General features: G+C 44.2%; 1 protein-coding gene across 1 annotated transcript; it reads right to left on the bottom strand.

Annotated features, from left to right (window-relative positions):
• Positions 1 to 33118: 33118 nt before the first annotated feature.
• PPM1H (protein phosphatase, Mg2+/Mn2+ dependent 1H) lies at positions 33119 to 138158 on the bottom strand. The gene is made up of 10 exons (XM_088530366.1): positions 137962 to 138158; positions 96883 to 96994; positions 89907 to 90251; positions 83149 to 83261; positions 68239 to 68323; positions 60193 to 60311; positions 48334 to 48397; positions 46631 to 46738; positions 39588 to 39739; positions 33119 to 34018 (listed from the first exon to the last, which is right to left on the bottom strand). Exons 1-10 carry the CDS (start codon positions 138156 to 138158, stop codon positions 33871 to 33873), a joined length of 1443 nt encoding a protein of 480 aa, XP_088386492.1. The 3' UTR covers positions 33119 to 33870.
• Positions 138159 to 144179: the final 6021 nt, after the last annotated feature.

Raw genomic sequence — 144179 nt, 5'->3', positions numbered from 1 at the left:
ACATGGAAGTCCTTCATAAAAAAGGTGAAATTGCATGAAGAGCAGAGAGAAGCAGCAGCTAATGCTGGAAGAGCATTTGGAAATGAGCAGGAAGAAAGAATCTTCATCTGATAGATGAAGCAAGAATACATTTTAAAAAAATAAACTAAGCAAATTATATGGCTCTTGAAACTAATTCAGAACTAGATGCTTGAGTACTGCCTCTTTGTACTTATAAGTGGAACAGACAGCATGTGCAAAAGAAAGTCTGCAAAGGACTTAGAAAATATAAAATAATTCCTTTTTCTGTCTTTTAAAGTCACATAGGAATTAATATGGATATTTTCCTTTGCAGAAAACTGTTTTCAAAATAAGTATATTTCATTCTGCTTTTTTTTTTAAAAGCTCTTGTAATGTTCATTAGAATCATGTAACAGATTAAAGACTTGGCTATTGCTCTTCAATGTCATCAATATAAAAGCTAAGTTTGGAATCAGCATCATCCCAGAGAGTACTAAGAGTTGGGTGTAGATACGGTGTTTTTTGGGGGAAACCAAACCAAAACAACAACTTTCTGGCAGCCACAGCACCTTATTGCAAATTTTAGCTAAGAAAGGAAGAAAAAAAAAAAAGGGGGGGGGGAGGAGAGGCTAGAATGAAAATGGTGCTAAAATTAACAGATGAGAACCTGAGGAGCCTGAATATGGGCTAAGCTGATGGAGAAGTCAGAATTCCCAGAGTTTGTGCAAGAGCATAGGCTGCGCCCAGAAGGGAATCTGAAAAGCTCAAGGTAAGGATTCTTTCTCCAAAAACAAATCTGTTAGTAGAAATTGCCCTACTTTTGAGATATAATCTTCAGAAAATACAGTGCTTTGTACATCCATTTTGATCCATTAGGTACATCCATTAAGTAGGGATATAAACTGAAGGCATCAGCGATTGCTATAGTTTACTAAATGATTTTTGTTTATTGCAAAGCTAATAGGACAGGGGTAGTTTTTATCCTGATTACAATTTATGAGTAAACTTGATGACCAAGACCTGTGAAATATTTGTTCATCTAAATCCTTGAAAGAGCACTCTTCAAACAGAAAGCTTTGGTAGCAGCTGGGCACAAGCATGCTTCCTCAGAGAGAATAGTAGTTTTTTTTTTTAAAGTGAAGGTTTCATCGTATTCTAGGAACTCACTTGGTAGCTGAGCTATAGCCTTTAGGTTTGTATCAGCTTCCAAGTGTTTGCTCTCTCCTTTACTGATACAGCCAGCAAGCGAGGGAAAAACTGATGGTTCAGGACAACTTGGGTGAGAAAGACAGTGAAATTAAATGATCACGGTCCTTAAAAAGGGAAGAGGGAGAGCATCCAAATAAAATCAGTGGAGTTAAAGAAGACGGACCTTGGAAAAGAGGGAGAGGTCAGATCTCTCGGAAGGCAAGTGTGAGACTATAGAGGGGAGAGGAGATAACGCAGCTCCTTGCAGATGGGAGATCACGACGGGAAGAACATCCCAGCGCAGCAGAGGGAGAGGAGCTGTAACGAGACCAGCTCAGTTCAATCACAAACACAAGGAGATGCCTACAGAGGGTGGAAATATAGATCAGATAAATAAATGGAGATACCATGAAAAATCAGTTTTAACACTTGCAATGAAATTAGGTCAAGGAACAAAATCAGGTAAATCCCTCAATTGCCAGACTTTAATAAGAGTTTGCACCAACAAAAGTGCTGACTATCTGGAATGGAAGTAAGGCTATTTACATATCAAGTGATCATGTCTTTGGTTCAGTTTTGTAATTTATCTGTTGGATTTTGGTTTGTTGTATGGATGACTGATCCAAAAAGTCAATTGACACTATGTGGCTTATGCAACTGATACCAATGACAAAAATTGAAGGAATTGACCAAGGAAAAGGAAAAATGGGAATAGAAAATAGCTGTGTGTTGCCAAATTGATTTGGTCTGATGAACTTCATCCCGATACTTGGGAATAACAATTCTGTGAGCTTTATAGACTCTGAAAACTAACACAAAGCAGGAGAAATACTAGAAAACTTAAGAAGTGTAAACCCAATGTTTTAGCTTTTTTAAGAGAACAGAAGATGGAAATTATAGATTAGCCATTTTTGAGAAATAAAGTTAAAAATTGTTTGTTAGCATCAGCAAGGTACCTCTGAGGTAAGTAATGGTGGATATGAAATTGCTCAGAATGAATCACCTTGACATCACTTTTTGTGTTCTCTGATTCAGAATATAATAGTCCTTATGCCCTGTCAGTTTGATAGTAACATGCTAAAAACTGGTTCTTCTGAGTTCCTTATTTTAAGCATATAGATCTTGGTTATGAAATTGATTAGATAAAAAGGGGGAGAAAAAACATATATGTACATTTTGGCCTTCTGTGAGTGTTTGCTGTGCTAATTTCAATACCCAGAGATTAGCTTTTATTCATCAATTTTACTTTCTGCATTTACAGGAATTCTCAAATAATCTGATTTTTTAAACCTGCATGACATGCTGTTTCTCTTCATGTTAATACATGTTTATTCCCACTGATGATCCAGATGCCTACATTACAAACTTCTAACGGAATCTCTGCGTCAGCATCATAATCTTCTTTCTTCTTGAAGCGTGTTCCTAACAGAAAGGATGAATTACATGCAGCCACCATCTTTCTTGAGTCAAAAGTACAGCAAAGTTAAAACACACTCAAAGGTCTCAGCCCATGCCTATCAGTCTACTGTTGTTGAGGGGTTTTTTGTTTATTTCGGGGATTATTCTTTTTTCTTGGAGGGGTAGCAAGAGGGTTGGAAGCAGGTGCAGGTAACCCATAAACAGAGGAAGAAAATCCCTTGCATGTCAAGTATGTGTTCAGCTCCTTGTCAGTCTTGTTTTTGAAGCCCCTGGGCTTCGAGCTGGAATCATAACTGTTGTTCTCTGTGTGCAGGGTATCAGCCCTAGGCTTGCCATGAGGCTCCATTGCTGACACTGACAGCTCCTAGACGGCAGAGCCTGGTGAGGGAGCTTGAAAGCTGGCACTGTGTTGTCTCGCTTGCTTGCCTGCTGTCTCTTACTTGAAACTAATGAAGGTGCCAAGGAATTTCTTAGGTTTCTGGCTTCCTTGCTAATGGATTTGCACTTCTTTCCCTGTCACATCACAGACGATTGCCCAGTCAGATGAGGGGTTGAGAGGCCCCACAGAAAAATGGCAACCCAAAGTGGATTGTCACCAACAGGACAATTTATTATAAGCTGCAGGCTGCTCTCTTCTCACTCCTGGAAGACCTTTAAGAAGGACAGTTAGCAGTCTGGTTCTTCATCATCCTCTTCCATCAGAAAACATGGAAGGGGACAGGAATATTATGTGCATTGTACCACTAGCCTCTGCATGTGCCAAGAGCTTATTTTTGGAGTTCATCAGAAGTATTACTTGCAGATCTGCTTACCGAACACAATTGTCCGTCTGTTAACGTCTCAAGGCTTCCAGCTGCAGCACTTAGCACTTCCTTACCCCTACATGAGCCCTAGAGTCTGTACCCTGCCCTACAACATCAAGAATAAACACGTATTTTCTCTGAAAACATGTAATTGCTAATTATGTTAAAGCTATATGCACTTTAATCTGTTAAAATATTAAACACCATGCACTGCCAGAGCAGTAAAAGAAAGTACGGACGTGATGGATGGTGTAGCCATCTTCTATAAAGAAGGGAAGAATCCTTCTTTATAGAGTAAGAATCAGGCAGCAAGAATTTCAAAGTGCTAAATCATGCTTTGATGGCAGTTGGTTGTTCTTGCAGTTTGATTTCACTCTATCCCATCAGCTCAATTCAAATGACTAGTTCAAGTTGGAAACAGATCAGGAATTGAAAAAAAGCCGTAAATGGAATAGAGCTGTCGGGATGAGGTCTGCTGCATCTAAAAGTTGAAGGCGCTGATAGCCGGAAACAGTTAGTTCTGTCCTTGGTTCTGTCCATTTAAAAAGGATCAATCTGGGAAAGAAATAGCATTTTTAGTATGGTATTACTTTGCATCCAAATAAAGCTGTATACCAATTATTAAAAAACTATGTAATCAATAATAATAAAAAGTAGCCAGTATCACTTTCTGATGACAATTAACGACTTAAAACCTAATAAATGTGATTAAGCTATATAGTTAGTAAATAAGTATAACATATTCCCTAGTTCGTAAAAGATTGCTAATATAAATGCAAAGATTATATTTAATTACAAGCAGATATTTACATATTTCCTGGTGAAGAAATAAGATTTTTTTTTCAGAAAGATAAATACAGGTGCAAAACAATGTTAAAATAACTTAAACCACAGTTCCTTCCTTACCTAAATAATAATTAAAAGCATTTTGGAAAAAAAAAATCATTCCTCCCAGAATCCAGTCTGTCAGCAAGGTGGTATGGGGTATTCACTTTGAAAGGCAAAACTGATTGGATTATTCGAGTTTCCAGTAATTAAAGGTATGAGGTTTACACAGAATTGTACAGCCCAGCTTTTGGTTATAGTCGAGGAAGACAAATAGGCTGTTCTAGCAGAAAACTCATTATGACCCTTTGCTTTTGTTTTACTTTTTTTTTTTTTTTTTTTTTACCATGTCCTTTGCACTGAGGTTTGGCTAATGTGTGCCTGTGTCCCTAATCTAGACCATATTCAAGAATATCTATGTTGTATAGGTTTGCAAGGGTAGCATTCCTTGCAGTCATCACAAAAGTCTGAGTATTTATATGAAGATTTAAGGACTTAAATTGTGTTCTTAATATAGAAAATATGACCCCAATAAGGTTTGAACCTTAAACTCTCCTTATGATGATCTGCCTTAACTTTCAATAGGTTCTTAATGAACTCAGTAAACTGAACTAAACTTCTCAGGTCCTGCAACAGTTTCACACATTCCTCACTAGAGGAATTCTCCTCTTTTTATATAGCATGTATCTGATGCTTTCCACTGAATTGTTTCAGGTTATCAAGGTTACAGTTGCTTCTGTTACTTATGACTTGGTGCTTGAATGCTTATTTTTGGCATTTGTCCATCTTGAATTCCTGAACTTCAAGGAAAAAGAGAAAAATATTCTTTAGCAAGCATGACTTTGAAAGTCTTTGAACACCTGTGTTTCAGTAAGGGAGGTTTCAGTTGCAGAAAGTAATGAAGGACCCTCTACCTGCAGCAGGACTTTGCATTACAATGTGTGGGAGGCTGAGGGAAGTGAAGGGCTCCAATAGGACATCCTGGAGCTTGCAGACTGGCCCCTGCATTCACCTCTGCCTATGAATGTGATGCAGTTGTTCATAAACATCCTTTTAGCTCCTGTTTTATTGCTCTTCAGTATCATAATCAGATTTTTGATTTCCAGATAAATGAATGTAGCTGCAAAAAAAAAAAAAAAAGTGCCATGTGCTTATTTGCAATGTATCAAATTTGTGAGGTATGCTGAATATCTGTAGCAAGCTTTTAGTGATACTTGATAACAAAAAATAAGTCTTGTAATATATGATAGACTACAACTATCCCAATTGATCAACACATCAAACCTTCAAATCAAAAAGAAATTATTCTACAATTATCTGCTCCTTCATTTTATATATATATGTGCATATATATAATAATCATTAAATTCATCCTGTGACTTACATTTACATTATACTTTCATAAAGAAGTGCTGATTTTTCTCATATAGAAATTAAAAACTTCTTGTACACAGAATTTCTAAAGGGGCTGATATTGTTAAGACTGATTTTTTTTCAGTCTGATAATTCATTAATGTAAAAGATCTTAGTAGGGCAAAAGGAGTCATCAAAACATGATAGTGTCTTGTCTAAGACTACTTTGATACTATATTGTTGAAGTACCCTTAAAACAGGAGAGCACCTTAAAAAAAGAAAAAAGCAAAACTGCAGAATTAACTAAAAACTTCATTATCTTGACTGAGGATGGAGGATTTTTCATTATCACATAGCTGTTGTCATATAATCTGCCCAAAATGTGGGGTAGGAGAAGCTCTGGAATATTTGCATTTTGCTCATCTATTTTTTTTTTTCTTTTTAATAAGCACTTTGATTTTACCAGTTTTGTTGTATTTCTTTTTCAGAGTTAGGTTCTTGTGAACATCAGCCTAGCTGAGTAAGACTGGAGGCTGCATTTCCTTCGTTCATCCATCTCTGCATAATACTTTTGCTTTTTCGGAGGTGCCCTCAAATAGCAGAGCTACAGCATCTTACAGTTCCTGGGAGAGATACTGCTAGGAAATTGCTTTGCGTAGGAAAATGGAGCAGGGAGAAAGGGCTCGGGAGGAGATGAGGCCCTGTGCTCCAGAAGCAGCAGTCCTGTGAGGTGCTCGATGCTTCCACTTGCTGTAGCATGTCCCTTAGCTTTCTGGTCTGTATTAAGAACATATGTACTCTATAACTAGCTATGTAACTAACTCAGTAACCGGTGTGTATTTTCTCCAGCAGCATGTCCTTGGTTTAAATGCCTCTTAAGCAGTCAGAGATCTAGTGTGATGGCTAATGCAGGCAGCAGTTTTAAAACAAGGACCTAAACGACAGTAACAAAAACCATCTTTGCCTTTTTCTTTAAGGTGACTATTTTGACTGCTTTTATTGTGCAACTTTTTCAGCCACGCGTCTGCCGCAATCTCTCGCCGAAGGGGTTTTATTTTCAGAGCCACGTCCCGTACTCAGGTCTGCACTGGACAGCTGCACCCCGCGCTCCTGCCACCCTTTCGGTGCTGTTCAAGGCTCCTTGGGGCCGAGGCGCGGACAAACCCTGTTCGTTCCCCGCAGCCGTGTCACGGGGAGCCCCTCCCCCCGCCGCGGCCGCCGCTCTTCCCGCCCTCCCGCGGCCCCGGATGGAGGGCGGGAGCGAGGCCGCTCCCGGCAACCCCCGGGGCCGCCGCCATCTTGAAGGCGCGCTCCCCCGGCGCCCCTCCCGCCCCAAGATGGCGCCGGCCGGGTGAGTGACGCCCCGGTCACGTGGGCGGCGGCGAGCCCCGCTCCCCGCCCGCCGCGCTCTGGGGGGCGGCCGGGCGCGGCGGGGCCCACAGGGGCGGCGGGTCCCCGGCTCCCGCCGGCCGCGCTGCAGCGAGGGGCGGCGCGGGCAGGTCCCGCCCGGCGGCGCCAGCTCCTCCCGCGGCCGCTGCGCACGGCGGAGCGGGGAGAGGCCGGCGGGGCCGCGGCCGCCCCTCCTTCCGCGCCCGCGCGGAGCGGCGGCCCGTGGCAGTTAAGCGCGGCCTCCGGCAGCTGCGCCCGGTAACGTATCCGGGGGACGCGGCGCCTCGCGGCGCCCGCGGGTCACGCAAGGAGAAGGGCAGGGGCGGGGAGGGCGCGGGGCGGGGCGGGGTTTCCCGCGGCCGCGGCCGGGCGGGAGCGCGGCCGGTGTCTGCGGCGGAGACGGGCGGAGCGGCGGGACGCGCGCGGACGCCGCGCTGCACCAGGGCCCTGGCTGAGGTAGTAGTTTGTGCTGTTGGTCGGGTTGTGACACTGCCCGCTGTGGAGATAACTGCGCAAGCTACTGCCTTGCTAGTGCTGGTGACCCTCGGCTGCGCCGGACACAATGGCCCCGGAGCCGCCTTTGTTGTGCGGCGGCGGAGCGGCCCCGAGGCGGCGGCTCCGGCCGCTGCCGCCGCCCGGCCGCGCGCGTGGACGCGGCCGAAGGAAGAGCGAGCGCGGCGCCGCCGCCGCCCGCGGCGCCCGTTCACGTGGCGGCCGCGGAGGAGCTGGAGGCGGCCGCGCGCGGGGACGGAGCGCGGGGCTGCCCGCTCCGCGCGCGGGGACGGAGCGCGGCCCGCCCGGCGCCTGCGGAGCCCGCCAACAAAAGCGCAGATACGTGACTCTCGCTGCCCTTGCATCGACCAGGTGGCCGTTTTACAGCTTAGCCAGCCGTGCGGGCGCTGCTGGCAATCTACAGGCGAACTTCTGGGATAATTCTTTTTTTTTTTTTTCTGTGTATTTTGATTTACTTTTTGTGAGATGCTCTTCTGAATTGATTGTATTGCTGATGTATTTGTGGTGATGGTAAGGATATCATTTTGATACCGGTTTTAGTGTGCTGACCATTTATTACTATGGCATAAACTTGGAATATATTAAAGTATTTTCAATAAATGTGCATAACTGTCTCCTTTTTTTAATGAGAGTTAGTTTTGCAGTCCTTGTAAGACCAAAAGACAAGCAGGTCGCGGTTGCTCTCTGAGTTTATACTGAAAATCAAAGCTCTAGCTAAACAAGTTAGTGATTTACTAGTGCTTATAATTCACGGTTTTAATTTCTGTTACTGGGAAGAGTGGGGAAAACTTGCAAATATTTCAAATCCTTTGTCTCTTTTCTCCCTTTTTTAATGTCTGAATTAATTACTTGTTTAGGACCCATGTAAAGATTGCTCTTCCACCTTTGCTGAATATAAAGTGTCTGGCAGAACGTAGGAGTCATCGTAGTAAGCAGGTTTAATAACACTTCATTCATAAACTGTGACACATTAGCTAATAGCTTGGGCTTTTTCATAAACTTCACTTTTTAAAAAAGTGAATATTCTCATGCTCACTAATAAAGTAACATGTTCATGGTTATTACTGGTAGATTCTCTCTGAAGTAAAAGAGCTGTTACAGTTGTTTGACACACTCTTGGCCTTTTTTTTTCCCTTCACCTTAATTGAGGATGGAAGACGGATGCTGTAGGTGCATGGTTGTCGCATCCTAACAAACTGCATTTCCCAGACACCACTTGCAAGTTAATGCGGTGTTGTCATCCCTCACTCTGGGCAAGGGAGAGGCAGGTCCCTGGTGTGACCCCGAGGTGTTGGATCTGAGTGCTCCTTCGGAGGAGCCGGTCCCTGCGCACTGCCTGCGGGGGACGTGGCGGAGCCGAGTGCCTCAGGATGAATGTGGGAGATTGTCCCCTCCTCTGCTTTCTCCTCCTGTTCTCAAGGAACCTGGGCCAACGTAGGATTTCGCTCTCTTTTTAAGAAAGATGTTTAATGAGAGAAGATCTGTTCCAACACCGCTACTATGAAACATTTGGTTGTTCACCTTATATATAAAACATCTCTCTTAAACTTCATTTGCCACCTGAGCAATCAGTTCCTCATGCTCTGGATGGCAGTGCCAAATTTCAGAATGTTAAAAGCCTGTATTAAAAAAATATATGAAATAATGCAGACAGGAGTATTGTTTTGGAGCTATCAGGAGGCAACTTCTCATCCCTATGTAGGTCTCAGTTTATTGCTTGGTGGGTTTGGGGTACACACATATGAATTATTTTCTTGGGAAGTTATGGTCAAGATGTTTAGTGTTGTTTTAGGAGTCCTCACGCTTCTTAGTTCAGAACATTTCTCTTAGTTAAAAGCATAGAAATAAGAGAGCATAAGGAACAAGACAAGTCCTGCCCCTAGTTTTGTCACAGTCTTGTTATTTATTGCTTAACTGTCCAACTTGCCTTGCTTAGTAATATGAGCAGGGCGGCAACATCAAGCTTCAAGGCACAAAGATTCATTATGCAGTGAGATGGAGAGCCTTGTCTTGGGGATAAGGGTGTAAAATCAAACCTGGTGTTTCTGGAAGTCCTGAGAAAACCTAAATTGTAAATGCCATGATCCTTTATTGCAATTTGATGAATCAGTTTGGAAAAAAAAGTTGCATCATGCAAATTAAAAAGCTGCCCTGCTGGAACATTTTTGTCTATGGTATTGTTTCTTGATGAATTATTTCTTCCTTTATTCTTCAGAGGTTTCACTCAGTCAAACTTATGTGAATTTGTTACAGAAACATTAAAACAGGCACATGGCTGAGTTGATGGAATTTGTGCGTAAAGTTATTTAGTTCATAGTATCTCTATTGTGCATTGTTTGCTGTACTGGGTGAGAAAGTGCTGCAAGAAGCATCCGTGTGTAGCTTTTCTGAGCACTTCTTTTGACTCACGGAATAATAAAAATGCATTGAGATTCACAGCATAGTCGATTAAGCTTCAGATGCTCTTCCTCGCCGCTTTGATGTCTTTTTTTTGCACTGTTGTCTTACCTATTTTGTGAAGAGCAGTCACCAGCTGCTCACCCTTCCAGCTACTGCCTGTCACGCCTGCTTGAGGATACTGGCACCCATCGACCTGCAGTGTGAGGCTCCCGATAGCGGCTGCCCTGCCGGGCGCGCCGGCCCTCGCTGGCACCAAGGAGGCTGCTGCGCTCCCAGCTGGAGAGCCAGCTTGAGGAGGTGCCTTCGCCAGGGTTGGACTGGTCCCTCTGCTCTAACGGAGCCCGGGTAGTGCACGTAGTGAGGAGGGTCTCCTGCTTGCGGTAGGAAACAGCTCGAGTCAGTGAGAGGACATGTGAGTTTCTCAAGAGTTAAGTCTATAAATACATAAGCACTGAATTAAAATATATCAGGTGTGGGGTTTGCCCTTCAGTGCATTTAATAGGAGTTGCACATGCAGCTTTTTTTCGTTGGCTGTTTTCTTTACTCTGCAAGAAGAGGTAAACATTGACATTAGAGAATCCTTATGTTAGTGACTATAAAAGAAAGCGGACTGCATACTTCACCTTTAACCTGGCCTCCCTGCACCTTCCACTCTCCTACGCCTAAGAGTTACTCAAGGAAATGATAGAGGATGGGCCGAGAGCCTCGGTCCTGGAGGAGGCTGTGCGCTGCTGGCGGGAGACGTGTGCAGTCATGGTTTTATTCTCTATCACGAATAAAAGTGTCATTATTCAAAAGAAAAAAGCTTTGGATATTTGTGAAAGGGTCACAGGTATCCTTAGGTGACCCAGCTGTCTCCTTTTAGAGAAAGCACTCAGCCTTTTTAGTTAAACAAGTTGAAACGTCCAATAGCCTCTCGGCTGCACTAAGGTACAGACTTGGAATTTCTGCCAAGGAAGGACGTGTGTCCTGGCACCGAGGTGGGGAATGGCCGGAGAAATGCAACACAGAAAGGCGCCTTTCCTGGGGATTAAGCGGGCTGGCGTGCATGTAACGGGAAGGCGCTGGCTATGACCTTTCATTTCTTACCCCTGTCCAAGACTCTCCCTGGAGAAAGGGCCTTGCAGTTGCATCTCCCTGTGCTTGCTTCCTGCTGCCATGTCTTTCAGTTCCTGTGCACACCCCAGGTGCTCGCTCTTGCTTGCGTGCCCTGCTTGCTGCTGTTTCCCAAGCAAAACCGCCCGCATCTTTGCAGTCGGTAGCTACTGAAGCTTCCCTGCATGCGTTAGGCTTTTGTCAACGGTTGTAACGGCTGCAACAAAAGGACTGGCTTGGTCTAACAGACGACTTTATTCAGAACTTAGTGACACCGATTTGTCAGCACACAAATAGAAAACTCCTAATGTTGCATCTGTTTTTTTCATAGATGTCATAAATCTCTTGCTGTAGGCGAGTTAAAGAAACTCGCGTCTGTGATGTCTGGCTCTCAGATCCCATCCCTGACAATCTTACCCCTTCTCTCCACCTTCTCCGCAGTAACTTTTGAAAAGAACCGTCTTCAGCCACTTGAAAGAAGGCAGAAATTTTTGAAGAAAATTGTGTTGTTCCAACCCCCATGAAAATTCTCACAGGATTGAGATGAGGGAGTAGGTGTGGAAACGCTGGCGTTGAGCAAGGCAAGGGGGTACTCGTCTTCGGAGGGAAGGGGGTAGTTTGCTGCCGATCTCTGAAGTGCCACGTCAGGAGACTCCGTTTAAGCGATAGCCCCGTGACCTGGTGTTATCCGTGATACATGTTCCCAAAAGTGTCTCTTTGATGCCGGGACTTCTGACCTGAAAGGCAAGAGAACTCTTGGCATGGCACCCGCAAAGAAAAGATAATAAGAAGTGTGGAAGTAGAGAAAAAATGTGGCGACAGACTTGCGGCTGCTTTGAAATCTACCTTTTAATCTGGTTTCTGGTTTATCTGATAAAAAAAAAATCTGCTTTTTATTTTGAGCTTGAAGCAGTTGTTGAGGTTCTTCAGGCTGAAGCTTAGTTTTCAGGCTAAAACATTACTCGTTCCTTACCCAAATTTCTGCACCATGCTTTTAAAAGGAAAATTTGATCCCAAAATGGAAATGACAGTTTTGAGCACTGAGATCATGACTTTATATGAGATATTTTCTATTTATGTCTGTTCTTCTATGTGTTGCAATGTGGAATATTTGTAAAGGTGCAGTTGAAGAAGGTAACATCTAAAGAAAGTAGCAACCAAAAAAGGTCTATTTTAGTTATTGAAAAAACTTTGTTTTTGATGGTTACATATTTTTCAGTATTCCCACCACATAGGTGTGAAAGCCGTGTTGCTCTTAGTCCAATAAATGATCTAGTATTGCGGGTGAGTGGTGTTTCTGTGGGCACCGGACCGGCGCTTCCTTCGCGTCCCGGTGTGCGCAGCCATGGCGGCCTGGCAGATATGTTCGTATCTCCTGCCCTTGTGCTCTTAACAGAAAGGGGCTAAGAGTGAGCTGGAAAACCGGAGCTTTCCTCTGAAGCCTCCGTGTTGTTCCCAGTCTTGGTGCAGGGGACCGTCCTAATCTAGAAAACGTGCTGCTGTGTGAATGAGCTGCTGATAGGAAGTGAATCAGTAGGAAGGTTGGCCACCACATGGCTCCATTCTTCTGTCCCCCACAGGAGAGGATGGAGCCTGCTGCTCCATGCGTCCTTGAAAGGTTCTTGGACGTGGTTGTAGCTCAACTTGCCCAGCTGAGCACTCCGTTACGCCTGGAGGAAGATGCTGCCCAGGAAGTAGACGTGTACTGACGTGCGTTCTTCAGTGCTTCCTAAATTGAACCCATATATTAGAAACCAAGGGAGATGTAGGGCCAAAGCGCAGTCCTGTGCGAGTGCTGTGTCTGCATGGACAGGCTGGACTGTGCAGTTGTGGCCCTGCTCATGGAGCTGAAGCCCTGGGCTTCTTCCAGATGCCGAGGTCACCTCTGTGCTGCAAACGAGCAGCTGCGCTTTACGAACGCGGTTCCTGCATTTCTTGGCCCTGCTGACAGCTGTAGTGTGGGGATAATCATCCCCATCTGTCACATACCTAAGGACTACCCTAGCAAGCATAATGTACATGAAGGTCTTGCATAAGCCACCGCCCTTCAGCATCTCCTGCAAAGTCGGTTCACTGCTATGTTGCATCTAGTTTTTGCTGATGGCTTCTAGCAAAGCCTACCTCAAGGCCACATATGCTTTATGGGATGGAACAAGGTCACCTACAGCAATCTGTTTGAGCTTTGTATCTTAGATGTGCTGTCATCCTAGTTTTCTAAAGCTTTCCAGCTTGGAATGTTGTCCATACCTCCGTTTATCCCTCATCAAGACCAGATTTTGGCTTAGATAAATACAATACTTAAAACTGACTCAGATGCTGAGATCTCTAGCCTACAGATCCGGTACAGTAACCCCTTGAGCTAGGCCCACTGCTGGGGCTACTAGTATCATTCTAGCCTTTCATACTGCAAAACTTGAGTGCAGGCAACAGAAATACTTCTGTCAAGAATCCACACTGCTGGTTACTTACATAGAACCTCATGTTTGCTGTTGTGCTAAATGTAAGGTAAGTCTGAAATGTTGCATATATATGTACAGTGTGAGAGCCAGCACTTGCAGATGTGGCAGTCACGGTGCCCTCCTTCCCGGGTCCATCAAGTTCCTTCCGTCTCTCATGACCTAGTTGTTCCACCACGAGCTCTTGAAAGGTTTCTGTCCAGTTGTGATAGACCCAGGTGTCATGGGTTGTCTATGCTGTGCCCATGCTACTCTAATACCTGCTTAGAAGCTGGAGCACAAAAGAAAAAGGATGAGAGGAAGCAAGTGCCTCAGTTGTACATTTGTTTTAATCGTTGAAAAGTGGAAATGTTCTAATGAGGCAACAAGATGCAAGGCTAAAATGATGTAGATGATTGTGCTACTAATTAAAACCCAAACAAAATGATCACTGCAAGCTCTAGAGGGACCGAAGACCCTTAAATATTAATGCAATGTGTTCTGCTTCATCAGGCATGACCACCTACATGTCTGCTGCTGGGACGGTGCGATGCCGGAGGGGTCAGGACTCACACAGCTCTGACAACCCCTCCAGCCACCACGCGAGGTGCAGCTGAGGGAGCTGGAGTCAGGGCAGCATCGAACAGGCTGGGTACCGTGAGGGTCTCTGCTTCAGGAAGCCCTGGTGCACATGGCTCCGCTGGCCATGATGCTTGTGCGCAAGCCTGGCCGCGCTGGGGTCAGCTCATGCCAAGTTTGGGCAGAGTGCTTACCCCAAACCTCCCTTTTTGGTAATACCAAGGTCCTTGGAGTATCCTCCCCGGCTTCCTCTTGACTTGTGTTGGGAAGAGGGCTTGCAAGGAGCGTTGGAGCAGTCAGGCTTGTCTTCAGAGGAATCGGAAGAGGCAGAGGGAGCAAACTATTAGAACTGAACTACGTAGCGGGCTGTTTCTGTCCTGGCACCAAGGCCAAAATTTGCAATTCCATATACAGATGCCAGTATTAAACCAGCTTTCAAGAGTCTAGAAGGTAAAATACCATCCTTAGCTGCAGTGATTGATAGGACACAGTGATTGGTAGGACAGTAAATGTGGAGCATTTACAGAGCAATCCAAAATGTCTCATTAGTCACTGGCCAACATACTTTAGTACTGTCAAGTGCAAAGTAACATAGCTACTAGCAAAAAAGTAGGCTATATCCACAGGATGTGTTGTGTAAAGACCTAAAAGTAGTTTGAGGTAACAGATGGCAACTCTTAGTCTGTTATATAAAATTATTTGTAAACGTCAGGAAAAAAATAAAAATAGAATTAATTCAGTGAGAAAGTCCTGCTGGTTTAAAGAGCATGGTGAGATTATATTTGATGGATAACATGGGTGTCTGACAGGAAAACAATATAGTGGAGCTGGCAATTTCAAAGCTAAACCTAAGTGGTGAAATAAGGGGGCTTCTCCTCTCAACATCTTTGGGATTCATGCTTTAGTAGAATGGATGTGTTGTCCTGCAGGTATAAGCCGTACCTATATGGTCACCTCACTCACAGTCTTCTCGGGTCTACCCTGATTCATCAGTGATAACGTGCGCAGACCAAACCCAGGCACCGCACAGTGATGGTGCTGCCGGTAGAGCCGGGCTCTGGCGCCGGCCACTGCCCGGAGCACCAGCCGTGGCTGCTCGGGGTTGCCCCTTTTGCCTCAGTTTTCTCCTCCTTTCTTTTCTAGCTTTTCTGGTTTGGCTTTAATAAAGCCTTGTTTGAGCAGCCAGAGCCTCTCTTCTGCAGCACTGTAACCAGGTTGAAAGCTGTGTCTCTGATGTGATACGAATTCTGCCAGAGCTTGAAGTGACTGGAAGGTGACATGTGTCTCTCCCATTAGTAGTGAGCATGGAGGAACTAGCAATGTCAGAGTGGCATTTTCGTAGCTGTTCAGGGTTTGGTTTCTTTTTCTCCTTTTCTTTCTTGTTATATTTGTGCTTCCCTTTTAACAACATTTTGTTTTTTCAAGACTGTCAAAATGGGTATGTTTTGCATTCTGTATTTTATATATCTAAAACATCAGGGAAGGGATACAATGAATCCTTAGGTTACACAAGTGAATCATTTGAAGGGTATGACGAGGGTATGAGGGTGTCTTTCTCCTCTCCCTTCCTTTATAAAGGGCTGATACCTTTCTAGTCTCACTGACTGTGATAGAGTTAAGCAGATTAAGCAGAAGATAATGAGATTGTTGGACTCATAACTTTGCTGTTTAATACTGTACAAGACAGCCTCATGTTGACACTTTGACTATCTTGGTCCATGTATACTGCCAGTACTAGTGCATCAGGGAAGCTATGTTTCATTAAGCAAAGATTGAGAAACCGGGCTAGTGTCATCATAGGTAAGTTCCTTGCGGTGAACTTTAGCTTCAGTGCTTCATTATACAGAAATAAGGCTGAAGTTAGAAAGTGATTTTTCCTTCACACACTACTTGATCATTGCACACAGCAAGTGGTGTTTTTAATTCAAGAAGAAAATGGCACCGTTGAGGAGAATTCAGAGAAGGAAGGTTCCAGAAAAAAGGTTCAAGATACAAACCATGTATATTCAGCTGGTCAAAGAAAAAGATGGGACGTGACATAGTGCTTAACATGTGGCAAAGTAATCTGATTGTGGGCACCCTTAATCTTACACAGAAGATCAGGTGTTATCTTATATCATGAATTTCTACAGTCAGGAGTTTGAGCAGTTGGCTGCAAAAAGTGGCAGAACTGAAACATGCTAAAGGTCTTAAAGCTTTCTCTTTAAACAGCATATATTAGCTCAGATACACGAAAAATTACATGGCTGTTGTATTGAATGACGGATGACACTGATACTGTTACACCTGAAGCTGTACCTGGGAATGGATGTTCTCAGTATCAAACTCCACATCTCCTCCATGGCTAAGCTTTGGCAATGGTTTCCAAGTGAAGTTTAAAGCCTGGTCATCAGTAGTCTGCACCTTTTTACTGGGGGCTTTGGACACCAAACCTTTGTTTGTTGATGTCTTAGCAAAAAGTTCCCTCACAGTTTTCATACTTAGGAATCAGTAGTCCTGCTGTCCTTACTGTTTTGAAATTCCTCAGTTCCACGAAATCCAAAGGATACAGCCATGGCAATGGTCTTCTCTCCTGCAGTACAAAAATCTGCAGAACACCTACGGCTGTTGTTTGAAAATTCAAAGTCAGTGTTTTCCTTTGACTCTTCTCTTCTAGTGGTCAAGAAAAACTCATGAACAATATACTGTTACATTACAGACAGATACATTTTTTTTTCGATGAAATAGATTTTTTGCATGCCTTTCACTAGTGTTTCCTTGACTTTGTATCCTGCTGACTTTGCTTCCTAGAAATTATGCTGAATTTATGTTCCTGATTCTGCTTCCCAAGGCACAGGTCCACCTTTAGCTTCTTTGTCCGTTGGAATGAACTCTTGTCGTCCTTTATGTCCTTTGGATGGAGTATCCTGTAGTTTGGAACTAGTCGCTTCTTCCTGGGACTCTGGTGCCGGATGACAGTTTTGATGGTCATCTCCACGGATGTGATAAGTGCGTTGGTCATGGAATATGTCTGGAGCAACCTAGTCACCAGATCCACTTTCGGGTCCTGTCTTCCTTCCCGTCACCTGGGCACCTTCTGTCCTCGCCGGCACCGCCGCCGAGCCGTAGCTCTGCCTCCCGCCACACGTGAAAGGCTCCTCTGCGCTCCTGCTCCTCCGGCTGCAGCTCCTCCTGCCCGGTGCAGGCTGCACAGCGAGGGACTTGCTGTGTGTTTCTACTCCAGCAATAGGAGCTGCTCTTTTCCCCTGGACTTTGGGTGCTAGTTGAACTGTAATCTTTATGTATATATTATATGTATGTGTGTGTACATATATTTTTAAGCTCCCAGTGACAAATACTAGTGTATTGTGATTTCCAGTTGATGTTTGAATCAGAATTTAAAAACACTTATTTCTTATAAATGTGGATTCAGTGTGCTGTAGAAAAAAAATCAGTTGGCAGGCAGCAGGACTGCTTTGGCCCAGTAGTTTTGCAGTTTCCTGAAGTTTCCTTAGTGTTATGGCATGGCTGTATAGACACGGAGAGAGATTCTTTGGCTTTCACCATTTTATCAAACACGTTTAACGAACATTGTTGACTTAGATGGTGGCTAGCACATTGTTTCTGCTTGGGAGCTTATTCAACTTGCTACTGCAAGGTGTTGCGGTCTCTAAATTTTTATAAAACTTTGCTTAAAAAGTAGCCACATTATCTGTGCAAGAAAAATTTGTCACCTTTTTTTTTTTTTCCTCCAGTTGCAGCAGACTTTGCTTTCCAAGTTACTGAAAGTATTAGTAATATCCTTCATTCAACAATATATTTGATGCAAGTCCTTTTTGTAAGGAAATCCTATGGAAAGCAACTTGGGAAGCTTGGAACTGCTTCTGTATATTGCCCCTTGAATTAATGCAGAGCATTTGCACCATTTAAAGAGTTGTTGCTAAGGGAAGAGACCATCACTTAAGCTGAACATTTAGATCAGAATCTAACTTGTGGTCTGCTTCTCACAAAAAAAAAAAAAATGCCAAAAAGGCTGTGACAAGGGCTATTTTCCATAGATCCTCATTCTTTTCTACAGGAAAGATATATTTATTTTTAAGCATCTGTGCCAACAGCTTGTCCTCTGAAGCGACCTGTGGGAAATGGCTCTTCCTCTGCGAGGACAGTCCTCCGTGGCACAACCAGCTAAGGGCCATCTCTGCCTCGTTAACACTTGGGAGGCTCCATTTGCAGCACTACTCAGGAAACACCGATCCAGGTTTTTTCAGCTGCCCCAAGTGCACTTGGGGAATCACTAAGACTCAGACTGGGCTGGACACAGATGGACCTGGGTGTTGGGAAGATGCACTATGAAGCTATGGGAGAAACAACTGCCCTTCTCTAGTGATAGTGCAAAGATGCCTTGCAGGAGTCTGCAGCCACCTGCCACGTTATTGTCCCCAACAGGACAGACTGGGGCCCTAAGTGGAGTGTTTAATCCTGATGCTGAACCTGACCCTGCGTGGAGGCTCCTCTGTGCAGTTTGGATGCTTTGCTGTGTAACACAGCTTGCTCCACTGCCTTGGTTTTTCTGTGTAAGTGCTCACGTCCTAAACACTCCCTGCGGGAAAAAGGGTAAAGGGATGAAAAAGGCCCCTCCTTTTCTGTCTCCCATCATAGCTGAGAGTCTCAGAGACACCTGTGCACGTAACTGCAAAAATAAATAGAAGAAGAAACTGCTAGAAAACCAACATGGGCAATTAAATCCCTCACTCCTGGTTGTCCAATAAGGCCTGAATGTGGCAGTCTGCAGGATGTGCTGCAAATCTTTGCACTTATGTTGCTTGCAAATGATAGAAAATTGAGTTCTTATATTGTCTTGATAATGAATAAATACTGCTCCATGTAAGAACATACCACTTGTTATATCAAGAACTATGTACGTAAGCAAGTCTTTATTAATTGCACAAGCATCAAGTGAAAGTATATTTTTCTTCAACAATAACTTCACATTTTTCTTGGGTTTCAATTTTTGCTGTGTTTTTTTCTGTTTACAAAGTAATTTATTTTTTATTTACAAAACAATTTCTTCAAGTGCTTATGCCATTAGAAGGAGAAAAATATTAAAATAAGGACAGATCTTTACCTACACCTGGAAAATGCTTTTCTTAGCATGAATCATCTATTCAAGCACATTTTCACAGCTTTGCCTGATGGATCTTATTTTCCTTTCTTTTTTTTTTTCCCTGATTTTGACCATTTTCATTACCCTTTTTGAAAATGTAATACTCTAGACAGAATCTTAAGTCTGGCTGAAAGCAGACCCATTTCAAACATAAACTAATGACCTCATTTGTCTTTCATAAAATACATATTTCTTATTTTTGTTGGAACAGCTTTACCTATTATGTAATGAATGTAAAATACATCTCCTAATTCAGTGTTACTATTAACCCCTTCCAGCTTTTCTGAATTTGATTACTCCTTCATACTGTAGTGCTTTACATCTTTCATGCTCAGGTGACTGTTTATCAAGATGATATCAAATTGAATTTTGAAGTGAATGGATTTTTGGTATTTTTTATTTTAGATAATTCCAATATTCTCCATATGCCATCCGGCAAATGTTAGTGAAGACTTAGAGTGACCTGTTTCAAGAATGGATTCTGGTAGGACACATTTCTACATCTTCTTCCAGTTAACACTCTAAGCAGTGCATCTCTTCTCTAAAATTCAGTTTATTTTCTTACCAAACAAAGCAAGTTTAGTGAGTTCCACTTGGTTTCTGATGACCAAGTTGACTCCTAGTTAATTATCATCCTCTTGGTGCTTGAAATTGTTTACTGACATTTTTCTGGCACTAAGCTCAGTATTTCATTAGAAATACTGAATTACAAGCCCCTGTACACTTATATATTGAAGTAGTTCATGTAGTTGCCATTTTTTAAATCTCTCTGACCTCACCTAAGGGTGATTATGTAGAAGTAATACTGGATAATCCCACTTAAATGTTGCTATTTCCTTACTTCTCTATAAACACATCCCTAAGAAGATAAATTCTACAGCTTGTGCCAAAAACATATGGATTCAAAAAAAAAATAGCAAAATGGGTGAAGGAGGACGATTCGATGGGTGACAATATTTGCAGGCCTATACCAAAAGAGAACACTTGGAATAAGGGTGAGCAGATACAGCAAGTGATACTCAAAGCTTTTGAGTAATTGTTGCACAATTTGCATTGACAAGACTGGCTAGGGAAGCAAAAATAAAGTTGGGGAATAAATTTCCTTTCCTGAAGGATTAGAAAAGAGACAAAGAAGGCAGAAAGTGGAGTAACAGGTAAGTGGAAGAGAGGCTCAGCAGAAAAGAAAAAAAAAAAAGAGGATGGCAGCAGTTTGGAGCCCCAGGAAAGTGAACATGACAGGATACGGAAGAGACCAACCGGGAGACAGAATGATGTAGTGGACAGAAGGAAGAAAAGATGGGAAATCCCAGGAAGGTACAATTAGCATCAGAAGAATATCATGCGCGTAGCTGGAGCTTCCTTCTGAGGCCAGATGGACAGGCTGGCATGAGATGAGACCCGAAAGTGTGTTCATTGCGATCCAAGCTGTAAGATTTGACCCCGAAGGCCGGAGCGCTGCGGCTGTGGAGGCTTCCGGGGGGCTCTCCTGTCTCACGAAGCGCAGGCAGAGGCACCCTGTGTTGCAGGTGACTCAAGTGGTGGCGCTGGGAAGGAGACTGAGAACTTTAGTGTCCTTAGTGATTCCATAAGGGTTGTATTTGTGTTCTGGCTATCCACTGAGATTCAACTTAAGCCCCTGTTGGGACAGGGGGAGACAGTTAGTATGAGCTACAGCTATATTTACTTGTAGTTCATACCTACATAAACAGACGGGCAGTATAAGGTAAAGGGCACAGGATACATTCATTGCGGGCTATGGTATGGAGAAAGAGGAGCAGTGCTGTTGTTAGAGTAATAGCCATCCTAGACAGACTTATGGGATTAGGAAGAGAAAAACGAGCAGATTTTGCAGCCTCATGAGAAGGCCTTATGCGAGACATTTGCAGAGTAGCAGAGAATCATACCTAGGTTTCCAAGAGCCCCTTCCATTGCACGCCTTAAACACTTACCCAGATTTGCTCCGAGTGTTTAGCTCCATCCCGCCTCGCAGCAGCTCCGTTTCCCTGTGCTGTGTCGCGCGGCGCCGCCGTTCTGCACTGGGAGGCTCCTGGCGCTCCCTGTCCGTCTCCTGGAACTGCTGCAGGCCCCAGCATGTCCCTTACAGAGGGACCAGTGCCTTTAGCAGCTCCTCAGGTGCAGTTCACTGGCACGCGGGACGTTACCGAGGCAGGCAGGGATGGGTGCCAGCCCTGTGCCTGCCCGGGCCGGCGGGCTGGGAATGTGGATGGAGACGGGAGCAGCTTTCCCGTGCACTGCTCCCCCCTGGATTACTGCGGGAAGTTACTCCCTATAGCACAGTCATTCCTGCTGTTCAGGTATGTAATGTGGACATCAGCCTTGTTATTCTTACGGGTTTGAGAGTTATTCTTGTGGTTATCATGGGCCTCCCAGCTTTAGTAGTGAGAGAGTCGTGTACACATTTGTTGTTCATTCTCTTGACAACGCGGGTGAGATTATTTGAGCTCTCTACATATTCACTAACCTATTGTATTGTGTTGTATCATCTCTTCACCGTACAAGATAACTGTGGTGGTTTCATGCTGGTTGGAATACTGTTTGTTTCCTGCTTTTTGCCCTTGCCGCGTGGCGCTGAAGCGGCCTGCCACGTTCTGGCTCAGAGGGCACCTCGTTGGAGCAGGGAAGCGGCGGCCGCCGTTTCCCCTGAAGCAAATCCTGGCCTCAAGAGGCAGCGAGACCCTCGCAGGCCTGCAGGAGAGCCGGGCACGGCCAGCGCTGCAGGGAATGCAGAACTTCCCCATCGGGGCCATAACCCAGCCAGCGGGATGAGCGGCTGCTCCCGCATAGAGCCCTGCGCCAGCAAGGAGCCTGGCTCCTCTGCACACGCATGCACGTGTGAACAGGCTGGCTGTACATGGATTTTCTGGTGCAGATAGATAAATGTCCAAGGCATCTATGTTTCATTTCGTGATCTTCTTAAAAACATACACTTTGTTTTTTTCCCCTCTTGAGAGAGTGCTCACCTTTCCCTTTGCCTTCCCTCCTGTCTTGTCTTATTTGTGCAACAAAATTGCATCGCTCCGTGGTGACATTTCAGTAGTGGATGCTGCACTCATTTTACCAAAAGAATATTCTTCCGAAACAAAAGCTGGATATAGTTACCTGCCGAGAGATACGCTCTGTGACTTCTATAAAGAAGAGTGAAGGCTAAAACCAGTAAAATATGTGAAGCATTTAGGTGTCTCTGCAACCTGCCCTTAGAAAGGACAAGAGGCAGCAATCTCTTGTGCCAACCTCCATTACCTCTCCGGAAGGTATTTCGTGTTTACTGTGATGCTTTTTAACTAACGCTGTTTCACAGGCTGCTTTAGATTCCCACCAACAGAAAAAGAAAGAAATATATATACATATATATATACACGCCAACAGCTTACAAATCCAGGACCAGGCGTCTGTTTATGTGCAGTTCTAAATGAAGCTTTACCATTTCCTAACTAATGAGGACCTTGTCCATGCGGAACAAATTCTTAGCACTTAGCAGCATTAGTAAAGCTTCAAAAATAAATAAATAAATAAAAATAAGTATTTAAAATGGTTCAGTCGCCAACTGTCTTCGACTGTCCCCCCGAGACATTGTGCCAGCCCCTTCTGCTCCAAATTAATAAGGCCAATCCTACACACACAAAAAGCCCAGAACGGCCGGTCATTCTCCCGGTGTCTCCGCTATCTTTCCCGAGGTCAGATAAATCACTTTCAAGCTGTTAAATCAATGATCATAAATTAGGGCTCTGTTTTCACAGCGCCTTGTGGGAAATTCTCATGGTTAAATTAATCTAACAGCTGCGGTGAAGAGCACCTCCCACCAGATCATGTCAAAAGTTCTCCCCCCCGCACTCCACTCCTTCTTTACAGGGGAAACATGCCTGAATTACTCATTTTCCCCCTTTTTCCCTAATGCTCAACGTGCCAGCCCTCCGCCTACCCGGCTAATTCGCGTCTCAGTGGTACCCAGCTGTTGGAACCGCGCAGCGCCGAGATTGCCCTGATCCCCAGGTGCTGCTGCTCCATCTGCGCCGCGCGGGGAGACTATTTACAGCAGAGGTTAGGCCAGCGATTGCTGGGATGGAAAACTCATTTCTCAGCCTGGCTTTTATTTACGTTCTTATTAAAGAGCCTTTCACTCACGCTGGAATGGCAGCTAGTGGCTGCAGTGAGCGCCTGGCTTCGAGCCAGGCAGCAAAATTACCATGCTGATGAGAGATGGGCTGCTTCCCTCCGAGCCCTCCGCTGCGCCCCCCTTGCCCTCTGTATCTGCATGAAGGAGGCTGATTATTGAAAGAGATAGGGGGGACAAAGGGATGAGAGAATCGTCGTCAGCTGAGCTATTCAGGGCATAAACCAACCGTTTGTGACCAATTTGGAAAAATCTTTACTGCCCTATTAATTTCCTGCTCCTTTCCCTTAATTGCTATTAGCATTTATTTTCATATGAAGCAACAGAGCTGCTCATGCTGGGGTCTGCTCCTTCCCACACCGCTTCCCGCGCCTGGTGACCACGATCCTGGCACACGAGGCCTCCCCTTGGTGCTGGGGGCAGCGGTGCAAAGCCCCAGCAGGGCCCCAGGCGCCTTCCTGCAGGCAGCCTGTTTGCTCGGAGCGAGCCCCTGCCCGTGGGTGCAGGCTGCGTCTGCCCACGGGGCGAGCGGCCGCTGCGGGGGCTGATGTCCAGCCGCAGCACCACGGCCCTGGCTGCGTTAAAGACAGCAAGCCCTTCTGCAGAAACATCTGTCCTTGGGAGCACCGCGGGACTGCCGAAGAGCAGCACAATCCAGCCCGGCCGCTGGGCGACACGAGCCGCGTTCCGGCGCCAGCTACAGCCCGGCCACGCGCAGCGAGGTGCCCAGCCCCGGGCCTCGCTGCAGGGCTCCGCTCGGCAGGGCCCGTGGCCCGGGACACGTCGCTGCGTGCAGCGGCAGCAATAGCAGGTTCGACCGCTGGCAACACGGCACCGCTCTTTGCCGGCCCGCAGGGAAGAGGAGCCCTTGGACTCCCCACTGCTGCATGGAGCAGCAGTGACCTGCTGAGGCATTTGCAAGACTCTGTGGTCTTGCTTGTGGGCCTTGTTTCTACTGGCGTGTAAATGTTAAAAGAGGCAGTTATGGAAGCATTTAACCCCTTGCTTAGCTGTCTGTGTCTCACTTTTTTTTTTTTTTTTTTTTTTTTTTTTAGCCCCTGCCCAACCTTGCAGGCCCCCAGGTGTCTCTGTCTCCACTGCTCTGTGCGGCTCCAGCGCCTGCTCCAGGTCCAGCACTGGCGGCTTTGCAGGACCAGGTGTCCCAACGGCCACGTCCTGACCTTCCCCGCAAGGAGCCTTTTGCTGCAGACTGACGTGCCAGCCCTCCTAATAATAAACAAAAAGGGCATCACCCCCAGTTCCATTGAAAAAATAGCCCTTATTTTGTCTCTTTGAAGGTGAGGCACTTGGAGAAAGGGGTGTCTGGCTACCTCCCCCCGAGGAGGCGAGGGGGACTTAACTACATGGGCTAACCCAGCTATAGTCTGGGTAAGGGACCCCCAGCAGGTGTGTTCCCAGAGCACTGCTCTCCTCCCGCTCCTGGATCGGGCACAAGCAGATCGCGATTTCCACAACGCAGTTGCTGTTCCAAGTGCTTTGAGTTTTTTTTTTTTTTTTTTTTTTCTCATATATATGTATACGCTTTATAAACTGAATTTTCTGTAACTGCTTATTTATCAAAAGTCAGTCTGTCCATTTATCTAATTTTAGGTTAGCTGGCTGTTGTCCTTTCCATTTCCTGATTGAATATCACTGTCTGCAAGCACCAGGGAGACCTTGGAGGACAGGAGAGCAGAGAAGCTTTGCTAGGAAATTTTACAAAACCCTGGATCAATCTGTTTTTTTTCTTTTTTTTTTTTTTCTAAAAGTCAAACAGACCATTTCTAAAACACCATTCTTCGAAAAATGTAACCACAGAAAGATTTACTGGCTGCACATTGTATTTAATATTTTTCTCATTCATAAAATACTTGTATGTCTGGACATGAGACTTAGTTTGAAGGATGTGTTTTTATTCTTGTCTGACTCATTTAAGCTGCTTATGTGCTAGTGCTCCAGCAGAGAAGGGGTGAGCACGATGTCCCTCTGCTTACAGTCCAAATACTCCAGACTCCCAGGTGTGAATTTCAATTGCAGGACTGGGGGTTCAGAACAAGCACTGGGAGGGGTGCAAAGTCCTGCCAAATATGTATTTTGTTTTAGTTGGGAGCAAACTGTACTCATTCCTTAGAAAATGCAGTATAAATGTGTACTAGTAACTACAAGCAGCGCCTTGAGCTCAGCTGGGTGAGATACCATTGATTTTTGGCTGCAAACCTCCAGGGAATCCTGGAGATGAGGAGTAGAGAGATGCTCGGTGCCATGACCGATGGCACCAGCCAGGAGGGACAGTAAAGAGGCACAACATGAGGACAGGAGAATTTCTCCTTTCAGTCAGAATCAGCTCCAAATTGTTTGCTCTTTGTGCGCTCTTGGCAATGTCCTATGTGAATAATTGGTTTGTCTGTGTCTAGATCCTGCGGGATCTATGTTAATTGAAGCGGGACTTGGCTTTGTGTCGTCCCCTCTGCTGTCGTGGTCCCTGTTGCGTTACTGCTCTGTGCCACAGCCCCGGGGGGTGCCAGGAGCCCAAACAAAATGCACATTTAAGAGATACGGGTGGGCAGAGCCAGTCTACAGCTTTCTGATGTGACTGTAGCTGTGTCAGCTGCTTTTACACCTCCATCTCTTAATGAAGATCATCCTGGACAGAGGCATGGCCTCTAGTTAGGAACAAGTTGTGCTACCTGGTGAAATGGCGGTCTAGTCACTTGTCTCCCTCCCACTGATACTTGCATGGGAAACCCTATCTTTTCTTGCTATTTTACTTCAGGGATATCTTGCAAAAAATCCACATAGTTAAATCTTCTCTTCCTAGAGCAAAAATAGCAGAATTTCACATTTGTTTGCTTAGTCCCTGAAAAATTGGAACAATATGGAAAAAAAGCATTAACTATCCTGTCACGAGCTAAATGCAACATCTGAGCTTGTGTGACAAGCTGCGAATCTTCCAGCTCTTAATTCACTGAGAAGTGGTTTCCTTCTTAGAAAAAAATAGGGCCAAACAAAAGAACTAGGGAAACAAAGGCTCAAAAGGTAGAACCCTCTCAAACTTCTTAAACATAAAAGTTTTCCTTTTCAAAAAGCAGAAGCCACATGCTTCGTGCATGCAAGTTTTTCTTCTGAGGGACTGTATTTTTAGGTTAAAAAAAAACATTGCCTCCTCTTCTACGCAGCTTCCAAGTCAGTGCAGTTGGTTGTGCTCTCTCCTTGGAGGGCCTCCTAGAGGATTGTCCTCTCCTGCCCCAGAGAACAGACACCCAGGAGTAAGGGGCAGCGACATGCAAGCTCTGTAGAGCCTCGGGTATTATGCACTAATGCATCCAAGAAACGAGATGTTAATCCTCATCTTGGGTGAGCTAAAATACGTAAAGGCTTAGCTTTCATCTGTCTATGCATCTAAATTAGTCTCATTTAAATTAGCTGCAGTAAAAAATCTAATTATTTTTCTACTGCAGCTCCCTCCCTCTCCCCTAAGTATTTTGTGGCAATGATGTGCTGTGGACTCATTCTGCAGCTGCACATAGATGATTAATTGTTCTTAAATTATTAAACAGGAGTGTCTAAATCATCTGTTCTTTATCTACCTGTAGACAGAGTTTGTCTACCTCGATGGTACTCCTTTTTATTATCCTTGTCTTCAAAGTACAGTTTCTCCTGGAACCATTTTATGTTCCTAAAAAGTTATGGCATCCTTTGCCTTGCAAAGTGCAAGGGTTTAAAAAAAATGCTTCGTCTTTCCTTCTAACAAGAACAGGATGTGCAATAACTTTGGTTTATATAAGCCTTCCTGGACAGCGCTGGAGTAACTCTGGAATCAATAAAAGCTGCAGGGTAGATTATAAAGAAGTAACCTTTTTCTTTTTTTTTTTTTCTTTGTGGAGGTATATTGTTGTACAAAGATACATTAAGAAGCAAACACTTCAGGCCTCTGTTTTACAGCAACTATACAAAGTGCAATAAAATATGTGGACTGTTCCTTTACGTAGATTTAGTTGACTGGTTCGGTAGTAAAACACAAGTATATCACAGAATCATGGAATCATAGAATGCTTAAGGTTGGAAGGGACCTCTAGAGATCATCTAGTCCAACCCTCCTGCACACACAGGGTCACCTAGAGCACGTGGCACAGGACTGCGTCCAAGCGGGTTTTGAAGATCTCCAGAGAAGGAGACTCCACAACCTCTCTTGGTAACCTGTTCCAGTGCTCTGTCAGCCTCACTGTTAAAAAAATTTTCCTTAAGTTCCGGTGGAACTTTTGGTGTTTCAGTTTGTGGCCGTTTCCTCTAGTTCTGTCGGCGGCCACCACTGAAAAGAGACCAGCACCATCCTCCTCACTCCCTCCCTTGAGGTACTTATAGACACTGATCAGATCCCCTCTCAGCCTTCTCTTCTCCAGGCTGAACAGGCCCAGCTCCCTCAGCCTCTCCTCATAGGGCAGATGTTCCAGGCCCCTGATCATCCTTGTAGCCCTGCACTGGACTCTCTCCAGCAGCCCCACATCCCTCTTGTACTGTGGAGCCCAGAACACAATACTCCAGATGTGGCCTCACCAGGACTGAGTAGAGAGGCAGGATCACCTCCCTCGACCTGCTGGAGATGCTCTTCTTAATGCACCCCAGGATCCCACTGGCCTTCTTGGCCATGAGGGCACACTGCTGCCTCATGGTCTACTTGTCGTCCACCATGACACCCAGGTCTTTCTCTGCAGAGCTGAATATATATATAATGTCACTAAGCACTGACTTATTGCACACAAGAATTACAGACAACAAGTGTCCAAAATCAGAGCTGTTCTTACCTCGAAAATGAAAATAAATAAGCCATACTGACTGAGACTTTTAGGGAATTTTGGCTGCGGGGGAAGGAAAGGCAGGAGAAGGAGTGGGACGCACTCCTTGTGGCCCCCGGGCTGCAGCAGGGCCCGTCGCTGCTCAGCACCAGCCCCTGCCTTGCTCGGCGCCCACGGGGCCCAAGGCAGCACTGGGCCGAGGTCCATCCCTGCTGCAATTTTAAGCTTTACTCTCTGCCCTGGCTGCAGTAATAAACGGTGGGACTTACCAAAGAGCAAGGACCAGAGCGGGAATAACAAATCACTTGTCGCAGGCTCCGCCGTGCTGGGTGAACACTAAACTGGCGAGAACAATAGAGAGATGGGACAAGGGGATTTCAGCTGCTCGCCCGATAAATTTAAGGGCAAGTTAGAATGAGGCGCACTGTTGTGTTGCAGGGCACCCCCTTCGCAGAAGATACAGGACACCGGCCATCTTTGTTCCACTTGGTACGCGGAGAGGAAACCAGAGCCAGGTTTCAGCACAGAGCTGGCAACACCTTGGAGCAGAAGGAGGGACGTGGATCCTCCCCAGCCGCTGAGGTCGGTGTCGGAGCCGGCCCCTTTCACCCCTCCCTGCCCTGGCAGCAGCCACCTGCTCTTCCCTGCCCACGCGTGAGGTGTTGCAGTCCCTGCTGCCGCAAGGTAGCGCCGGGGACGCTGCCTGTGGCTCTGTGAGGAGACAGCGGCCGCCCTCGCACCTGGGCACCTCCAGACACGGCTCTGGCTCTTGAGCCGCTGGCGACACGCCAGCAGCGACCCCCGCCATTCCTCACCGCCCCGCGGCAGGACCCTTCCCGGCTCAGGGTGGCCGTCCCGGCCTCGGGACAGCGTGGGCTTCGCAGGGCCTCGCGGGGCAGCCCAGAGAGCCTCCCGGCCGGGCCGAGTACCCACACGCCCCACGGGGACGCGCTCCCGAGCGTGGCAGCAAGGTGCTCGTCAACGGGGGCCCCGGGCCCTCCTAAGCACCGCGCTCGCCGGCTGCACCGCACCACGGCTAATGCACACACACACAGGCAGGTTTTTCACCAGGTTCTTCATTTTATATATAATTTAAATTTTTATTTTAAAACTTCTTTGCGCATACACGTCTTCAGCATCTTCCTCTTTTTTTTTTCATTGCACTGAAAAGTTTCAAAAAACATAAAATATATCCCTTTACTAAACATTATTTGTTCTTAGGTTACAAAAAGATTAACATTTCACAGTCACAAAGCATAAGTACATTGGTCCAAAACATCTTCCTCCAGCAGGTCCTCCATTCTTCAGGACATACAAAACCTAAACAGTTGTACAGATCTCAAAATAAGATTACTTGTCCAGTGATGGAAAGAAAAAGGTGGCAGCTATATTAAAAAAAAATCTCAAACCAAAATAATGTACTTATGGAAGAACACCACCAGCAATAGCTTAAAAATGAAAAAAAAAAAAAAAGGGGGGAATGGAGGGGGACAAGAGCACCCTCCTTCAAGTACATCACAGGTAGAAATACAGCAGCACACTTACAGCATCGTTTGGTCACACTCTATATGGTACTACAACTTTACCTAAGACACATGGAGGAAAACTATTTACACACCCAGGATGTTAGGAAAAAAACAATTCTACACACTTTGCAATTCATGATTGATACAATAGTGTTGAAACTATTTGTACAGAAAATGCAAAATAAAAGCAAAACGGCGAGGCAAGAACACACACAGCAGTTTGGAGCATGTAGTGTCCTTAAAAACCCAGCAGAAGTTCAAAGCCAAAATCAGCCCAAATATCAAGTGCAGTTCTTCAAAAATATCTTGGAGGCACAAATTCTACCATACTTCAGACACCCCTGTGGTCACATGGATTTGACTTTAACATTGAAATCCACTGCTAATCCAGCACACTAAGACTATGTTTCCTTTAGGTTGTTAGTGCTGTTGCTTTTTAACATTTCTTTTATTAAAAACATTCTCTCTCCCACGTGAAGCTATTGAAAATGAGCCCTCTCAGACAATAGACTTTTGTGCTCAGAAAGGAACCCTCGCTGTGGTAGCTTAACAAAAGGTGGTTGAGTGCCCCACAAATTTCTGACTTCTTCATCTAATTAAGAACATTTTAGCCTGCAGCACAAGTGAAGATATCCGAAAGGGCCGCACTACCTTCTGCAGGAGCGTTCGGGGGAGCGCGGCTGAGGCTGCCTGCCCTGGGCTTGCCATGTGTCGCACGGGGCCGGGCACCAGGCACAGAGGTGCACGAGGCAGGTGACCAGCCGAGCTGCGCCCTAGACACGCGGGTTCCCTCCCTGCTACGGGCTGAGGAGCTGTGAGCTGCTGCCCTTGGAGGCCGGGCGGCTGCCAGCAGGCTCCGGCGCTGGTGCCAAGGCCACGTGGGACCGGGGTTCCTCGCTGTGAGCACAGGACAGCCCAGGGAACCCCACCAGCAAAACCACCGCACCACCAGCACCAGGCAGTAACCACGATGGTGCATTGGGGATAAGAAGTTTGGGCTTAGTGCCTACCTGGCTTGATTAGGCGACCTGTCTGTCCCCACCTCATCTTAGGAGCTTCACAGAGCCCTGCAGCAGTGGCAGGTTGGACATAGCCAGATCCACGCGCTGCTGAAGAACAGCGTGGGGCAACACGGCTCCAGCACATCCTCCCCTCCTCCCTCAGAGACTTGTGGTGCTGTGAATCCTTGAACAATCCAGCTTGGAAAGGGGAATGGAAACATTTATAGCTATCCTTGCTGCACATGCAGCACCTTCCCAATGAAGGACTCCTGTCCCCTACTCGCCGTGCTTCGAGGTCTGTCTGTATTTACACCGTGGCGGGCGGCTATGCAGCTCCTAATGGAAGCAGAAGCGCCGGTCCTGGGGCTGCATCAGGGACGCACCGGAGACGCAAGGGGGGCTAGCATGTGCAAGCACAACAGACTAGGAAGGAAGCAGAACAAAACACAGCACAGCATGTAACTTCAGCCCCCTGTATCTGGCTAGGAAGCTTCGTATTATTCTTGAATATTCTCAGAATATATTAATATAGGGGCTGCCTGGAGTTTATACAGGCTGAACAGCAACCCCATTCAGGCCCAGGGTGTTTTGTCAATCCTGCACTTAAGCCCTTTCCAGGGAAGGGCTTGTGGCTAACGCCACTTCACCCGAGCGCTGCAAGCCCAAGCAGCAGCCTGTGTGGCAGCAATATTGCACACAAAGGATGAATGTCCTGGAGGCTAATTAGGAAAGTCACTCGGTGCCCATGTGACTCTGCTCTGAGAGCCCACTTGGCTCCCACAGAGTTGTCCACTCTCCTAAAGCATCTCCGTGGAGTCGCATTTAAAAACACTACTGAATGAGGAGACCCATCTTCCTTTGCCTTGAAGTTTCAGTTTTATGTTAGGGTGAATGTTACACTGGAATTCATTTCCACCATGTTGTACTTGGTGTTTTTTTACAACAGCCGCAGGTGTGTTAACACGTGCCTCAAGAACGAAGATGGATGCATGGGCTCCGAAATGTGAGGCTGGCGCCTGCCGCTGGTAAGCACCCACACCAGCCTCCCTTCTGGCCACAGGACTCGGCAGGGACTGTCAACACGAGCACCTTCGTCCAAGAGGGTCTGATCACTAAGGATTGCACAACTGCATTTGCGAAGAGACAACAGGAGTTAACACAGACGATGAAAAGCAGTTTTACAAGTTTATTAGGCCAAAAAAAAAAAAAGTGCAAGAGAAAGGTCTCTTGCTCAAATTTCAAAACATACGAGGGGCCATGAGAAAAATGCTTTAGACTTCAAGCCTGCGGATCTGTTTTCACTGAGTTGCACACAGAAAGAGAGGTAAAGGGAAAGGTGGGGGGGTACACAAAGGTAAGGAAAGGAAAGACGAAGCGTGGTCATACAGAACCAGACATGCTACTGGATTACACAGAAGCTCCAGAGCACGAAATGGCCCTATCCTGCACGGACCTTCCTCACCCGCAGCCATCACAGCGCATGGGCAGCCTCTGGAAGCGTCTTCAGGCCCAAGTCATGCAGTTCGCTGCACGTTTGAGCTGCTACCCATTCTGCTCTGCCTCCCACCGGCTGCAACTCCTACCTGGCCTCCCATTTAGAAAAAAAAGAAATTCAAATTCCCTGTGGCTGCTGGACATGCACTCGGGACGCGTCGGAATAAAACATCTGGTCAGCCACAGTCACGACGTCGGGGAGCTGTTGCCTCTGTGAGACACCCACTCTGCAGCAGGGTCAGGGCCAGGGCTCGGGCTACCCATGAAGGGGGTACAAGTGGGGTCAGCAGCTCCAGGAGGACGAGGTCTGGGGGCAACTCCGCTTGAATCTGCTCCCTGGCCAATACACCTGTCTGTACACAAGAGCTCTCTGATTCCCCTCTTTAACTACTGCCCGTGAAGGGAAGAGCCACCTGCCTGATGACGTGTAAATCTGCTCAGCTGGTTTCCTCTCGGACTATTGCTTTTACTATGATAAAGCTTTACTCAGATTTTCTTTCCTTTGAATTGATTAAGCACTGCTAATAAAGAGCTGATGAGGTGAGCCAAGGGGGGGTTAGCTGTCACAGAGAGATTCTGAACCTGAACTTCAGTCTTCAATATCAAAAGGACAGAAAGTTTTAAGCTGTTACTTTCTGATCACAAGCCAAGCAGGCAGGGTACACTGAGTAACAGACGAGGCAAGGAAGAAGAGAAATGATTTTCTTAAATAAATCACTATCTGGGTATCCAAACTGATAACCAGAACAAAACATCACTTCAAGTAGTAACTCGACTGAAAACACACTCAGGAGCTCACAGAAATTTACTGAATCCCAGCTGATGCAAAGGTTCAGGGATCCTTTCAACAGGATAAAGCAGACAGAACCATTCAATGAATGAAAATCTCTGATCCCAAAGAACCGTGACTCCCAGGTAGACACCACACAGAGGAGCAGGACTTGCTCACTCTGTATAATCATGGTGTTCAGGCAACAGGGAATCCTGACAAATAGTTCCTGATCCCAGAAGAAATCTTGCAATACAAGACTGTGATCTGATCTCCTGGACAATTCTGCAGATGGCTGTTTTAGCTGTAGCAAAACAGACAAAGTTCCACTGAAAACAATTTCAGTTTTCCCACTGAAACATGTAGAATACAGGAGGTGTAGAGTCCCAGAACGCCACCGAAGAAGAAACAAGAGGGAGAAGTAGGGATTCAAGGGATTACACAAGTTTGAAATTGTCCATAGATAAGTCATGAAAGCAACTTTATAAAGAACAAAAACTTGGAGTATCTCATATATATGTGTGTGTGTGTGTATGTATATATATATAAATACATATATGTACTTTTCTAAATGAGATGTGGCCTGAGTTGCTGCTCTGAATATTTGAGGGTGGATTTCAGGAGTCTCCTTGGCTTCTGATACCCCTTTTTACTTTCACAACTAAAACAGCTCTTCCAAGCTACATGGTAAACTGAAAAAAATAGTAACTTCTGCTTCAGGTCTTCACCTGGCGGGACCACAGAATCCATAACGCACTAGCAGCATGTAAATCCCGTTCCTGTTAAGCACCAAAACCATTTCTACAGGGGAACTGTAATCATATGAGATATCTTAGTCATATACAGTATATGTGCGGAGCCCACCTTTCAGGCAGAAAAAATACCCCTCCAGCATTAGTTTAGATTAGGATAAATCGATTGGGAAAGTCCTGGCCAGGTTGTCACCAACACATTGTCTCTCACAGGCCCTTCCTGAAACGACGCCCTTCCTGTAGCCGCTCGCGAGGCTGCTTTCAGGACTGCTTGTTGCCGTGTATGAGAGGGATGACGTAGACAGAAATGTCGTCTCCGGAGCCCAGCCGGTCGTTGGAAATCCTCCAGCCGCGGTCCTTGAGCACGCCCCGGGCGCGCATCACCAGGTCCTGCGCTGCCAGCGTGTACCTAGGCGAGGGCAGAGCACCGTGAGGCCGCGCCGCCCCTGTCGCCTGCCGCCGCCTCAGCCGCGCGCCGGCCGCCTCGCAGCCACCGCCCCTCAGAGGTGCCGCTAGCGGCGACGCCTCAGCAAAGAGGGCTGCGAGGCCCTGCACCAGCCCGCCCAGCTTCCTGCGGGCGCCACTTCAGCAAAGGGCAGCTGGTCACAAGCTTTCAGCAGGCATTACAACTCGGCAAGTTAAGCTTTCTAGGAAAATAAAAATCTGAAAAAAATCCCCAAAACACAAACCACCACACAACCCGCCCCACCAGAGAACCCAAAATAAAACTGCTTGCTTTTGAATACAACACCTTCGTGGACCAAAACACCTCTTGAATGAAAATAAACATGGCTCTGCTCATTGCAGAGACAAACTACTCCCAAGGAAATGACTTGAGAACAACAGATAAAGCTAAAAGTCAAATGCAAACTGCATTTTAAACGAAGTAGGTATGTTGTCTGTTTGCCTTGAATGTAAGGATGATTTTTTAAATCTCTTATTCTGAAACTGGAAAATGAAATATAGCCAGATTAACAAAGTCCACAGTCTTTTCACATTTATGAGTTCAACGGAAATGTTGTGAATGTGAGTTGTCAAGTGCTTAATTTAATGAAATACTCACCAACAGTTTCACGATGCTTCAAAACTCCCACGATGTGGGGGGACTGAACGGCACCATGTTTACGAGAGTTATTTTCTGTCCTGAGATACAGCAGATGCTGCTGGAGAGTGGAAGGGCATCACAGTCACGGGCTGGCGCAGAGCGCACTCGGCCCTGAGTGGGGCTTTGCAAGCTGGGCTATTTCTATGTGAGGCCTTGTTCTAGAATCCTTCCGATCTTAATGCAGTATTGACCAAAAATGTCCTTCCTTATTGTTTTTTTCTGCGCCTACTATATCAGCTCAAATCTAGAAATTTCCTCATGAAAAGAACAACTTCATTATGGATAAATGACTCCTACCAAGCGTTTTTTCCCCATCAGTTCAACACCTTGAGTTCTTTTGAATTTGGTTGGGTGGAGGCAAGCCTTTCTATAACTTGCCAATTAAAAATTATTTTAACATTTAAAAGATTCACAAGGAAAAATATTGTGCCTACGTGTGCTTTATTTAAAACTTAAACATCAATCTCTACAGTGATGCAGGGCTCTACAAAGCCAAACACACATGCAAAAGGAAGGCAACGTCCCCTTGGTAACTAACAGAAGCCAAGAGGGACACATAGGCTCTGCATTTTGGAACCCTCTTTTCTAGGGGAGATTCTCTGGCCAGAAATGGTCTGTCCAGATCTGAATTAAGAAGAATGGAGAGTATAACTCCACTGACCAGAAGCAGAGAAGAAAAAGGGTTTATTGAGTAGCCGAGATTGTTCTAAACCCAGAAATTTTAATCAGAGAATGAAGTATTCAATGGTAATTTATTTCAAGAGAGACTTTTCACTCTCTGGGGATAACAGGAGAAAATAACAAATTGTTGTTATGTGCTATTTGTACAGTTTCGGTGCCCTAAACCAAACAACTCCTTTGAACCAGGAGCAAAAAGATTTATTCACTTTACTAGAAAGTTATCTTTACTGCAAATAAACCAACCAATATCTTACTACGTGTAAGCTTTGATGTTAAACCCTCATGATGCTCTACAAAAGCAACACACCCCTCCTCCCCATGGTACTGAGAAAGTGGGAAAATTTCTAGGCTGCATTAGTTTTGACACAAGATTTACTTATATTGATAAGAGAAGGGTCCAACAGGCAAAGCATGAACATGGACAAGCACTTGCACACCCTCTGCGTTGGTGTTTGATCCCACAGACCTTGAGGTGTAAGAGCAGGACATAACAAGCAACACTAACTGTCCTGTCCTAAAATACAGTATGAAATTTTATTTTCTAAGTGGGGAAGAACCTCCAAGCATAACTGCATACACACTTGCATCCTTCAGTATTCAAATCCCCAAATCAGATGCTGGGCTAAAGAACAGAAGGGTCCCGCAAAGCAGGCAAGAAACTAGAATATTTATTCACAGCATGTCTGATGTTGAGAGAATTTTGGCTAATAACATCTTTCCTTTTTTTTTTTTTTTTTTTTTTTTTTTTTCCCAAAGGATTTCTCAGCTATTGTCAGAATTTAAGAAAAGAAATCACCCATTATTCTTGGAGAAGAGAAAATTTCCCTTCCTCCTTTTTCCAATTAAGAACGGCTCCCCACATCTGAGGAGCGGAAAGGAGTAAGTATTGCCCTTCATAGTGCAAAGGCTTTGCTGCTTAGTGGTTGCAGAGGACAATGTTAAAAAAAGAAAAGTCTTTAATAAAACAGAAATTCCCTCATAGACAGAATGTGAAATACACAGGAAAAACAGCACATTGAAGCTACAGAAAAGGAACAGGTGAAGGCGGCAGCAGCAACGTAACATCCTCTCCAGGTGCAGAGCTGAACTGTTCCCATCCACCATCACCCAAAGCCCCTGGGTAGCTCTGCAGGGCTGGGTGAAGACAGACCTGACTTTGCTGTCTCGCGCCTGGAGCCCCGGCACAGGCTACACATGGCAGGATTCAACGTTTTAATGTGGGGTAACAAACCCTCCTAGTCCTGACAGGAAATAGCAATAGGACAGAGTCCCAGGAGCTTTCAGAGGCCTATAAGATCTTGTCCATCATACTATGAAATGACTCCTAATACAAAAAGGATTGCTCCCTCAAAGAGTTAATTACCTAACATAATAACTAATTACTCTGCAGCCTAAAATATCCAAAATCTCTCTCTCTCTCTCTCTTTTTTTAATATATAATACTGTCAGGGTATGAGGAGGTTGCTGTGTGAGACGGATCCATGGTCTGCTGCAACAGGTAAGTTCTCCAGAAGAACACATTACCAAACCCAAGGGGGAAGTCTCTTACCTTCTGTCAATTTTTCTACATCCCTAGAAATTCCACGTTTCCAGTGAATCATCTCTGCAGAGTATGTCACCACACCCATCATGGAAATTGACATTTTGTGGGATAACATTTCCTTTAAACGTATCACACTGCTAATATTGCAAATAGGATCTTTCTTGTCACCAGCTAGTGAAAGGAATGAACCCTGCTACACAACCTGAGCTGCTCTGCTGCTGTAAATTCATTAGTTATACCTCATTTGAACCACTGTGAAGCAATTACGTGAAGCAATTACGTAAAACCTCTCACACAGTACTTTAAACCCTTTAAACATTCTTTATAACAAAGCAGCAAGAGCAATTCCACAAAGGTAATTTTCATAAATATCATTGCAAACTGCACAAGAGACTGTTCTAATTACCTCTTGCAAGCTGGCATGAGAAATATCTTGCCAACACTATTTGTAAGTCTCTAAATGACCTGGCACAAAGTTACTCAAAAGAACAAATTAATTTCCAGCTCAGATGTCCATTCCTAGACCACGAGGTCAAACACTAATAAACGTGTTTGTTCTAGCTTATCCTTCATCAGCGCCAATTCTGGACCCAAGCTGGTACAAACAGGGACTAATCCCCCACAATTACTGGGGGATTAGGCAGTAAGACAGCACAAATAAATCTAAAGCAAACAAAACCTGTTCTTTAGTGTCTTAATTTTTTTGCCCATTGTAAAATATTCATAGAAATCACTTACCTAATGGGCCAAGCAGAACTCCCACCCTACTAAATTAGATGTGTGGGTTATCACCAACATTGGAATGACTCAACAGTCAAAACTCTTTTGATGGCTACTTGCTCCATATGGGCTATGGGAGAAGGGGTATGTGGCTATGGCTGTAACTAGATGGACACGCGCACCCCAATGGCATTAGCATGTAACAGGAAAGACAGATGGGAGGCAGTTGGGAACCTTTCCCAAGACATAGGTGAGAATGGAGACAGGGCAGAGATACTGGATTTCACCAGGTACCTCTGCAGTAAGAGATTCAGGGGAGCAGAAGTCAGAACAAAATCTATTCGGACCAAAATACTGAGTGTTTTCATGGGATATGGGAAAGTAGATGGTGTGGCTTATGGCCACCCTAATTTAATGGCCTACCGACATAGTATACGGCTGAGATGGACCTCACCAACCATGTCTGACTTCCTCCAAGAGAGGAGGCAGAGAAACTTCCAGATCTTGCTGAAGGAGAGATGGTCCCAGCTGTCAGTTACACCACATGTCCTCTGCAGTGCAGCGAGGTCGGGAAGGTCAAAAAATTGCAGTTCCAGCTTCACACTAACCCTCCATGGGGCACTTGAGCAAAATGTTTCTAAGTGTCAGGATAAGGAAATACTGCCTGCAGTTCACTTTGGAGTGGCTGTCACAGTGCCCTCCTCTGCTGTTACCTTCCTTGCTTGCTGATGGAGAACAGGGCTGACCCCAAGAAAACGGCCACTTACACACATTAAACACACAAGCACTTGGGGACTGGGTTCCCTCTCACCCTCAGGAGCTACCACGTAAACAAGTTACCACGTTAGGTTACCATGTAAACATGTGCAGCTCGAGCTCCCACACAGCCCTGTGTGCTTCACTCGGCTGCTGAGGTGCCCAGAGCTTGTTCCTAAGCTCTGCTTTCCCAGGCCAACTGGGGCTGCCCAAAAAGCTCCTTTCTCTGCTCCCAGCAAAGGAGGCAGGAGCCTGCGCTCAGGAGCAGCAGGCACATGGTTTTCCAAAGGGAAGTCCCTGGAGAAGGATGACACTATTTCCACTTCCACAGCCCTCCCTTTTACAAGCGAGGGCCTACTGATCTCCAGTGTAATACTTTAATTCACAGGGAACATGAAATACTGCAGCAGACAGGCTCATCTTCTCAACCAAGAAAGATACTGCTCTACTTAGTCCTCAGAGAACTTTCGTTCACTCAACACAAGAGGAAAACTCTCACCAAGTAAGAAGAACTAAAGAGAGAGGAATGATGATAATTACTTAGGATACAACTATGGAACAAAACAGAATAAAAAAAAATGAAATAGAAATAAACTTCCCATCTAATCTGTGCGTGAAATACCACCAGACCTTCTTCCATCTAATTTGTCACTCAATCTGTCCTGTTGCTGGTATGCACTAGGCACTCACTTACGAAGATGGGTTTACAGGTTGCAGCATGATCAGAAACATGTGGGAACCACACTGTGTAGTGCATATACACAGAGACATGCTGATAATAATCTAGAAAGAAAACAATCTTTAGTGTAAAATGACTATCCAGAGGAGAGTTAAGTGGAAACCAGTGGCTGCTGGAGAGAGAGACCTGCTGTCACGTTCTTTTAAAACTTCATCCTCCTACAGTTTCCATGTGACCTTGTAGAGCAAACAGAATAGATCCCATGCAGAGATGCTGTGACACTTACCTTTTCTTCTATCAGGTGGGCAATCCTGATAAAAAAACATAGCAATCCTTTGCTTTAGAGGCACCATCCAAGTTATAAAAACATCTTCTTCTAAGTGCTGGCTATTTAGTGAGTGTTTTTCTTTTCACAGTTCCTTCTACAAAAATACATTATCAAAAAGCACTCTCACTTTCATGGAGAGCTAGAAACGTAAAGGAAAAGTACAAACCTGTGGGGATCATCAGGGTCACAGTTTGGTAGAAAATTAGTGACAGCTTCTGCCACTTCTTCATTTAACAGCACATCCCAGAGCCCATCAGTAGCTAGGATGAGAACATCATCTGGCCCATGCTCATACTGCAGGAGGTCATAGACTCTCACCTGAAATCAAAACGCAAGAGGTATCCATGAAGGTGGGAACCACCTAACATGCTTGTGAAAAGTTGCTGAGTTTGGCTCCAAGTTCCAACTGGAAATAACTTTGCAATGACTTAACAGCCAGTATCTCATTTACTTTTCTAGACCTGATGCAGACCCTGTGCTTATGCGTTATGTCTGATCGAGTGAGTAGTTCCACAAAATGGGGAAGAATCGCTTACTCTGTCACTTATGTGTACCTGTAAGGATATCAGTGGGCAGGGACCAACTCAAGACCACAGAAATGACTTCTCTGCAAACCTGCCCTTAGACAACCTTCCCAGCCCACCACCAAATGAGGAGGCTACAGCCTGCACTAGAAAGGGACAGGCACGAAGGTGCTGGGAGGTCACTCAAGCCTCAAGATGAGCAAAGGTCATCATAAGCATTTTAAAATGAGCCCTGGTTTGGACAGAGTTCTTCCTCCAGCACACGCCATCTTTCAGCAGAGAAACCACTGGCTCCTTCAGTGCCCAAGTCAAGTGTTGAGCGCCGTGGGGAGTCCTCACTGGCATCCAACCATCAGTCTAATCTAATTATTAGGCGCTTGCACGTTTGCCACATTACAAGTGCAGTATGAAAGAAGTGGCAGGGCTGGAAGCTGAGCACCGTCTTAGCCTCCCCTCCTGGTGCTCCTTCCCCTCAGGAGCCACGGAGCGGGAAATGCACATTAAATGCCCGAACCTTTTAGTGTAATTATGATTTTATGGGACTGCAACCAGTACAGGAGAAACCATCACTGAGATCTTGCTGCTAATCCTCACTGTTCGCCCTTCACTCAAAAGCACAGGGTCATTTGTAAAACACAACCCTCACTTCATTACCTAAGGTGGTGGCTGAACAAGGACTTTGAAGAGGATTAAACTCAAGGCAAGATATTCTCCTCATTAAAGCATATTCTCCTCATTCAGGTTGAGTGGAAATGATATTCCAGAAATGATTTCCGTATGCAGTACAGATCTCATTTCAAGCCCATTCCAGGAGTTCTCATAGTCCCCATCTCGCAGAATTTAATTGAACCTAAAGCAGCCATTAGTTTCAACTTAGATATGACCAGGGCAAGCTGGCCAGCACAGCAATCAACAAGCACTGTGTGTTTTGTTCAGATCTCTTGGGAATGGGCAAATCTCTCAGAGAGCACCACTCTCCAGCCGCTCAAGTGGATACGCTCAAGTATCCACTTAGCAGTCCATGTCTCATATGAATAACCAAGCTTCTAACACTGGCAGGAGGAAAAACACATCTACCACAGCTTTCCCACTCACAGAAAGTGCTTATTAAACCAAGAAGCCTCTTTTTTTTTTTCAGTTTGTATGTGTGGGTAACCTGTGAACAATGTAATTATTTCCTAGAAGGAAAATCCTTGTCAGCCAGGTGCCTCCGGAAAGGTGTGCCCATGAGAAGGAATTATCAGGCATCTGGAGATGCGCAGGGAAGTGCAGTGGGATAAGCAGTAAGGGATGCTTGGCTGCTACCGAGGTTGAGGTGCTTTGGTACCTCAAAAGAGTGCCAAGGTTACAGAAAACAAGTGTGGGTCAACATCAGCCAAGATTGTGTAGGCAAGTAGCAGTCAACACGCAAGGCACGATACTTGCTGAGACGAAGCTTCGTCTCCATTGCGTGTTTTTTTTTTTTTTCAGTATAAAAACATTAGGGCAGCAGCCAAATCCGCACAATACTTAAGGGAAGATAAAATTCTTTCTTTCTTTCACCAGATTTCTAGAATACAACTGCAGGTGTCTCCTGCTGACACAGATGGGTTGATTTAGAGCTGGTCAGTCTATTACAAGCTCTGCCCAGGTGCAGAAACAAGCCCGTTTCCACCTTCACTTCCCAGCTGGCAGCTTTGCTCTGATTCTCACTTCTCATGGAAGGCGGCCGGTGACTCCAGCGCAGCAGAGCGTGGGAGAGCGGCGCTGCGGAGACGCGCAGGCTGCCCAGGACGTGCAACAGACGCCCAGACCCGCAAGTCTCACCGCACCCACGCCACACTCCCAAACACGCCGTAACATCCTAGAGCCTACTCAACACCTCGTGCACACCAAACGCAGAGGATTGTGCTAGGCCACCATTTTGGAAAGCAGAGAAGAGATCCCGAGATCCTCGGAGTTCCTCAGCACTGTGTAAATTTTGTGTGGCTGAAAGCAGCTCACGGCCTCCCCTGTGCAGGACGTGCTCAAGTTCCACGGCCAGCCTTCCCAGCTATCGCTCTTCCCCTCAGGTGTACTTCAGGAAATGAAGCCACAGGGGGGCTTGAACAACGTTCTCTCCGTGACACAGTTGGCCCAAGCCCACCCGCACCACCAAGTGAAATGCGGCCCCACTAATGCAGAGAAGGGCTGGCCCTTAGGGGTTGCCTTAACTTGTGATGCACCCCTGACAAATCTCCTAGCAGATCCTTTGGGAATCCTGAACACGCCCCCATGGCTCATTCCTTTGGCAGCCACACATCAGTCCCGACGGTGCTGCATGGAGTTTGCGTCCTTGGCCTCCAGCTCCTTGGACTGTGAGTGCTCTCTGTGAGACTTGCCAGCAGTGCCCCTGAGCTTTCCAGCCCCTCTTTTACTGCCATGACAAGGGTTTTCCCTCTTTAACTTTTCTCTGGAGCATCAGGACATCCCTCGACAGCTCCTAGCCCGCTCACCACACGTGAACCGCCGTCTTGCTTGACGTGCAACAGCTGTCATGTTATCCAGCTAAATGGGACTCTAATACCTAGCAAACATAAAAAGCCGACCATAGGGAAGCAGCATCGCTTGGGCAGCACGAACACCCGTGACCACAACAGTTGGGCTGAACTAAATTTTACGCTGCCTGGCACTTACAGAGCTCCGCAGAGGTTAACAGTGGGTCCACCCCACTGCAGCCCACAGTGACACCCGGTCTCTCTCTGACCACGCACGCTGCAGTCTGTCGCACAGCACACCTTCAGTGCAGATATTTGTTTCTAATACCGCTCACCTACAAACATTCGGGAGTGCAGAGAGGAACACTCTGGCCAAGCAAAACAATGAGGGAGTGGGTCAGGTTTGTATTTACATTTCAAATGGGTCCCCCCCACCCAACAAAACCTGCTGTTGGCTCGGGAAAAGGACCCTGCAAGCTCTGTGGAGGTGCTGGGGCCTCTTTGCCAGTTGTGGTTTCAGGAGGCCACCAACGTGAGTTCCTGTGACTTGAGAAATGCCGTGAGGCCATCAGGCATCCGAGGTGCTCCCGAAGAGCTCGTCACGGGGGCACTGAAGCCAAATCACCCTCCCCAGCAACATTCCGCATTCGGCCGCCTGCACTGTGCATCAGCCCAGCTACTGCCATAAATTAAAGCCTTTCTTAATTGTATTGGCCCTTTTTATGTGCAGCGTTATCCGATGCAGCTTCCCGGGCAAACGAGGAGATCTTTCAATACCACCCTCCAAGTAATTTATATGTAAATAATAAAAAGCGGGTCCCAACACTGCTCTCTGCAGCACTCACCAATTAATCTCCTTTTAGCTTTTTACTGCCACCCTTTGTTTCCTGCCCTTTAGCCAATTTCCAGCAGACTGTGCCAACTTTCCACTTACCCTATGGTTTCATATCTCTCATATTAATAACCTGTGATGCAGAACAGTTTCTCAGATGTTTTCTGAGAAATCAAAGTGCTCCTGCAAGACCGTCTACTACATTTTTTTAAATTCTCTGAGAGACATAATCCTGAAGGGGCTCAAGCTAGTAAAGCGTGATGTTTGCTTCCTGAAACCACCTTGAGTCCCTCTGAGCAAACAGTGCTTCTTGAAGTGTTTGCCTTGCTTGTTCCTTCAGAAACCGTAACTCCTACAGATTTCTCCAGAAGGCAGATGTGAATCTAAAATGTTTTCCTTTGACATATTTGTGAAGTTGTCAGAAAGATTCCACTAACACACACTGAAAGGGGAAGAATTCTCCGCGGTTGCTTTATCATCGTCGACTCTGATGACCGACTTTGTGTTTATCACTGGCAAAGGCCAAATTCTGCTGTCAGAGCCACACTTCTCCCACCAAATGGCTGAATTGCTGTTTGAAAAATTTCAAGATGAAATTTTGCTTTTCATATGCAACAAGAAGGCCCTTGCTGAGTTTTAAAAGGCAGAATTTCCTGCTGAAAGCTTTCAAATGAACTGTTCCATTATGAAAAATAAATATTTAATTCCATGCCAGAGAGCCTCAGCCATGGCTTTGCCTGCTTTGCGCTATTCCAGTTCATTATAAAAGGCTCAATTCTCTAGAGCTCACCAACCTGCAAAAGTCCTCCAAATTTGGTCTCGTAACAGCTGAGCCACTGAATCCTGATTACATTTGTCAGTCTTGGCTACATGACTTCTCCTCCCATAGCCTGGCACCCTGTCAAAGTACAATTTTATACCGTTCTCAGATTACTTCTATCCCTCTTTGTGGATGTAGCCACAGAGATGCTAACCTCCCCTTCAGACACATTTTGATGGGCACTGTATGCCAGATTTTTGTTGTGCTGGAAGCGAAATATTCCGAAAACCCACCAGATCGCCTAACCTGGGGAAGGACACTGTAATTACGGCACAGAAGTGGGAGCCAGGGGACTTGGATTTGCTCTCTGTCACGACTTGCTGTTCAGCCCAATTTCCTGCGCCTCCCCTTTCCCAGGTCTGGAAACCAGACATTGCGCTTCCTTGTGCTTTATATAAACAATCCAAAATCCAGTGCTAGAGAAGGGCCAAATATGACGGCTGCTTGACACGGCTGCATTTGCTTCCAAGCTTTCCAGATGGCAGGATAAAGACATCGCTCCTTCCTCCGGGTTTGTGTGCAAGGTGCACTGTCCACATGGGGACAGAGCATGGGAGAGAAGAAGAACATCGGAGAAAAAGCACTGGGATCTCTCTGGGAGGAGAGGCAGAGGTGGTTAAGAAAGGGGGATGCCACGGCAGGCAAGTTGGAGCATTATGTTACTGCCTGATAAAATTCAGGTTTGTTTTAGCCAAGGTCTCTAAGCAGAGGTGGCTGCTCCTCTGTCTTTCCTGCTCCTGCTGTATTACCTTTCTGCTAGATTTAGCTGTGAAAGGAATATGGAAACAAAGCCATTTTTTTTGTTTCCCTTTTATGAAGCAGTTAAGAGATCCTGCAACGTGGATAGCATATGAACTGAACGTCACACTCCAGGATTTGAACACAGGCACACAAATCAGGAAAGCCCACGAGAACCTTTGGTTTCTACACGAGACAAATCCTGTAGCAGCAATTGGCAGGGATGATACTACTGAGATACTGTGCAGCAGCTATTAACCACCCCAGAAACATGGGGTCTCAGCGTGCCAGAAAGAAAAATAAATGGGCAGAACTGCATCATTACACAGGCACTAGGCAAATCCATCACGGTGATGAGGGCAGAGCTGCTGATTGCCTGGCTGAGGAGGACAGCAGCAGGTCCCAAGTGAGGGATACCATACAATTAAAGTGGGGAGAGTGAAGCTACCAGATTGACAGCAAGGAAAAGTGAAGGGAAAGGCTGTGTCTGGATCACCTCCATCTCTTTGGGGCCAGAATCTCTCGGCACCTCCTCCCTCTCCTTTTCTTTCAAGTAAAGTCTCACAGATGTCCCAGCAAGGTCGGTTTAGTCATTTGGCGTCTTCCCGGTCGTGTTACATCATTTGTGTATTTGCATTCTCACACTGCGTTCAACAAGCAAGCAAACTCAAGGCCACATCCCATGGTTAAAACACGGTTCAAGCGTGGTTAAAACACGCACCAAAAAGCCACTTAGCAGTGAAACTCGCAGTATCTGGCGCGTGGCAGCAAAGTATGACTGGAAGGAGTTTTGTCTTTTTGTGCTCTCAAAGGCTTAGTATTTTATGGAAAATGTGTGCAATCTCTTCCTTAATGTAGGATCAGGAATGTAATTAGGGAGAAGAGTAAAAGAAAAAAAAAAGTAAGGTTTGCATGTTTCTTCTTGATAAACAAGTGTGCTCAAACCTCTCTAACAAACCTTTATATCCTGGGCCTCTCCTGATGGATAGCTCTCTTTCTCTTATGAAATGCTTCGGTTCCTTGCAAAGTCTTTGGTGTTCAAACACTGAATATGTTTGGAGCAAGACAAGTCACAATGATGGAGGGATTTAAAACGACAGCTCCCAAACAGCTGAGTAGCAGGGTCACTACCACAAACATAAATACTGTGCCATCCTCCCTTTATGTTATCCTTTGGGAATCCATACTGCTATTTCTGCCATTATTTGCATATTACATAAAATCATCGCGCAGATTTACAAACTGGGTCTGGAAGCTGGAAGCAGCAAGCTCTCTTCCAACGTGCTCTTGGGTTTTCCTAGCTAGCAGCTGATCTGATGCCCTCTGGCTAGGGCAGGTTCACACCACCATGAAAGACACCCAACATGACAGCATCTAGTTCTCCTCCCTTACTTGAGGTTCACGTTAGCTTCTGTGAAGACCGCGGGACCCAGGCCTAAAAGCAAATGGGAGCACGTGGAGGTGAGGAGAGAGCAGCCTGGAGCATGCTGGATGTGGCTGCAGGGTAACTGGACACCAGTGGAAAAGAGGTATCCGGTATCGAGCAGCCTGAGGAACTTGCACCATGAAGTGCAGGGAGTGAACAGGAATCACTGCCCTGACAGGGACGGGGAGAAACTGCAAGTAGGGCACATGACTAGGCAATTTATAACATTCCTGCTCCCACTTGTATTAATAACTTTCAGCTTCTGTGTTACAGAAACCTTTGGGAAGGGCAGCAGGTTTCCTGAATCAGGCCAGAATAGGAATGCAGTTGCATTTAGGATGAAGGAAAAAGGAAAGTTAATGTATTTTTTTTTCCACTCCCACAAGGAGATAGCTGAAGCTGGACTGTTTTACCTCAGGAGATGAGGACAGGAAAGGTTTGATGTAGATATTGGAGTCATGCACCTTCAGGTCATGGTCTCCCAGTCCTCGGGTCACCCCAATTGTTGCCATGACCCGAGCCTGGAAACAGAGAAAAACAATGGGATCAAACATGGTTCCGTGCACTATGCCAACAGGAAAAGAGAAAGAACAACCCCATTCTGTAATTACTATCATTGAGGATAAATTACCTTTCTTTTCTCCCACAAACTCTGGAGTTAACATATTATAAGCTTTGCGTTTGTCCACACCCCAGAGTGTCCCCGCACCACTTACTTAGACTGCAACCCTCCTAAAAGGCCAAAAAGGCCTAATCCAGCCCCCTGGCTGTCCCATGCCAGCACATTATGCTATCAGTATGAAATAAATAGGTTTTACAAAAAAAGAAAAGAAAAGAGAAGCTTTATTAGATAATTAAGGAGCACACAGAGGAGGGTGCCACTGCATCAGTGGATCTCACACAGAGCAGGAACTACGTGGAACTGATAAAAGGCAGATCTGCTATGACCCCAGCTCCACCATTCCCTTTCTGAGTGTCTTTCTCTGCAGCACTAGCAGTTTCCCCAGAGGTACCAGGCTCTTCCTCACTGACAGCCCTCCTAAGCGCCACCAGGCAGACTGCCTCGTGGGGACTCCAAATCTCTGCCCTTTGAGTGCAGCTGCAGCAGCTTCTAACCAGGACAGCTCACTGCACCAAGAGCAGGGAGTGACTGACCCAAAATTATAGTGCCTGCTAAATCTTAGCCCCATGAGGCAAGAAGAAAGTAAATTAAAAAGATGTCCATAAAGCATTTTGGAAATAACTATAGACCTTACCAAATTTAGAGATAAGCTGCAGGTTTGAACGTTCAAAACTTAGACCAGTTTTGAAAAGCGCGTGTTTCTGCATTAATATAAGACCCTAATGCAGCAGGGGATCACAATTTAGAAACACAGCAAGCACAGCAGCATGCGCAAACTGACACCGCCGTGTCCTTATATTGATCCTACTGCTGCATCCAGCTAAGCCTGCTGGGATCAGCACTAATAATCTCCCCTTCTTAATCATGGAACTGGAGACAAAGTGCACCCGAATGCAATGGTTCTTTTTTCTCTTTTAAGAAAAGCTATCAACAGTCACATCAAAAGATTCAACAGCAAGTTCATGCACCCTAGCTGAAGAAGATATGCTTGAGGGTATTATACTTCCCAAATCCCACCCTGATCCTGCTCCTTCCTAAATTAGTGGGTTTTTTTTTTCTTTTTTTTTTTAATCTCAGATCTCTGTGATGAAGTGTTATTAGATACCTTCCTGCTTTGCTCAGCAAACACAAGCGTACATTCATCCAGCCTTAGTTATATTTTATAATCAAACTAGGAACATCTTAGATCACTTATTTAAGGTGGTCCCATTGTACTCTAACCCTCTACAGTGAAACCAAACCAAAGGCAGCCTGAACAGTGAACGACTACATTGACCACAGAACTGCTTTTTAATGTCTCGAGCTTCTCTCCTCCCCCACCTACTCCAGACATGAGACTGATTCACGACAGACACAAGATATTCTTTCAAGCTGTCAAAATGATAAAATAAAGAGATACTGAGTGGAAAACACTGGACGGCCACAGGCTAAACAGAGTGGTAAACAGCTCAGAAATCTTCCTTGCTTTGGTCTGCAGAAAGCAAACGTGCCCACCTTCTTGCCTTCTCCATATATAAGAGGAAACTTCAAGTCGTCTTCCTCAATGGTTTTGTATGCCCTGTGGGAGGAATAAACAACACTTTCAAAGCTTGCACTCAATTACTGACCCAGTGCCCTGAAACAAGTGCATTTTTTTTATAATTGTTATTTTTCCTAAGGACTCTGCTGTTGAACCAAGACATCAGTTCCTTCGTCTGCAGAAATTTTCCCTAAAGATTTGTGCCATTTGACCAAAAGGAAAAGTGAACATCAAGAAGTATCCAACACACCAAGCTGCTCTGATTTCTTATAACAAAAAAGAGGTGAATCGGAATAGCATCCTAACAGGGGAGATACTGTTGGCTATGGCAGCAGCTCTACCATAATACAGCACTATAACCCCCCTCCCAGTGACTAAATTCGCGTTGTTAATCCGCAGTGGGGAAGGACAACGGGGTGCGAGTGCAGCCCAAGCGCGCAGCCGCTCTCACCTCTCCGACCCAACGCCAGCCCCATGCGGTGCAGAGCTGCAGCAGGGCAGTCAGGGCCCATCTGACCTCCACTGCCACATTCAAGGTCGCCAGGGATTTTGCATTTCGCAGCAGCTTTCCAGTGGCTGTGACAGCAGAAGCAAGTGCTCGTGCTCCGATTCCACTTAGCGCGTGCCTGTGCACGCTGCCTTTTACTCACCCAGCTGCTGACACTGATGGGGTGAGAGGGGAGCAATTTTGCCAGCAAGGGGGGAAATAAATAGACGCCTGTCACTTTCACAGATGCAAAGACCTTTGGTTTGGTGCAGCATGTGCTGGGACCCACAGGCTGGGGACTCCCAGGACTGGAGGACATCACCCAGAGCCAGGCTGAGCTCCTGGGAACAGCACTCGGTTGGGTTTGAACAACGTTGACATAAACCAGCAGGAAATTAAAAATTAAGGGTGAAATCCTATATTGTAATTGAACTTCTCCCCCCTGCTGCTTCTCTGAAATACAGCGTAGGCCTGGGATCAATAAGGGTGTTGTTTTACATGGCTATATAGGCTGCATCCTCTAGGCACCACACGGCGAGCCCCAGGCTTGGGGACAGTGCACAGATGGCAAATTTAAGTGCCGCCTTTACACTTTCCAGGGATCACAGGTATGGTCCACATCAGTGGCTGGGGGTGGGAGAGGGAAGGAAATAACCCAAATCCCAAAAGCAACAGCAGTGAGGGACTCCACACCTCCTCCGCAAAGCATTGAATGCGTGAATCCCCAAAGAGGAACCGGGGCAGGTTTCCAAAGAAGCAACGGATGCTTCTCAGGAGACCACAGTCAAGAAAATTTACACATTTTCTACATAGATTTCACAGATTTGGCAAATATGTTTTGGAGATCTCTACAAGAGACAAGAAGGAGAAGGCACTTAAATGGCATTTTTATAGCAGGGGAAGGGCCAAACGAGTCAGTTTTAACAGAAAAAAAAGGAGAGGAGAGGAGAGGAGAGAGAGGAGAGGAGAGGAGAGAGAGGAGAGGAGAGGAGAGGAGAGGAGAGGAGAGGAGAGGAGGAGAGGAGAGGAGAGGAGAGGAGAGGAGAGGAGAGGAGAGGAGAGGAGAAAAGGCACAGATCATTACACATAGCCAGCAAAATAAAACTTCCCCAATGTTTAAACCCTAAAATCACATTTTGTTGGGAAGGGTGAGTCACTCGGGGTTTTGCCCTTGCTCCTTCCTTTATTTCCAGCACAGAACAGCGACTGTCTCTGCCCCACTCACCGACTTGGATATCCTCGCTGGAACACGGCCCCGTTTTGCACAGCTCCATTATTTTTACCATGGCTCCACCCCACCCCAGCTAGGGTGTCCCAGAGCTCCCAGCTGGCCCTGCGGCGCAGGAGCCTCGTGAACCCCCCAGCAGCCTGGGCAGTTCCCATCCCTTCACACCGAGCCAGTCGCACTCGGACTCCAGGAAGGATGATGTCAGTCGAGTCCATGTAGGGCACCAGAGTCAAATGACTAATCCAACCACCAAGCCAAGAAGACAACAATTCCTACAGGATTTTCAGGCTGCTATACATATTTGTTACAAACAGCTAACATGACTAAGGTAGCGTGGCTAAATATTTGCAAAAGCCACTTTAAAGAAATAGATTAGGCCATGCTTTAGCCACGGATTAGATTAGCTGCAAGATAATTAAAATACTTGAGAGATCAAGACTCAGGTTTTACACTGTTCTGTAAGTAGCCAGAAACGGGGATTTAGTTTTCTTCCCTCCTCACCTTTTCATATAGAGCACCCTCACACTGACTGTGAGGAAGTGGGGGAAAACATGGGCCTCTTTGGCTAGCTGCCCTTTCTGAGAATGGTCCCCACAGCTGCATCTCAGCATCTCCCATGGGGCCACCCAGGGGCCATCTTCCACGCGGCCATCCAACTGTGACACCCGGGCGCAGGGACACTGCGAGAGGCCATGCTGCAGGAGACGAAGCTAACTTGTTTCTTCAGGAGTCCGGCGCGGGCAGCTGGCCAGCTTGGGCCTCCTCGAGCTACGTGATTACGTGAGCAAGGCCCGGGGGCTACAGTGATTTGTTTTGTAGCTGCTCCATGAATTGTCTCTTGGGCTCAGAACTTGGGTGTCAAGACTCATCTCAAACATACTTTGCTGGTGTTGTTGTTGTTGGCATTGCTATTGCCCAAAAAGAAATATCCAGCCGCTGAGAAACAATGCTTACAACTCCAACTGCAGCAGTGGAAACGGCACAGATGCACTGAAGAGCAACTTGAGACCCTCTAGAAAAGCACCTAGGTCCTACGTTACTAGTAAAACGGAATTAATAATATATGAGTGTGTGGTTTCCTGCAGGAGAATGATGGAGGACAGCTTTTCAGCTAGCAGCTCAACTGCACTGGGGAGAAGGAAGGAAGGAAGCTATGAAGTCTCTTTTGATTTATGCTGTGCAAAACCTCCTGTACTCCGTGTGTGTGTTTATTTCACAACCTCCTGGACTATTTCGCTTGACTTTAAGTAATAAAATTGCATTTATACCTTCCTGTGCTGTTTGGAGAGACAATGTACTATATATAAAGATATAACATAGCAATAGGTATATCAAACATAGACATATGGAGAACCTGAGGGTGTTTTTTGTTGCTTTTTCTAAATGCCAACCCGGCCTTATTCAGACACCCGTGTCATTCAGCCTAGCTCTCTCTTGCAACAAACACAGACACAGGGCTGCAATCCTCCACCCTTCTCTAACTCACCAGCATCCCTGAAGAACTCAGTGGCCACCAGGACGTGCCAAGAAAAGTCATAAGAAGGCTACGCTGCTGCTTGCTGCTCTCAAAGAGCCTAAAACCTGTCAGTGTTTCTGCCACGTAAACCTCTATTCTTCCCAAACGGAAAAATTGAGGGGAAGGAGAAACAGTTTGAGAGGGATGGGAACAGAGAAGGCAAGCTTGTGCCCAGCAAGATCTAGCTGCATTTTTTTTTTCATTTAAGTTCATTGCTTCCTTTCATTTAAAAAGATTTTTGAACGGCTACTGCTGTCCAAAAATGCTGAACTAGGGCTTGACACATGTACCACCCACAAAGTTACATTTGGACTCAGGACCAACATTTCGGAAAACTGGGCCAAATCGCACCAGGAGCCAAAAGAGATGTCAAAACGAAAGAACTAGGACTGAGATGATGTTACTCATATGGTAATTGGAATCTGTTCTAAATACACAGCAAAAAATACACATATATATAACAGGAAGCTACTAAATGCACACGGTAATCTATGGAACGAACATCCTATGGCACCCACAGTCACTAGCAATGCTTAATGAAACGTCCTTTAAATAAAAAATTGCCAAAGTTACCTGCAATTTTCTGGTTGCTGAACTTGAAAAGTTGGTCAGCTCCCAAACACAGATTTCACAGCCAAAATCCTAAATAATCTCCCATATATGGTAAGCACTCTCCTGCCATATAATTTGTTCTTAAAACTGTCCATACTAAAGAACATGCGAATTCATGCAAGAGTAGAAGCTGTTGTAGAAAACAATTGCAAATCCAAACATTACATTGAGTTTGTTTACAGCAATGATGCAAGTTTGCTGTTAATGAAAGGTATTGCACTGGCACTGACAACAACAGATGGTAGCAAAAACACAACCTATCCTGTCCTGAAAGACTCGGTGTGTGACCGACCGGGGAATCCAGCCTGGTGCCCGCTGCCTTTCCGCAGCACTTGGCTTTGGAAAGTTTGTCCATATTTCACATCTCTGCTAGTGACACCTGACAGGGAACTGAGAATTACACCTGAATTACAACAGAAGTGTCAGAGGGCTTTAGCTCGAAGCACAACCTGCTTGAAGCACAGAGAAAAAAGCACTACAGCTTCAGAAATGTCCAGCTTATACTGAATAGAAGGGTGAAGGCAACCTTTGAGACAGCTTAGTGGACAGGGATTTTTTATTTCTAGCACTGCTTTGTTACTAACCCTGTAAAAGTACCCAACAAGTCAGCCTCTAACCCTCTACTCAACACATCTTGGTCCTACTAGTAGAAGAATGGATTTTAACTCTTGAACAACACAAAACTTGCTAGAAAAGAAGAAGTTCCTCAAGAAAATAATGGATTGGAACTAATCCTTTGTTTAACAAGACTCAAATCACCAACCCAAAAGGGACTGGTTATCTCTATTGTCTACCGAACTACATACAAAGCAAAGTGAGCAAGCAGGCAGAGCAGGCTTTCCAAGAGGAGCAAGGATCCGGAGCACAGGCTAGGCACAGAGCCACTGAAAATTACACAATGTGCATCTTGAGCCAGCCGCAATTTTTTGAATGTCCTTATACGAATGTGCTTTTGCAGAGTCAGGATCCTTTAAGCCACGCAGTACTGACATTACGTATGCTCTGGACAGGTTAGGTGCCACGTCTCAGGGCCTCAGCTTCTTGCCTCTTTCATTCATCTGATGCACAGTTCAAGGAGGCAAAGTTAAGAGAGACAAATATAATAAAAGCACACCAGCCATACTAACATTTGTTAAAGAAAGGGTGACAGCAAAATCGCATGTATTAAAGAAGAGGCATGTGCACATATGTAAAAAAAAGAACAAAAAAACCCCGGCTCTAATAGGGTGTCTTTCACATAAAAGGAAGAATATGCAATCCGTGAAATATCCCTTTTCCCCAGAAGAGGCAGAACCCCCTCCTTCTGAACATGAAAGTGCAAAATACTTCATTTTAGAATTCCTAGTTCTGTCTGTATGGACAGCTTAGCCTACCTCTGAATTAGAAATGTATATACATGTATAAATATATATATATATATACTATTTCTGACTTGCTCAATTCAGAGCAGTCCTTGAGCTCTGGACCTGCAGACAGCCCGCATCATGGTGCAAGACTCTAATGTTAAGGTTCTTAGTCAGGGATGGGTCAATCAGGGGAAAAAAATATCATTAGGCTCCTTTACAAGTGTCTTTGCTTTCTGGCTTTGTGCTCACAACAGAACAAGCTCTTCAGCTCGCCTCATCCACAACATGGGACTGAAATGGGATCATCTGGGTGGAAGGAGACGGGTGTTAAGGAATGAATGCTCCAGGGAAATGTCCCCGCAGTGTTGGATGGGGCAGGGGGCAACTGCTTATCCTCCTGCCACAGGGCTGGAAATTCCTCGGAGGAGCAAGCGACCTCCCCTCTCCCGGGAGCAGAGCCGTAAGTCAATCTCTGGTGACATCAGAAAGAAAGAGGATTTCCTAGGGAACCAGCAGAAGCCATGCAGAACTTGTGTGACTTGGAAAAGCCAGGGAAAGGATCTGGACTAGGAAGCAGGAATTGGAGAAGAGACTTCACCTCACCAGGCGGGAGACTTGCTGCAGTTTAAGATGCCTCACTAAGCACACTGGAGTCTTTCCTTTGCAACCACCACATTCCAGCTTAGCTCCTGGCCAACAAAAGCAGCCTGGAGCTCTGGGGTGTCCATGCCTGTGTGGCACACGCGAGCGGGAGGCCAGGCAGAGCTCAGTGGCACAGACATGTAGGGCCACCACTGGGACTGACCTCTCGAGCTCACTTGAACATGTGGCCTCAGCGAGGCCGTTTCTGAGGAGCTTTCCTCCACTCTTCTCCTTTGTCACAGCAAAAAGTTACTTTTTTTTTTTTTTTCCTCTTTATCCTGCCCCTAAGACACTGGCTCAGCTCCTGTGGCACGTGCGCGCTTGGGGAAAACAGAGCCATCCGTCACTGTCAAGAGAGGCGCCGTACGCAGCGGGTCAGCTCCCGTCTCCTGCTGTTCCTGCAGCCGGGGCCGTGGATCTGGGAGAGCCACATAACCCGCACGTCGCCGAGAGGCGCTCACCTCCACGGGGCTGGGCCTCGGCCGCGCAGCCGGCACCCAGGAGGCGCCCCGGCCGCGCCGCGTTACCTCACGAGGAGAGCGGGGCAAGCGGCACAGCTCGGGGCTGCTGCGTCGGCTGACGTCCCCCCTCCGCTCTCTCTGCCAAGGCCTAATGTTGCTGAGGTGGCCCAGAGTCATTAAATTATGAAAATGGAAGTTGCTGGGAGGAAATTAATACCAGGCATGGCTGGGGAAAAGGCTGCTTTCTTGTGAAGTAATTATGAAATTAAAATTTGATCTCTCCCCGGCGATTGCACAAAGGATGCGTCTGAGGTCTCAAACACAACAAGGCAGCCAGGTTCTCAACAGAAGAGGCACAGAAGGTTGCACGAGACAAAAAAATCTCAATTAAAAATGGAGCGGGGGAAAGATGACGACTTTTTGTAAATTACATGAATTTGGCTAAAAGGTGTAATCAAGTAGGTTATGGCACAGGGTTTGCAGACTTCCAATTACTTTTTACAAGTTGGAATCAAGCTGTTAGGAAATGCAGCTTATCTGAATAAGACTAATAATGCTAAGCTAATTAGACCCATCGGCATTAGCCGGCAGATAAATCCAGGCCGAAAAGAGGGACACTGTCACTTTAAATACTGCCTTGGGATCCACGGAAAAGCTAATGAGGAGTGTCAGTCGGGGCTGTTTTATTAGGTGGTTCTCCAGAGGATATAGCCTGGGGTTTCTGCAGCAGGGCTTCTGCGCTTGATTCAATAAATCAATTTATATGAAGCGGGGGGTGCAGTGCGGCGCCTGCGCCATGCTGCGCTCCGGGGCACCTCTCAATCTGCTTGCGCTACCTGGACACGCTGCCAAAGGACACCGGGCAGCGCAGGGAAGAAGGAAAGCACGGCTGCATGCACAGTATTTGTCCAAATCAGCTCACGCATTACCAAGCACCATGTTCACGTTGGCTCTGATAAGACCCGACTGGGGGGATCTAGATCCCCGCCTGATTTTTTATTTTATTTCTTTTGTGAGCTGGATTCACAACCGCAGACTGCAAGGCGGGCTGCACAATAAAAGCAGAAGGCATCCATCCCAAACCAAACAAAACGACTTGAGAAGTGAGGTTGCTTCTTTGAATCAGATGCTTAGAGGCTGAAAGACATTCCCCGCTGGAAAGGAAAGGGCGAGCACAGGACAGGCTGGTGGCGTGCCAGGAAGCGGACAGCGTTTTCTCTAGAATAAAATGGGTTTTGCTCAGCATGAGCCCCAGGGCAGCAGCCTTCCTGGTTCGGGATAAATCACAGACACACCAGTGATTCCCTGGAGCAGGCTGACCGCTGGGTGGCTGATCGTGTGCTCCGACACCACCTCACCAGACACCCAGCTCTGCTGCTGCGGATGCAGCGCGCTCGCCTGGAAGGGACCACTGCCCTCCTGGCTGCATCCCGGGGTTTTAACCCTTTACAAGAAGCTGGGATGAGACCCGTTGCTTGAACCATTTTGAAAGGGGTATAATTTGGCTCTGTACAATCTCTGTGGGTAAAGCAAGTCACAAACAAATCAGGTCTAAAAGCAGACTTCTGGTCCAGGGCTCTACTGTCACTTTAGATCCTAAAATCCTCTGCTTTAATGCAGAAAGGCTTCTGCTTTTTTTCCAAGGAGGAACGTAATTTGGAAAACCACAAAAATGGACGCCGAATGGTAGTGCCCTCTGGATGCCTCCACTTAAAACTGGTGCTGTAAGGACGCCCTGGCCCTACAGGAGGCTGAGAGGGGACATGGGCAGAAGCAGCTCTGTGTGTGCGGGCCAGGAGCACGATGCACTAGAAAATCACAGAGCAGGTTTCGGGAAGTGCGCTGAGACACATGGAGCGCAAAGCACTCGGAAATGCATGTTCAATAAGGAAAAAAAAAAACAGAAATTGCTCACACTGGACTCATTCATGGGTGAAGCAAACCTTACCAACTGTGTCTTAAGCAAAGGGAGAAGATGGAGAATATTGATTCTGTGCATCTGAAGACAAACACTAGAATATTTTAACATCAGGCCTGCCTGTTTTTTGTGTGCTTCTACCTCACATTACCCACACCCTTCTTAACATTGGTAACATTTTGCTTATGGGGTCCCTCATGCTTCTGATGCCTAGACTTGCCAGAGTCACCAGAATAACCCTCCATCATAAAGGTTCATCCTCTGCAAGTCATGGATGTAAAACTCCTAGAACAGGGATCCAGCTGTGGGTGCCCATTAGCACCACAGATGTCATCTGCCTCGCAGCCAGCTCCCACCCAAGCGCCGCAGGGCAGTTCTGGCCCCGACCTCCTGCTGCAGAGAGGGGATGAGGGATGGCGACGCTCATGGGAGAAGGGAAATGTTACTCCCGGCGCAATTACAGGCAGCTTGGGCTGGCGCTGCTGCACGCGCTGCTGGATCAGCGGTTGTCCTTAATGCCGCGGGGAAACTTGGCAGCGCTGCTACCGCTGTGGGCTGCCGAGACAAAGCCCATGTGGAAACTTCACGGGGGAAAAAGAGAAAAATTAAGTATGTGGTGGAGGCCAAATGCAGGATGACAGACGTGGAGACAATAAGCTTTTGTAAGGCACCCAGGCTGGGCAAGCCAGGCCATTGTTGAGAAGCTGCAACGCTCCGGAGCACAGGAGAAAGGAGGGGGAAAAGAGTCATGCAGCTTCTAATAGAAACCACGGAAAGCGTCCCGAATTTTAAAATAAAACATTTCTTTTTCCAGAGGAAGTATCAGAGCTGCATTTTACACCATCTTTCTGAAGGATTAGAGCCACTGCTTTCTGTCCCGATCGCCTGCGTATCTCCACTCACACAAACGTCAACACGCAGGGAAGTCAACATCAAGGATGTTGACGATTGATCTTCTGCATTATAAGCAATAAAGGTTTGGTAGCATTTTAGTGTAGGTGCTCTGGCTGGTCAAGGCTCTACCTGACTTTTTGTAGAAAAGGAATATTTATGCTTATTCTCCATGACAGAAACTGTCCTTAGAAACAAAGGGAGATGCACGTGATGCATCAATTAATTCTAGAAATCAGAAAGAGAAGAAAATAGAAGCAAGAATCTTGAGACAAAAAACTATCACTGAGCAATACCAGCCAAATACCACCTCTACAGGCTACTCAAGCCAAAAGCCAACATCTTGCCTGCATTTTTAACCATTAAAGCTGATCCAGACTTTAGGATAAACAGAAGCAGATTGTTTCTCCTCTGCTTAGGAGATCACTGCACACAATTCCAGGGAAAACAAGTCTTCATTCAACAAACACCCTGCAAAAGAAACCCAGAACCTTATTTAGAAAGACTCTGATTTACCTAAACGCAGAGCAGAACAATCCCCTCACCACTTTATTATCCTGAAGCAAATAAGAAAAAAGGTAACTGATGCATTAACTGTGAGAAATCAGCTAAAAAGATTGTATTATTCAGGACATTTTCTGCTTCCAGTCAAAATTCAAAAGAACAGCAGGGAGAGGCAGTATCATCACGGTCTCCACATGCTTTTGCTTGGCATAGGCCATCTCTTTCTGGGTCACCACTAAGGTGTATTTAGGCTCGAATATTCAAGTCACAGTTTGAGTACTTGTTCTTGGATAGCTGCTGAAGCTAGGCATATTTGTGCTGAACTGGGGGCAATCTGTGTACCGACCATATTAGAATCTATAACTGGAACAATATGTGTCCTAAACTTCAGGAAATTCAGAAAAATCAACAGGAAAATCAACTCATTTCTCTCCCTTGCCATACGCTAAAATGAATTCACACAGCAGTACTGAAAAACAATACACTGAATTAAATCTGCAACCCATTTAGACTTACCAATCTCTTCTATCTTACTCATTATTGCATGTCTAAAAATGGTGCTCCTTCTCATTTATCTTTCTTCTAATGCCAAATATTACCTATGCAATAACCATTTCCAAAGAGGTGAAAGTGCTATATAGAGACTCACAAATGAGGCACAAATGGATATACAGAATTATCCCTTCTTTTAATTTTAAATCATTCCAGCCCTTTATGCATCCTGACATCCGGCTGGTGCTTCTGCCTGGAACAGCACAGTGGGCAGAGATTCTCATTGAGCTCACTTTGACATGGCTCTCAAGTGCATGGGGAACTGCTAACACGCACAAATAGGTACATTCCCACTTCAGGCTCTGTTCAGTACTTATCAACACAGATTTGATCATTCATGTAAATCATTTACAGGCCCTCACAGTCTAAGGAGAGGTGTATCACTTATCCATGCTGCTACTTTAACCACTAACCTCATTCCCCTCATTCCCTGACTACTACCCAATTGGGAAAAAAACCTCCCCATGAACCTGGAGTAATCCTGTTTGCTTTCTGATCACAAGGGAAAAAATTCTGCTTCTTCCATTTTCTTAGGGAGTTCTTGGCTTATGGTATTTCTGTAACTGTCCCTCCAAATCAGTTTTATTTTTCAGTAGCATCTCTCATCTCAAAAAAGACCTTCTGGAAGTCTGTGTTAAGTCATTCTTTACAGATGCCTTCAGAGAAGTCATGAATTCAGTGAGAAATCACCTTTTGCAGAGAGTGGGCAGCCTGTTCCAGCATCTTCCAAATATTTTGCTATACAAGTGCTCATTCAACTAATTTACTCTTTTTGTTCCTATCTTTTGGATCATGCCTGAAGCTTTTTAAATCCAAGGTCAGGGCAGGATTACATATTTCTACTATCAACTGTTTGAGGTGATGGCCAATGATGATTGCCCAAGATTACCGTATTCTATACAATTTCAAAACTGCAAATTACACTGATAAACGTAAGTAATTATTCAGCCACGAAAACAGTGTATTTATGGGCAGTGAAGTATGGGACAATAAAAAGCATGTGGGGCTATAGGTCCATCCAAGTCTGCAAACCTGCAAGAGCTCAAGTTTTTGCATCCCTTCAACCTTTTTCCCTTCCTGCATGAGCATTTGCTCTGAATGTTAAAACACAACCTGCATGTAAGGGAAGGCCATGTGCATATCTGGGATCTTCCCATTTGCAGGTCACATATGGAGCACATCCAGCTTCCCTAAGTGAGGGGGGTCCCTAGAGAAGGAACCTCCTGAACTGACACAAAACAATGAGGACATTTAGCCACAGACAAAAACTCATCACTCTTCCTGTCTTCAGTTCATTAAGTCAATGCTTTTCATTCGAGCCTTTTCATTTTAGGCTGGCTATGACTTTTATTCAGATAGGCCTGTGTCTAAAGCAATTCCTCAAGATTATCCAAATCAGGGGCCATCTGCGCTCCTGTATGGGGGCAGCTCCTCCATTTGCAGCATTTTTCATCATGCAAAGGAGAAACAGCCCAGTTGTTTCTATAAAAAGCTACTTCCAAGACAGCAAAGTTGTTCAGCTTTCAGAAAGATCCCCTGGCACATCTGCCTTTTTAAGAGTTTTGCTCCACCTTGAGTGCTCACACACTAAAATGAGCTGACACCACTCACAAACGCGCTCAGAGCAGGCACGGCGGGGGCAAGGCCGACGCCAGGCCGCACGGGGCACGTTCTTACCAGCCGGTCATGTTGAAGTCACGGTAGAGCATCCTCTTGCCAACCTCCTTGCGCTGCACCCTCCGCGGAAACTCTAGATGTGTGAACTCATTTCCCAGCAAGTGGGGCTGCATGTAAGCCTGCGGGCAAAAACCAAGCCACAAATACCACACGAATATCATAAAACAAGGCATCATCCATTTTTAATGAGGTAATATTACCATCCCTTCCCGCTCCCTCCCCATACACTTTTTCCTTCCCTCTTTTTCGGTACGAGGAAGATGACAAGCGCCCTTTTGGCAAGCACGGTTCACATACACCAGTCCTGACAGACCAGCTGGTATCCAGTAGCAGCCGCAGGACAAGTGCTCCTCTTCCCCTCAAAATATCTGGGTTGTTCCCCCAGTTCTCAACCTTCCGCATTACTAAAGTACACTCCACCAATGACCCCAAAGGAATCTGCGGAGCCAGAGAGGCATCTCCTTCTGCAGGCTCCAAGGAAGGACATGGCTCAAGGCCAAAGCCACAGAGCACCTTTCTGGACGGATCGGGACTGGATGGGGCCTGCAGCTGTGGAGAAGCTTTCTGATATCCAGCTCTGCCACCCTCACAACTCACAGCACTTGCTGTTAGTACCAGTCTTTATTTAATCTTCAGCACCTCAAGAAAAAACAGCTCTGTTCCCTTTTTTCTGCTGAGCATCCTGCACCCCATCACAGGAGAAATTGCCTACAAACATGCATCACACAACACTTTGTTTTCTTGTTTTCTAAAACCAACTTCTTTCACAGAGAATACGATTTAAGCAGCAGCAGGTTTGGTTACAACCGTCACTAATGTTTCTTGCTGGTGTTAGCATTTGATCGTGGTGGGTGCCGTCCTCTCTGGCACATTGGCCTCGAGCTGCTGTGAGCGCCTTGCTGGCAGCAGCCCACAGTGGCACCTGGCACCAAGCACCTCCACGCTGACCGCTCTGCAGGATGCAAGGCAGCTGAATTTGCTTGCCCACGCATAGTCTTTTATGTGGGGTTTATACACAGATTATCTGACATTAGTTAGTTAGTCTTTTCACATATTGTATTTTTGCTTACTGAAATACACCTCACTTATTTTCAGCAATTGCATAAACAAGCCTTTTCCCATTCCTTCCCCCAAAACACACTGTGAGCGAGTTCCTTGTGTCAAATCGGGGCACTAGCTGCACTAGCTAGAGCCCTAGAGAGCTCTAGCTGCAAAAAATAAAAGTTGGTTCTTAACCTTTTCGCAGATAATTCTTTCTTCTCTTTTTCAGGCAGTTAAGGCAACAAAGTCTGTCTTATCTCCAGCAGCACCAGCCATCAGGAGAGACCAAATGAGCTGCCTTTAGTTCCTGCATTTGTCATAAATCTAGCGCTCATCAAAGGTGCGCGGCAGGAAGCGCTGGGAGCCCTTACTGATCTACCTGGCAGCTCTGACACAGATAGTTCCCAATAAAACACTTCCTGCTGAATTTAGCAGGAGCTGGAAGGGGCTCGGCACATCCCGGCTTGTCCCTGCTGTTGCTGCTGCCTCGGATGGGCGTTCCACAGTGAATATGTCTGGGGGTGCTTCTGAGCAGCTCCTGAGCATGCGAGTGCCGCTTGGCATCACCATCCCCTTCTGGAGCAGGGGCTCCGGCCAGCTCTCCCTCTGCACACAGCTGAGGGAATTGCAATTTCTCTGGCAAGCTGCAGCCGCCAGGTTCCCTCCCCACCACGTCCCTCCAGGGCCATCTGACTGCATCGCGGTTCCTCGCTGCAGACAGGACCGAAGCACTAGCGGCTTCTCACAGGTCTAGCAGAGCCTGTCCACACTGTCCACACGAGGCTTTCCGCCCTTTCAGAACATTGGGTTCTTTTCAAAAATACACACAGCATTGCATTATTTTTTATTCCAGTTGCAATTAACACAGAGCACCCCCAAGGATTTGTTTGCTGCACTGCTACGCACTGCCAGGAGAGAGATGGACTTTCTGTTGTGTCATCTACACCCTGCATTTGGTGGCCCTGTAAACAACGAAGCCAAGTCTGCTTAGAAAGTGTAAGGCAGTTCACTCGTTAAAATACACAGCCTATCTTGATTAAATTGTTACAAACCACATCTGTTAAAGAACAGTGCTGCCCATGTGCAAAACAGCGAGTCTTCTTTTAAGCAAAAGGTTCATACCTGACATCAAAATGGAGTTATTTAACCATCATATTATCAGATTACTCATTGCGCTGGATCACGGGATCAGAAGAAATGAAGTTAGAGGCTTTTAGCATTTTTTCCCTTGAAAACAAGAATTTCCTTTATTGAAAAGGGAAAGCGATTGGGAGAGACTGCATTTCATGAAGATTTACTCAGATGGAAAGTCTGAGGTCACAAGTGAAATAAGATTAATAAAGCTGGCAGGGTAACCAGTGGACTGCTAATGTTCAAATAAGATTTCTCTTCCGCAGCCAAGCCTCAGTGCTTGATTTACAATCTAGGGATCTTAACTTGATTCTAATATTTTTGGCGTCAGTGGAACAGAGGGAAAAGCGCAATTTGGAAGCTTCTGGTGGCTGTGAGCTGAATTCTTACGTGAGTAATTTTTAAGTTATTCTTGATGTTTCACTGGTAATTCTACAGAGAGCAGAATGTTCTACTATAAACCTCAGCTCTTACTTCTCAGTCTGGGTTTCTGAGGACTGTTCTCTATTTACTACAAGGCCAGGCACTTCCCTTCCACACCCCAATCAAACTCTGCTGTGCAAGAGGATCAGAAAATAAACAAAAAGCAACACTGTTAAGTCTACAAATCCTTAAAGCAGACGTTCAAGCAGACACAAAGAAATGCCTTCAACTGATCAAATGAGAAACTAAAACACTAAATGAACTACCAGAATTTCCGCAGAAATGGGGCATCATTTTTTTTGTATTTTTTCATTCGTTCAAGCTTTATTTGAATAAACCTTCGTTGATAAGAACTTTCTTTGATAAGAAATATTGCTCAGAGAAATCAGTATCACTTACCTCCTTATTACTAAAACCAATGCTTGTGAAACACTTTATATATCCTTATGAGGCACAGTCAGACCGCATGGTTATTCTGTGGCATGAAACTGGAGCATTTTCCCTATTCTTTTTTTCCAAAGCTATTAGAGGCTTTTGCAATAAGTCTGGCATATTCTGTATCACATGTTTCTGGTTCTCAATCTTTTTAAGCTATATTTTATGGCTAGATGTATTACATTCAACATTAGTTGTATAAAGCAGTCTGCTTAAGGAAATATTAGCCATGTCTCTTTCAAGAGGCCATTTACCTCCTGCTGTGTTCTTTTTTTAATTAATATTGATCAGCAAAGTTAATATGAACTATATGATACGGAAGTTAAGTACAGACTTACACACTAGTGTCCTAGATAACAATGTGGAAGGGAAAGTTGTACATATCTTATTGTATTTTACAAGTGTTTTTCTTGCCCTCGTGGTAAAGAAGGCCAATGGGATCCTGGAATGCGTTAAGAAGAGCGTCTCCAGCAGGTCGAGGGAGGTGATCCTGCCCCTCTACTCAGCCCTGGTGAGGCCACATCTGGAGTATTGTGTCCAGTTCTGGGCTCCACAGTACAAGAGGGTTGTGGGGCTGCTGGAGAGAGTCCAGCGCAGGGCCACAAGGATGATCAGGGGCCTGGAACATCTGCCCTATGAGGAGAGGCTGAGGGAGCTGGGCCTGTTCAGCCTGGAGAAGAGAAGGTTGAGAGGGGATCTAATTAGTGTCTATAAGTACCTCAAGGGAGGCAGTGAGGAGGATGGTGCTGGCCTCTTTTCACTGGTGGCCCTCGACAGAACTAGAGGAAACGGCCACAAACAGAAGCATCAAATGTTCCACAGGAACTTAAGTAAAAATTTCTTAACAGTGAGGGTGACAGAGCACTGGAACAGGCTGCCCAGAGAGGTTGTGGAGTCTCCTTCTCTGGAGATCTTCAAAACCCATCTGGATGCAGTCCTGCGCCACGTGCTCTAGGTGACCCTGCATGTGCAGGGGGGTTGGACTAGATGACCTCCAGAGGTCCCTTCCAACCTTAAGCATTCTATGATTCTAATCTGTTTGCCAGTCCTATGATAACTGTGATTTCCAGTCACTCCTGAAGACACTGCTCTGGGACATCATCTGGCACTAGTTTTCTCTGCATTACATGGTATTTTCAGACTTGCTATTTTCACCTATATCAATTGTATCTTGTATCATTATTATTTTCCTATATTGTGCCATTTTCTGCAAAGCATTTTCCGCTACATGGTACTAAAACTCAAAGTAGCACGTGCAGCACAATATATCTAGGAAATATAAATTCTATAAATTAAACTGTCCATTATTTTACAGCAAAGCAGAGGTTACAAAGTCAAGGAGGTGGTAGCAGAAGGAAGTGAGGGCAGAACACACCTCTGGTTTGGTCTTTCCTCTGTTATGAAAGGACAGTACCCTTTGCATACAACCATGCATATCTATTATCATAGTGCCACATACTGCATCACATTACCAATACAGTCCTACATTGGGTGATACATATAGCTATATATGCATATAATGGTCTAAAAACTATTAGAGAATGAAGAAACTGATTTGTAACTGGAGCACTGAACTGAGAGTTGGGAGATGAAGGTTCATCTCTGTTCTGGCTTGAATTTCCCAGGCATCCTTCAGTTGATAAATGAATAAGTAAATAAATTAGTAAGTAGTCAATTAATTCAGTAGATAATTAATTCTCACTTAATCCTCACCTAAATAACAAAATAAGAACACACCTTCTGCCAACTCATGCTTGCCTAGGCTTGCGAGCCATAGTTTGCTCGGTGCCAAACGCAACAAGCATCAGGGTTCATTACGGCCGATGCGTACTCAATCTCTACAGGTACTAAGGAATTAAATTAAGGTATTAAACAGGTATTAAGTTCTGCCCTGATGGCGGTAGCAAACCATCTTTGGCCTGAGCTGTGAATTTTGGAGATACTGCCTGGCTGCAGGCATCGATACAATACCCAACAGCAGCGTTTTGACCTCAAATGATGTCTCTGAAGAGCGACTTTGAAAACTAATAGCAACACATTCATCTGCAATACCCTCATTCATCATTCCTCTTAAGCACATTTTCTGAGGAAATAGGTAACAAAACCTAGGCCATTTACTGTTGCAGCTTAGGCTATCAGGATTGAAATTAATAGCCTCCTTGGAAGATAAAAGGAAAATTGCCTCTAGCGATCTCAGCCCACAAAACTGCAGACTGCACCAGAGCACTTCCCATTCTATACTGGACTTTGTCTTCTCTCTCAAGACATACTGATATGGAAAGCCTGAGCTTTCCTGCAGTAAGCACTATGCAAAGCTTTACATGGTAGAATGTTTTAAAAATTAAGAAAGAAAAAAGAAAAAAAAAAAGAAAAAGGTTTGCGAATGCCTGATGATGGAAGGGAAGCACTTTGTGCACTGAGCCTCTTGGGAAGCTGAGAGCCAAGGTGTAACACTCCCACAGCAGTGCTCTCTGACTGAAGGACTGCCTTTCAGTGCAATGTCCTCACAAGTTCCCTGATGCAGAGACTGCCCTGGCCCAGCAGGGTCCATACGGCCCTCCTGAAATCATGGAATCATTACGGCTGGAAAAGACCTTCAAGATCATCGAGTCCAACCATAAAATCAGCAGGAGGGCCAAGGAGCTGAGCTGCTGGAGCTCTGTGTTGTCCTCTCTCTGCAAGGGGTGCAAGTGAAGGCTGAGGAATGAACACGCCTAGAGCTACTCAAAAGCCTGAACAACCGTAGAGAAATTGTTGTTTTAAAGCCACCATGCCTGAGGTCTATGCCTAGGGCCGTTCCTGGATACACAGCAATAAAGCTGCATTTAAACAGACACTGGGTTTAGCAAACATTTACATTCTCCCCCCCGCCCCGCCAAGTTATTCAAACAGCCCTAGCTGAAGCACATCTGTGTCTAAGGCTGGAGGGCTGGTGCAGTGACGCTCACCAGCCTGCAGCCATCCTTGCACAGGGAAGTTAGAGCCCCCACATGATGGCACGAGCAGAGCGGATGCTAATTAACCTAAACCAGCTCCCTGCGTGGCCAAGCAGTCAGCAGGCACTAAAGGCCAAGCAGAGCTTCTTCACCATGACTGCATGAACAGCATCCACACAGGCAGCTGATGTGGAGCAGTCGGCCTGCTGCAAACTCACACCCTCCTTCCACCTTTGCAATAGCCTCCCCGTGTAGGCAAGCTCTGAGGTGAACACCTGCATGCACTAAGCAAAATACTTAGGTCAAAATGATTAAGTGAAGTTCTTCCTAATGTTCAGAAAGGGCAGTGCAATGCTTTTGGAACAAAGAAAAATTTAATTTTAATTGCAAGGGACAGAATAAGCCCAAAGAAAGTAACTTATAGATAAGAACTGCAAAAATGATGTACTGATGGTGTAATGACAGAAGAATCTGGGGACAGCCTAGGATGAATACAGAAAATTATTTGGAATTTCACTTTATTTTCACTCTTACCAGGACAGATGAAACCTCTGGAGTATAATGTTTAAGCCAACCTTGTAGGAATTCTAGGAAATCTTCTTTTTTTTTTTTTTTTTTTCCTTACTAGAGGGAAAATGTTACTTATGGAATGTTATGTTTGAAGCTATCTCTAATTTTGTTTCACGCTCTTGCTGTCTTGCACGTATTTTCTTTGAACATGATACCCATAGCCCTGGCACATTCGCTACATATAGAAATAAAATAAACAAACAAAGGTAAAGAAATTTCCAAAGGAAACAGCAGAAATGCTTTTCAGATCGGTTGCTGTTTTCAAATACATGCCAGTAAGGACATCAAAAGAGCAAGAAACCCTTGTAGGCAATGCTTTATCTCTTATTTCTTAGAGAAGTGACAGACTCGCTGGATACTAAAGATACATTTTATTTTAAAGGAAAACAAATTATTTTAAATGTAACTGAAGTATAAATATTTATTATGCTCCTCTGCATTTGGTTTTCTGAATATGAATACTCCCAAAGTAGTATTTCCTCTGAAATTTTCAGATGCAAGCCAAGGAACTTGATTAAGAATCGAATGTGACAGCTAAAGAAAACTGTTGAAAAATTTTCTACAAAACCTCCCTCTCCACCTTCAACAACCTGCATTTTGCCTAGTTTCAAACCAGAACACTTGGGCCAGGCTGAAGTAGCACCTTAAGAACCGGCAACTCTACCAGTCTTGATCCATGCCTCCAGGATCACATAAAGCTAATAATGATAATAATGAGCTAATGAACCCACGCTGGCTTAAGCTTGGATATCTAAAGATAGGACTTTGGCCTTTCTCTGACCAGGAGGCCAGAGGAAGGAGAGCAGAAATCTCTCCGCTCTGTTAGGATGATATTTTGATCAATAGCTCTTCAACAAAATGATTTGACTGTTTTCACACAAAATAACAAACCCATTTTGCCTTCTGCTTTATTTCTTGGGCAGCTTATCAGTCAATACGACTTGGTGTGAAAAGCATCCAGCATCTCCTCAGCTCTTCTCTCCGTCCCAGCTTTACAGCTCCTACTACATTAATACTGCAATCTGTGCAACCTGCACCCTGCAACCATTAACACTGACTGAAATCACCTGCAACTTGGGCACCTTTCCCTGAGCTGGCTCTGCCAACGCGCTATTAGAGCACAGAACAAACCCTGCAGCAGTGCTCACGCACGCCCAAAGCGCAGCGTGGGGTGTTTTATAGCACGGGGATGGGCTGCAGTACCTCTGTGCCTTGTCACATGTGTGTTGGAGCACTCCTTACCCAACGCCAACGAGCTGCCAACATCTGCAGCCCAACACAGTGCGGCTGTGCTGACCACACGGAGGAGAGAAGACCATTTTCTTGGCCATTTCCACCATTTCTTCCTCCACATTTGGCTAAAGCACACCTGTGGCCAGTCACTGGTGTTCAGCAGGCACGTGGCCCTCCACTGAGCCGCAGGAACTCCGCAGCAGAGCGCGTGTCATTTGGGTATTAGTGAACAACGTTTGCAATCAGCAGCAGCTGATCTGGTCCTCGGCTCTCTTACCAGATACTGAAGTCGCTGGCGTTCGGTCTCTGGAGTGAATTCTGAAGACATTGGAATGACTTCCCCGTTTCGGATTATTATAGCCCTGTAATTGTAATAAAGCCCCATCAGTTGTACAAAAAGAAAAAGAAAAGACAAAGAAAAGCAGCAGAAAACAAGTACAGTCAGACATGCTCATTCTCTGCAGAGCCACAGTAAAATCAAGTCATTTCTTTTCTGCTGAAGTTATCAGTGGAACAGAATAACAATTCCTGTCCTGCATTCTTTAGGCTGGATAACAACACAGTATATTTGTATATGCCAAGTTCTTTTCAGAGCTCACAAAAACAGGGAAGCAACAAAGACAAGAGTTATTTCAGTTGCTGTCTGGAGGCTATCCTTATTGGTGAAATCCAGACACCCAGAGGAGATGCTGCAGAATCAGTGACTGGAGAACAACTCTTTCCAGGTTTTAATCCCACTTGTGGCTGACACTGTCTAAACTATGGCTTCAAATGACTCATGCAAGGCACTTGCCAGTTATTGACTGGTCATATGTCATGTCAGAACATCTCTAGTCTAACAGCAAGTAGAAATGGCAAAGCAAATCCCGTCTAACACAAACCTAACCAGCTACCCACCAAAAGATTACTAGTAATGAAATGACTACAGATCAGCTAGAAGATTTCACATACATTTCTGCAAATGGCACAAAGAAAATTGTTTCAAACAACTGTCTGTTGCATCCTAAAAATCTGCTAGGTTGCATGCAAAATGTGGTCAGATTCTCCCCATGGTGCAATCCCACTGGCTGCAACACAGTTTCAAGGGAGAGGAATTTACTCAGTGTTCCTGCTGTATTTATTGTATTCACTCACAGAACTGTATTCTCTTACTTTCCTATTATTTATGCAGTCCTCTAAGTTTAACAACACTTGGTGCTTTAGCAGAGCTGTAGGAAGCATATACACTCGCACGAAGCATATACATTTTAATGCCTGATTTGGAGCTGTTACCTAGCTGTTTATGGATTGATTCACCACTTGGATACTAGCAGGGTACCAGCTCTTAGTTGAATTACCCCAGAATTTCGTTTAGACAAAACAAGTAACTGACAATTCCATTCGGATTTCTACAAATTTTAATTCTTCTCCTTCCTGTGATCTTCGGGTCCTGTTGCTGTGGTATGTCCATTCCAAATTTCTCCTGATAATTTGATCAATTTGCTGGCCAGGTATTCTTATAGCACTGAAATGCAACCAAGAGGTATTGCAGACACATGAACATCAAAAATCCTCGTACAAGCCAGCTTTGCAAAATCAGTGGCACTGTGCATCTTCAAACGCTTAACTTTGAGCGTTCCGGATACACCACCGGAGTAAAAAACTCTCCAAATCATCACAGGCACTGCTAGCAGGCACATGGAGGGAGCACTACTGAAGAGGAAAGCAGCTGTCCACATTTCTAAGGTTTGTGTGGCAAAAAACAGACAGGTACAAGGCCAAGCTGCCCTGGGCGAGGGCGATAAAGGTCTGGTAAGGGGAGAAAACAGTTCTTCTCTGACAGATAGTTACGTTTGCCCCTTTTGGGCTTCAGCACTTGTTTGTAGATGATCCAGTGTAGTGAATAGAGGAGACTCCCACTGGCCCCTTCCCCTGCTCCAAATATGGACTATTTCCCATGCGCGAAACAAGGCAGATAGGGTGGTTTTAACACTTAAATTTCCTGAGACAAATTTGTGCAGATTTTTTTTTTTTTTCACTCTTTAGTAGATCTGAATATAGCACAGATATATAGATATGCCAGTCTGATACAAAAATAATAAAGAGTTGCTGAAAACTGGTCTTCAGCATTAACAACACAGTTGGATGCTAGATCATCAGTGCTGATGCTCAAGTCATTTGAAGACAAATTAAGAATCTAATCACCTATTTCTTTTTTTTTTCCTTTCTTTCTTTTCAGCTTTGAGCTACAGCCATTTACTCAAAGACTACAACCAGGTTTTACAGCCTTCTCATGTGGGATCTGACTCACTCAAGTAAGCCTTGGCTCTGCGTGGGTTGAGCGCAGAGACTAGTAAGGCTGACAAAAGTCTCAAGGGTGCTGATCAAACTATGACCAAATTGCCACATGTTGGTTTAAGATGGGTGTAAGGAGCCTACTGATCCTACTGAATGAGCTTGTACAAAAGAATCCACTGATGGAACTGCCAGTGTCAGGCTGATTGTTTAATTCTTCTTTGCCTCCCCCCCAATCACCTTTTCATGGGAACTCTGCACTTCAAGGAGCACCCGCACAAGCTTGGGATCCCGCTTTGGCTTTGAGCACACTGACATGCTCCTCTCCATGCTGATCGCTATCATTCTCACTCCTATGGTTAGAATTGGGCCTCGAGGGACTAACATCTTATAAAAAGCAATTCAGAGGCGAGTGGGTCAACTTTTCATGGCTTAACTTATTTTCACTAGAAATTGCATCCACCTGGGATGAAGAGTACAACCAGCACAGAAACCTTTTTGTAGGGGAGCCAGCTTTAAAGCAATGATGTTAGTACCTGATAAAACAGAGCCTCAGTTTTATGCTTTTTTATTATTGCTTCCAGGGGCTGGAGTATATTTAGCTTGCAAGCTACAACTGCTCATAAGAGTCAAATGGTTTGATCTGAGGAATTAGACAGCACTAGAGCTTGGCAGGCAGGGAGGGCGCCATCCCTGCACAGGTTGCCACTCTGTGTCATTACCCCCATATCAGCCTCTCGTAGTTATTAGCGAAATAAATATCAGCCCTTTATGCAACTGACGATGGCAGGAGCGTCGCTGCTCCCGCACTCCGAGCGCGCCCGGCTCCGCGCGCAAACACCCGCGGGTTACTCCACACGAGAACAGGGCCGTGCTGCTGAACGGCCAGGAAGCCGAGAGATGCAGTGCCCGGAGCGCCCAGCTGATTCTGCCACGTTTAAGGGTGACACTTCAGTGCCAGCCGCCCTGGTGGGGTGTTCCAGCCGCGGGGCCGCGGGCCGGAGCCGGCCGCCCGACCCAGCCGCGCAGCGAGCGCAGGCGCCAACGGCAGCCGAGCAGCCCGCGAGGAGGAGGCCGCCTCCGACCCAAACCCATCCTTCGTTTATACCAGCAGGGAAGAAGCAATAGAGAGAAACTAACAAAGGGCTTTATTTTTTACCTGCTCTTTTACCCCGGAGTAAACAAACCAGCCACACACTCTTCTTAAGCTTGGAGGCCACTAGGTTACTTTGATCCTCTTACGAACCATAGACATCCTGCAGGAACTTCGCCCGATCCTCTCCTTCCTTGTGAACTCCACCCTTTACTCCCCAAACAAGCTCCCCAGCCCAGCAGAGCCCCAGCGCTCGCTCATTCATTGCACAGGCATGTAGTCGGCACACAGAAAGAGCTGGCTAATATTCACAAAAAAAGAGGCTTATATTACAAAAGAAAAAAAAAAAGCACAACTGAAATAGCTGAAAACGAAACAAAATAAATCTACCTTCCACTTCACTCTTTTTCGAGGGGTTTTGATCCAGAAAACTCCAGCCCTGAACAACTAAAAGCAGGGGAGTGATGAGTCCTTTAACCTGTAAGATGGTACTGACGGCCCAAGAAAACTCTGTGGTGCACCATGTCCTCAGGCTGAATGAAAATCATCACCAAAATGCACTTATCTTTTGGATTGACAGAACTGAATAGTTCAGCTAGGCTGCTGAATGTATTTGAATGTATTTGAGCACCTTTTGCAAAGAACCTTAAGTACACACTTATTCAGATTTGGCACTTGAAAGCAAAATTTGCCGCCTGAGGATATATCCCATCTTAAAGCACGTGGTGAATCGGGCAACAAAAAGGTTAAAAAAAGAAAATCACTTATTGTGCTGTAGTGGTGGTCCCACAGTCAACACACAGCAACAACACCAGTACAGAGAAAACATCAACATATCAATTGCTTTTTTAATTTTTAATAGGGCTGAAGCATCCACTTTTCCTTGAAGCATGGAGGATTTTATCATTATTTTATTTTATTTCTTACATACACCATCAGCTGAGAATTGCCCCACATCCTTTCTGGGTTTCTTATAAGGGACAGAACAGGGAAACACACACCTTTAAGAGGAAGCTATTGTTGGTTACCCTCGTTTAATCACACAGGGAAAGAAACACTTTAGCGAACAAGGTCACAAGTGTAATTTCACTGCTGTCACGGATCTATGGGGATTCTGGTGTTCCAAACAAAGAGGCATCTCCTACTGCTAGGAGTATTCAGGGGACACCCTGATTCCATTACACACTTTTCTCCATCCAAAAATGATTTGAAACGCAACATTAAACTGCACATCTCTACAATGAGGGATAAAAATCTGGTAGAGGTGACAAAGAGAGACCATTTGGAAAACCCTTTTTGACAGCGTATATCAATTCCAAGCCATGGGGAGGATGTACCCGTTTTGTCAGAAGGTGTTAAGCACTGGGGACTCTGTGCAGATGGAGCAGAAGTGTCTGGCCTGTCTGAAGAGGTATTAGAAATGTGTCAATGGAAAAGAAAGAGGGATTAAACTGACAGAAAGAATAAGGCAGGGGTTTATAACATTCAAAGGAGAGCCAAGCAGTAGATTTTAATTATGTGTGGCACAAAAATAATTGAGAAAATAATATTAATCTTACAGCTATGGAATTAGTCTAGATAGGTATTGTTTACTATGGTAACTATATACACATATAGTAAAGGAAGCCCGATGCTAGCATGTGCTGGACTTCAGACAAGCTTTTTTTAATTGCTAAGAAATGAAAAATGATTATGAAAAGATTCAAAATAATGTTCATTATCTCTCTCCCTTAAGTGCTGGATTTTATAGCCATTAGGAGATTACCACAGAGTTTCAATGCGCTCAGCCCTGGCCCCGTGTTTTCACTTGCTGCTAGCCTGATTCCCACACAGACTCGTTTTTCCGTGTTTCTTTAGAGGACGAGTGAACAAGCACCTTGTTTTATCAGCAATAATCACAGAATGTAACACAAAGTCTTTACGTGATCTCCTTAGCCAAAACAGACTGGGGAGAGTGAAACAAACCATTATACAAAAATATAGCTGGCATTGAAAACACATCCCAGTGATGCCATGTCCAGCACCACGTGTTCTGGAGGTGAAAGCTGCAGCCCTCAGCAATGCCAATGGCAAAATCCCCTTCACTGCTCCCCATCCCCAATACCCCAGCAATGGTTCATAGATGCCTCACTCCTCCTCAGCATCTCTAGCAAGGAGGAAACAAGCAGAACATGCAGACGCTGCAGAGGTGATTAAAATCTCCTCTGCTGTTATTTTCCATCTACTGCCATTTAACAGTCCTGTCACCCCAGTTTCGCTGCATTTATCAGTGTGAACATCAGGCCATCCACAAAAACCCTGTAACAGACTAGAAATACCTTTTTCTTTCAAAAGAAAAAATGGTCAGCATTAACAGGGAATGTGGTTTCCCTGCCAGTGGGACACAACTGGCACAGGAAGAGCCATGTCATGCACCGTGGCTGAAGCAGACTGCCCAGACGTGTTCATTAACGGTTTGGGTGATCTTCTGCTCCCTCCAGGCAATAGAAGGTGGAAAAACTTGCCTTGGTTGGGTATTGCACAAAGGTTAAAAGTTAACCTCCCACACGAGTGCGCTTTGGGATTTCCTGCACAAAAAATGAAGGCCTCTGCCAAACCTTTGCTAAGGCCAACTGCAGAGAGATGCTCTGCAGCATGGGCAGCTGTGCAGGAGAGCGCCCTGCCACCAGCCTGGCATGGGGCTTCCACAGGATCTGACTCCAGGACATCTCTTCCTTCCTTGTATCCGTAATGACCCTACTGCCCTACACCGCTCTTGGCGGGATAACACAAGCATCTCCCCCCTGCTTGTGCAGGAGGTGTGCAAGGAACTCACACCACTGCCTCTGCAGGAGCCTGGGAAACCTTTGAGAGGCACTGTGTGACCAAGCCAGCTTTTCTTCCAGGTCCATATGTAAAACTTACATAAAGTTGTAAAACTTCAAGGCCAAGTGCAAGGTCCTGCACCTGGGGAGAAGTAACCCCAGACACCAGTACAGGCTGGGGACTGACCTTCCGGAGAGCAGCTCTGCAGAGAAAGACCTGGGTGTCATGGTGGACGACAGTTGACCATGAGGCAGCAGTGTGCTCTTGTGGCCAAGAAAGCCAATGGGATCCTGGGGGTGCGTTAAGAAAAGCGTCTCCAGCAGGTCGAGGGAGGTGATCCTGCCCCTCTACTCAGCCCTGGTGAGGCCACATCTGGAGTATTGTGTCCAGTTCTGGGCCCCACAGTACAAGAGGGTTGTGGAGCTGCTGGAGAGAGTCCAGCGCAGGGCCACAAGGATGATTAGGGGCCTGGAACATCTGCCCAATGAGGAGAGGCTGAGGGAGCTGGGCCTGTTCAGCCTGGAGAAGAGAAGGCTGAGAGGGGATCTAATCAGTGTCCATAAATACCTCAAGGGAGGCAGTGAGGAGGATGGTGCTGGCCTCTTTTCACTGGTGGCCGCCGACAGAACTAGAGGAAATGGCCAGAAACTGAAACACCAAAAGTTCCACGTGAACTTAAGAAAAATTTCTTGACAGTGAGGGTGACAGAGCACTGGAACAGGCTGCCCAGAGAGGTTGTGGAGTTTCCTTCTCTGTAGATCTTCAAAATCTGCTTGGACGCAGTCCTGTGCCACGTGCTCTAGGTGACCCTGCGTGTGCAAGGGGGTTGGACTAGATGACCTCTAAGCTCCAACCTTAAGCATTCTATGATTCTATGAAAACTTGATTTTGTTTCAGTTTACCTGCCTCATTCACACTTACCTTCCAAATGCCTATGCAGTCCTTGCCAAGGAGAAGGCCTCTGTGCAAAATGATGGTGATGATCTACTCTAAAGTCACTATTCCGTCAGTCTGCTTTTACTAAATGAATCATGTTATTACAAATAGGCAAGTAGTAGCTATTTCTCATAGCAAAATAATATTCACAGATTTCCACAGAAAGTTGTACTTCTCATTTATTCTAGTACCTGAGTCAATCAGCATCTTCCCTACTGCCAAAAATAATAAAAATCTAAGTTTTTAGAACTGCTTGTGGGTTGTCCACAGAGGAGACAGCCTGAAGAAGACAAACGAGTCTGAGATTTCTGACTCCCAGAGCTGCATGTTCCCAGGTCTCAGTGTCCCTCTGGATGGGTGCAGGTCCATTCCCAGGAGACTCCCTCTTCAACTGCTTGGCCTAGTTTAGGTCCTCACGTGTCTTGATGGTCTCATGTACTCTGCGGTTGTTACTACTAGTAGCATTTGGGCAATTGTTAGCTGTGGCTTTACAGGCAGTGTTTCATTTTAGGGCTAATTATAATTTTTTTTTGTCCTCTTACCTCATCACAGTGGATTTTTTTAATGGGATGGTGCCAGCTATCTGTATGTGATATTTCACTATTTCATCAAGGAAAGTAACTTTTGCTACCGAAATACCTGTCAGTGGTGACTTTACATGTTTGCATTTACACTTGTAGTATTTTCTACTCTGGTTCCAGTTGTACTAAACTAAAAGCCACCTAACTAAAATGTCCTGTAATAAACTGTGTACTGCAGGACATAAACCAAATTCTTTTGGCCTACACCTGAACACAGCGATCTTCAGAGGACTGGAAGCCTACTGCAAACCTGTTTATAGTGAGGGGACCTCCTGACACATGAGAAGTGCCTGCCACTGACTCCAGCATGCTTGTACAGGAGATTCACTGCCCCCATGGGATTCATTCTGCCTGTCATGATATCAGCACGTTCTTGGTTTGAAGATGGCTATGCCTAAGATGACAGCGACAGGGCACCATTGCGCTTCGGTACCAGGGTCCAACAACGAGTCGCCACTTACTCAGGCCATGCCAGGGCCAGGAACAAAGCAGCACGGCCATTGCCTTGGCCAGCTCCAGCCGTTGGACTCGTGGATGGGAATCAAAGCGTTTTTTTTTTTTATTCCTTTCCTCTCTTCTTTGCTGTCTAGGATATTACACTGATATCCAGGAGTTACTATGGTAACTAAACCTGGGTTTAGTGGATGAAGGAATTGCTGTGCAAGTCGATGTTTATTTGGACGGTACCTGGCTGCCCGCAGGAGCATGGCATTTTCTCCGCACTGATCTTCGGTGATTTACCGTTAAGGAATAGCCACAAATGACCACGGCACCGGAAGCGTCAAGTCAGCTCTTCTGCATACGCAACTAAGCGGCCACCACAGACGAGCGGCACAAGTAGGACGGGGAGCTCAAAGGCTCCCGCACGCTGGGCTGCTGCCCTCCCCCTGGGTGTTCTCACGCCAGCCCTGCTTCGCTCGCCTGTTCGGAGCTGAGCGGGAGCCCCGCAACAGGGCAGGCCTCAGGCCGCACTGCCTCCATGCTGACAGGCCGGGGCTGACAGGAGCCCTCCCGCACAGCAACAGGGCTGCAAATATCCACCAAGGGAGTCTAGGGAACTGCCCCTGGCTCTTTATGCATCAGTGCTGGCAAAAGAGTCATTAAAATGGGATCTCATCACCCTTGCTCATCCTATCGCAGGGACTACAAGCTCTGCAGACTACAGATGCAACACACACTTGAAGACGTCATTACAGTGGGATTTTTTTCCTCATTTGGTTCTCAAAAACAACAATAAAACGTGCCTCAAGGCAATCCTTTAACTGATAGCAACCAAACCCCTTTGCTTGGCTTGATGAGTTGCTGTTCTGTTCTTCCACTCCCAAGATTTGGGCAGCTATAGGAATGAAAGGTAAAGAAGCTACTACTGCTCTTGGAATCTAGCACCAATGAACCACAGCTTTTGAATTTACTGAGATGACTTGCATAACAAAAACTCCTCTCCTTCCACACGACCTGAAACGCAAGGAGCTGGCGGGTAGGAGATGCCTGTGTGGTTAGGCCTGAAGATTTAGCTGAGCACACCCCACACCAGAGCTGTTTATAATGGCTTCAACACCTGCTAGGCTGCCACAGACATTGCTGAGGCATGAGCTCTCTCCCAGAAAAAACACGAGCTTGGAGAAGAGGCAGGACATTTGTTTTGTCTTCAGAAGTCTGTGAACACTGACTGCCAGATTAATCATTTCTGCCAAGTCACTGTTAGATACAACGTGCCAGTACTCTGGAACTCATCGCTTACTGGATCGGTAGCAAACACTTTCCTTTCTTACCACTGCACGTTGAATTCAATGTCTTATTTCTGATCCAACAACTTCCCCCCCTTAGCTAAAGCGTTTCCTGAAGTGCCTCCAAAAGCCTTAACCAGCACAAAATCCTGCAAGACCTGAGGTCACTGCTATTCCTATGAACTTTATGTTCTTATTCTTCTTGGAAGGAGGACAAATAGCAAGGCAAACAGAATTGCTTTCTGCAGGCTTGCAAGCTGGGCTGCCAAGGAAGAGAAGGAGGAAAGCAAAGAAAGATGGGATTTGTCTGTATCTTCTGAATGTGACTAAGATACCACATTCTTTTCCAGCATTTTCTACTGAGAAGAATCAGACTTCACCTACCAAACCTTGGCTAATGAATGACAATTCATGTGGGAGAGACTGACTTTGTTTTGCATCCAGTCTCTCTTCACCCCACATGCTCCTGAGCAGACCAGGCTTTGGTTATTTGCTGCGCTGAAACAACAAGTTCTTGGTTGTTGTTGTTTTGTTTCATTCTCAAGGGAATAAAGAGCTAATATCATCGAGCAAGGGGACATGCACAAAGTTTGGCCAAACTATAGTTCAAAAGGTTGAACCATTCGAGGATTTGGAGCATGACAATTTTCAGAGGGGGAAGAAGAGCCGCCACAGACCGCATGGTTCCAGGGTGAAAAGGCTCTGTGCAGGGATCAGAAAGCTGCGTCTTAGGAGGAGATAGGAAAACACTGTTCTTACTGCTGCAGACTGAAGAGCTTGGTAACCGAGTTAGCCTTTCCTCCAGAGACCTCTAAGCACCAAGTACAAAACAGAATTACTGTGGTTGATGCAGATGTAAGGAAGCAAGAGCTTCAGCAGACTACTCATATTATACACAGTGCAGATTAGCAAATAAGCAGTAAAGGAAAAAAGAAAATTGTTTCTTAAAAAAATACTATAAACCAAAGAATAAAACAAAGGAACCCCACAACAGAACATTTTCTTAATCCCCATCCTTACACAGTGTAAGATCATGTGGCAAAACTCATCCTTCTGAATTGCCTTGAGAAGGGGTCAGATACCATGAATGACACAAATAGATCAGAATCTTCAACGCTGCCTTTTCAAAAATGCCATCTGAACTCACTGCCAGGCTTCAGTCAGCAGACACATGGCTATTTCCCCATCTCTCTCATTCAGCAAAAGCTCATTAATCCCCCAAGTTTAACTCTCTACAGTGAAAAATATTAATAGGGCGAGCAGCTGAAAAACACAGTGATACAGACGAAGAGAGAGCAGAGATTTAGTAAGATTCAACACAAGAAGCAAACGGAAAAGCAGCAAAACAGTAAATAAGGTGGAATGCAATTTTCAATTCACCATTTTATTGTGCTGTGAGAATCAGGGTTATAAACGCTCTCTCCCACATGTGGGCATCTGAAGCACCAGTGAAGTTGTTTGTCTTGCACCCGCATGGGAGGATCATAAAAGCATTCACTCAAACTGCTACCACCCCACAATCCCAAATGCCTTAGCATTAATTCTACATTAGCAAAAAAGAAGAGAAAACCTTCTCTAGGGATGAGGATGCATGTTCAACCAGAGGATCATTGTGCTCTCAAGACAAAAGCAGAAGAGAAACAAGAAAGCAAAAAAAAAAAAAAAAGATAAAAAAAGGCAAACAGATGAAGCAAATTAAAAAGTTCAGTCATCCTCCAAGTCTGTGAAAGTTTCTGAAATATCAGACTGCTTATTTTGTCCCATCTTCCGCTAACAAATCAGAAGAGCCTGAAAAGTCCATTTGCAGATTTAGTGATTGTTTCAGGACCTATGGAAAAATCAAAAAACTCACGATGTTTACCATCTCATACAATGATTCCTAAAGGTAGAGTTAACTGAAATGGCTCCATAACCCCTCCAAGTGTAGCACAGCACATCACAGCTGCCTCTACGACTCTATGACCCTGCAGTGACTCCTTGGACAACCATGATAAAAGTCAGAGCTCTTCTGTCAGGTTAATATGAAGTCATTGGAATATAAAGTCATTGGAATGATACTGGGTGTCATGTTGCTGAGGGTATACAATAGTTGGACAGTAATCACTGAAAACATCTAAGTCCTTGGTTTACTGTGGCTTCATCGCTCTTTGTAAAACCATGTGCTAAGAAAGATCACAAAGCTAAAAAAAGGTGAGATTAATGTTAAGTGTTATGGCAGTAGAGAGGTGAAACTCACTTTAACAACATAAAAATCAAACACCATTGAAAATAGTGAGCAGGGAAGATATAGTATTCCTTATTAAAAAAATAAAAAATAAAATGCTATTCAGAGTCTGGTCTAATTACCATAGTGAATATGTCAAATTGGTAAGCAAAGCACAGTACACCAATGCTCACCAGAAAATGATTATGTATGGGGTAGCTGTTGGCAGCGCGATTAGCCCCTACCTAGACAGCCTTTTTAAACAATCTTAACCATCAAGAGAGATGAAGACAGGGAAAGAGAGGAAGAGAGATATTGGCCAATATTTGGAGATAAATTTTGACTGTACAAGTAGGTATATTTATAGTAGAGCCCAAGGACAACCAGATGAGCCAGCAGAAGTTGTTTTATCAGGCTCCGAAGACATCACCTCATTCTTAGCAGGATTCTGGTATCACATGCAGCTACCATTTAATTGTTATAGAGCTACCATTTAATTGTTATAGAACTATGATTGCATTGTTAGCAGAAGTTTAATTATATCATTGACATTAGTGATGCCATAACATCAAGCCCAGTAATAGTTCATAACAAAACCTACAATTAGCACAATTTTTCTCCTTTTTACCCCAACCAAAAGTATTCAGTGCGGAGAAGGCTAATAGTCCATAGAGAAGTGAGCTAGGGCTGAACCTGAAAGGACTGCTGGCTGGTAATTTAGTAATATGGTAATTAAAGTCTTTTCATGATGTAATTACACATCAACTACAAAAGGACAGCTGCTATACAACAGTGCCAGGGTACGTGGCATGAAATGATTAGATTTGAGAAGCTTTAGTGGTTAAACTGAATACCACAGACATAAGTCTGAGGTATAGCTGGCACAGCACGGCCCATTATTATTCAAGTCTCACACTTGCTGTTTCTTTAGTCCCATTGTGATAGTAACAGTTTGTTGTATACACCTTGGTCTTGTGATAGCAGAAGCTGTTTAAAACGCACCTTTATAAGCTTCGGCTGTTTTGAAATTATCTGGAATTAAAAGACTTAACTTCTTTTGGGCAACTGAATCAGTACAGATCAGGTTTGCATTGATACTTAAACAATTATTTACCATCACTGCAGCATGAAACCTCTTCTCCCAGACTCCAGTCTGTGGGAAAAGTAGCTTGATTTATTTGTAGGGGGAGTAGAGAAGAGAGAAAGAATGAGGACACACAAGAACTGCAACCAAGTATGTGAACTCAGAAACTAAAGCTCAGCTGAGCTTTGGCATTTAATTATAAAATCAAGCAACACAAGCCCCTCTTTCAGGGGTAGGAAACCACCAAAAAAACATGCTCCTCTTCAAGAGCAAGCAAACATTTTGATAAGTAGTTTCCTTATTTTATTTCTCACTGCACTCATTTGTACCTGTACAAAAGGCAAAGTTGACAACACAAGGCATGAGACAACAAAAATGAATATATTTTTCCAATAGCTGAGAAAGAACTTCTTGGCTACATGATTGGGCTTTTAAAAATACATGACTAAAACACTGTGCACCTTGGCATTGGGTGGACAAACTCAGAGCTAAAATGTCCTTTTATTGATAAGCACCAACTTGGATATGTCAGAACAATTGTTTTTCTCCCTTTCTGAAGCATGGGAAGTAGGCATTTGGCAGGAGAGAGCCTATATTATAGGCTTTAAAGGTTTTATAGAATGAATGAGCTAAGAAAATTCTAGAAGTGGGTATATCTGAAAGTCAGAAAGTTTGGGAATGCAGAGAGCCCTCCTCATCAAAAACAAGTTTTCCTTGAAGCCTGTCTGCAAAGAAAAAATCCAGGGTAGCTTGGATTTGGAGACCCTGCTACCTGTTGGATCTGAGGAATGCATAGAAAAGCTTTAAATACAGTTCAAACAAGATCTAACTTTGCCAGTGGTTTACCTTCTCATTTCTACTCTTCTTCTGAGGAGATGTTTGGATGGGCTTAAAGATCACTCAAAGCCTCCTGAATTCCCAGTGGCTTGAACTATGCAGGGCACTGGGTCTACTTCAAGATCACTATTGATGAGATTTTCTACCCATGGATATCAGGAGGCCCCAGTGTAGCTGAGATTGTTCTCCAGGAGAGAAGGAGGAATCCTGGATAAGAACTGAAAGCAGGCAGTCATTTAAGAAAGAGATCTGAGCTGCTCAGAAGTGTGTTCTGCATAGCCAGTTTTACATAGCGCAGATGAAAGCTACTTTTATTAAGGGACAGTAACAAGTTTTAGCCAACAGTTGAGTCAGTAGAAGAGACTCAACTGCTTCTTAAATATCACAATAGCACAGACAAAACATGGTAAGAGTTAAAATGGAATGTAGCTCGTGGCTCTGACAACGAGAGAGGTGGTCCACGCTTGCAGCTATCCTGCGTGAGGACTACTGCAACATTCAATGTACAAAGGAGATTCAAACCATCACTTGTCAAGGGGAACTTGGTAAACCATTTGTAAGATACACACCACATTCAACACAAAAGTAAGAATTACCGACATGAAAAAAACAGGAACTTTATGCGTGTCTTACCATCTATACATTTTAAAGCACAAACGGCCAACAAAACCCTTGTTCTGAAGCTATAAAACACTGCTCGAGCCTCAGCTCTGTAAATACATGGGTATACACAATACAAGCATGATTTGTGTGTGACAAGCCTTGGATGCAATTAAATGCATAGCTCTCCAGCAGCCTTCAGCTAAAGACTGGCTGGTTCAATATCTCTGCAGACTTAAAATCATTCAGCTGCTAACAGAGCATAGCAGCCTGTGTCATGCAGAGAACTGCACTAGGCCAGTTTTTCTGGCACCGCTCTGCCTGTACGTGTACGTGTCCAAGGCTTGCAAGAACAGTGTCACTCCCTCTTTCTGAGTGCAAGCGAGCAATTTCCTAGCAGGTTTCCAGGCATAGCTAAGTCAGAGGAAACTTCTCACGTATGATCAAGCATCCAACTTCTAACTAACTAAAAAATAAAAAAAAGCACATGATCATTTCTGAACTACAACATTCAGCTCTGAGAAACAGACAAATCTGAGAGACAGGACACAGAAAAATCCTAACCTGTGATAGTGCTCCTTCCTCCCCTCCTTTTCTCCTGCAGAAATGGCAGCTACTTGCTTACATATGACTAGCCTTCAATTATATCAAAATTTGAGAGCTAAGCGAGCCCTTCCAAGGCCTGTGGACAGGGGCCACAGGACTTCCTATTGAATCAGTTCAGCTCTACTTGCTCTTCCAGTTTGATTCAGACACAGCAACCTTGTCACACAGTGCTCTACGGATGATTCAACATCCCCTGTGTGGCTATTTAGTGATTTTCTACTACTCTACAGACACAACGTTGTTCAGAAACTGCTACAAGGAAGAGTCAACCTCTCTGAAAGCATTCACCACTCTAACAGACAGCAGAAGCTTTCACTGCCGTAACAACTTGGTTCTGTGAGAACTGGTGCTCCAACAGCACAACGACACTGCCTGTCCCTAAGGAAATCAAACCCAGTAGATTTGGGGCGAAGGGAGAGTCAGGGAGACACAGCTACTCACCTGCTGTCACCAGCATTTGCCACGTAGAGCTTCCCCAATAAATACACCACAACAAGGGCTGTGCAGCCACCAGAAATATTATACACAGTCCTCTCTCGTTCTATTTGTAAATCCTAGAAGAAAAAAAAAAACAAAATATTATTAAGATAGCTTTGTGATTACCATTTTAGAAAATAAAGATTCCCCTAAAAAGGGACCTTCTTTCCTAAACTGCAAGCCCCACTTACTTTCTTTAATCTTACAGCTATGGCCATGTGTTCAGAGATGAACAGGAAGTCAAAGAGTACCTATTACTTATCCTAAGAAGTTGTCTGGGAAAATTCAAGACAGAAGATTGTAAATACAAGGCACCAAGGAATAAATGGCAAATCTGAGGGCTGCACGAGATTTTGCAATGGGAAAAAAAGTACAGAAAAGGCAAAGACAAATGTAGTTTGACAACAGGTACCTGGTGATATAACTGCACAGGGCTTCACATAGACAGGAAACAATTAATGGAGATCTGCCTGTGGCGCGAGTAACAACCTGCTCTCCAAAAAGAGGGCTAGGATTGCGGAGCGTGTGCAATCCTACTACAAGGCTGTCTTTCAGAAGAAATTTAGTTTGTGCCTTCCTCCCCTGAGCTTAACTGGGGAGAGAGGAAAAGGGTCATTAGAAGAGCATTTACTGATACATACTCAGCAGCCACAGAGTTTCCAAGGTGAATCGTGGTTTCAGGTTGTGTGTCATCTCACTGCTTTCACAAGGCTACAGAAACATTTAATTTATGTTCGTGCACAGGCACAAATTCAGGGATGTATATACCTACTCAAGCAGTTTTTCTTGTGCTCAGATCCCAACTTTTAACTGATTCCAAGTGAAATATTAATAAACAAAAAAACAAAAGAAATTCTTGCTGCTTAATAGAAGCGCCAAACACAAGACACATCTATCACTGACAATCAGTCAAGCCCAGGAGTATACATAGCCCCAGAAAAGCATACAGATCATGTAAAAACATGTAAATGAGCTTTGCAGCGTGCGATACGTTTTCAGCAAAAATTGAATCGTATGCCAAGGAACTCATCCCGCTGCCTCTTTGTTCAGCTTGTGACAAAAACGCAACATGCTACAAATTACCCTCCTCTCCAATGGCCGGAATTAACCCCAATTTGGGACTGCACATAGGGAGCGGCACTGAACATGGCTCCGGCAGGCGCAGGCTGATCTCCTTAGGCAGATCTTGCCCATTTGGATGTGTTTTTAGTGCAGATGCATTTGCGTGTGCACACACACATATATTCCGAGCTATATTTCCGCTGCATCCCACTTTGTGGTGAGCAACAAGCGGCTCAAATCGCCCGTGCCTCGGGCTGCGGAGTTGAGAGTTTTATTTTCGAGCTAAATTTATCTGAGGGGAAAAGCGCCACAACAAATGCTAACCGTGACAGCTGCAATTTGAGTGAAAATCCGCAGGGCTGGAAGCGGCCGGGGACGGCGCTTTGTTCCCGGCACGTTTCGGGGAAGGGCGGGTTTCTCGGGCAGCGGCGAGGACGCGCGGTGGCTGAGGCGGGAGGAGATGGCGCCTCACAAATAACACCATTCCCCTCACAAACAACGCGATTCCTCACGGGGTGGCCGAGGCTCTGTCCCATTTTCCATGAATCCAGCCTGGAAAGGGGGCTGGCAGCACTGTGCCCCCCCTGCGGCCATCCCTCAATGTGCCTGGGGGCTGCACCCGGCCTCTCAGTGCCCACATTTACAAATCATCTTTTATTTTATATTTTTCATGGTGGTGGTCAGTGAGGACGAGGAGGAAGACACCCCAAAGTCCAAAAAATCCCATCTCAGAGAAGCTTTGCTCCTAGATGCAGGTCTGTCCTAAAATGCCACCTCATATAGTCTTACCACAGGGAAGTTTGATTTTCCTCCCCACGGCTTCTACATATCTTTAAATCAAGCTGCAGTTTAAAGGAAGCAGATATTTCTAACCACTAAAATAATTTAGAACTGACAAATACTATGGTGACTCTCCAAAGCTCTGCCAAGAATTCTAGGAACCTCCATCTCTGCTGCTCAGAGCATCCTTTTAGACTTTTAAACAAAATACGTTTCCTTACCTGGCTTCAGCTCTATCATACAGGTACTCTGCAAGTGCTGGAATGCCAAAATTAAGTTTTATTTCTTTGAAAATCAGAATCATTTGTTAGAGGAGAGAAGATGAATAATCCCTAAAGGGCTCATTTATCAAGAGTTTCCTCAACTGAAACTAGACGGCTGTGTATTGGGTTCTTCCAAGAGTTCGAGTCCTAACACACCAAGATCATTTATCCTTTTTTTTTTTTTTCCCTCCTCCTCTCTTTTTCTTTCTTTCTTTTTTCCTCCTTTTAGACTCTTACATTTAAAAAGTAACAAGTCTCTTGAAAATGAGTTGCTCAGCCAACTCTAACCACACACCTAATGATATTTAGAATTAAGGTTTACTGCTCTGAACTTCCAAAGAATATTCAGTTCCTGTTTTAAATTGGTATTACACAGTTTAATTTTTTTTTAAGAAAATATAGGGGCACAGGGGAGGCTTTACTACATCACAAATTGGAAACAGGAAAAAATAAATAACTAAATAAAATAGAAAGTCACCCTGCCACTAATTCATTCTGATGTGGAGCGGCTTTTAAGGAAATTCTTTCTGATAGCAGTGCTGGGAAACTGGTGCAGAACACATTTCGCAAAAAAGGGCAGAAGACCCCGAATGCCTCTGAAGACCCAGGAGGTACCTGTCACTGTGGAGGGCCTTATTCTAGAAAAGTCTGAGTACATACAAAGCTTTCCTAATCTTCTAGCTGCAGAAAGATTTCAGAGTATTATTTTTTCCTTCTTTTCTGTAGTATATGCAACTCTTAACAGCAATAGCTGACCTTGCCCTGTATTTCTGAATCTCCCTCACAGCAATATGCTTGCACTAGAAGTGCTGGAAAGAATCAAACGATGCATCTTTCTGCCCGAAAAGGCGGCACATGCCACTTTCTCAGACCCTGATGGAGCTGGAAAACTTCACTCACCACACTGGAAATGGATACAAATTGCTGGCTGGAGTATCAAGGCCGAAGAAATAAAACATGCCATTAACAGTGATGACAACACCTTTTATAGCTGCCAACTGCTCTTAAAAGAGGATTTCTGCATCTCTGTTGGAGCTATCGTTCATTGTGGAGAAAGCAGCTAATTTGGTCCCTGCTCCATCTCCTCTTTTTAAGATGTGTGAAGGAAAGAGCAGTTACAGGCCCTACACTCCTAAAGGTCATTTACACTTTATAAATCCACTCTCTAAGCCTCACTAATTAAGGGAGTGCAGGGAGAGGATGCCCCATGAGGCCAATTTATAGCATCTTTAGTTACATCTCGAGGGTGGTCTGGGGAGAGCAGGGGTTACCCCTCCACAGACCACAGAGCAGCCCGTGGATGTGGCTGTCTCCCAGGTCAGTCGGCCTTGGAGAGGAGCCTGGTGCCACCAGAGTGCTGCCCAGAGCAAACGCGCCGGTTCACCACGCTGGTTAGCAATGTCTTGTGAGGGAGGAGGAAGATGACGGCACCAAGGCAGTATTTTCCATTGTCGGAGGCGGCTGGTACCCATGGCCACGGCTTGCTCGTGCCACCTCGTGGACACGCGGTGGAGAGGCTGCCGCAGGCCGCGCTGCGCGGACAGGCCGGCAACGCTCCTCCGCGAGGCCGCAGTGCTCCTCGTGGGGCTCCAGCTCCTCTCGCCATCGTCCATCAGCGGGGAGGACACGGCACGGAGCTGCTGGATGAGTGACGGGGCCTCCGCAGGGCCAGTGTGTGCCCACGGGCAGCACCGGCGCTGTGCAAGCGTGAGAGGAGAAAGCAGCAAACGTGCTGTGACGGAGAGCCAGGGCTATCCTTACCTGACGGTAAGACATTCAGAAGACAGGGGCTAGCTAAGCGATTAAATCAGCATGTCATCATTATAACAAGTTTGCACATTACTGTAACAACTAACATAGCTGCTTTTCAGTTGCCCTAATCCTGAGAGCTGGGGCCTTTCCTCTAGAATTTGAATGTGGCTCTGACAGACAGAAGCTTTACTATCTACACACAGCGTACTGGGTATCCATTAGCCAAAAATTAGAAGTCATTTCATATGTCTGGAGCCCTAGAGTCAAAATTCACTCTTACATCTGTTTTGCATCTGTGAAAATAAAAAGGTCCCCAAAGTTCTTGCGCCACTGTTGCAACCTTTCACTTAATTCAATTGACTACATAATCAGAGATTTTTTTTTCTTCAGAAAAAAGAGAGACATATATTGCGCTCTCAAGATGAAAGCCATTTTGATCTGAAGCATCTTGGAAATCCACCTGTCTAGGTTTCATTTGCATTGAAAGCATATTAATAGAAAGCATGATGCAATGGATTACACAACTATACCTTTCCAATAAAGCATTAAGCCTAGTTCTGAGGCAGGTTTTAATAATCAGTCAGGGTTCAGTGTGGCACTGGTGTTTTCTCTCCTCAATCTTTAAGGCAGATACTAAAAAGATATGCATCATATATAATCACCCAAGGTGAAATTCAGACAAGGGATTCTACTTTGATGCCCAGACAGTTTACTCTAAGAACACGCCACAGAATACAGCACACACACACACACAAAAAAAAAAAGAAAAAAAAAAAAGTTAAGCTAGGTTAAAAAAATAAAGAAAAACTCCCACCAGGTGAAAAAAGACTCCTTTGCAGTGGTGGGTGTTTCAGGAAGCAACACTCAGAAGCTACCTATGTGTCCAGGAACATGAGCTTTCCCCAGGTGCCAGGTGGTGCTTGCTGGCACGAAACCCTTGTAAATTATGCAAATCCCAACTGCACTGAATTCACTCAACACCCCGCAGGAAGGTCTACAAAGCAGAGCCTAATCAACAACGTATGGTGAGGAAGTTCAGAACCCTCATTCAAGCAGTATAAACTAGGAGGAAGTCAGAGGCAGGAGGAAGCTCCCTACTTCTCTCCAGCCATCCACGTCGTCACAGGCACAGACGAAACACGAGAGTGCTGATCTTGTGAACTGCTCTCTCACACAGACATTGAAACAAGAGAAAAGCATTATTTTGCCTAAACCAACTGCAAACAGAAGACATCACCCGGAGATTTAAATCAATATAATTAGTCCATTGCTTTCCTTAATTTAGACCTCTTATTTTATAAGACATGCTTTTAAAGTAAAAGGTAATGTCAGGACTGTATTGCATTGTGGTAACCACTTTGGGTCTCTACTGTAACAAAGGCAGAAGATGAAATTCAGTCCTCATAAAAAGAAATAAAAGAAAAGAAAAAGTGGGAATTAAGGTACTTGATAGGCACAGAGAGCATAATCAGATACTCCCAGAACATCATCTTGGATAAAAGGGTAGATTACTAAGACCTGCACGTGGAATACCCAGACAGCACATCTGTAATGAGCTGTACAGGCTGCCTAAATTCCTGTTGCATTATGGATTTCTCAACACTGCAATGAACTGTGATGGGTCCAGTCCTACAGCAGTCTGGCATGAGCATCCCATCCTCAGTCTTGAATAATACGCGGGATAACTAGGGCAAACACAGCCACCCTGATCAAGCACACCAAAGAGGTGGGGGCAAAGCAGAGCAATGAAAGCTCTGCTCCTGTGGACGTGCTCAGGAAGGCAGTGTGGGAAGACAGTTGTCCATGGCTGCCCTCAGAATAAGGGCTAGGCAGAGCACTCAGAAACAGTGCTTTAGCTCTCCTTTTCCCTTTCCAGCTCCATGAAACTCAAATCTTTCCTGTATGTGGAGCCAGTTTCAACATAAGGAAGAGACAGTCATGTCACACACCTGACAGACCTCGCAGTAAAAGTGCTCTTTTGGCCTTAAAACTTCTCCAACGGAGGCAGAGGGGCACCAATTTCCTCTCAAGGGTGCTCTGCACCCCTTAGGGAACGTGCACAGGCAGTATCATCATCTTCCCTGCTTCCTCACCGAAGAAGGGAACAAGTTAGTCTCCCTTTCTGAAAAGGGGCACACAGACAGATTTTCACATTTCCCTATCTGCATTTTTTGCTAACAGAGGCTTAACCTACTAGTTGCAGTGTGTCCAACTCTTATAAGTCTTCTCATATGCCACACATTTGGCTGTGCATTTGCTCCTTGTACCTAGACACCTAAAAGTTGGCCACTGCTATACCCAGATCAGATGGAGATCTTCCTGTCTGCACTTTCTTGGGAGAAAGAATTTAGAATTAGAACAACCACTGCAGCCTAGATGCACATGCTAAACATTCATGTAGATCTGGAAAACGACGACCAAATTCTGCCTCTGCACCTATTATTAGGCAACAAATAAAACCTCTGAGAAATATTCACTAGTTCAAAAGTCTCCTGCTCAAAAAGAGGCTTTCCTAAAAACCAAAGTAAATGCAAAGCAAAGTAAACCATAAACAGGGCAGTGGTGTGCTCTCAGGGATTTCTGATGAAATTCTTCCCTGCTTGATGGCACATGAGTCATACACAGGGAACTGAGGCATATCACAGCTTTGTCAGAGGAAGAAGAACAGTTCTCTGCCTCACAGGAGTATAAGAGGGCAAGTTGTTGAGGCTCTTAAACACCGTCTGAGTAGGGATGCAATTACCCGACTTGGGGGGCGAGGGGGAGGAGGAAATGGAAAAACCCCATAAACATTCTTTTCCTTTCTAAGCAATGCAGCCGATTAAGTTATGCAACAAGGAGCCAGCATCCCTAAAATATACCTACCATTTCCTTGAATGCGCTTTCTATGGCCCCGATGACGAGGCACTCGTGGGGGATCTTCTTCTCGGTGAAGAAGCGCGTTGGAGGCGTGCTGGGCGAGCCCGGGGCGCCCGCGCCGCCGCGCAGCGAGGCCGCCCGCGTCAGCGTCCTGCTGTTGGCCGCCGCGTGCTCGGGCTCCTCTCCCAGGCAGGTCGGCGGCAGGACGGCCGAGTTCCTCAGGATGTCCACGAGCTCCTGCAGCTGCTCCAGGATGTGGTGCTGAAGCAGTTTCGAAGCGACGACGGCTGCCCCTGACCCAGCATGTCCATCAAACAGGGACCAGTAGTATAAGTTGATACCGTCTGTGTCCTGGCGACACGGGAGGGGGTGAAAAGGAAAGGAAGAGAGAAGGTCACCATCATGCAACCAGTAGTGAAGTCATGGAGCTGCCAGTAGCACAGCAGCAGCAGATATGAGAGACTTGACCTTCCCCATGCAGGAACCTTTCTGGAAGGGAGAAAGATCCAAAATGTTAGTATAGCTCTTATCAAGAAGAAGCAACACCAACAAAAAGCTCAACTTGTCCTCTTTCTCACCTTCCAGTCACATGACAGCCTGACCAAGCCTAATTCCAAGACAAAAAGGCCACACAAGACCCTACCTGGTACCCTCAGCCACTGGCATTAGACCTAGAACCTCAGCCAGATGGCTGGTAATGACAAGATCTGTTCCCCACCAAAGGGACTTGTAGGCAAGACCTCTCTGCACTGGCACATGGGCCAGTGTCAGGCTCTCCCTACTTGTGCCAAGACTGGTACCAGAATGGGACAGAGGGATCTGGTATGGCGGACACAAGTGGATTCAGATGCACTCAACCCAGAAAAGCCTACACATTCATCACAGTTCCTCTCAATCTTTCAGAAAAAAAAAAAAAAAAAAAAGTTTGCTACACAGTACTAGTTATACACCCTGCACTCAGAAGAGCCAGGCAAGTGCTTTGGTATAGCTCCCAGCACAAAGACATGCTTTTAGAGCTTGCCCCTTAGCTCAGGTCCCAGCACGCTACTCTACACAGCTGCTCTCATATAGGCAGAATATGTATCTAAAAAGAGTGATTTTTTTCCTAGATTTCATTATTAAAAACAAGGTATATGTGATAATTTTAAATACTTATCCAGCAACATGCATTTATCAATAGAAGGTAAGACTTTCAAATACTTTTTTGCTCTACAGTTTCCTTGTAATAGGTAATAATGTTCCATTCTCACTCCAAACTGGAGAGAAACTTTTTTTTTTTTTTTTCTTTTTTGTTGGTATTTTGCACTTGACCACTGCTGAAATAGAGCCCATTAATCCAAGCATGGAAGCAGACCAAACCCCAGGCTGCATAAACTCTGATCTGCTGGAAAACCACTATGAAGCTGTAACTTGGATCACCTCAACTCTTAGAAAATTCACCTAGAAAATATGCAGTCTCTTTTTCCCCCTCTATGTTTTCTTGATCCTTCATCTTCTCTCAACTATGCTGAAATAAGTGTTAGTAAGTCAGATGTGGGGGATTCATATAGACTTAGAAACGAATGTTTTGCAAGGGACAGGAAAAAAGCCAAAACAGCTCATATTGTGAAAGCATAAGCTACATCTCACTGCAGTCAAAGAACTTAAAGATTATATTTTTTAATGTTAAGATGACTGTGTTAAGCTGACTGTGGTCTTAATTTAGGATGACAGACATCATAGCAACTCCTCCACAGCTATGATACAGATGAGCTTCATTCTCTCAAGAACTGCTCACTTAACACAACACCTTAGAGGCCATGCACCACCTGAATTCTACCACGTAGTGCCCAGGAGTGGAAGGGACAAAACTCAAGATAAGCAGCGAGAATCCCATGCACTGGAGGTGGATTTGAAGAGTTGCAAGAAATAAGGAGATCAGAAAAGTAGGAGGAGAGCTGCTTTCAGAAAAAGGAGAGTCCAGAGCTGCAACACGCACATCCTGCTGCCTTCTCTCACAGAGCTTGAGATGGCCACGGCCTCTGCTCCTCAACTGATAACTAACACCACTGCCAAAGTGAGACAAAACCCACAGCTGATGAATCAGTATATATTTACTAGATTTACTAGATTACTATAGATTTAGATTACTATATATTTACTATTTACTAGATGTGCTTCCAAAAGCACTACTTATTTCAAGTTTAGGTACAGGGCTGTGAACTGCAGCTCCTTTTAGCTTCTGCCCTCCCAGAAACAGAGGCACCAGCCACTGACAAGGCCGCAAAGACAAACCTTAATGCAAAATCTCCTTTGGCAAACTTTGCAGATAGACAGATACACCTTCACCACGGCTTCACCCTGCTCGAAGCACAGAGTCCATTGCTGAACAAGCATCATTACTTTTAGATTCATTTGATGAAATTCATGTTTAAAAAACACAATTAAAACAACTAGATAAAACTCTAGTGAATTTTTACCCCTGTGGATATGAGTGGCAGTTGTGCTAGTTTGCTCTTGGCCAAGAATCACTCCAGGATCACACAACACTTGGCAGCAAAGTTTCACTTAAGCAGTTTTAACAGATAACTGGATTACTGACCAAAAAAAAATATGTGAAATCCATGCCAAATGTGAAATATTTTGTCAACAGAAACAACGGTCACAAAGTGAAAGTATTTCAGTCAAAAATCGAAACCGTTTATTCTGAGCAGCAGCACTGTGCCTCCTGGGAGCTGTACATGGAATTATTTCTGCTCCCATTCTCCTCTCAGGGCTTGGCTCCCTGGCCAAGCTCTGTGTCTCATGATGCATTGTGGATAATGGCACTATGGCTTGTGCCCTCATCTCATTCAGAGGGTGCCCTTCCTTGTTGCCATTGGAGGAGGAAAAGAGAAATTTATATATGTGGAAATACTTTTTCCTTCCATCTATACTATTTTGAATTCTGATATTTTAATCAAAAAAATTTTAACAGCTACAAATAAGAACTAAGATGTAAATACAAAAAAATCCAACTTTTCTTGAAAATTTCCACCACCTCTCCAAACCCATATTAGAGCTTGCCAGAAGATAGAGGAGAACAGATATGAACTCAATCCAAGCACAATGCAACAACTGTCAAGACCAGCAAAGAGCTGCTCATGTCCGAGCCCTCCCATGTGTTTTGCGTGGCTGGTTTCTGCGGTTGTCCCTCTCCATCTCCCCTCCAGCCTTGCCCTGGCGCTGGCAGCGCCTCAGCACAAACCTCAGCGCAAAGGGCTGGCCCAGCACCCCAATGCACAGCAAAGGTCCTCAGCGCAGGCAGAGCGGCTTTGCCGTCTCCTCAGGAGCACTCCAAAAGCTCCAGCTCCAGCTGGAGCTCCAGCTTCCTCCAAAAGAGATGGCTCAGAGGCAGTGCAGCTCTTGGTACTTCTTGGCAGTGTTGCCTGGTGAAGCCAAAATTCAGAGGAATATCCAAAGCAGAAAAATCCCTGAACAGCTGGACATAGATGGATATCTCACTATCTTCCACACACCTGCTCCTGCCTGCAATCCGAAAATATTGGTCTGCTACATCTTTTTTCATCTTTTTTTTTTTTTTTTGGTCATCCCTGATACAGAAACAGTTATGATTATTTTAGCAGACGGGCTGGCAGACACCACTCCAGAGGTGGTCGTCTTGCTTTTGAGTTCTGCTGCACCTTCCCTGGAGCAGAGGAAACTTGCAGCCCGTCACTGACATGAACATGGGCATGTCAACCATCACCGTGGCTCTTCGTGTGCATTTCATCCATGTCTGTCTCTTTGTGGGCTAGTAACTCCTAAACATGGTGCAGTGGCTACATTTTCAGACACTTCTGAGGTGTCTAGATTCCTCTCTAGATTTCCCCTTGTATTTGATAGAAAGAAAAACTGCACTTTCAGACCATCCTCATCTCATTCCAAGGTAAACTTGCTGCTGCCTATTGACCACAAAAGGAAGCTAGATAGCCAGTTGAGAGGTCTATAACAAGCAATTGAAGTGGGAGGAGATGACTGCCACGAATGTTTCTCTTATACACATATTCTTTGTAAGATGCCCTGGGGCCTTATCTTCAGTTGGGATCTACACACATTACTGTAACACAAATATTGGCCTCCAGAAACTTCTAGGCATGCCTACAAACCTTCGTCTGCTTGAGTACTATCAGAGAAAACAACCTTGACACATCCCATTAGCTGTCTAAACAAAGAAGCAGAAATGAACTCCTTTCCCCTTGCCCTATGAACAAAACCAGCTCCTCTGAAAAAGTAGAATTATCCCCAAGCCATACCAAAGTGACAAGAATGGGATACACGGTGCAAACAAAGCCAAAGCCCAGAGAATAAACAGAAGGTACATGAAGGTCCTTCCTTCCACAGTTGCCACAGTTGAGTTGTCCCTTGTGGCCACAGCCTATTTCGGCGTGCGTATGCACGGCTGTTCCTTCCACTCTCACATCCAGGAAGTCTGGACTTCTTCCCAACGAAGCCCAGAAAGAAAGCGTTAGCATCAGAAAAACTCTCGAGAAAGCTAGCAGGAATTGATTTCTCTATGACAGTGTCCTGCCAAGAAGAGTCTTTCCACAATCAATCTCCTTTTATTCCTTAACTGGCCAGAGCAGACAACTGGGAGTACGATCAGTCAACACATGCTGATATATTTCAGATCTTGTTTCTTTTAAAGATTCAGATTTGACAACATTCTGAACAGCCACCAGATGTACAAAGAGCAAACAAATCCGTCCCTGCACCAACCTTACAATTCATTTTCAGGATGTGCTAGGAAATTTAATAAGCTTCAGACTCCCCAACTGCTGACCCAGCTTTCAGCCAGGCTCAGCGGTCTCCTCGGTATCGTGATTTTAAGCTATAATTAAGACATGCAAAGTTTTGAATCAAGCAGCGGATGCGAAATCATGACCGTAAAATGCTCATATATAGAAATTACAAAAGCTTAGATTATAGAGAAAAAAATGAGCAGCCTTAACAATATGCAGCAATTTATTTAGGACAAATTTTTCACATAAGCTAGTAAAGTGATCTTACAATGCAGACCTTCAGAAATTGTTTATTCAGCTAATTCCAAGTTGGGAAATAAATCAGGGTGCCATTACATTTTTATTCTAAAACAAACAAACAAACAAACAAAAACCTCAGCTACTACTCTTCTGAATATGAAGCACATTACAAGAGACAGTAGAACAGATCTTTGTTTAAGAAACAAACAACCCTCACCCCCCCAAAAAAGAAAAAAACAAAACACACACAAAACCTCACAAAACCCACAGATTGAGACCCAATAATTCACCTCCCTCATACCCGCTTTCTTAAATATTTCTACAAAGTGCTTCACCACTCAAAGAGGATTTCAAAAGAGGTACAACAGTGGGATTTTCCCTGTGAAGTGTTTGCAAAATTCAACTGCTGGCTTTCTTATAAAACACTTGCTAGGATGATATTATGCCATCCACTTAAGTGTCTCAAGTCTTTATTTCTACATCCTATTGATACAGGTGAGCTGCACCTTTATTGCATTTAACATCTTGTCATACAGTCTTTTTTGTTTGTTTGTTTTAATATAGCAAAAAACATACCCAAGGAAAAAATTCTACTAATTGCCAGGGTAACACTGCCCTCTAGTAGAGAACTTTCTCCAGAAATACACTGCTTGTTTGAGAAAAATATATAAAAAATTCCCACATTGTGGTCTAATAATATGGTGGTTTTACAAAGTTTAATAATGAGTGATATAGCACCTGCATATGCCACTTAGTAAACAGAAATAAATCTGCAGACAAGAAAAAAAAAACATATAAAGAACAGAACAGGAAGTAGTGTGGAAAAATATATTGCTACAGAGATCAGCTGGCTCGTCACTTTGGACACGGTCACGATGCCATAACTGTATGACAACCACATTGATGGGTACCATTGAGACTAGTGAGGTCATCACTCAAATAATGAAATGCATTTAGGTGGAATTAAAAAAAATACAGGACTCTAAAACAATTAACCATGTAATGTTTGGAGAAAAGTTCCTTCTGAGGAAGATGGTCAGCCACTGTACAACATATGACATATGTACTTAGCAAACCCAACAAGCACAAGGCACAATCCTTCATCCTAGACGTACAAACATGTACTTGAAATAGTCACTTCACCACCTAAAGTCAACCTGGAACATCAGCACCAAAAATCCAGGACAGGTGATTTTAAGAAAGGAGTAAAAAAGAAGAGTACAAGGCTACTTGTGAACCCAGCAAATCCTGTTCAGTGTCTGAGGAAGCTGCAGCAGTGAGAAGGTATAAACAAGCCATCAGCATGGAGAGGGCATATCCACAGTGCCCGACTCCAGCAGCCGGTGCTGCAGGGCTGAGCGTCCAAACCCAACACATGATACTCATCATGGCTAGAACAGGAGCCCATGATTAAAGAGGGGATGAAGTAACTAGCCAGTCACGAAGCAGATGAAGAGCAGAAGACAGTTACTGATGGACAAGTGCATGGCTTGCATCACTCTCCACATAAAGGACACTGTGCCCCCGATCACTGATTTAAGGTTACAGCTGCATAAACCAGCTCCATGCAACACTTCTTCAGTAAAGAGAACCCAGTGAGTAATCCCACTCTCAAAATCGTGTGACCACCTGAGCAGGGCTTCTCTCACGCCTGCAGTGACCGCCATCAGGAAAGGCAAACACGGCCATCAAGCGCGCGGGACTCGGCAGCAGTAAATAGCATGGGATTATGCTTTGAGAAGTAACACAAAAAGTAAAATCCAAGGAGTCTTCCTCTCCCCATCTTTACACTAAAATGCATTAGATACATGGAGGATTTCTCAATGCAATACTTTAAAAAACAAACTGGACACAAGTGTTCTGTATTTAAGTTAAGTTCATAAATATGAAGCAAATGAAAACACATGAAACGATAAGTAAATACTCCTGCCCTGCCCCCCGCTTCGCGCCACATCACCACATTTTTATATTTGTCTGCTTACCGAGTTTTCTTTCAGCTGGAGACCTTCTCCATTTGGCAGCGATGACCTCCGTTTTGTTGAATTCCTGTTTGGGGTAGAGTTGGCGCCTCCAGTTTTCTTTTGACAAAAAGCACTTCACAGCTAGCTTGATCTTCATTGTGTGTGCTTTTTCCTGCATTTATTACCCTTGGGGAGACAGAGAGAGGGGAAAAAAAAAAAAGAAAAACAAGGATCCAAGTTAGAGAAGCACAGAAGCATCCATTTATATCTCATAAGTGACTGAAAAACAGATATCCAAAAATACTGCAAATAACCAACTGAATTAGTTGACTTTTATACATACTTATCTCTATATATAGATACTTATGCATACATACTTGTTTAATGCTTTCCATATACCTATTTATTTGGTTTAATATAGATTTTTTTCATAGCATAGTGTGAACAAGAACAGCATCATAAATAATATATTATTCCTACCTGTGAAACTAATGCTTGATGGTCATATCTGACGACACTTATCCTCCCTGTTGAAACAGGAGATCCCCATTTGCTTTCCTACCTTCCAGCACCTTATTCACCTTCAGTGAATAATGAATTAGTTGGACAAGGGAGTCTACCCCGTCAAGTTCCCAAAGTCTAGCCGGAGCAAAATATCTCCTAAAAATCCAAGGACCTACAGGCACAGCGGAGAAACAACTGACAACCTTCTCTGGATGGTCAAGAAAGCCCCAATGAACCAACCAACCAACAAGACAAAACCAAAAACTCCCCTATGCTTGTCCTACCCCCAGGTTACACATCAGTTGATTTACACTGACAGGTTTCAGAGTTCAGCCCTAAGGTCTTGGTACAAACTTCGGACATCCAAGGCTATCCCAAGAATTGCACCAAGCTGCCAAGTTCAACACATTTTCCTCTTTCTACATAGGAGTCTTTCCATAAGTAGATTAATTTTACTTCAGTTGAAACTGTGTTCAATGAGACAAGCTTGGACAGCCCTTACTCTCCCCCAAAATCCTGTTCCAGCTGGGGCTGGCACTTGTCATGCAGCCCCAGACTTCTGAATGAGGCAACATAAGGACTTTTAAAAACAACTTCTGCCCCTGCAGAAAGTAAAACAACTTGAAGGCATATCATAATTCCTAGAGCATGTCCAAAACATATCTGACTTCTTCATCTCCCCTGTTTTCATTACAGTAAAATGTTATATAACAGAAAAACCCTTAATCAAAGCTGTTGGAAAGAAAACACAAACTCCAAGGGAGTCTGCAGGAGACTCTTTGCATGAGCTTGCCTACTGTTACTGAAATGTCAATTTTGTGTCAGCTTGGCTTAAAGATAAATTTTTCTTTTGATTTTCTAAGGGCAACATGGCAACCTACTACCTGCAAAAGAGTAATTTTTGCTCTTGTTACAAGCAGCACATAATAAGAAAATGCACATCCACTAAAATTAACCATTTCCAGAAACAAATAGCTTCAACAAATGTCACATACTGCAGGCTGACAGGAGAAAGGTGTCCCCCCGCCCTGTTAATATCTGTATGCATATACATAACACCACTGGTTGTTTACAAGTGTCCCTTGCACATGAACACCGACTGTGGCTAAAATGTTTGGCGCTAGAGGCACCCAGAACAGATGGAGCAGCCGCATCTGGCTGCAAGGCACCTGTGAGCAGATTAGCCACTCAACAAGCAGGGCGCTAACACTGCAACAACTGGAGATCAGACACTAGGATGCAGTAGGCTTCTAGGCTGACAGGCCAGCTTTTCCTTGGCATATTAGGAAAAATGGAAGCATATAAGCAGAAATAGAAATAAAACCACCAAAAAACTCCCAAATAATTTAACTAAATTAATTAAAATCAGCTGACCAGCTCTCCTTTACTTCCAAATGCCATGACCATCTTTAAGCATTGTAGCAGCATAGAAGATAACATTTTATCAGGAGCATCTAAATATTCAGTTTAGCTGAGTAGTCTCCTCACTGGTGTTGCTAATTATTTTCAAGCCCATTTAAAAAGCAGAATACAAACAGTGACTGTTTTAAGGAATAGCTTTTGACTCTGTCATTCCAGTTAAGCTGCTCTGGTCTCTGAGCTTAGCAATGGGCTTGAGGACTTGTACGGCAGAAGATGCTCTGCTCTTGAACGGTTTGTTAAACTCTGTACAACACTATCATTTGGCAAAGCTCTTATCAAGGAAGTCTGTCAGGGCACTGAAAACCTCAGAAAGGGTGAGGGAGCAAAGTGACTGACCGAACTAGCCTGGCAGTCAGTACTGATGAATCCTTAAAATGCACGGGGGTTAGGGTGCCATGTATTGAGGGGGCAGGACTGGGTAAAAGATATGTTCCAGAACTCCAGTTTTTCCCTCTCCAGCAGATAAAAAAAAGTTTAATTTGGGAACCTTTGCGAAGGCTTGAAGCGAACCCAGTGAGCACTCAGCCATCCACACATACTCCTGCATCACATCCTGCAGCCTTCTGGAAAAAGGGCTGCAAGGAATCCCTATGTTTAATCTCAAAGCTTGAGCTGTGTGTGGGTATTTACTAACTCTGATGCTCAGCAGTGAAACTGGTAACAACTTCTACCCAGTTTCAAGCAGCTCTGTGTCTTGGCTGTCTTTTGAAATCCTTTTCTCTACACAGCTTCTCAAATCCTTCCTCAAGGCAATTCTCTCAGCCAGCTTTCCAGTGCCGATTTTCCCCTTGTCTTTGCTTCAAACTCTGTCAGACATAACTTACAAAGACAAAAACTACATTGAAGCTGTTTCTACAAATAACAAACCAGAACTAAGAAGTGTCCGTCTCTAAAAGGCACCTCTTAAGGACACCTCATGGAAAATTTTGATGGAACACTTATCACCTCCCTCCTTTCTTGCAGGAAGGACCTGAGCTGCCTAAGCTTTTTAGTCCCCCTTTATGCCCCCCCCCCCTTTTTTTTCCCATGAAACTCACCTTAAAAAATTACACAAGAAAAAATGAATTCTATGGTAAAGTGAACGAAGTGGGAAAACGTGTTACTTTCTCACACTTAAAAGACACCTTCCCCCCTTCCACCCTGCAACTCATCTTCATTCCCATTTTATCATGATATATGTCAGGCTGGGACATGAGAGACAGACATGCATAATCCTCTACATCTCACACTTAGCCTTCTGCTGCTCTACCCTGAGACCCCAAATCCCACCTGAACACAAATGCAGGTCACTCTGCACCTACATCCTTCATCCCGCAGAGCTCGCAGACTTCGGATGCTGGGGTCACTGATTACAGAACCCTACGTTTATGTCAAAAGAAAAAAACAAGCCAATCTAATAAATCCCAATCCTGCTTCGGGAATAGCTTATTGGAAAAAAAATATGATGACTTAAGTCCTTATAAATATTTCTGTTCAGCCTGCTATTTTCCATGTTGATATAAACATATTTGCTCTTGAAGCACTCCCTGGCTATTTTACCCATAGCAGACATTAAACTGTGATTTGCTGCAGCAGAAGTTCCAAGCTGAGCTGCCAGAGAAGCATTTTCTCCTCTTCAAGATCTCAAATTCTGCAAAGATTTTTAATAGTAATCCAAACACTTTGTATCAAAACAAACAAAAAATTAGCAAAATTTTGCACGTAGCGTGCTTTGAGAAAAGCGCTGAGAAGGGACAAGGCCTTAGCAGAGGCTGTGGCTGCTTCCTGCCCGCAGCCGTTTGCGCTTGCGGAGGCCCAAAGCCCAGGGCAGTCACGGTAGCTGGGGGAGCCGCGCTGCTCCCAGGCAAGCTGGGAAGGGGCCGCTCGCCCGCTCCAAACTCGCCCTCGGCACGCGGTAAATCCTGAGGGCACCCAGGGTAGCTCAGGCGAGGGCAGGGACGGGCAGCCACCTGCAAGGCCGCGCTGACACCTCCAAGCCTACAGTGCCCCCACCGAGCCATGGTCCTGCTCCCAGGAGCCTGCCCGGGCCTGGCCCCTCTCCAGCACCTCGTGCTTGGGTCAAGGTGTCTGCCCGATCCCCGGCACAGCAAAGCTCTGAGCACACGATGGCTGGGCAGGAAGTCAGCGCCAAAACTCAGGGTATTATCTATAGGCCATCAGAGCACCAAAATACCTGAAAATATTTCTAAGAGAGTGCTGCAGAGAAAGAGCAGCTCCAGCAACACACGTTTGCTGTTGAGCAGCAGCCCTGGCAGGCAGGATGCCAGCTACAACTATGCAGGCAAGTTGTATGCTTTTAAATAATCTGTCTTAAAAATCTTTCAGTCACCAAAACAAAAACTATTTTCTGCTAACCTTTCTATCTTCCCCAAGGAAATCTTCTCTTCCTCACTTTACAATCTATCTGATTACACACTACCTTAAACATTTATTAAACAATTCAACAACTCAAAAGCTGCATTATTCAACCTTCACAAAAGTTGAGCAATGATAACTAAGGGCTTTTGTTGAGGTTATTTACTTGCAGAGGACAAAAGTGACCTTTTGCAACTCCGGTGTATGCATGTTGCAGAAAGAAACACATTTGTGACCTTTACTCCGTTCACAAGGTGAACAGCCACAATGTCAACAAAACAAACAAAACAACCCCCAAAACAAAGCAGTTATCTTATGGGCTGGGATGACAAGTCAGCCTGACACAGAGGCTTGAACCACAGTCAGCCAGCTGAGGTGCTGCGGAAGAACTTGCCAGACAACCTGTGAGATGCCTTCACTTGTGGAACCTGCTCTCTTGTTTGATCCAAAAAAAAAAAAAATTAAACTTGTTAACCACCAGGCAAGAATAAATGCTTTTCATCCCTGCCTTTAAGCTTGGACACAAGGGAGGTAGACAGAAACGGATATCACCCTGGGCAGTTTGTTGATTTTGATTTGAAATTTAAGGCCAGGGCTTCAACTGACAGCTGCTGCTTTGAAACCGATTAAATGGACCCACCCTCACCACAGGAGCCTTCCCTCCTCCTGAAAACCTGCCTGCTTCCACCAGGCAGCAAGAACCACCCGGTCTCCCTCCTCGTCCCAGCTGGGGAACAGGCACGTTACCCTGGGACCATCCATGTGCCAACTTCTTGTATCCAACCTATATAACTGCTAATAACAGAGAAACAACCCAGATTAATTAACACTATAAATGTTAGGCAATGCACTCCTACAGATTTGGTCTTCAATTTCATCAGTCATCTTTTGAACAGATTAAAGATACTGTGAAAAAAACCCTCTTACATAGAACTATTGCGGTCTTTTTCTGTTTTAACGGAATAGCCTTTGAGTGGATACTGCTGCTGCCTTCTGTGACATCTCATTCACAGCCTTAGATTTCCAGGTAGGTGGCTGTTTCTCCCCCTCCACCCACCCAAGGTTTATTTCTGTATTGGGAATTGGCTTGAAAGGGATTTCATCTTTATCTGTTCTTCTACAGATGAAAGAAAGCATTTGAAACGGGCTCGGCAGTTTCATTCATTCCTTCCTGCAACAGTGATGTTGCTCACATCAAAGACAAAATACCCGGTAGTATTTTATCCTGTGGGCAGAAACAGAAGTCATCCCTTAATCATTTCCCTAAAATGAGGATGGAAAAAAATTATCGTCTCAAGCAAGCAACGAGTGAAGGCTTAGCCAAAAACATGAATCTTGCAGTGCTGCACTGAAAATACTGTTTCTGATATGAGCAATCACACCACAATTACATTAGGACATGGATAGAAGTTACTACACATACCAAGCTGATGAGGAATAACTATGGGATAAAAAATGCAAGATAAAAATAGGTAAGGGCCACAGTGAAACATCATTTATGCTAAAGATTTAAAATACGTTAACAAGAAGGCAAAAATAATGGGGAAAAAAAAGGTTTAAAAAGTTTCTGTCAAATTTGGTGTAAATGAACGCTAACAGATAACAATGCAAATTGTCTTTTGGTTGAGGTCAACTACATTTCTGAAGGAAAGGCCACTAGGTTACTTATAGGGTACCCATCCAAAGCTAATCCATGACCTAAGAAACAGCTGTGATTTCCCCAAAAGACAGAATGTTAAGCAACAAGAAGGAACAAGCAGTTGTAGGTCAAAATAATGCTGTACCATTCACAACCAGCTCTACACAAAACAGGAGGAGCAGCTTTACAAGGAGAAGCAACAGACCGTAAGCCCAGAGCAGATACTGAGCGAGGCCACGGCGAGCAGCGTGGCCGGACACCAGCAGCGGATGCGCCTGGCTTGGTCTCACCTTGGAGCTGGGTAGTCTCAGCTAAAGTTGGCAATGCTACTTGCCAACTTCTCCTTTCTTTCTCCTCTTCTGTCAGTGCTACCAACGCTGAGTGAGAAATTGCAGGAGCAAAGGTTAAATTGACACTATGAAAGGGAAGCTCCAGAAAATGTAGTGAAATTGCAGAGCATCAGGTTAGACTGCTCACACTGTCCCACCTAGGTAACTATGTATGGCTTCCTGTTCAGAGCTTGCTCAAAAAAACTAAGCAAGGAAGGATATTCTGGAGGATAATAGGGGCAAAACTGCTTGGGTTCATAAGTGTCCTTGCCCATTTGCAAATACCACCTTTTTCTGTGGTCAAGCATACCCGAGCAAGTGCTTTAGCACATCTGGACATCACCAGCTCTCCCAGCCCAAACCTTCCATTGCTCATTCTACAACTGGGGTGGCTAAGGCCACAGAACACCTGAAGCAATGGTCTAACTTGTGCCTGTAAATTCTCAAAGGTTGGTACTTTTAATCATAGGGAAATTGGTTTGAAATCCTGCCCAGTACACAGCACTTGATTTTTCTAGGTTTATGTTGTTTGTGAAGCAAGGATTCTTACGAGCTTTGGCAAGTATGACATGTTAGAGCTCAAAATTGAAGCAGAAGATGTTAAACAGCAGAGCCGGCATGGAAAGAGAAAGCCTCCCTCTTCACAGCTATACTCCATCAAGCCTCACCAGCATTTGAATTACCCTTTGGATTGGGGTTTAGGATTGGCAACTCTTGAAACTGAAGCACCAGATATAATCCTAAGAAAAGAAACTGCACATGTCATGACGGCACAAGTCTTCTTCATATTGCTCCCAGCTATTTTACCTCCTCTGTGTTCTTGTCATATCAAAGGAGGAAGGACAAAACTGCGAGTTTATTGACAGTGAATACTCCGCTTTTGGCAACATGGGGAGAACATAACTACCAGCAGTGGTTTTGAGCTGTACACAGATGAGGCCACATTTAAATGAAGAACCCAGGTTCCTACATCTCCTCAACTCCAAAACAGGGAAAAAAGCAGGCACTTCCACGTGTACTCCCAGGAGCTGCTCAGCTCCTCCCGCAGACGAGGCCAAGGATAAACACGAACACAAGGGCATCTCACCGGGAGCCGCAGCAGGGCTGAGGGAAGGCGGGAAGGCGGCTGTGTCCGTGCTCCAGGTGCCCCCGCTCCGGGGCAGGAACACACGGTCGCAGCCACTGAAGGACAGCAAGGGGTTTCCAGCCCCGAGAAATACTCACTTTTTCTACAAACACAATACTATAAAAAACGGCCAAATATTCACCAAATTGGATTCTTACCTTGAAATTAAAATATTTTAGCTTGATTATAGGCTCCGAGGTGAATATTTGCACACAGGGCTTCATGGAGAAAACAAAATACCATTAAAAAAAAAAAAGCCTTCCTAAAAGTCCCCTTTTGAAAGCACATCCTAAAACATAGCCTTTCTTCTCTAGAACACTATCAGTTCTGTATAAGTAAAAGCTCTCCTTATACCTGCAGTGAATGAGTTATGGGTTTAAAGCACTTCAGTAAACCCCACATCATTAACAATGGTGCTCTAGACCACAGCCTCGGCTTTCTCAAGGTTAAGCAAAATCAAGATAAATTGCTTATGCAAAACCGGTCCAAACTTAAAAAAAAAAGATCTTTCATATTTAGCATGTGTGAATGTTAACTGCAAGGGTCTGGTGGTGATGGTACTAATCCCTTTTATACAGCTGCCAACTTAAATTAGCCCCAAGCTAATCTTCACAAGTGTGACAGAGAGCGTCTCCACAGATAAGCACTAATGCCTTATTCACAATACTCCTCTACCACAGCAGGTATCATGAAGCCCCTACAACCTTAAAGAAGTCAACTGGCTAATTTACTTTTTAAGGAATATCATAGAAAACTGTGTGTTTTCTGTATGTGTGGGAGAGAGGAAGGGAGGAAGGAAGGAAGGAAGGAAGGAAGGAAGGGAGAAAGGAAGGGAGGAAGGGAAGAAGGGAGGGAGGGAGGAACATTATGTAGAGTTTTACTAATACTATTCTGCAAGTAGAAGATGAATGCACAGCCCCTCACACATGGGTAATTTTTAAGAATACCTTAGAAAAGAAACACGCCCTTCTGCTAGAGTTTGATATCCATCACTTTTCCTCTGAAAGAACTTTAAATGGAAGATCTGTAGAAAGGCAACCATGCATAAAAAAAATCAGTGGCCCTCTGCCATAGAAATATGGGTTACAACTCCACTTTTCTACTTATTAAAATCACTTTTCAAGAACTGTTTTTTGAAGCCATTAAAGTTTAAGTAGATGCAAACTAATGAAATATCAGCATCTTTAGCCTGAAAGGTTTGCAGAACAGCGAGAACTATCTTAATCTTGAATCTTTTTAGATCTTGATGATCGCTCAAAACATTTGCATGTGCCTGTATACAAGCGTAGAAATGTATGTGCACACACATCTGTACCAAATACCAGGGCAATCTATTTAAAGTTCAATGAAATGTTCTATCACTGAAAGCAGCTATTTTTCATGTAATACTGGTCAAGGTGCTGAAAATTTCTGCTGTCTGAACATCACAGATGAAAAATATCAAGCGCAGTGATGAACTAAAGACAGAGTCAATGCAGGGACCCTGATAAAACCAACTCCTATAAAAGTGAAGGGGAATCAGGGCTGAATGCAGAATTCCTATATGAGAGCAGAAATGCAACAGTGAGAAAGCAAGGGCCTCTCCCTGTGCACCTGCGCTAGAGTTTGGATGAAACCATATCCTTTCCAGCACTGGATTATCAACACAGAGAAACTCCATCTCTGGGCTCCGCCCACTGCTCAACACTGTGGTACTCAAAGCAATTTTTTGGTATATGCTGTCACTGCACCCAGTGGCCAGAGCCATTTGTGTGTGCACATGGGCTGCACAGGCATGTCATAGAATCATAGAATGCTTCAGGTTGGAAGGGACCTCTAGAGGTCGTCTAGTCCAACCCCCCTGCACTCGCAGGGTCACCTAGAGCACGTGGCACAGGACTGCATCCAAGCGGGTTTTGAAGATCTCCAGAAGAGACTCCACAACCTCTCTGGGCAGCCTGTTCCAGTGCTCTGTCATCCTCGCTGTTAAAAAAAAATTTCCTTAAGGTCCTGTGGAACTTTTGATGCTTCAGTTTCTGGCTGATTTCTCTAGTTCTGTCGGTGGCCACCACTGAGAAGAGGCCAGCACCATCCTCCTCACTGCCTCCCTTCAGGTACCTTCAGGTACTCGCCTTCAGACACTAATTAGATCCCCTCTCAGCCTTCTCTTCTCCAGGCTGAACAGCCCCAGCTCCCTCAGCCTCTCCTCATAGGGCAGATGTTCCAGGCCCCTGATCATCCTTTTAGCCCTGCACTGGACTCTCTCCAGCAGCTCCACATCCCTCTTGTACTGTGGAGCCCAGAACTGGACACAATACTCCAGATGCGGCCTCACCAGGGCTGAGTAGAGGGGCAGGATCACCTCCCTCGACCTGCTGGAGACGCTCTTCTTAATGCAGCCCAGGATCCCATTGGCCTTCTTGGCCACGAGGGCACACTGCTGCCTCATGGCCAACTTGATGCCCAGGTCTTTCTCTGCAGAGCTGCTCTCCAGGAGGTCGGTCTCCAGCCTGTACTGGTGTCTGGGGTTATTCCTCCCCAGGTGCAGAACCTTGCACTTGGCCTTGTTGAATTGCATGAGGTTTTTCACTGCCCAGTTGTCCAGTCTGTCCATGTCCCTCTGGATGGCAGCGCAGCCCTCTGGGGTATCAGCTACTCCTCCCAGTTTGGTATCATCAGCAAACTTGCTGAGGGAGCACTCTGCGCCTTCATCCAGGTCATTGATGAATAAATTGAACAGGACTGGACCAAGGACTGACCCCTGGGGGACACGGCTAGCTACAGGCCTCTAACTAGACTCTGCACCGTTGATCACCACCCTCTGGGTTCTGCCATCCAGCCAGTTCCTAATCCACCTCCCTGTCCACTCGTCTATCCCACACTTCTGGAGCTTCATCGCAGCTTCATTCACACATCACGTCACCATCACAGCTTCATGCAACCACACGTCTGCATGCTAGTTTCTCCAGGACTACCTGTTTTTCCTACCTACATGGGAAATCTGTCTTCCTAATGAATCTTACCCCTTTTGAAGTTGTTGGCAAAAGCACCACTGGCTCCTAAAAAATCTCAATCCAAGTCCAAATGTGCAAAAGCATCCTGAAAACCTGCTGGCTATCAAGTACCTTGCAGTTAGCACCAACACAGCAAACAGGACAAACCAGGTATTTTAAAAGCAACTATAACTAAAGATAGCCAGTTTTATCCTATGTGGCCCACAGGTTGAAGAGGAGCCCAACACAAACCGACTTCAGCAGTGACCAGACAGATGCTTTGTGGTGTAACCAGAAAAGCAACAGTCCCGCAGAGAGCTCATAACAAGAATCAACTCTGATGCTGGAACCAAAAAGAACTGTAATTTGCATGCAACCTTTATCATTCTTCCCAAGCCACTGGGAAATCAAAATCTTGTCAAGACTTGTAAAATATATAGACAGACAGATCTGGAAATAACAGAATGTTACAGTGTCCCTGCATCCTGTTGCAGTAAGGAACAACTTGTTTCCAGAAATTATGATTAAGTTTGTGCAAATGTGAGATACACAGAAAGGCAGTGAATGGAATTGGAAATTCAAAAGGAATTTCTTATCTGCTAGACATGATTCTAAATGTACATTAAACAGAGCAGCGTGAAGGCTGAGAAGAAAACCATGCAGAATTCAGGAGCTGAAGAATTCAGAAATTCAACAAGACAGCAAATTTCTCAGCCAGCTGACTGAGGAGATCTTGAAGAATTATTTTCTCTGCTGACTTTGCTAGCAATAAGCAACCTCCACCTTCCCATGTCACTGTGGGAAGTTACAGAGGTACACCTGTGTGGCAAAAAGTTTTACTTTATTTTTTTTTAATCATTATATGACTGCAGGAAAACTGATGGGACTATATGGAGAAAGAAATGGGAACTGATGGGGAGAACAGGTCCTACTTAAACTAACATTTCCGGAAAAGAAATGTGAAATTTGTCTCATGAATCCACTAGTGAAAAAAGGAAATGGTTTGTCATAATTTAGTGCCATGCACTCGTGTATAGCAAATACTGATCCATATCTTCCTTTTGAAAATCCATCAGCTCTTTCCACTTTGGAGACCACCTTGAGCCATCCAGCTAGCTGCACAGGGACAGGTCAAGGGGGATACTACTGGTCTAAGACGGGTTTGAATTCAGCATCGAGAAGTCAGGCTCAGAGGCTGCTGCCTTCCCCTGTGTGCCTGAAGTTACAGTGGCTGTGAATCAAGAGAGAAGCCAAGTATTTTTAATCCTCTTAGATGCTTCAAACACTTGCACGTGATTGCTGCTGCAAGGATGGCCCCCAGACGAGAGATGTGGTCAGATATCTGTGGTGCAGACAGCTAAGTCTGAACTAATACCCAGACTTTATTTATGGCCAATAAAGAGAAAGATGTGGGGGCATGATTCATCTGACATATTTTAATTGTTTACATTTCCACAAAATGTCTATTCCTCTTCATGGGCATTAGAGCATGTCCATGTCACTCTTGACACTCACACAGCAGGTGCCCGTGTGTGGGCAGATCACTCCCAACCCCCAGACCTGAGGTTACCTGGGGGCAAATGGAAGATAAGAATTAAAAAATAAATACAAAAAATCATCAAATCAGACCCCAACTTCCCTTTCAAAGAATTTTCCTGTTACTTGAAATTGAAATGCATTTTGTCAAAAGTCATCTTTGGTATAGCAGTCCCTTTGGACGACTAATAATGTCATCTGGTGCAGAAAACCAACACTGAAAGAGGGGGAGAAGAATCTGAATTACACACAAAGGCCAGGCACAGATGACCAGCTGCCTGAAATTTGGCATTATAGTTTCTGATATGACATGAATTTAGCATGGTGGAGCAGTTTAAATGCATTTAAAACAGCTGGTAGGGTTTCTCAGACAGAAAAGGAGATAATTGTAAACCTTATTCACAGCAATTAAATCTTTACAGACTAAAATAGAATCCATTATTTCCCCAAAATACTGGGACTAGAGCCAGCAGTAATTTCAGTAGAGGAGAAAGGTGACAATTTTGAGAGAAAAAAAATGCACTTCTCTCACATTAAAAAATAATATTAATAATTAAAAAAATGAGAACAAAGTCAACTTCAGAGATTTCTATGGAAAAAAAGAATTTCTTCTTCCAAGAGCAACAGAGACATCAGAAATTAGTATTGCAACAGATGTCAACATCGACTTATCTCAGTGTGTACTTCACACAAGCAGTAATTTCTCCTACTGACTAAACAGAAGAAAGCTAGGGATCATTATTGCTATATTTAGATATTTGCACAGTACCCAGACATGTTTCCTTTGGAGTCATCTAAGCACATGATATTAGACAGACACAAGAAAGCTGGATAGTCACTTTAAAGAGGCCGATGTCGCCACTAACAAAGCGATCATTAATTTGTTCTCAATTCAAAATGATCACCCAGAAGTGGCAAAGACTTCACAAATCATTTGCCAAGGACAAAATACCTCCAAAACAATGTCTAGAGACAGCTGTTAGGCTGGGAAAAAACACAAAGAGATGACACTAACATCTTAAAAGCATCAAACAGGATGTCATACAATTATCAACAAATCTCAAGGAGACAAATGTTAATGTCAATTGGGATGGGAGGAACAGAGGGAGCGCAAGAGAAATCCGTTCTCACGGTAGAAAAGGATTCCTCCAAAAGAACCCCAAACATGCCACTCTCCTGACTGAAAACCTGGACAGCCCAGACTGGGACTTGGATGAGAAGGTTTCTGCTTGCTAACCCTGTGTGCCACTTCTATCAATTCCTTTACAGGAAAGGAAAAACAAACAAATAAAACAAAAAGTGTAAAATTTAAAGGAATCAAACCCAAAAAGAAAGTGAAGCTTGTACATTGGAAGGTGTATCAATGCTCCCTGACCAGGATTTACATCCATTCATAAGCATGGATAATATATCCACCATATAATATTTAAGCTTAGTCCCTGATCCTGGCCATTGTAAGACAGGATGCTGTGCTATGATTTTCTAGTTGAGAAGTACTCAAGAATCTCAAAGAGAAAAACTCAAGAAACAAAACAAAATTTTTTTCTTCAGGAGCTGAGTGTAGAGAAACCAAAGTTCTCTCTCCTCCACCATACAATGCACCTGAAATGTAGTTCTGCAATAAAAGATAGGTACAGATAACTACTGCTATGCACCACAAACACTACAATTAAAAATCATTCATCTTCAAAAGATCTTTCTCCAAAGCTTCAAATGTGTTATATTATTCATTGAAAAGGCTGCTGCTGCATCCAGGGAAAACCAAAGTTAACCTTTCTTCCACAGCAAGAACATGTAATAGTACAATGTCTGCTGTGTAGCGCAGAAAAGCCCACATAATTTTTAAACTAGCTGAGATGCTGGTAGACATGGCAACTTGAGAGGATGATGAATCAGCAAGTCTCAGCTCTGTGCTGAGACAACCACAGAGTATCAGGTGTCACCAAAACCACAGGATGAGAGCTGTGTCTTTCTGAACATCACCCTTCTGGATCTCAGATACTTCAAGTGCTCAGGCCAGTGTACCTTTGGACCCTGGGCGGCTCTACACCCTGCTCCAACACCAACGTAGCATAGCAGCCTCCCAGCTCCATGTGGTATGCCAGCAAAAGCCTCCCGCGCTAGGCCCAGAGGTCCCTCCTCAGGGACACCTGGCAATAAGTTGCCCACACATGCTGCCCTTCCGGTCTCTCTTCAACAGCAGACGCAACTACAGCATGAACAGTCATTCTTTTTTTTTTTTTTTTTTTTTTTGAACCTGCTCTGCCCTAGTCTTGAGTCTTGACAGGCCTCTTGGATAAATGCAATATGCCATGGTGAGTCTACATGGCTTCCCCCTAACCCTCAGAACTGCACAAAGCCAGTTCTTCAGTCTTCTCAGGCTGGTACTCATCTCACCACCTAAAAACTTGGTTCCCTTTTCTTGTTATTAGGAATTTTCTCCTAACACTTCCTCTTCCTTAAAGAAGAGCTGAAGGAAGTCCTTCCTACTTTTAGACCACTCTGCCTGAAGAAAATGCCTTTAAAGAAGAAAACAGTCATACTGTTTCATAATGAGCATTAAACAAAGTTTATAGCAAACCAACATGCACATGCTACACTTAAACTGATTCTCAGAATTATCCTTCAAGTAAGGCCATTTCCTAGAACCATAGAATGCTTAAGGTTGGAAGGGACCTCTAGAGGTCATCTAGTCCAACCCCCCTGCACACGCAGGGTCACCTAGAGAACGTGGCACAGGACTGCGTCCAAGCGGGTTTGGAAGATCTCCAGAGAAGGAGATTCCACGATCTCTCTGGGCAGCCTGTTCCAGTGCTCTGTCACCCTCCCTCACTGTTAAGAAATTTTTCCTTAAGTTCCTGTGGAACTTTTGATGCTTCTGTTTCCAGCTGATTCCTCTAGTTCTTTCGTCGGCTACCAGTGACAAGAGGCTAACACCATCCCCCTCACTGCCTCCCTTGAGGTACTTATAGACACTAACTAGATCCCCTCTCAGCCTTCTCTTCTCCAGGCTGAACAGGCCCAGCTCCCTCAGCCTCTCCTCACAGGGCAGATGTTCCAGGCCCCTGATCATCCTTGTGGCCCTGCGCTGGACTCTCTCCAGCAGCTCCACATCCCTCTTGTCCGGTGGGGCCCAGAACTGGACACAATAGTCCAGATGCAGCCTCACCAGGGCTGAGTAGAGGGGCAGGATCACCTCCCTCGACCTGCTGGAGGCGCTCTTCCTAACGCATCCCAGGATCCCATTGACCTTCTTGGCCATGAGGGCACACTGCTGCCTCATGGTCTACTTGTCTGCCATGACACCTAGGTCTTTCTCTGCAGAGCTGCCCTCCAGAAGGTCGGTCCCCAGCCTGTACTGGTGAATTTCCTGATTTAAGACAATACAGAAGCTTGAAGTAAGTTACTTCTTCCCCTCTCTGTTTTCCCTTCCCTTCTTAAGGCACTGTATAGTACAGTAGAATGATAACATACAGGAAACAAGACACAGAACCACCTAAAAAGGCAGTCAGAACTTCCATATGTACATTCTGAACTTCCCACTTCTTTCTAATTTTTTGATGATGCCATTAATATAATTATCATCCCTTCTACCCATCAATCTCAGCTCGGAACAACCTCCTTTGCCCATCAAAGTGTATGTACATATGTGTCTGTGCTACATTTCTGCAGGGAAAATGAGACCATTTGCTCCACAGGCTCAAATAGCCACAAAAAAATGATCATACCAACTACTGTACAAGTTTATATACGGATTTTGTAACTGGCTAAATCACCAGTTTCTTCACTTCCATATTTTTCACATGTATATGTGCATGTACGTGCATATAAATATATATACATGATATAGAATATGTAATAATATTATGTATAAAATATATACATTTACACAAACACACACACTTTTGTTTTTCTTTTTCTTATCTGGGTAGAGCAGATTTTATTTACTGCTCAAGATTTTTAAAAAAATCTTAATTCTGCAGCTTTCAAACAGTGATGTGTTAAAATAAAACACCCCACAATGTCAGAGGAATCAGCATAGCAATTAGAAAAGAAATGTTTCAGACACAGAAGAGTTTTTTCTCCATGAACAAACAAACAAATAAAAAAACCCACAAATCCTCCTATTCCTCTGAAATATGAATTATATCAAGTAGGTATAAAACTCAATCTCACAAAGAAAACACTTGTGAACAATTCACATTCAAACACAACCGCTCCTCCACGATTGATGAGCACAGGCTACCACAGTAGGGCTGAGACTTGACACTCAATTCTTCCCTGTTACCTCATTATCCACCCTTGCATTTCTCTCCCCTTTTCTGCTTTTAACACATACACTAAAAATCGTGTGGAGCCTCTTGACAAGCAGGTGGCTCTGGGGGAAGAGGTGCATTGGAGAGGAGGAGGGAGGGACGCTGCCTCCCTCCATCCACAGCACCATTCACTCAGGAATTAGGCACCTTGCTAATGTAGGTCTCGGGAGAAACAGGTCACTAGACATTGGCAGTGCTATATATGTGCTGCAGCAACTGTCACTTCCTGCTCCTATGCCCGCTATATCCCTTTGTGGAGGGAGGAAATGTCTCACTCTCTTTTTTTGTGAAAATCCTCTTGTGCTACCCTTAAGACTAGAGCCCTCAGAGCAGACTCCAGAAGAACTCCCACCTCCTGATTGATATTCTCCTAATATATATTACGGTTGTTCCAATCTCAGTCAATCACATTTTGTCACTTGAGCTTAAATAAATACAGTCCCCACATACAAGACTCCTTCCCATCTTGAGACAGTTTTTTTGGCTGGCACTTCTTTCCTTTCCTAAGGAAATAAGATTTTTCTAGCAGGTTGGATGCTGAAGAGAAATTATGTTTGCTTTTGCAAGCAGTGTTTCTGCTTAAGAAGGCATGGTTTTTCAATTCTGGCAAAAAAGAACAACACTAAGATTGTTTAATCTTCTCATTTCCACATGCATGAGACTTTGCACAGCCTTCCAAATTTGCTGTACTTTTCAGAGAATAACTACTCTTTGAATATAAACAGCATTACTGCCATAATCAATGGGCAGCCAGAGAATTAAGTAACTAGCATCTCAACCTTTCCCCTTAACTACATATGCAAAAATTGCACTGTGCACCATTTTAAAAAACTGTCTAAGAACAGCTCTGTATCCTCCAATCCCTAATTTATCTTCTTGCCTACAAGCACAAACTGAACTCTGTGGGAGTCAAAAAGAAAGAAAATCTAGATGCCTAAATACAACCATCAAACACTCCTGTTGGTAGCTGGCATTGTTGTATACCACTATTTATTGGTATATTATTCATTTATACTGGTATAACATAATATACTGTGTAACATGCTATAAAGCATAGTAACTAATATCCTGTTAGGACCTGGCATAGTTTGAACACACCCAAAGCATTTAGCAGGCACTTCCTTTAGAGATAAAATTTACTGTCCAATTAACATTTTGAACATCCCCAATAACTACCGCAAGGAACACCACGCTGACAATCGCATCCATGAGACTTTTGGGCTTCCAGCATCATTACCCACCGATGACCCCTCAGCAGCCTGGGGCAAGAACAATGTTACAGTTGATTCATAATCAGGTCTCCAAACATATCACTGATTAACAGTTTGATAATGAAAACTGATGAAAAGTTTGATACCTTTTCACGTACATCAATACAAATCCACTGCTTGTACAGGAGATCAGTGTACTCCTGGAATTGTTTAACTATCTCAGACTTTGTTCTTTACAAGTCAATCTTCAAAACATGAAGAGAAAAGAATTGGCATCTTCCATAATAAAGATAGTATCAGTTCATTAACAGAGATTGTAGTCAACAAAAATTTGAACAATGTGCCTACTTAGACTTCTTGTACATTATCTTCTGAATGAAGAGAAATACGATCAAGAATGCCAGCACAAAAACTTGAATTACCAGAGCCTTCCATTTCTTTGGTTCACTGCTCTGATGTGCTAAGTACTGTACAAAAATATGCAAGAAGGCAGTGTATGAAAGCAAGGAGACAAGGATCACATTCAGCTTATTAAACTAAATACTTTCTGCATCACCACCTCTCTGTAGAGATTTATGAGACTCAATGGCTTACAACATAGCCTAATTAATATTCTGTTTGGGGATTGCTTTACCTAATATTTCCAAGTTCACTTCACAAGCTGAACGCTTCTCTTAGTACATGCTATTTCGGGCCTCAGAAAGCATTGAGACTCTACTGACTACGCACCGTTAGGGTTGATCTTTGAAGGGGAAAAAAACAAAACATAACACCAAGGAGCAAGATTTGCATCCCATTTACTTTATGAAGCCTGATTAATCAAAGTGAAGATCACTTCTATCAGCATGTGAGGAAAAAGGCTTTCCATCACGTTCAGTTGAAGGAAGGCGTGGGCAGGCTTTCAAGTACTGTCACTTTGGTCATAAGTTAATGGAAACAAGCAACAGCTCCGAGAAGCCGAGCTTGAGTCATCACTGTGTTGTGCCTTCCCCTCATCCCTTAGACACTCACAGCTTTGGTAGCTTTAACGGCAAGCCAAGAACTTCACGCCAGCCTGAAACTTCATCATGGCATAAAAAGCTCTGGCAGCTTGTAAGAATAATGAAGTTTAGAAGCTTTGGGGGCTTAAAATAAAATAAGAAAGAATTAACTGATAAGGAAGAGTATATAAACAAACAAAAACATATAAACAAAACCATAAATAAGATCTCTCTTCTGGTACAGCAGCTTATCACATCCATCTCCCAACTATGTAGGCCTACGGTGTATAACATGTTTCACAACACTTGGAGTAAAACAGCTTTCAGGGACAGGGAAAGACTACTCTGCATTAGCAAATGCCCATTTTTTCCCTAGTTTCACAGTATATTCCAACTACTCATGTCCCACATACAAAATCAGACCCAGCTTCTTTTTTATTTGCTGCTGAGAAAAGACAGTGACCACAGAGCATGCAGATACAGTGGAAAGCAAGGCAACTTGCTGTGGTCCTTACATACCGGCAATGGTCCATTCCACAGGCTGGGATTAGTCCTCCTTTAAGCTTTCCCTCCTGCATGGGTTTAACTAACAATATACTTCCACAGAATTTTCCATTAAGTGGAAATGGTTCAGAGCAACAAGTCTCTAAAAGTAACATGCACATTGGCAGTAGCATTCCAGGCATCTAAAATATTGGAGAACGTATATATGAGGCCATTTTACTACAGTAAAGTAAGCCCCTAAAAAGAGCTCGCCAACATAAGTCAAGTAGGACATGCTGACTCAGGAACACTAATGTGGGGAGAAGAAAATGACACCCAAATGCATCTGCTAATGTATTAAATAAATAGAAGGAGAGAAAGGTAAAAAGATAAATTTTTGCAGTGTTTGGAGGTCTGTTGAAGTGGAAAGTAGGTTTTACAGGCTGGTGCCTTCTATCAGCAGCCCCAACAGGTATAGATCTTTGAGTGTTTAGTCACATTTTTTGATTTACACATATGTAAATAAATGGCAGGTTGAATTACCAAATCATCCCCTTTTCTGGGGATAGGTCATCACCTAGGAAAGGACCAACCATAGGTAGAAGACCAACAGAACAAGCCACTACTCTCCGAAGGATCCTGAGAACCCTATCTGGGTTTTATTTCAGCGAGAATCTGGAGGAGATCTATACACAGTAAACCTGGAAAAGCCTTAGGGTGCAGTTCCACATCCATGAGACATGGTCCAAGTTACCATTCATCTGTACAGAGCTCTTCTGCATGGCCCATTCCTCCTGGGAAAGGAGTCTGGGTCACGTCATGCTTCTTTTCCAAGAAGTCCCTGCCAGTCCAGTGCATCAGAATGCATGATTAGCTCTATTAAAAAAAATAATAATAAAATAAAGACTGGATGCAATTCAGTGTGTGACTTTTTAGCAGATCACAGGTGTTCTTGATGTACATTGGCAAAGTAGGATAAAACCTGCAAAATGCATACGCATTTGCAGCCAGTATTTCACTGAAAAGACCACACAATTTGTGTCATACCACAAAGGTTCAGTGCTCACAACCTGCAATCATTCTGAACACACTGATTGCCTCAGACAACTGCTTTTACTTCAGTAAAAGAGACAGTCCTGGTATCAAGTCAGATAAGCTGCAATTTTAGTTCAATAAAAGCCCATGTGTCAGGTTTTTAGCCTCCCATTCAGTCGAGAAATAACCATGCTGAACCAAAGGCTCAGCTGGAGCAGGAAGCCCTCACAGAGCCCATCCCCGGACCGACCCGCACAGCTGAGCCCTCCCTGCCCACCAGGGTCTTCACCCTCCTCACTGCGAGGGCTCGCTGCTCTTGTTGACACCCCACAGCCCTCGCCAGACCCCCTCGGTCTCCCTAAGCTAAGTAGGCCTCTCGCCAAGGAAGGCTGAAGCCTACAGTGAAATGCAAGTTGATGCTGCCAAGCCACCCTCTATTCTGCTAAATACTATAAAGAGATGGTTATTCTGGTGAACGCTTTGGGGAGGCAGATGAAAGTTGAATATCTTAAAACTCCAGGATCTAGATACTTCAGAGCTTTTCTGCCAGGGTTGCTTGAAGTATTTTGCCTCATCGTGCACATCAGTAAGGACCAAGGTGCAAGCACAGCACCAGAGCGGGCTTGGAGATGTGCCTCTTCCTAACTCTACCATATGCTGGCCATGCACTTTCAAGAAAGCTCTTTCCACTCTTGGCAAAACAGGCAAAAGCTGTATCAGTAGGCCCTGTGGTAAAAGTCAGCCATGAGAGAGACTTACTTGTGGTAAGAAGTCTACAGTCCTTTAGCAAGAGGTCAACAAGACAAATGTGAAAGGCTTATTTGCCTAAAAGTTCATGCTAGGTTAACGTAATAAGTAGCTTGCCATCTTGTTGCCTTTGTCTTGCTGTAGGTCAAATACTATGAGCAGCCCAGGAAGAGGGAATCGAGGAAGAAGCAGTTTAAAAATGCCGTTCCCCTTGAGGCTCCGCCATAGCCCGGCTTCAGGAGGTGAAATTACAACTTGCATTTGTTGTTTCAACAGTGACTCCTGTACAGCTGCTCTCACTAACAGAAAGGATCTATGTGGCTCAGATGTGGCCGCAGAACACGAGAGGGTGAACCAGACTATTCACAACCTTAATTTAGTGCCTCGTCTAAGAATTCATGGGTGGATGAAAGTGAGAAGAGGGAGAGAGAGAGAAACCAATGTCGATACAAAAGGAGAGGACGTTCCAGACTTTGACTGTTCCAGACTGCTAAAAAGAGCATTTTTTTCTGAAGAGGGGAATGACAAGAGGCAACACTCCCAATCTTATCCAAGCTGCTCCCCACTTTTGGACTACCTGCCACCTGATAAGCCTTGCCAGTTTTGCCAGTTAAGCACTTTGAAGAACTCAGAGTAAACCAGTATCTGTTCGCTGAGGACTTTCACTATCAGAGCCCCGAGCAATAGTATCTTTCCCCAAAAGAGCTCACTGAAACCCAAGAAAATGCAAATAGCAGCAAAAGTCTCTTAGACAGTGGACGCGTAAGTGAACTCTCCAGCGCCTAATGACAGAGTTATTCATAATAACTACTATCTACCTTGTCACTTAAAAAAATATATACCCACAACATATAGGGCTGAGAGAACTGTCAAACTTGGCTGAAAATGCTCAACGGCTTTCAAACCAATTAAGGAGCAGTACACAGCGTATTCACATACACATTGTTTCCATTGAAAACCACATAAACGAGTGATCAGAACAATGAAAAAGACCAAAAGGAGTATTCAGTACAGAATGGACTCTACAGAGCTATTACTCAGCTAAACAGGAACTACAAGTAATTTAAGAGCTAGAGGAAACAATGTGCTTGCATCCAAGTAACCACACAATGAAGAATCAGACCAAGCCAAAATGTAACGCCAGTGCAGCATAATAAACCTCATGTCTGAAATACTAGGTGTCCACGCTTCGCTTGCAGCTTTCTGTGAAGCGTAAAAAGATTTTAGTCAAAAATCTTTTGTCCATACACAATTAATAACTACAACAGATGCAGCGCAAAGCAGTTTGTTTAATCTTCTGTTATTTGTTTGCACGCTTCCTCAGATTCTGCCCTGCATCCCAATTAAAAATGTTGCCCAGCTGGAAAGTCAATTGTCTGCATAATTCATTCAAGGAAAAAAAAAATAAAGATTTTTTTCTGTGACACTTGCAGTAGAAGGTGAGTACATTAACAGCCTAATACACTTGTAGCTGTTCTCCATCTCCTGAATTGTTTTATATGCATGATGTGATAAATCCCAAACCTGCAATGCAACCAAGTGTCTGGCTTGAATAACTGGAGATGTGCTAGTTGAGATACACAAATAACTTTAATCGGCAGCTTAAGGAAGTGGAAGGAAATGACAACCTCCTGTACTATGATATAATGGCCTGGAGTCCAGTAAAAGTAGTAAGGACAGGAAAGCTGGGACATTCCTTAAATTTTGGGCAGCAAGAGGAGATTGGAACAGCTGTTCTGAGCAGCTCAAGCAATGGTTGGAGGAAGCAGGGCAGAAGCAGCCCCAGGGACTCACCAGGGCTCACCCATCCAGCTGTGAGGCTCATTCACCTCATTCACCTCCACCACGAGCTAGTTAAGCTCCTGAAGCAGCTAAGGAAGAATCTATATCTAAGCATAACTCTGAAAAAAACATGTTTTCACATGTTATCTCTTTCCAACTTTAAACTGCAAGAGGAAAAGTTTTTGTTTATAAACATTATGTCTAAACTTTTACATAAAGTTAGCCTGATCTCTGGATATGCCACAGGCGAAAAGACTTCTCATCCCTGGGTACAGCGATAATTCTGGCGATGCTCAAATCCCAGTTTAGTTCAAGGGTCCTCAGGGGGTAGCAACATGCTCCTTTACTAAGTATGGATCACATGGAGTGTCCATAAAGAGGGGACCTGGGTGGAGAAGGGCAGTGTGTGACAAGCCTTAGGTAACTCCTTGGTGCTCAGCGGTCCCTAGTGAGATCCTCTCAACCTTGGGAGTCCTCAAGAAATTCTGCAATGAACACAAAATGGACAGGCACATGAGTCAAAAACGTGTGATGGGGGTAAGACTTTACATTACACTACCCCCGATTCCAACAGACAGGGATGCAATTTTACTTTGATGTCAATAGTAAATTGTCCTACATTTTTCAAAGTGTTAAATTATTCATCTTAAATAGCTTTATATTTCCCATGGATGGTTGATGTGGTCCAGAAATGATAATCAGTTTAAGAAAAAAATAAGAGGGGAAAAAATCTCTGTTGCAATAAAACATTCAGAAAGCTGCAACAATTCCAGAGCCTACTAAAACATAAATGCACATCCCTATACACTGACAATAAAAGATATAGATCTTAACAAAGACAATACTAGCTATGGTTTTCTTTTGTCATATTTAATCATGTTTAAAGTTGCTCAGTGAGTGGAACAGCACTGCAATCACAACAACAGAAACACTTGTCTTGAGCATTGATGGAGTAGACCAGGTCCCTCTGTGAAGCACAAAAACAAATACTGTTCTCCTCTCCATAAAAGCTAGTATTTTCCAAATGAACTTCAAAGAGGCTGGCATCAGATGTTCAAAGCATTTAGTGTAAACAGTACATTTTCTTCAAATGACCTGCCAGAAAATAAATAAGCCAAATTCTTCCATTCTTGGGGTCCATTACGTAGGAACGAAGCCACAGCGGCGGCCTGGTAAGGGGCAAGCACGTTAACGCTCCCATAAGGCGCTCGCCCCACACGAGGGGCTGTCAGCTGGTGACAGCAGGCTCCAAGTCCTGGGTAGACACTGCGGACCTGGCCCTCTCGAGCAGATCTCCTCACTGCCAGACAAAACCCACCCCTGGTGCCTGTACCTTCACACGGCAGAAGGCTTCTCCCAATGCCCTAGCAGCTGCGTCATCACAGATTGTACAGATTATACACAGATTAACTTGAGCTGGACCTTGAGTCAAATGCAGGTTGGACCAGATGAAAAGAAATTCATCTTTCATCAAGCTAAGGGAGTGACATTTATGGCCAACTATCCTCATCCTCTAACCTGCTACTCCTCAGATAAAAACCCTTCTGTTTTAAAAAGGGGCGGAGGGGTTATTTGTTTGTTAAAGCAAACCTCTCAACAGGGACTACAGCAGATTTCAAGGTTTTTCCAGAATCTAGTGGTGTGAGAAGGAACTAGGCTAGTATTCAGTGCTGAGAGGAATCATTTAAACCACTGGAGTTTATGACTGCAACAAATTCCGAAGGAGATCTTCAATTCTTGTCAAGGGCTTGGTCACATGAGAAATACCTTCTCATGCCCCATAACTGGGCAGCAACAAGAAAAATACACATCAGAGAACATGCCAGAAACCCAAAGAAGCAGAATTTAATAAAAATCCATTTTATTCAATAGCAACTTGTTCCTGTTCCTCCAAATCTGTGATTTTCTTCTGTTCTGAGACACAAAGACTTTATTGCCAATTCTGTAACACTCTAACCTTTTACCCAAGTAAGCGTACAGTCGTGCCTTCAATCTTGCCAATTTCTTGTCCTTGCCACTGCATTCAACAAAATAGTGAAATACAAATTATGTATCATAATGTATGTAAATTCTTTATAGGAGTAACATTTTAAACAGAAGGAAGATCATAAAGTAATACATGTTTATTATTTTGCCTGAAGTTTTATTTGGGCAATAACAGATCTTGCCATAATAACTCAATAACTTGCATCCAAAATCCTTCCTGTAGAAATAGAGTGGTTCAAATTATTAGGACATTTTATGTTGCAGAATATAAACTAGAATTACTTTCACTTGACAATTGAGAAGTGTTTACCATTAACATTGTGCTGTAGGTCTGTTATACACACACTCCATCTTAAAATGTCTTGTATATACTCAATACTGAATTGAAAGAAAAAAAAGGTAACCACTTTCCACCTAACCTGCAAAGACTGATAAGATCACATTAAAATCAACGAACCCTGACACACATGTAAGGGAAATTGTTAACACTGTTAGATCAACTAATGATGGATTCATTTGACAAGAGGCTACAACCTTCAGAATTGAAAAAATAAATAATAATTTTTTAAAAAATCTGTGTGTAACCATGTCCTCCTCAAATGTCTAGAAGAGCAGCACCCTCTCAGGCAAGAAGTCACTGCAGCAGACAGATAGTGTGGAAGCAGCCAGCTATCCTGGGCACTTCTGCTTTTTCCTCACCTACCATGAAGGAAGCGAGGAGCAAAGCCATCACTGGGATCCAAATGTGAGACAGACTTACCCCAAACACCCCTTTTTTCTATTGCAAGTTCTTGAAAGTCACTTAAACTATGGCCAGATCCCAAAGAGTCCTACTTTAATTTACAAGTATACTTCCATTTCTCTCCTTCTCCCTGTTCTTTGGTTAAAATAAAACAAACGTAACACAGCCAAGTCCGGAGGGACACAGACCCACCACATGCGCAACAGCGCAGGACTGGTACCACTCTGGTACCACACCAGCAGCGACACCTGCTTCACCTCGGCCTACCTCAGACCGCGGCTGCTCGCAGGCCCCTGCACGGAGACCTGCCCACAGACACCCTCTCCCATCCGTCTGGGCGCGAGTGCTGGATGGCACATGTTAGTGCACTGCCTCTTACAAACAGCAAATCAACAGGATCGGCACTCAACAACCCCAGAGCCCGCAGGATGGGCAGGCTGCAGAGCCCTTGGCATTTAGGTTGAAGCTTCTTCTCCTCTGGAACAAAAAGGAAGTTCTCACACCTATTCACAAATCTCCAGCAGGCAGAAGCTGCTGCTCTAAACTACCCCTCCTTAAATAATGCATTAAAAAAGAAAAATTCAGATAACACTTTTTACTGGTCATGAGTCGTTAAAACCCTACGAATAATTAATTTCTTTGAACCAAGTTGTTGATGCTACAGGGCAGAAAACAAAAACAGTGTACAGACCTCCCATGTATTTAACTTGAATAATGACAGCCCTGCACAGTAATCACATATTTCATAAAAAAAAATTTAAAAAATCTCATCAAGTCATTGCAGGTTGACTCATTGCTTATCTTCAGTGCTTGTGCCCAATAAATAAAGCATCACTATCCTAGCACCTGCTTTCCCTCCTTATCACCTTTTCTTTCTTCAACATCTTATGGGGAAATTTGGTTTCATAGTCCCAGGCCACTTCTGGACAAGCATTAAAGGGCTAGACTGCAAAGTGGGGCCACGGCAGCAAAGCCTCGCACAACACGACAGCCACCCAACACAGCCAGTGGGTTAAGCAACCCAGTGGAAAAACAAAACAAAACAAACAACAAAGACTTTTATTGAAAATGTTATTTATTTATTTTTACCTCATTTTACCACTGCGATGCTGTTTCTTATATGATATAAATCATCTTCCTACCCATAAATAGATCTCTCATGCTGTCCCAGGTTATGCTAACTGGTGTCAAAACCACACCCTCTAAAACTAATTTTTAAAAATCAAAAACTTTAGGAATTATGTCCCTCTGCAAGACCTCCGAGATTTTGCTGCTGCAAACCTCTCGATTTGGTTTCATGAGAATTACTGCTTTGCGCTCGGCCTTCAAAAAGGCTATTCAAAACTAATGAAGAGGGGCCTTTCAGCTCCGAAGTTTAGACTGGAACATCAAGGGGTGCTCAGGGAGGCTCCATAATCCCAGCAGGGCTGATGGGAGCTGCCCACAGGGCCCCTGCTCCCCCGCTAGAGCCGTTACACGGCCGTGACTGCGAGGACCTCCGCGACACAAGCAACGCTCCTGTGAATGACTGTGCGCGCTCAGGGAAACCCCAAAACCTCCGTGCCCCGCAAGCAGCTACAACCCAACTTCTGAGGGAGAAAAGCCCTTCTCCCCACTCCCAAAGCACACACGGACATAGAAGCTGCTGTAATAAGCCAGGAATAATGACTGGAATAGGGAACCTGATGTTTCATGTTGTTCAAATAATGAGGTTAGGAAAGATGTTTAAAAGAATGAATTATATATGATAAACATCTAAGAGACTCATTCATGTGTGAAAGGAGATCAGTGAAGTAGATACTGTACAAACAGGAAAGCAAAAACCAATACGCACATTATCCTCGCTACCTCCTAAAATAATCATCACTATAAATAGAATTATAATAATATATTTTATATTTTATAATATAAATTTAAATATAAAATAAATATTATTAATCATAATAATAAAAAGAAAAGAAATGAAGAACTTTTCGCCCAGTATGTTTCTGCCCCTCAAAGCAATTCCCATACAATACCAAAAACAGTTTTCCAGTTTTCCGTAAGAAAAGCAGACAAAAACAAAGGTTAAAATCTAAATCTACATCTGCTTAGAGCAGTATTCCTTCCAACCCATAAGCTTCCTGGCTGGATTTTAGGGTGTCTTTTATAATAGTCCAGGAAAGCGCTTGCAAATGCCCTTGGCATCACTGCCTGCCCTGGAGCACCCTCATCCAACCCATCTCCACCCAGGGGCTGGCATGGATCTGGAGCTGCTACCTTCAGTATGGTCCTTCCTGATGGAATACCCTCTGGATGTGGCAAATTGGTTGAAAAACACCATTTACAAATATATCAACTTAAGTTCGGTGACTCTTGCTAAACCACTCACCTGGTCCGTGAAAGGGCACTTTACAAGACCTATTCCAATTCCTTTTTATAAAAATATCCAATTCTTCACCACAAAAGCTGCATGAGACCAGAAATCACTAGACTTTTCAGGAAGGGTGAAAAACATTGACCAGTTCTGCATGACTGTAGAGCTCCTCCCTTATATTGTCCAGGTTTGCAGAAACAAACAGTAAATTACTTAGCATTTCCTACATTTTTTTTTCCTCTCCCAGAACTTCATGCCTTCTTCTTCCAATTGAATATTTTCTTCTGGAAGCAGTTATATATAAATTATGTGGAATTTATGAACTTTTAGAAACCTCAAAAAAATGCTTTGAAGCTCTGCTAATTCCTCAACTGCCAGTAGCACAACTTGCTTTATAGGTGTTTGAGAGCCATGAAGTGGGGATACAGAGAACATTGCTGTAAGAACCATCCCAAAGAAAATGAAATGCAAAAGGAACTAAATAAAATGCTTGCTCAGAAACAGTGGACTGAAGTTCACGTTTTAGGTTAAAGGTTTAAGGCTCCTGTCACTTTGATGCATGTTCTGACTTAGGTGGAGCAAGAACCTTTTCAGCCTTCATATAAAATGAGAACTAAAATGAGAACTTACAAAAAAGTTCTCTTTTCATAAAGTTCATAAACCCTCCCAGCACCCTTTCATCCTGGACACCCTCCTGCAACTCTCATTGGATAATCTTGCAGAGTTTCCCCTAAAAAGGAAATGCTAGAGTCTGTCCCTACCTCTAGTTTACATTGTCTTGGTTAAGTCAAAAATATCCATTATTTTCTACTTCACTCAAGGCCGGATTTACTCCAAGGGAAATCCTTCCCTCCACAGTACTGAAGTCCTAGCCCAGAGCCTGACACACGGAGAGCTCTTCTGCAAGACTGCCAACCCCAAACCATTCATCCCTAGCTTTTCATTTCTATCCAATTCCATCAGTTTGCTATGTCCTATGTTGAGGATTTTTTTGGCTGTCGTGTGACATCTCATACATGTGCACCTGCTCTCAGCTTCCCTGGAATCAGGGATCACACCTCAAATTCCCCTTTCTTGAATACTGTTTTCTAGTTTTGAGCAGCAGAACATCCTCTTAAAGCATCTACAATGCACAGGAAAGCTCTACACTGTAGCTCTGCTGCTCATCTAAGCATGCAAAAGCCAATGCCATGTTTCTAATTACTGCTAAAATAAAATAAAATAAAATAAAATAAAATAAAATAAAATAAAATAAAATAAAATAAAATAAAATAAAATAAAATAAAATAAAATAAAATAAAATAAAAAACACGCAACACTAACACTTTATGCCACTGAATTACCAAATCTTGCAATCTGCTCCATGGCAGTAAACGGCGAGTTAACCCACGGTATCAGCAATGTTCCCAGTGGATGCACTGAACCTTCCCATTCTCAAGTTCGGCACACACAGAGACTGTCTGCTTCCCACTGCCCAAACCGCTGAATTCACTGTGTTTTGCTCGCCACTGGAAATCACAGGCATGATATGTTAATCCTGCCACTGGGACTCTCAAATACAGAGACAAGAAAACATATCTCCAAGGCTGACATGATCTGAATCTGTAGATAAGACTCTTAACTCCATCTGAATTTCACCCAATCTCAAGAAGCTTGAAGCTCTAAGCAGCAGGTGCCAAACACAAGAGTCAACCTTCATCCTTGTGCTTGGGACAGCTTCTATACTGGGAAATAGCTGCTCTTGGCAACACGTGAAAATTTCCAAATGAAGATAGACACTGGGCGCGAGAAGTTCTTGGTTAATTCTCTCTGTTCCAAAGATAACAGCATTAGGTTGCAAGAGGCACTTCTTTTCAAAGCTAAATTGGTACTATTACTGGTCATCAAGCCCAAGCAAATGGCCCAAGTGTAGACTCCGAGATATCTGTTACTCAAGGAAAGCGCTAACAATCAAGCAAGCAGCAACACCAAACCTCTGATTTCTGCACAAATGCAAGCCAGGGACCTGAGATACAGGTGTCCTGCATTTCAGCCAGGCTGGTGTGTTACATCAGCCATCAATTCTTTTAATAAGACTTTCAAAAGCAAATAAGGAAGTTGGGAAAGGTTTCAACACTTGCTAGGCTCAAACTTACCAGGCCTGTGCTGAATGACACATCAGTTTGGGCATTAATCTCTTACGTGTTCCTCCCTAGCACCCTAGAGGTTTCCGAGATACCTAACAACATTCAAAACCAAAGTGTTATCAAAGCCAAACCAAAGGAGCTACAGTAATAATAATAAAAAAATCAACCAATCAAATGAGTAGCCCAGCCAATTCTTGCTCAAGTATTAATTAGAAAGAAATGTTAAGAGATGTCTACTTCATGTTATGGTAACACAGAGCAAGCCAGGGGGCCTGCTAGAGTAGGAAAGGGCAGCGTATTTGCCTGACACAATGTGAAACACCTCGCAGCTGGGCTGGCCAGCCTCTTGCATGCTTAGTCAATGGTGAACAGCTCTAAGATCCACCAGAGCACAGGGCAGAGCTCTCATTTGAATGCTCTAAAATGCCCTTGAAAGATGCTCTGTTGTTTGACCACCTCCACTGAAGATCCAGAGAGCCGGGGGCATCAGCCACCTACCTCAGCCAGGCAGCTGCTGTTGGCCAACCGGCCTGTGCACCTCACCTGGTCTCCGCTCTGTCCAGAAGAACCAATCTTCAAGGCTTCCCCACAAAATTTGGGCAAAGAACATCCAAAGTATGAACCTTCTGTTTATAAAGAATGGCAGACCACCAAATGATGGAGGGAGGCAAATACCTCAAAATGTCTTTCAGAAACCATGCATCAAAATGAAATGAATCCACAGAACTGCTCAGATGCTGTGGTAGAATATACCCTAGCTGTACCTGTCTAATACTGCAGAATAACCTCTTTAAGGTAAGTGACGGTCCCAACTGAAATTTATTACCATTTTTTCCAGAATTTTCCAGAGCGCAATTGACCTAGATTTCGCAACAAGTAAGAAAGGAGAAGAAAAACATAATTAATGGAGTCAGTAGATGGCAGGTAGGGATATAACTTGGTAGAGTTAATAATATTAAAAATCATTAATCAGGTCAAATATTCAATTCAAAAGCCAGAGTATGTTATATGTGCTCAGCCAGCTATTAAAAAAAGCTTCCTCTCATCTCTCCTCCCTCTTAAAAACTTCAAGAAAGTAGTTTTTTAGACAGTAGTGACATACATACATGCATACATATATATCTGTGCCTTTTTGTTTTGTGTTGTTTTAATGCAAGCAGCAAGTCTCAGGCAGAGCAAAAGGTTCTTCTGTAGCAAATGTTGATTGGTGAAATAACCATCTGGATGAAGTGCTCTTTGAAAGCAGGGAACAGGCAGGTTTACGTGCACAGCACCAGAGCCAGCAGTGAGGTCTGCTGGCGCGCGGATTCCAGGCAGGACAAAGGGATCCTTCTAATCACTACAGAAACCCCAGATTAATGTTCCTACAAGCAGTGTCAAACGCTAATTGAGTGGGGAGGTCAGCAGTCTCGAATATTCCTACTAAGCTTTCTCTCTAGCAGAAGGGAAAAGTCCATAATCTAGAGATTTTAAGAAAGAGTCTTATGCAAAAGAATAAATAAATAAATAAATAAATAAATAAATGAGTGATAGTGATTAAGAAGGGCATAATCTGAGCCTCTGAGGGCTCATCCTTGCAGTTCTGGAGAGCACAGCACTGCACCAGCTGCAGCACAAGGCTCTGCCACCGCGGGATGCCCAGGGCTTTGCAGCGCAAGAAGGAACGGAGCACCATGAAGGGGAAAAAAAGAGCTGCACTGGATGACAAACATCAGCATGTGAAAATGCGTATAGAAACAGACTTTTCCTGCACGTTTTTTTTTTTCTTCTTTTTTCTTTTTTTTTTTTTTTTTTAAGTGTAAGTGTAACTGTTAGTACACGTATTTTCAGGTCATTTTTTTGTGACAATATTCAAATTCTCCACACAATCAAGAGCTAGTCAGAGAGTCACAACATTGAAAATGCCCAATTTGTAAAGGATATAACTTTATAAAAAGAAAAACAAGAACTGCTCACTGCAGACAACTGATCTGAAGAATAAGCACATTTTCAGTTATAATACAACTGCCATCCAGACAGAACAGTCACAATTTGCCCTCAAGTGACAACAGAAGTTTTAGAAGAGAAAGACCAGCTTCGACTCATCTGTTTGCTTTTCAAAAGTATCATGGGCTGAAAAAGCAATGAAAATAACCCAAATGGTCTTTAATCTATTTCTACTGTTCTTGACCACACAAAGGTTTGGGCTAGAGTAAATAAGCTGGACGAAAGCGGCCACAACTGTGTTAGTTGGCACAGCAGAAACAGGGTCAGGACAACTTACCCTTGATAGAAGGGCAGAACTTCACTTTTTTTGTTAACAGAGTAACATACTGCAAGGCCTTATTTCTTGGCTGGGACATAAGCACATTTAGATGTGATAGGGAATGGTAACAATTAAGATACTCTGCCCAAGCCAAGAAGGTTAAAGCTGGTGGCTGGACAGTGGGGGATGCCCATGCCCACGATCCAGGTGTTTCCCAGCACCGTCCCGCCAGCACCCAAGGACATCCCGGGTCGCTCCTCCCCAGCAGCACTGGGCCAGCTCCCACGGGCTGCCTTGCTCCAAGGACGGCTTCTTTATCTGCTTGAACCAATGCTGAAGTGCTGAGACCTGCTCGCACTGTATTTTTCCACCTTCTTCATGGTTGCTCATAAAGGAAGCAACAACAACAACACAAAACCCAACCAACCAACCAAAAAAACCCTCGCCTCCTTCCCCCCAAAAAGGGAAACTTTATTAAAAGCCTTCACCTGAGTTCAGCTTCTGTTAACAATAAGGCTCTAATTTGGACTCATTGATTATAGGAAGAACAAGAGAAACTGCTGTAATTACAGAGCCAAGTCTGTCAACTCACTAACAGTTTGATGGAAACCCCTTGCAAGAGGGAAAGCAGGCCCTGACAAGGCATCATTTTTTGAATGTCTGTGTATTTATTTTAACAACACGTTATTGCCTAGAAGAGAGAGCTTTAGAAGAAGCCACTTGTTCAAAGACATAACATCCTAACACAAAAACAGATCTCAGCACAGCAAGTCTCCTCCAGAGGCAGATAAGACTCTCCGCAGCACAGGTGATATTCTGAAAACGATGAAAACAATCAGACATCCCTGTCATCTCCTCTATGATAAACACCTGAAAAACAAAGTTCCCAGGCCTTATACGCCTGTGTTGCTTCCCAGCAACTCTGCATGCTCAAACTGAAATACTGAAACATTGTTTCCAGTGAAGAGGCAGTTCCTACAAAAAGGCCATTGCTATCTAGTTAATAAAATCCCAAACACACATAGACATGTAAGCAGAGCCCATGTGCAAGTGCTCTTCCTAATATTTAAGAAAAACTAAATGCTCATTGTCTGTTTTCTCTGGATTTACAAACTAGTATTTTAAAATTATGTTCTTTTTGCAATAGGATTTAAGTAGCTACGGCTGTGCTACCCAATTTCTCAGCGAACCATATAATTAGGTTACATTTTCAGCTGACTACTTAAACTGACTTTCCCAAGGAATAACTGCATGTGCAGACTGACATTGTGGACAGGCAGAGCAGGTCAGTCTCCCAGCTAGGCTGCGTCTTATCCTGCTTCCACTGAAGCAAATGGCAAAAGTCCCTTTTCCCCAGTAGACAATTGACAAATTCTATTTGGAAAAAAAAAGTGCAAAAATTGTAGGGGAAGAACAAAGAAGTAACCACGCTAGTGAATACATTAAAAAAAAAAAAAAACACAGAGAAACAAATCCACTGAAAACTACTGATAGAAACTACTACTGACAAGCTGAGGACAGTGCCTAACCACTGTATGTCTGCACAGTTAATGCTAATATATATTATGAGCCTTACAAGTGTTCAACCACATCCAGGTACAGGGTTCACTACATTTTTGATGTCTTTATGAGTAATTACAATTCATTTTTCTAACCAATTTGCTTTATGGGGATAAAAGGTTGCTGTGATTCCTTGCCTTGCAAAGTTATTTCTACTAGCTTGAAAAGTCATTAATTATGCCTTTACAGTGCTATTAATTCTAATTTCTTCAGATGCAAAATGTACAGAAATGGCCCTTTTGGAGGAATTAAACACCAAGATACAGATTCAGTCTGAACATGAGACTTGTCAATTTTAAACAAGGATTATTTTTTATAAACACATATGCAAGTCAATCTAATGGGAGCCTCTTCATAATAACCCCCCCACACATACACACACTCGAGGCTTTATTTCTTACTACATATTTCAAGTATATATCCCTGTTTCCATTGCTCAGCTAATCTTCCCAGTTCTATCAATCCCTAGAAAAATGCTTCAGTGAAGAGCCCGGATGGTCACTAGAGCTTTGGGTGCCTCCTCCCCATTCCTCAGTGTATTTCCACCACCGCTCCAGTGACCCGGGCTTGGCACAGCAGTAGCCGTCCTGACCTCCACTCGGCTCTCAGGGCTTAACAGGACTTCAAGACAGGCCCAAGGCATGAGGAGGACATGGCCCTCCTAAAAATAACCCCAGAGAAGGGTAATCTCAAGCTTGGCACCTCTACACTGGAATACAGTCATACAGAGCATCAAACTTTGCCATCCTCCTCTATTATACAGTGGATTATGTCACCTTTGGCAATTTTTGATACAAAAACTAGCAGGTATTCCATTTATTTTTACTGTATATTTTGTTAACTCATCTTTAAAATCTAATGGTGCTGGATACTGCATGGTACATTAGCCTCTGAAGCCACATGTTGATTAACTGTAAGCTTGTTAACCAAATAATTATTGGAACATCTCCTCTTAAAATGCTCTCAGTGACTGTCACATCTTAATACTATAAAATGCATTTTAAAAATATCAATGTTTCAAAATCAGCTATATTTCTATGTCCCATAAGAAATAAGTACTACAATTAAAAAGAAAAATAAAACACTTACCAAAACAGCTAATAGGCTTGCACTTAACTGAGGTTCGAGTCCATAAACAAATGCTCCTAATAGCATCCAGGAAACATTCTAACAGCTGTAATTATAAACAGCTATAACTTCATTTCTAAGTTTTTGATCATGGAAGGGAATGAAAATAGTATATCTATCCATTATCTAAAAACAACTCGGGATACAAAATGTGTACTTCTCTTCCTCCTCCTCTTGTAGTATAAAAAGCATCTTTTCTCTTAGAACCACTGAAGTCCTATAATCAATATTTTAAATGCACAGTCTAGCAAGTTATAAAAAGAATTCCATTAAGAATAAATTATGCTTCAACATAATGCTAAAAAAGTTTCTTTCAGAGATGTTTCATTTCACCTCTTTGACATCATCCAGCCCTTGCTTTAACATATCAATAATGAGGAACTAGGTGCACTGATGCTCCCTTGAAGGTCAAATTCATCCTCTCCTCTACAAAAATGTCACTTCAAAAAGATCAGAATGACGTTGTCAATGCTGCCTTGTTAGCAACCCTGAGATACAGCACCTGCTAAAGCAAAACAGACCTGTAAGCCCCTGCAAACAGAGACCCAGATCTCTCCGCAGCTGCGTGTCCTCACAAAATCCATGCACTCTGCTCAGAGCTATGCTCTTTGGACGAGTTTGGCTGGAGTTATCCTCCACAAGACTTCAGTCCATTAATCCCTGCAAGACAGGGCAGGCAAGTGTGCCTCAAGTTAGGGACCTTAATATTGTACATGAAGTTACAAGGGTTTTTGATTGATTATTTGACATTTTTAATAGGGATTTTAATACAGACCTTGAAACAGGCAAAGGAGACTACACTCGGCTCTTTCCACCCTGCTTATGGCATTTCCAGTGCCAGCTACCAACAGCAAGGTACCAAGAAGAAAGACTGGTGGTAGAAACAGCTGGACTGCAAGACCGAGCAGCAGGCAGGTTAAAACACGGGCCTCACCTCTAGGCAGCAGTCGTGAAAGCCTCCTCTCTTCTTGAAACACATGCAAGATCTAATATCCAAACAGCTGCTGTCACATCTTGATGGAGACATGTTCCAAAACACGTATGTATCTATGCACAGATGCACATACACACTTTTACAAATATACATACCCTGCAAGTACTGTTTCTCACAAAGGATCATTGCTTTCTTTATGAAGGATGCTAAGTAGGTTTTTCTTTTCACTGCTCGTGCTACCAAAAAAAATACACTAATTAAAGTAAACTAAGGAACAAAAAATTATATTAATGCAATCATACCACAATTAAGTATTTATGCAGTTACGGCAGAGGGCTGGTGGGTATTTTGTAACTCCTTGGGGGGTTTAATAAAAGAAGTCAAAGGACTACGGAAATGCAGTGACGCAAAAGTTCCTCTTTAATTAATGAGAATTAATCAAAATACAAGTCAGTGTTCTTCAAGCAGTCAAAGCAGCATGAGGGTAAACAAAGAATAAATAATGCAGCAGAAATACAAATACTTCAAGACCAGGAATTCACTAATTAGAAAGTCTTTTCAAAACTGTAAGCTGCCAGAGAGATGCCCTTGCAGAATCCATTCGAATGGTGATTTTCTAGGCCCGCTTGGAGAGTAATCCTCAATAACATAAGGACCATGTTTAAAACTCAGCCTTGTTGGTCTCTCCAAACATGGGCTCCTGCTCCCTTGCAGTGGGCAGGCTGCCACTTTGCGAGCATCGCTGCCCTCCACGTCACCCTGGAGCGCTCGAGGGCTGCTGCGGACGCTGCTGCGACGGGCGGCACGGCACATTTCACATTGCCCAACATGGTCATCACGGACATGAATTTACCTGGCAAGTCTATTTTGCATGTGCACGCAGTGCGTTTGGGCCCCTGCTCAGCTAAGAGGCTACCTGCTCAAACCCAAGCCTACCCGAGATAAGCTTTTCTGAACGGGTGAAAGTGCCAGGCATCTCCATAGCTACTAATACGGCTGAAACAACCCCTAACCAGGGCGGCGCGAGCAACTCCGGACAGCTACACGTGAAAGACTTCACTACAGACAAGTTCTGCATCTAATATAACCATCTGCTATGCAAATAGCCACAGCTCTCTTTGTTAATTAAGGTATCTTTAAGGAATATACTCATACAAAGTTCTGAAGACAGGCAGAAGTTCTTTGTAAGGCTGACTGCTATTCTGTCGCAGCTCTTTATAGGTGATAAAAATACCTCGGGATTAACTTCAGTAATTTGTGCTTGTAGCAGCACTAGCTCCATCAGTGCTCTTCGGGTTAAGACAGGAAGATAGAAAGTTCTCCAGTTTCCCTGACAGGGCCTTGAAATAGCACCCCGGGGAAGAGCTTCTCACCTGAATGGATAGTTCGAGCTCTCACAACTCAGTTTTCATTCTGCTTTTCTTCACTTGAAGAAGAGAGGCCCCCTAATAATGATTTTCCCCCCCATAAATATTTTCACAACTGTCTAATCACATCACTTTTCAATCTTTTTTAGCCAGCTAGATAGATCACATCCAAGTCTCCTGCTCTAAGGCATTTTCTCCAGCCTTTGAATCATTTTTACAGCCTTTTCCGTCATCCTGCAGTTTTTTTCAACATCCTTTAAAGAATGATGACACCAGAACATTACACAATGTCTCAGGCGTGCAATAGGCAGAGGTCAAATCTTATCCACCCCATACTTTCAGGCAGGTTGCAAACACAAGCAGATAAGGCTGGAGATTATCTGTAAAGCTCAGTGTGTTCTTCTCACAGACTCCTCAGCACTAATAGCCCGAATTACCCAAGCATTCAGCTTGGCCCTTAGCAGTGATTGCTCACCCAAACCGGCATTCCTGCCTCTTGTGGAGCACACCAGCTTGGCACTCCCGTGTTTCTGCTGAATTTCCTGCCAGCTCCGCCTACGGATGCGAGCTGGAAAGCCTCTCCTGGGAACTACTTGCTCTACCTTGCAAACACCCCCACTGGGTATGTCCCTGTAGCTTCTTTTCTCAGCCCAGGAAGCATGATGGCAAGCTCAGATTGCATTAAGATGGAAAAAAAAAAAAAAAAAAAAAAAAGGTACTCAAAAATACAGTATTAAATACAAAGCACAATGCCTGCACTCCACAATTTGGAAATTTCAAGATGTGGAAAAAAATAAGATGGGGAAACCCAGTCTGTGTCACTTAAATAGAACTTCCTTGGCTAGCTGCAGATCTGTAGACCAATTTGGTAGCAGCTCCGGTGAAAGCTCTGCTACATGGCAATAATTATGAAAGCAGGAAGATTTCAGTAACTCTAAAATAACTCATTTTCTCCAAAGATACGTATATTTCACATGAAGACAGAGATTTCTTTTCATCCTTTTCCTCAAACACCAATCAGAGAAATAAGGAAGCTCCGAGCTGCACTGGGCCCAAATGGTGGAGCGAATGACAGACCAAGCTCCGAGAAGCCCTCGGCACAATAACCCAGCACCGCCAGCAAACACCACTACGGAGCCTGGGAATCTCCCACAGGCCCTTCGGGAGCTTTCAGGCCATCCCTGACATCCAATCCCAAATAAAGGGCAATTCCGAGAGGCAGAGGCCTTCCCTTGGGGATCAGAGGTGCTGGCTCACAGCACTGCGGATCGCGCTCGGTGTGTTGGGACCTTCGTGCAAAGTCATCGCTCAGCCACGCCACCACTGCAACAGCTTGAGGGAATCCTGTGGTTTAGGCACAGGAATTCTGTAGTTTAGACACAGTTCTAATCACTCGCTATCAGAAGGGCACAAATTGGATATAAGAGGTTGAGTGACCTCAAAAATGAAAGAGGTCTCACTGAATCTTTATCAAAACTTTCTCATCTGCAAGAACAGTATATAAATGAACATACATAATAAAGGATTTTTATCAGGCACAAACTAAGGAAGCCGTGGAAGATGGTACAGTATTTGTCTATAACAAGAAAATCATGATGTATCTCTATTTAGTACATGCATATGCATCCCTATTTATATGCATGTGTGCCTATTTGCTCTAGATGCATATATAATCAACCCAAGTATAAATTAGAAAGCATATGAAGGACTAAACATCAATTGCCTTTCCTCCTACACCTCCCCTCTCTCTGCCAAGTGCTGAGAAAAACAGAAGGCACAGTAGCAATGGTTGGAAACAGAATTTGAAATTGGAATAAAAGAGAAAAGCCATTTTCTTTTTGTAAACCATGAGAACTACACTGGTATTTTCACTTTCAAATTATTCTGAAATGAGGAACTTCTGATAGTTTCAACAGGAATCTTAAAATGCTGCATAAACAACAGTTGAAATTTGGATTTGTTACCACAACACTTGATGACAGCAGTACTATTATTAAACAAAGAATTGTTTTAATCCTCCTCGAGCACCCCACTTAGAGGCTGTCAGACAATGAGCTATGGATGGCTAGGAGAGTTTCGTAAGATCTCCAAGTGTAATCTTTAGCAAGCTTCACTACATGGGAATGTGCAGGCAGCACTTAATCCTTTTGGCCTTTTTCCAAAGACTTATGGTAAGTCTGTCTATGCCTTTCTTTTAATAATCAAAGGGGGTGGTTATTTTATTTTAATAGTGAGCTATTCTAAGCTGAAGACAAAAAATAATAATAGGGAGAAAAACTCTGCAGAAAACCACCAGCTGATAGCGTTGAAACTTCGCCCAGTATTTTCTCCCAAACAGGCAAGCATTTCAGAACAGAACAAATGCAGAAAATTTTTACACTAAATGCAGAAAAACATATGAATTAAGAATAAGAAAAAAAAAAGGGGGTGTTTGCAGAACTCAGGGGCACATCAGAAAGGGGAGAGACAACGATTACTCGTTTGTAAGACAAGGCAGGAAGCAGGACCCCAGAACAGAGTGGGGCTCTGCTGGGGAGAAGGCCATGCCATAAAGGCAAACTCTCTGGCATCTGCCAAGATGCATATCCAGGGCAGATAGGAATTTGATTTCTCTCTTTGTTTTGCCTTGCTCTGAGGGATCAAGGAAGACAGGAAGACAAGGAAGACAAAATACAGCAGTCCTTTACCCACGGCCTGCAGGAACACGTTCGGATGTAAAGGGTTCTTCAGGTTCACTCGCACAGTTCCCACCACAGCACTACTCTTCTGGACACAGTCTACAGCACGGAGGATCACAGAGATTTCAAGCATCCCTGTAATTGGGATGCCTGAACTTTTGGTAGGGTTGAAGGTTATTTTGAGCACTCAAGAGAAGAGGGTAGAAAAGATATGGGCTGGGGATAATGCAAAAGTGTCCTTCATGGTCCTTCCATCTTCTGTAAACAACTCCATGATCTTTTGTTGTGGTTAAAGGACAGGTTGGCATGGCTTGCGCACACGAGGAGAAAGAAGAGACTAGTATCCTTCAGGGGAAGCAAGGCTTTTCCTAGAGCACCATGTTATCACCCAGGCAGCATGTAACAGCTTTTGTGGTACACATCAGACACTTGAGGGTTTATGGAGGAAGGGTTCTTGGTCTGAGCTTAAGGCCTCAGAGGTTTAGCAAAGTCTGAGGAATTAAACAGTCATAACCATCTTTGTATCCCAAAACAACCTGCTCCACAGATTAAACAGATAGCACAGTAACATTTGGTCTCGCATTGGTTCGCAAATGAACGATAATGACATTGTCTCTCTTTGGACATTGTTTTTCTCTCTGTGATTTGCTGAACAACTAACTAAAAGGATTGAAGGTCATAAAGAAAAGGAGTTCACAAAATAAGCGCGTCCCACAAGAAGATTAGCGCAGCTGGGAAGCAGAACTACACAGCTTTTTGTCTCCAGCAGGACAAAACAGAGGGAGGCAGCCTGCTCAGACAAAGAGGTAGTTAGAAGGTTTCCATTTCAACCCCATTGTTTGCTTGCAACAGTTGAGTATCAAGAGGGAAATCTGAGGGGAAGAGACAAAGGAAAGTAATGGGCAAAAGAATACAAAACACTTTCAAGATCACAAAAATGACAGGCTGGGCAACATGTCCTGAACGGGAAAGGTCTCCCTTTTGCAAGGAAGGTGATGGGTTCGTCTACTTCAGAAACCACAAGCTTACTTTCTGAAGGGACTCTGCTGAAGATAGCAGAATGATTTCTTCCCCAAAACATCATCTGAGAGGTCACTGTGAACACACACAGGTGAAACCTCAGCTCTCAGCTGGGATGTACATTCCGCAGTTGCTCTCACCAGGTAAAGCAGCTCCTCATGGCAATGCCAGTGTTTGCAGTGAGGCAGCACCAGCGATGGTGACTCCAGTATTCCACAGCCTCCAATCAGGCATGGAAGTTTTATTTTAAATTTTCCAGACCAGAATGGCAAGCCTCAAGAAAAACTAAAAACTATCCATTTTATATATGTATGTGTGTATATATAATGCATATATATATGTGTGTGTGTGTGTGTGCATATATGTATTTATATAAAATCAAAGAACTGCACCATATAATGTCTGCTTCATTACTCCAGCGGGAGGAGAGCAATGACTCACAATGATGCTCTAACAGGAGCTTTCCCAACTCCGCTTACTTCATGACTGGAAGATGAAAATCCTACTGTTTTTCCACTCACCGAGATGACACGACCCAAGATCCGCCCCACTCCCCTATTCTCAGGTGGCACGTTTGCCAACCTCCACGTGACTTTGGTCGAGCCAGGTTCCCCTGGGAAGGACTGCATGGTCCCACGTGCGTCCCGCACTCTTCACTACGCTGCAGGGTGCTGCAGGCAGTGCCGGGTGCTCTCGTGCTGCAGGCGCCTTTCTCCATGCTGAGGCCAAGTGCGGCCTCCTCCTTTTGCTTACTAGTAAGACTGTCTCCTTAGAGATAGTTTACTTCTTTCAGATCTCGTTAAAACCCCCACATGGGAAACAATTTTCAAATTCCATTCTTATTTTCAAAGTCAGGACTAGCTTGCCAATTCCTCCAGACTGAGCTGTTCCTTGAGCAGATCTTGTATGACTAACGAGCTTGCTATTCACACACCTTCTGTGCTATCAGCCTGCTAACCTGCCTGTAGCAATCCCCAGATCTTCGCTGGTGCAACGTGCATGTTCGACTTCTGTGAAGCCCCTTCCGAACAGTATTCCTGCAGTGTCAGCAAAGCTGTGCCCAGAACCTCACAGTTCTTTCACACCTCCAGTGGGAGGGCTGTGAAAATTCAGAGAATTGAGCTCATTTCATGCAACTACATGGAAATTTGGTTATTTGGTTTGTTTCATTCAAAGTTTCAACTTACTTTAAGAAACTCAAGTAGCCTCACTTGTTCCATTTTTTCATAATATTTTAGATTCTATCAGCATGCATTAAAGGCAAGAGCCAAGAGGGATGAGCCTTTCTGTTGAGTTTCAGCTCCTGTCCTCCTGTCCTATTTGGGGTAGCAAATGCCAAGAGTCCAGCCACACGGGGCTTAATAAAGGATCTTAGTCCAGGAGTTACTCTTGAATATCTAGGCTGAATTCTGCATTAACCAGTCACAGAACCTTCAGCAATGCAAATCCTGATCTGACTACTGAGCTTGCAATTAAACCAGTATTTGCCAACAAAACAGAGAACCTCAAGAGAAGATTGAGGCAAAGCACTAAAAAACGACAGATATTTGCATCATATATCTCATACTTTTTGTTTCCAGAATGTGGGATAAAATATTAAGCAAGAACTGAAAGACAATGAATGATACATTACATACATCAATGAAAAAAACAACAATTATTTTTCTTCTTTTATGGAAGCTTTCCTCAATTCTTAGCTTTGGAAAAGCCTTTAATTTAGGATTCTATAAAATAAACATATCCACAACCACTCTCAAACAAAAAAAAAAAAAATTGCTTTCTGAAGTAGTAGGGGACTCCTGAAGTACCTAGGGACTCCTAAAATGAAAAAACTGTTTGTTCCTCACCCCCTTAACATGAGCTTTTATTTAAGATGTTTTCTTTTAATACAGGACATCTACACAACATATTTTAGTAGTTTGTGCTGACATTTTCAATTTCTATCACAGTCTTCACGAAAGGGTCTTCTCCCATATTCTTTGTATCTAGTCAGGATCAATTACCATCGAAACCAAAAAGACACGTTTAAAAATATTCTCAGCAGCTCAGTTTGATTTCCCACCAATTCTGCCTTTTTTTCTGCTGCAGTCCAGATATTCCAGGTGAAATATGAGAAATACCAGGTTAATTCTGAAATGAACCCACAGCAGAGCATTTTCCTTAGAGCCTCGTAGTCATCCCTCATGCAGCAAAGCATCAAGGCAGCCCAGAGACTTTTTTATTTTTATGTATAAGAGCTAACCTATCTCACACGCTGTTTTTAAATACTCTTTCACCTTTACATCCTAGATGTCACAACATTCTGAGGCAAAAGGCTCCAGTCTATTGAAGAAGCCTGTACAACTACATGTCCTTAGGCAGTGAATTTGGCAGATTTATGCTGAATTTCATAGAGAAGTGTTACTTTCAATGCTCCTTGCGACCTTTCATTTTCTGTAGTTGGGGTTTCCATCTTCCCACTCCCCCCGAGAAAGTCTGCCTTTAGTGTGCTGCCTCTTGGTTTTACAGACTTGACTTGACTTTTGCCTCCTCTCTTCCACCTTCCCTACATTCCCAAACTCTTAACTGGTTTCCATACTCATTAACTCCTCCATTTTTGCTTTGCCGACAGTTAAGGGTGAGCACTGCAATCTGAGTGGTTCACATGCAAGCTCCCCCAGAGTGGATCCATTTTCACTACTGCATCCACTTCTCTATTCCAACACTTTTTTCGTCTTTCTTTGCCTTTTTCTTTTTTTTCTTTTTTTTTTTTTGATTTTGTCTTCTTGTAGGCTTTGCCTACACGTGAAGCAACCATTTGAATGAGCTCTCCAAGAAGGATGCTGGAGGAGGCACAGCAGTTTCAAAGAGCACACATTTAACAGCAGTTCAAATTCTTTCCCCCAATGCCTCAGCTCTCCCTCTTTTTCAGAGGGGCTCAAAGCATCGTGCCCGATCTTCACACCACCATGGCCATAGCGTCCTCACGGTCCCACCGTGGCCATAGTGAAGCAGATCCCAGGGAAGGCCCAGGAGGAGGGGGAAACATGATGGGAGGACAAGGGGAAGCCTCTGCTCACACTGCTTCTTTGAACTGTAGTTTTCAAAATTCTTCTTTAAATCACAGTATTTCCATTCGCTGCGTAAACAAAATAGCAGCGAGTTGAGCTCTCAGAACTCACTCCTAACTGGGAACACTCAGAGATCTCAAACAACATCCACCTTCGGGATTAGTTGTTGTCAAAATGTCCAGTTCTTTGTGAACAGGGTATTTTTCTTCCTGCTTCCACACCTATTTCCTCTCTTCTATTTCTCACCCCATTTCCACTGTAAATAGAATATCTCCAGAGTCACCATGCTGAGAGCCACGGTGCTCCCAAACTCTATGAGCCCCAGCACCAGGCAGCCTCCGTAATGGCTCCAACTCTGTTTTCTTCCCTGGAAAGTGGGAAATGAGGACAACTCTTCCTCCTCCTACCATACAGGGCTTGCAGCAATACTCTGAACCTTTGAACAAAACTAATTCAATATTATCAAGCACTGGCACTAAAAGACCTTGAGCTCAGGTTGCACTTGGCATTTCACCCAACACAAAGATCCTTGTCTCCAACGCAGTACTGACAAAGTATTTGGTCGCATTACGTCTTTGCACTGAGGTTGCTTGTGCACTGAAATACACAGAGGAATTGCTTATTCTTTTCACTTCTGTCTCTCTCTCCATTGGGTCAGTGGTACTTATGACACTTCATACTAATGTTTCAACAGAAGTTACTGTATTTGTTCAGTTAGCACTGAAAGGAACAACTTGTGCCTCAACAGCAAAAAACCTCCCAGATCATCCACTTTTTCATAGAGACAGTTCTGCTAATAGAAGCTTTTTCCCAGGTCTGTATTAAGTACACCCACTTCTTTAGCAGTAATAATACATTTGCAAACAACACAATCTTAATGTAAACCTGTGAGCTTAGAAAGCTCCAAAGAGCAATCTGCAGTGTATGTGTAAGTTGTTTTTTTGCCTGTGTTTATACATACACATAGATACCTGAACGGATTAAGCTGGTTTTGTGTTTCCACTTACGTCCTCTTGGTTTCAAGTTTCTAAATTATGCTGCACGATGTCTAGAAACTAACTGCCAGCTATATGCATTTATTTCCCTCCTGCTACCAATATTTTCTCAAAGACAATCAGCTGAGCAGTAAAATAACTGCAAAATAACTCACCAGCTCTTACATAAAAGCACCCTGAGTGTTTCACAAAACTAGCTTATGAATTAGGAATCAGACACTTTCCTAAAACCAAGTGAGAATGGGATTACAGTTAATCACATTAGCCTATAACATTTTTCCTCTAAAAGAAGGATTAAAGCTAGAGATATGGAACTTCCCACATTTTCACATGCCAGCTTCATTCTTCCAGACTTCATTTGATTAACAGCTAATAGAATTACAATTCATAGACCTGGGATTTTAGGGGATTACTCTAGAGAGGTTGCTGCAGGAATTTGCTAGGCTGTAATTCCAGGCTTTGTGCAACTGGAAAGGAATGCAGAGACCTTAAAATGACATTGAAAGGTAAACTGGAGGTAGCCCCAGCTTGAGAAAGTTATCATCGACATTTTGCAAAGGCCAGTGAGATACTGAGCTCAATTAAAGTTTATTGAGGAGAATAAAGACAAGAACTGAAAGCACATGATGGAAGGTGTAGTAGTGTGACATGTGACATGGTAACGGAGAGAGGAAGAAGCCCCTGAGTCAGTTTTATGTTCCATTTTAAAAGCTTTTAAAAGAATTTTTTAAGTTTTAATGTTACAAAAAGTGATCATCGGTTTCAATCACAGTAGTGTAGAAGACACGACTGATTTTTAAATTTTACCTCTTCTGTCCTCCCACTCCCCTTCTTCAAGTATGAAGGTGAAAATTTATTTATATCGTTTCATATTTTTTTTTTATTCTGAAACATGGAAATTGCCCAGTTTAGACCAACAACCTACAAAACCTTATAATGCCTATGGCACTATAAGCATTTATATTCATTTGTATGTAGTTCAATGATCAATGCAGTTCTAAATCAGTTTGCAGTCCTAAATACTTGAACAAATACCCGAAATAGCATATTCTACCTCCATGTATGGAGCTCTGTATGGAGAGCTCCACCCATACAATGCAATGCAAGTTTCACTGTACCACACTTAAAACTTCTAATGCAAAAATACTACAACTTCGAACAAAGATCAAGTGATGGAGGTCCTTGGAAAGTAGTGGAAAAACGAGCTTGTAATTTCCTTTTCCAATAAAGACACCCACAAATAACAGCAGCAAAGAAAAACAAAAATTAGCTTCAGGCAGGTTCCAGATCAAATTTCGACTCAAAAATTGACTATTCACAAATGAAACAAAGACCCTTAAAACAGATTTGGAAGAAAAAGCACTTTATCCAAAATGCTCTTCTTAAAACTGCTTAAACCCAGTAATTTAAGGAACCCAGTTTTATTGCACAGACTCCTGCAAACGATCACTTACTGCCGAACAAATAAACAAAAAAAAACGAAGCATTGCATTGAGAAGGCTCGAGTGCTTGCACAGAAAGGGAACCTGTGGAATGAATGGGAGACAGGGGGAGAGAGCCGAAACCCCATGTAGTGCCCAGAAACGCAGGGAGGCGAGAGCCCTGTGCCCCACGCACGAGCAGGTCACGTCCCCTCTCTTCCACCGCTAAGCAAAGCCCCTGCGTGCAGCAGCAAGGCAAGAATGTGGCAGCTTTCATTTGGCAGCTCGCAGCACCAAAACAAGTTACCAAAAGCTCAATGGACAAAAGTTATGTTCTAGGGTATGATGGATCTGAACTAATTTTGGAAGCATCGTACCCAATCAGGCAACAGGAAAGGATTACTTCCCACTGTTAAGATTCACAGCATCTTCTCATCTTGTCCTCCTCATGAACAGGCAGCACAGATTGCAAACCAAAAAGAAAAATTTCCCAACCCAGGGTGGGGAAAGGAAAAATATATAATTTCTTCAATTTCATTCAGTAACAGGAGGGGACAGGGTAGAAAGTTTAAAAATAAATAAATAAATAAATAAAGAGAGAGAGAAAAAATAAAGATCAGCGGCACTTTGAGCAATTCATTTTTCTGACACTGACCTCCCTTTCATTGAAACTGCATCTTTCAAAAGCCAACAAAAATATGTGATATCAAAGCTGCAATGTCTGTAGTGTTTTCTTAGACTTTTACTTAGTTTTCTAATACGATGTTTAAAAACAGAGCACACTCACACAAAAGGACCAAGCCTTTGCCCAGGCAGCTGCCATGCAAAGGCTACAGTTTCACTCCGGCCCGTGGTATCGAGTGTCCGGCAGTTCTGGAAAGCTGCTACTTGCTACTCCAGACAGCCCGAGGTGCTCCCAGGGTAATGTCTGTTGGACAGCCTGTTGTATCTGAAGAAAACGGAGATCTCAGAAGAACAGGAAAGTAACTTTTTTTCCCCCCCTCTCTCCTTTTTTCTCTCTCACCTTTTGTAGGAGTGGGGAGAGAGGACTACACTCCTGCACAAAAGGGACCACGTAAAAGCTGCAGGTCTACTGCCAGTCCCACTTCTGATGGGAGACAAGGACTCAGACAAGGAACAGATTATTATTTTCGTTTGATAGCTCTTTTACAGCAGGAAAAACTTGCACAAAAGCTTGTACTATGCATCAGCTGAGGAGGTCTCTAGCCTGTACCTGAAGACAGAAAAATAATGCTTGGCCTGAATGAACTGA

Source organism: Tinamus guttatus, unplaced genomic scaffold (genome assembly GCF_059628265.1).
Source record: "Tinamus guttatus ecotype Peru unplaced genomic scaffold, ASM5962826v1 Tinamus_guttatus_pri_ptg000368l, whole genome shotgun sequence".
Taxonomy (NCBI): domain Eukaryota; kingdom Metazoa; phylum Chordata; class Aves; order Tinamiformes; family Tinamidae; genus Tinamus; species Tinamus guttatus.
Note: the sequence above shows the minus strand (reverse complement) of the source record. Positions and strands in the feature narration are given on the sequence as shown.

Bases quoted from the DNA above. Each gene is read 5' to 3' on its own strand.
- PPM1H (XM_088530366.1), bottom strand. From the start codon at position 138,158: ATGGAGAAAGGCGCCTGCAGCACGAGAGCACCCGGCACTGCCTGCAGC. The intron at 83,262-89,906 runs GTAGGTATATTT...TTTTTCTTCTAG, and splicing joins AAAGCGCATTCAAGGAAATG to GATTTACAAATAGAACGAGA. The intron at 39,740-46,630 runs GTAAAACAGTCC...TTTTGATTTCAG, and splicing joins TCCTGTCCTCATCTCCTGAG to GTGAGAGTCTATGACCTCCT.